We start from the raw sequence: 144,179 nt of genomic DNA, 5'->3' as shown, positions 1-144,179 counted from the left end.
AGTGGTTGGGAACATAATCTGGTCATTAGGATCTCAGAGTTGAAAGGAGGCACAATTCCCAAAGGGGGAAGCGTGGTCACTCATTTGGAGCCATCAGCTCACCCAGGGCCTGGGAGAGTCTGCCAGCTGTGCCATGTCAGCTCTGGAAGGTGACGGGCACCCTGAGAAAGCACTTACCCTAGCCTTTTGGGGTCACCGGCTTTCTCAACAAGAAAGTGGCCCCAAATGCACTGTCCCAGTCATCAATTCATTGTTTTGCCAAAAGTAGGGTAGATGGAGCATGAGATGATTTTAGGTGGTTTACAGATAAGCAAAAAAAAAAAAAAAAAAAAACACTAACTCACGTGCTGATTACCTCTTAACCCTTCTGATGAATCCAGCAGAAAGAATGCCTGTGGTGAGGGCTAGCGTGGCTTCGATGTCTTTCTAACGTTTCCAAATCTCCCTGTTTAATAAAGAGCAGGTTCTGAGCCCAACTCCAACAGCAGGTGAAAGTATGCAATGTATTTTCATTGTACACTTTACAGTTACCTTCAACTTATAGCTCCGAACACAATTTTCTCATTTAAAAGTTGTTTTTGAAGCGAACATATTTAAGCGTAAAATTAGTTAAAGGAAAATATTGAATAAATAAAAGTCTAGGTGGCACTTGACTGTAGCACAGAATGGTGACTTTAGTACAGCGATGATGGAATTCTGGAAAACGAGCTCATCAGACAGAGCCCCACAAGGGTAAGGCGGGCGGAGAAGGGGAGGAAACTGGCATGTGTGGAATGCCTGCGGTGGCCTCGCCATTGGGATAAGCGTTTTTCATACCTTGTTTGTTCGATTCACATACACAGTGAATTTACAGAAGCGACACGGCAGAGTGGTTTAAAAGTACAGACGCTGAAACCACTTATTAGCTGTAAGACTTTGGGCGAGTGGCCAAACTCCTCTGAACCTCAGTTTAGAGTTAACAGATTGAGCAAATAAAAATAAAGGATGCCTAGTTATATTTAAACTTCGCATAAACCGTGAAAAAAAAAAATTTAGGATAAGTATGTCCCATGCAATATTTGGGACATACTTATACTTAAAAAAAAAAAAAGTGTTCTTTATCTGAGATGCAGATTTAATTGGGCACCCTATGTTTAATCTGGTCACCCTTCCTCGGCTCCCCCCTCTGCAAGACGGGGATAATAATAGTCTCTACTTCACCGGTAAGTCAATCCAGGTAAACGGCTTAGAACAGTGCCTGGGCGTGCTAAATGCTTGATATCCGTTTTATTATCTTTTTAACCCTCTCTGTCCCTGCAGGGCTGGGTGACACACAATATGAGGAATGACAAATCTCGACTCAGCCTCTATTTTAAGCAAAACCAGGAAGCCCCCTGGAGCCAGGGACCAGGACTGTCCTCCTCACTCACCAAAGCATGGCACCCACCTACAGTTTAAGCCTACTTAATATCACCCGTTAAACATTAAAAGACCATTTTGATGATTAAAAAAAAAAAAAGGCCAAAATAGATAAAAACTGTGGCGAAGGGCCAAGCTGATGCTCGAACGTGCCAATAAACATGTGCTGAGGATGGTGTTTAGGTGTGAATGAGCTCAGAGGCAGCAGAAAGAGAAGTACCGTAAACCTCCAAAAATGAGAGATGGCGGCGGAAAGAGGCCTCGATGCATCTCATCTTTCTGGAGCTGTTTCGTCCAGGGCTGATCCGAGCCCCGTTCTGTGAGGCTGTGTCCTAACGCTGCCCGGTCCCACCGTCCTATTCACTTTGGCAATGAATCTGCTTGGCAGCCAGCCTCCTGTGAAAGGCATGGATAATTCAGAAAAGTGGAAGCCAATATGTGACCTTGAGAGCCACACGGCCTGGCTAAAAAGGTGAGATAAGTACGTTAAACCAGAGACAAAACATCGCATCAAACGAGGAGCAAAAAGGGCCAGTGGGGAGAAATGATCAGGGAGCATATTTGAAAGCGATTTCAAATAAGCAGAACTATCTCAAGACACAGGGGACTGTGCAGAGAAGCAGTGAGTCCCCTGTCACTAGAGGCATGCGAGAGAAGTCTGGACATTCATTCTTTCGTGGGAATATTGCACAAAGGAATCCAAGAGATGCTGGACCAGCTGGTTTTCATGGTTCCTGCTAATCCGGAGGCTTCATGAGGCTGCACCTGGTATAAGATGTTAGTTACGAATGAGATGCGATAGAACCGAATCGCAGCCTCCAATTTGGGGTCATCCACGCTGCCCACGGATCCCGCCTGCATCCGAGACACGACAATGTGCTTGGCAGCCAGCGGCGGGGGTCTCAGCAGGTGCCAGGCTCCAGCTCACGTGAGCCACGCTTCCTGTCTCTGCTGTGTGGGGGGCCAGGGAGCAGAGGAGATGTTCACGCCAGCAGGAAGGCCATAGGTCGCCTGTCCCTGTGCTCTGGCTCTCTGTCCCCATGGTAAGGGGTGATCCCAGCCAAGTTAAGCTGTGCAGGAACCTCACTGCTTACAGGAATTGTTCTACATCAGAATTACAAGATGGTACAAAGCCTTCTTTTAATTTTTTTTTTTTTACACCATTAGAAGATGTGATCTGCGTTCCACCAGAACCATCTGGAAAGGCAGGAAGGCACACGGCCCGCTGCCTGGATTCTGTGCTCCGCTCAGGGGGCCTGGCAGGGGAAACGAAACGCCGCAGCCCTCACCACGGCAACGGTCCGTACCCGGAAGCCAGCACGGCGCCCCAATCCACCCGCGGACGCGGGCCGGACACGCCGCATGCCTCAGCCTCCTCCCGGGGCCTCCTCGCAACTGTCTGCAGGAGAGATGCCGCCTGGGCAGCTTCCCGCAGGGCCGTGTGTTTGCTTTCGTTTTTGTTCTGTTTCGTTTAATTGTTTTGAAGAAGTAAGAAGCTTGAAGAGCTGTGGTACTTCATTTGCAACGAGGAGGACCTTGAATGGCTAGAATACACCTCAGCCCTTTCTTCCTTTGGACATGTTCTGTTGGCCAACAGCCCACTCTCCATCCCTCCCGGTCACCCGAATGGAACAGAAGCTTGTCTGGTGGACGGGATGCCTCTTCTGCTGGCCAGGCAGGCCGAGGAGTGACCCAGCCACGCCCTACGTGCCATCTGAAGAAGCCAGGTCCAGAGTCCCATTTCATGCATGAAAATTCACCATCATCCAGAATGTCTGCAAAACCCCAGCACTGGTGGAGTTTTTCTTTTAAGAGAAATAATAATAATAATAATAATAATAATAATAATAATAATACATATGCCTGTCTGTGAACTGCAAAGAAAAGGAGATGAAATACCTGGAAAATATATATTTACCAAAAAAAAAAAAAGCAAACAAACAGATCCTGGTGATTTTTTTTAATTGGGTTGGAAGGGGTTACTTCATTATGCAGCAAATTAGAAAATTCATAATTTATCATTGCACCCAGTTGAAATGCCACCCAACTGAGTCGCACCCCTGTGAAAACCATCACATAGTAGCAAACTGTCAAGCCTGCTGCAGCCGACGGGCAAAATTAATATGCAAATGTATGCAAGAAATTAAAAAGCAGAATTACCCAGGCAAATGAGGTAGCTATACTTGAATTGTTAGAATTATGAATAATTACTGCGAATTTTCTGCTCCTAATATAACTTGTTTTTTGATAAACAAAGACTTAATTATCGAGATGCGCTGGAGAATTTCCGTGGCGCTCATTAATCTTGCAAAAAAAACAAGTCCCTGGTGCCCAAGCCGTAATGAAGAGCGCGTGCCCTGAATCTCCAGAAAGATCACAGGCACCAGGGTGCCAGGGCTGGAGAAAAAAAATGACAGTGCCAATGTCCCCTCCTGTACCCTGGAGTGTCATAACGTCTTCCACTAACTATCAAAGGGACTTATTTATGCCAGCAGCTGAGCTATAAGTCCAATTTACGATGCCTTGAGCAGTGGCGAAATGATCTGTCGACGCGCGGTGGAGTGCCATCTTGCAGGGGCGCGCGGGTCCCCGAGACACCAGCGCGATGAGCGCCCCGCGCTCCCGCGCTGATGGAGCCGCGCGGCAGGCCGGCATCCACAAGAGGGACCATCTTTTAGGACCAGTCTCAATGGTTCGCCATTAATCTTGGTTGTGCCATTCGCCGGGGTCCATGGGAACAAGGGCATTATCATAAACACGGGTTTTAAATTTTCCCCTTTGGAGCGGCGCCCCTGGGGGACACGACTCGGCACGGACCGACCCGGGTGGCGCGGCCCACGCGGCCTTCACCTGCCATGGTGACCAGCGCCCCCGCCGGAGGGTCCGACCTGGGGAGCGGTCCCATCTTCGGGGTTGGGACCAGGAGGCAGAGGGGCCAGGAAGGGACCATGGGGGCTGTTTCTGCAGCCCGGAGAAGCCACGTGGCCCTCTGGGGGTCAAGCTCGTTGGCCAGGAGCTGGCAGAGGGGCCTCCACCCCCAGGCCCTCCCAGTGCGCCGCGAGGGGCCGCCCAGCGCGGATTATCGCTTACAACCTGGCAGGGACCTGAGAACGGCTGAGTTTCCGTAGTCATCAAGCCGATTAGCGCCAGAATAAACCCTCACAGGTCATAAGGCAAAATTACAAAACATCTCTTCTGGAGCTCCGGGCTGCCTGCATTTTCAAACACCCCCTTTCTGAATTCAAGTCCCCAAATGCCCTGATGTCTTGACAGAACCATTTCACTGTGTGGGCAAGTTGTCGCCTTCTATACCAGGGCATCTGTCATTTGTATACGCAAGGCCGCCTCTCCCTCCTTCCTCCCCCCTCCCCCAAGTTTCCTGCAAACCCCTGGGGAGTTCATTGCCCTATCCAGGAACAGGCTTGTATATCTCTGGCACGATACTTACACAAAAAGAAAAACCCTTCTGCGTGTCAGACAGGAATGATGCGTCTCCGGCATCGTTCATCTCCAGGTTGGATTTTCACGCGGCGCTCAGAGCCGCTGGAAGGTGAGTTCTCTCACCTTCCCTGAGGTTAGTTCTCACCACTAGCGGCCGTAGGACTGTGAGGTTGAGGAGACATCCCAGCTCAAGGTCTGAGAAATGAAACCAAGTCAGCAGCTCCATCTTCAGGCTGGCTCCTTGGGGAGGTTCCCGGAGTCGTCACCCTCCCCAGGAGGCGGGAGGCCTTCGTCCTCTGCATCTTCCGAGATACATGTAACTAACGCAGGAAACTCAGCGGCCGCTGAGTGCCCGGCGCTGGAGACACAGGGCAGCGTGCGAGCAACCGGCGAGATTCGCCCCAGCGTCCTTTCAGACTCTGCCGCCTGCGGAGCTGTGTGACCTGGAGCAAATCGCTTCCCGTCTCTGAGCCCGAGATCCTCGACTGCAAAGAGGGGGCACAGTTGTGAGAAGCATGAAAGGACATGAGTAGAAAGACGTTGTCACGGTGTCAAGCATGCTGGGTAACTCGTACTTTTATTATCAGGCTAAAAAAACGAATGAAGGGTAATCCAGCCGATGATGCGCAGGGCAGGTAGAGTCCAGGTGGGATGGGACAGTGAGGCCGGGACCCAAAAGTGTGGCACGTGACGCGATCAGCCGGGTGGCCTGGCATCAGTGGTCGGTGGGGCGTGAGGAGCCAGGGAGGAAAGACGCAGATCGAGCTGTCGTCCCCCGTGCCGGCTGCACCTGTCCCCTCCGCTCTGCGACGTGGGCAGTGGCCCTGCTGGCCACAGGTCACTCTGCCTGCCGCTCACCGCCACGCTCAGAGCGGGAAGGGACTTGCGCTTGCTGTCGGCTTCCTGACCTGCGTGTCATCCCGGTTTGGGCCCCGCAGCCCCCCAACGCTCCTTCACACCGCCCCCTCTCACCTGCTCCCCCCAACACCCCCCAAGCACCAGATCCCCCCTTGGCAGCAGCTGAATCCAGTCGCGCTTTTCAATACACTTGCTGCCCAGCTCCCCTGTGCCCCGGGCGAAGGACCCCAAGTGTCAGCGCTGAGTGTCCCACATGCCAGGATCCCTTCAGTTCTGGGCAAGCCAGGACGGTTGTCACCTCCCCACCCCAGAGGCGCCAGCACCTCCGAGCAGGCGCGCCCACTCCGCTGCCTCCTAAGTGCTAGTGATCCACGCCCTCCGCCCCCAGCCCTGGGGGGCTGCACCCTGGCCCCATGAAACCGCGGAGTGATCTTTCCAATGACAGGCCGGAGAGACCGGCTCATGGCCAGTCAACACTTCTCTAGTTTTAATCGTATTAAAATGCACATAACGTAAAATGTACCGTCTCACCCGAGTTTAAGTGTGCTGCAGGTACATGCGCGGTGTAGTGCAGCCATCATCCAGTCCTCACGAGAAACTTTACGTCTTGCGAAACTGAAACTCTGTCCCCACGAAACAGTAAGTCCCCACCCCCTGCCCCCCAACCCCCGACAGCCACCGCTCCACTTTGTCTCTGCGAAGTTGACTGCGTCCCTCGTAGAAGTGGAATCACACGGTGTTTATCACTCGGCATAAGGTCCTCAAAGTTCATCCATGTCGTAGCATGTGACACAATGTCCTTCCTTTCGAAGGCTCAGGATACATCCGTGTACACGCGTCGCACATTTTCTTGGCCCGTTTGCCTTTCGATGGCCGCTTGGGTTACTTCCCCTCTTCGTTCTTTGTGAATCGCGCTGTTACGAGCACGTGTGTGTGCGAATATCCCTTTGAGCCCCTGCTTCCTGTGGGGCGTCTGCCTAGAGGTGGAGTCGCTGGATCGTTTGACAATTGTGCGTTTAAATTTCGGGGAATCGCCACGCCATTTCCCACAGCGGCTGCGCCACCCCCCGCCCCCGCCGGCAATGCACAAGGGTGCCGCCCCGGTCCTCCACATCCTTGTCGACCCTTGCTTTCTGTTCGGCTGACGGCGTCATGCTAACAGGTGCGAAGTAGGATGCTCCTTTAGGTTAAGTCTGCCCTGCTCCAACGATGGGTGTGCTTCCGTCTCCCGTGGGACCCTGGCCGACACAGGCTCCTGGGGGGGTGGAATCTGACCAAAGCGCTGGAGGCCGAAGGCCGAGGCCTGTGGAAGGGTGTGGACAGGGAGGGTGGAGGCCAGAGGGGGGGGGGCAGGAATGCAGAGGCGGTGGGGGGGATGGGGGGGACAGGGATCCTTGCTGGGTGGAGTCGAGGGTGGGCACGGCTGGTTGGAGTCTCTTCTCTCAGAAACCTGTCCCCACAGCTGGAGCAAGCGGCCTCCAGACCCAAGTGCAGCGGCCTGCCCCCCAGACCAGTGCCGCCCCAGGCGCCTGAGGCGCTGACCTGGACGCGGAGAGGCGGCCGGCTGCCCGCGGAGCAGAGGAGCAAACCGAGGCCTGCAGAGGGCGGTGACGCAGCCGAAACGCACCCCGAGCACTCGGCCCCCCTGGGCCCCTCCACCGGGCAGCAGGGCCTCAGCGCCCATCACGCACAGCACCCTCGGAGCAGTGGGACGGGCCCCCTTTCCCTCCCAGGCCCAGCCCCGGCGACGCGCTCCGACTGAGTGCTCCCACGCACCCCGCACCCTGCTCCCCCGCACCCCGCACCCCGCACCCCGCACCACGCAGTGCGGGGACACCAGGCCACCACGCTTCCCCGGCGCTGCCCAGGCTCAGCTCTGTCTCCGTTCCCACTTTGCAGATGAGGAAACCGAGGCGTCCTGAGCTCGCAGGGGAAGCGAGGCCAGGGTCTGAGCCGGGCGGGCCGACACCAGCGCCCGTGGGTCTCAGCCCCCCAGCCCTCCGCTCTGCCCCGGGCGGGCGCACGTCCCCAGGAAGGACCTGCGTTCTTGCAGCTGCTGGTCCCGCAGAGAGCTGAGGAGAGCTGCGAGGGGGGTGCTGAGAACTTCTTAGCAGCAGCTGCTGCCAGTGAGTTAGTTGACTTAGCGCTTCAGTACTGGGGTAATCGGGAGAGACAGAGAGAGCCCGAGCTGGCAGAGCAGGCCTGTCAAAAGTCCTGAACAAGGCAAGCACTCGCTACGCTATTCTCTCTGCCCCTATTTATTATTTATTTGGGAATGTGTTTTCCCCCCAAGCTCTCTCTGTGCTGTGGGAGGTGAGCCCGCAGCGTGGAGCAGGCCTCCAGCAACCTGCACTCACCTGCATGCGGCCTCGTGCCGGCCTGCCCCGAACTTGCACTGGGGTCCCCTGGGGTCCCAGTGGTGGCCACGGCGTCAGTCGAGCCCACTCAGCCGGCCTGGCACCTGCTCCGTGTCCAGGTAGGTGACGGTGATGAGGGGCCCAGCCCTCTGAGGCTGGCAGGCCTACGAGGCCAGGCTCCCCCAAAACACCGAGGCCACCATGGTTCCACCCAGCTCCTCTCTCGGCCTCGGAGCCTCGTGAGATGAGGGCCTGCCTGTGAATGTGAATTTGATGGAAGTCCCAAACCCCTTGCCCAGAAAAACATACTTTCTCACAGGTCTGTGGGACTTGTGGACCCCGAAACCCACTGTGAATAGCCTCGAGGTCCGCAGACCCCGGAGGCAGCACCCCTGGGCTTGACGTCAAGCGTCTTAGGGACAGGGTCAAGCACTTGTTTGGGGCTGAATCCCCAGCAGCCAACAAAGAGCTGTCACTCTGCAGGCACGTCCACGCGTTGGTGGAATCATGAAGTGAATTCCAGGCAAGGAGTCTCATGCCCGTTTTGCAGATAAGGAAACAGAGGCTCAGAGAGGGCGTGCGATTTGTGCCAAGCAGCAGTCCCCGAGCCCCGTCCCCACCGTCCCTGCCTGCGAAGTTGACATTCCTTGAGCCCTTGGGTGCCAAGCGCGTCGAGCACGACGTTGGTCGATCCCTGTGACAGCCGCAGCATCAGGGTCCAGCACGGCACCCATTTACAGCCGACAACACTGAGGCACAGAGTGGCTAGCAGCTCACCCAAGGCTCTCAGCAGGTGAGTGGCAGAGCTGAGACTCGGACCGGGCTGGCTGCCTCCAGGGCCCGTGGGGCTGCGCCACCCCCACCAGGGGTCCGGCTCAGGTCCCGCAGGTCAGGAGGCGGCAGGGTGCAGAGCTGGAGGCCAGGCTGCGAAGCCAGGCCTCTCCAGGCAAATCTCGGCTGTAGCACTTGCTACCTGCAAGAGCCTGGAACCTTAGGGGAAAAGGGGGAGGTAAAAACACTTACCCTGAGATGCACACAGAGCACCTGACATAACGTTGCGCAGGTAACTGAGGTGGTCTGCAGAAGGTGCTTAGGGCAGGGCCTGGCACAGAGCGGGTGGCTGTGAGCGCCGGAAACCGCTGCGGTCATCGTCATTGTTGAGGTTTACGGCCAACGCCTCAGCCCCAGTCACGGAAAAACGGACAGATCAGCATGGAGGGCGGTGGGCGCACGGTGAGCGCGGCGACCAGGAGTCTGTGCCTGTGTCCCCACCCAGCGGCGTGATCCGAGGCACGGTCCAGCCTCTCCCTGACTCTCTCGTACTCCCAGCCAGGAACCGGGGCTGGCAATGACCACGTCCAGCTCAGCCTCCGCCGCGGGCGTAAATGAGACCATGCACGTGAAGTCTTTGGCGTGGTGCGTGGCGCTGGGTGAGCATAGACAGATGTTGCCGGAAGTCTCGTTAGCCGTTGGGACCTGCCCTGTCTTCCAACGCCATTAGAAATGCCTCATCGGTCACGTTAGTGCACTTTGCCAGGCCCCAGGCTGGGCCGTGGGGATATGGAGAAAGAGCAGGCGTAGCCTCCAGACTCAAGTTCACTTGAACTTTTGTCCAAGCTCCATGGGGACAAAAACTGATCCCTACTTGGTTCTCATATGAGAATAACTGAGCTGAGCCTCGGCGGGAGACCGGAGGAAGTTACGGGGCAGGACTTCACAGAACGAGGGCAGGTGACGAGGAAGGAGCGTCCCAGGCAGAAGGAACCACGCAGGCGAGAGCCCAGAGACCGCAAGTGTGCGGGCCACTGCTGGAACCTGCACAGCGCCTTTGAGCAAACTGGACAAGGGCGTTCTGGACCCAGGTGCAGACGTCTGCGGTCTGAGGTGCACGGATGGCTTGGGGAGCGGGCAGCGGGCTAGACGTCACGCCCTCCTCACCCCGCAGCTGGGAGCAGTGAACGACCTGCCCAACCACACACACGGCACCTCTGCGTGTTGAAAAAAATTCAGAACCATTTGATGCTGCTGGAGTGGGAAGCCCAGAGCCGAGCGGGAACAGAGAGAAGTCAAGTTAGAAGCATCAGGTGGGACCATCTCCTAGAGCAGGGACAGCAAACTGGGTTTAGCTGGGAGGTGTCTGCAGTCCACCTGGACCACCCACCCAGAGCAGAAAGATTCACACGGAAGGTGCCGCAGGAAGAGCTGAGATTGATTATTGATGCCTGCTGTGGGCACAGGAGGGTAGGGGATTGATTATTGATGCCTGCTGTGGGCACAGGAAGGGGGGATTGATTATTGATGCCTGCCGTTGGCACAGGAGGGTAGGGGATTGATTATTGATGCCTGCTGTGGGCGCAGGAGGGACCTGGGGGCGGGGGCTTCCAAGAGACCAGGTGGTGTGTGTTTGCGAGCCAAGGCGTCCCATTTCATTCTGGCGGTATTGCTGGGAGAATTTTCTCATACGAGGTTTGTGTGGGGCAGAGATCAGCTGCAGCTGGATCCTCCTGTACATCTCCTTCCCTCTCAAATAAGCAAAGCAAAACAAAGACTGGGCGAAGGGGGAAACGCACCCGCTTTGGCAAAACGAAACTGCAGCGGCTTCGCCGGGACAGGCCTGCCTCCGCCTCGAGCAGGCGGTCCTTGGGCACAGACAGTTGCCCCCAAGGAGTCTGGGAGATGGGAGCAACTCTAAAAATTAGTTTCTAATCGGCACACCCTCACCGTGGAGGGACGAAAGAAGGCAAGGACCTGGTGCGGAGAAGGCTCCCTTCCTCCCGGAATGCAACCTGCCGGCCCCCGCAGCGCTCCGTGACCTCTAAGCCATACTGTCCACTATAGCAGCCACGGGCCGGGCGACACTACTGAGCACTCAAAATGTGGCCAATCCACATGGAGATGTGAGTGTTAAACACTCACCAGATTTCAGAGACTTAGTACCAAAAACGAAAAAAAAAAGGGGACTGCAAAAGATTTTATTAATATTTTTATATTGATAATACGTTGAAATGGTAATATTTTAGATAATTGGGCTCAATAAAATATATTGCTGAAAGTTATTTCTCTTTATTTAATGCAGTTACTGGAAAATCCACAGTCACAGATGTGGCTTGCCCTGTGTTTCTCCCGGACAGTGCTGCTTGGGACTCTCTGGAGGTGCCCGTGGCCTGTGCCGGGGCTGGTCCCAGAGCTTGGGGCTCTGATCACAGACACACTGAGGAGGCCGTGGCCCTGTCCTCTGCCGGCCCGCTTCCTTCCTTGATAGCCCAAGAATTCCAACCCGAAATCCCAGCGGATGGCACTCCGTGTCTCGTTACACGAGATTTGTGTTCTTCCAAGGGAATCTGTCCTTTTCCTTTTAAAAATTGTGGTAGCGGACTTTATTTTCTAGAGGATTTTCAGGTTTGCAGAAAAACTGAGCACGAAAGGACAGAGGGGTCCCATGGATCCCCTCCCCCACACTCTGCATTTCCCTGCTCTTAACCCTTAGCGCCCAGGTTACAGCTGCACCTGCCACAAATAATGATAACATCACTCTGAACCAATGAAGCCCACAGTTTCGAGCTCACTCTTGTGGCGCAAACTCCGTGGGTTTGGACAAACGCATCGTGGCAAGTGTGCACCTCTGCGGTGCCGTGCTAAACCCGCTGTGCCCTAAGATTCCTCTGCACTTCGTCCGCTCATCCCTCCTCCAGCCCCCTGACCCCTGACCCCTTGCTCTTTTGACCGCCTGCATAATATTGCCTTTTCCAGAATGTCACGTAGTTGAAACCTTACAATATGTAGGCTTTTCAGACTGGCTTCTTTCCCTTAGCGATACGCATTTAAAGCTTCTCGATGTCTTTGTGACCTGATAGGTCATTTCTTTTTATCACTGAATGGTACCCCATTGTACAGACGAACCAGTTTGTTTACCCGTTCACCCATTAAAGTGGACCTTGTTTGCTTCTAATTGTTGTTGTTGTAACGGATTTTTAGAAACTAGATTCTTTAGTTATCATCCTATCAGGAATCTAGCAGAATAACAGAGCACGGCTTGAGAAATGGGGAAAGGAACTTGGTGAGCAAATTGCTGTACCGTCCTCGGGGGTGTGACTTGTGACTTGACGCCCTCCACCCCCCGGGGGGACAGGTGCACAAGATGCTGGCCTAGGAAGACACCTGGAGCTCAGGAATACCCAGCACGCACCTGCTACCTCCCCACCAACCTGGAGAGGCGTGACCCAAGGAACATCAGAGCTGAGAAGCGGCCGGGGTGAGGCAGCGAAGGGTCGTCCAGGGGAACACCCTCCGAGTGCCAGCTGGCCACTCACATTTAATCCCCACTGCAGCCCTGTGGCGTCGGAATCATTAATCGTGTTTTACAGCTCAGAGACATCATGCTACCTGCCCAAAGGCGCACAACAGGTTCAGCATCAGACCTCTTTTGGAGGCCAGGCCACCCGACCCCAAGGCCATGTATGTGGATGACAGAGTTACATGCGCTTCCGCCCTGGGATGAGGCCCTCATGTCTAGCCTGGTTGGGATGTAGTATTTATTTCATCTTGGGGCTTGACCAAAATATCCATTTCAACACCTCGTTCCAGACACAGTTTCCAGGAGAGTGTGGTCTTACCTGTTCTGGTCACTGTGGCATCTGCAGCACCTAGCACAGTGCCTGTCACACAGGACGTGTTCAATAGATATTTGTCGAATGAATAAATAACTGGGACGTGGTCTAGTCCCTCTGAGAACTCACAGCTTAGAGAAGGAGAAAGACGAGGAACACACCTGGTTGAGTATTGTGATAGAGGGCGGGGGTCCTTGGTGCAGCAGGAATGCTTAGGTGGGGCTCCCAATCCGACTTGGGTATGAGGGAGGGCTTCCTGGAGGAGGTGGTGTTTACTTACACTGAGTTTCAAGGAGGAGCAAGAATCAGTAGAGGGGAACCAGACAAGGAGAAAGGATGGATGGAAAGGCCGGCGTTGGCCGCCTGGGCCACCCATGTACCGCCTTATGAGTCATGACAAGAGGGTCGGAGTTACCCTATGGGTCCAGGTCAGTGATTCTCTGAAGGAATGCCGTATGTGTGGGCAGGGGGCAGGCCCCCCACAGGGAGTGGGCCCCGGCTCCTGGAGAGGTGTCCCAACAGGAAGGGGAAGGGGAGAATGTGCAGTAGCAAGCTGCCGCCTCCCGCGCTAGGCAGCCTCAACCAACCTGGGCGGCATCACCTCCTGCGAGACACATCCTCACCTGTAATACAGGAGGTGCGCGAGGGCCCTGGTGAGGGTTAAACGGGTTAATGCACGCACAGGGCCTGGCACACGGGAAGACCTTGATGGATAGCAATCATCTCTATTGATGAGCAGTAGCTATTATCATTATTTATCAAACCAGTACATGGGGTTTTTTTATAAAGGTTGAAAAACACCACCCTGGGGAGTCATTAAAGGGGTTTTAAGGAGGACATTGATGGGATCTGATTTGCAATTTAGAAAGATCACTCAGGCCGCCTGGTGGAAGACGGATGGGAGGCCGGAGTCAGCCCAGCCAGGAGATTTCAGGCGAGCAGGTGAGAAATGACGGAGGCGGGTGTCCCAGGGCCGTGGAAGAGGAGCTCAAATGGAGGCCCCGTGGGCAGTGAGCGTGAGGACAGGACCAGGCGGCTGACTGGCCTCAGGCGAGGGACGGAGGGGAGGCTGAGAAGCACTGGCTCGTGTGGTGTGATGCCTGAGGAAGCCAGAACGGCTCCCATTTTCAAGTAAATGACGAGGCGAGGGGCAGGGACGTGGCTGCCCAAAGCCGCCTCTCTCCAGGAGAGAGTCTGGGGAGGCCCATGACCTCTGAGAAGGCTGTGACAATGCCACTCCGTGGTCACATCGAAGGCGGTCTCTCAGGAGGCAAAGCGGACGCCACTCATCACGGCTTTTTAATTCTTGAACAATTGACTCTGCAAAGTCGGTCTTCATACCTCCTGGGGTCAGCAGTTCCGAGGGCACGTTGTAGATGGTACACAAAGCATTCGGGTCCCTTTTGCTGGGGTTGGGGGCAGCTCATTCAGCCGCAGCCTTTGGAGCTGCAGTGCCCCGGGTTGTTTACGGAACACCATCGTTTCATTCGCGGAAACAGAACACAGCATTTTTATGAAAACCCTTGCGTTCCTTTCCGGTTGTCTTTCATAAAGTCACGATCGGTGCCACCTTATCAGGGTCAGGTGGATGCCACCCCCTCCCTCAGCGCTGACGTCTTCAGCTGTGTTTTTCATGCGCATCGGTAATCCCTCCTTCCTTCGCATTTCTCGCTCTCTCCGCTGTCTGCATTCGGCCGTTCTTCCCTTTGGAACGTGAGGCCGTTTCGACGTGCCCCGTTATCAGACTTCCTAATGTTCTGCAAGTAATAGCTGTTTTTTCACAATCGGTCTCTCTTTTTGGGGTGCCTCTCATTGCCTCTCCCCGTTCTGTGCATACGATGTGCCAGGTACACTCCCTGAACTTAAGATCTGAGTTCATGCAAGTCTGAGGCACGGGAGAAACCGTCGGCGGCAGCAAAACGAGGTCCCCCAAGCCCCGTAGCTCGAGGCTCAGTAACAGATGACAGAACAAAACATCTTCGGGAGAGAGTGTTCGCGAAACTACTTTAAAGGAGTTGCATGCCATTAATCGCAAGTTCTTAAAAATCAGTCTTCTCTTATTTGTTCCAATCTAGCTAAATGGCCCTGGAAATACAGTCCGTGGTTTGCTCGATAAATGCGAGTGGAAAATCATAATGTTCTCATTCCAATTTCTAACTCATGCATCGTGTTATGGATTTTTTTTTCCCTGCTAGCATTTCTCCAATCCACTAAATATTCCAGACGTATGAGAGTCTTCATTTGATTCGTTCTAATAACTTTTTTCATCAATATGACTTTTGAGAATGCATTGCTATAGCAAATTAAATATTATTTATGACTTTAATTTGGGTCCTATTTAGAGTCTACGTTCACGGGGCCGACTTGGCTCTCATCATTATCATCCTGTTTTAGAATCCTCCCCAAATTAAAATCCACTCTCGTCTTTAAATGCTGCGCCCGTCCTTCTCGCTTTGTGCCGCGCCCGACATGATTAATGCTGCTAGCCAAGTGCATATGGTCCGCACGGCCACCATCCATTACCGTCATCGTGGCTGCCGGCGAGCGAGCGCTCTGTCATTACTTGTCCCATCTTTTCAATGACCAGATGTGCTTCCCCATTCTCGGCGGTTCTGCTCTGTCCCAATCCAAACCTTTGCCGTGGCTTTGAGGCCCGTGTGACCTGGCCGGGTCCTGGGCCTCTTTCCCCATCACTCGCCAGAGCGGCCTCCTCACGGCACCCCCCACATGCCCGCCCCTCCGCCGACGATGCTCTTCCCTCGCTCTCGCCATGGTCCGCTCTCATCTTTCGGATGTCCTCCTGGTCTCCCCCTCAGGGAGGCTCCTTAGACCCTGCTCTAAATTGAGCTGCATCTGTACCATCACCACCACCACGCCCCTCCCCCCCACTTTTCTGCACCATGGGGCCCTGCCCTCTCGCCTCTACCACGCATCTCTAGTTGTCATACTTTTTAACTAATTATGTATGGATTATCTGTCTCCCCAGCTGGGAAGCCAGCTACATCAGGGCAAAGATTTTCTCTGCCTTGTTCATTGCTGTGTCTCAGTAACTAATACAGTCCGGAAACCTTGGGCCACGTGAGAGATGAGAGAGAGAGAGAGAGAGAGAGAGAGAGAGAGAGAGAGAGAGAGAGAGAGAGAGAGAGAAAGGGAGAGGGGGAGAAGGAGCTGGCAGCCTGATGTCCAAGACCAGAGGATGCCACTGGCTCCTGCCAAGCCCAGACATTCTTGGGGAATCTTCTCTCCCTTCTCACTAGGCTCTCACTAGGCAGCGCAAAGCAGAGAATGACAAATATTTGCTCACACTCTCTGGCAAGTCTTCAACATGAAGAAATGAGCATCAAGGGGATTGAGAGGGTCCTGGGGTCCCAGGGCCCCCTCGGGAGGTTTTTTTGTTTTTGTTTTTGTTTTTTTTTTATTGATGGTAGAATTAAAATAACACTGCATTGAGGCTCGGCAACTCAAGAAGGAGTTGCGGTCTCTCCTTTTCCAAGAAGTATTTGGAAATGGACCAAGAGGGCCTGGAAGCAGTGATGCCTCAGAAGCCGTAAGCACACACACACTTGGATCTTGGCTTCTAAATACCACTCTCCACTGGAAGGACCCAAGACTCCCTAGAGAAATGGCTGATCCCGGGGCTTGAGCGGGGCATAGGCGAGATGAGCCTGGGATATTTTACGATGCCAAACGTTAAGAAAGTGCTCGACGGATGATGGAAAGGCGGCCAAAGGACATAGGAGGCGGTTTAAAAGGGTTCCCACTGGCCCAACTGGGGATAGCTGAGCAAGGAAATAAATGGCGATAGGAATGGATCGTATTACATATTTATTCATAATTGGTAAAACCCGAAATAAAATAATCAGAATAATAAAATAATGATAGTAAATAATAATAATTAAAATAAAATCACGAAAATCCATGGGTTCATGCCGACATGAAAAAAATCGAATAAATGTTTTAAAGTAGACTAGAAGGAGAAGAGGAAAGCACCTCGTGGTCAGAAGAGCAGACACAGCTGTGTTTAAATGCCAGCTCTGCCGAGGTGCAGCTGAAGGGCTTTTCGAAGAAGTGCTTAGCCTCGCAGCACCTTGCTTTGCCCATCCATAAGTGGGGGATAACACAAGAACCTTCCTCACAGGGCCGTCTTGAGAACGACGTCCAAGAGTCGACGTGTTTGAAGCAACTCATAAATGTGCCTAGCATCTAATAAACTCTCGGGGCCGTCATCACTGTGGTCAGGGTCGTGGTCATCTTTATCACTGACCTTGACGCTGCCAGCAGAGGGATGTTGACCACATGGCTTCCCCCAGGTGCCTCTCAGCCTCAAGGAGGCAGTGTGCTGGGCTCTGTGACAATCCGTCCTGTCTGCTGGATGGATGCTCACGTGTCTCCGTACGGTAAAAGGCAGGGCCAGCCCAGTGCCAAGAGGATCGTTTATTGCTCATATAAGTTCTTTCCTTCCAAATTAGACCCTCCTGGGCTCTGCAGTAAGGAGCGTCATAATTGATTAAACGAGGCAAAAACAGCGCCAACCCTGAAGTCCCCAAAGTAGCTGTGGTTTCCGGTCGCAGCCTGGCGGTTTAACCTCCCAAGGAACCTGCCCCCTTTGGCTGCTTTGCCTCCCTGGGAAGTGTGCAGAGAGCCCCGAGGAGGAAGCCATGGCTTCGAAGAGTTCCATGACTTGCCCAAAGTCCCGCAGCAGACACGCTGCGAGCTCCTGTTTGAAAATCCTATCTCTGGTATCATTAAATTCTCATAGTGACCTTAAGTGCCCAGGACCATGGTGGGGACTGTGGATGGAGGGCCAGGGTTGGCCTGAGGTCATGCCAGAGCTAAGAGGCAGCACTAGCTGCACCGAGCCTGGGGTCCACCTGAGACAGAGACGAGCCCAGAGAGGCCTTGGCAGAAAAGGAGGCCCAGGGTGGAGAAACACTCAAAATGCGAGCTTACGGAGACAGGTCTCGGGTAGGACAAGGCAGGATGAGTCACCAAGCCAGCCGTGTGGGGCCGGAACGTTTGGCCAAACAAAAGGAACTTTCCTGTTTGAAGAATGATTTGAACTCTGATGGACCTGAGTTCAAATGATAGCTCCAGGACTTGGAAATATATGACCTCGGGCAAGTCACTTAACCTCTGTGAGCCTCTGTTTCCCCGTCTGTAAAACAGGCTTATAGTAGTCCCTCCAAAGAGGAGCTTGGTGAGTACCGGCCCTGTTTCCTCTCGCCCTTTGTGCAAAGGGCCATGGTTATACTCAGGGAGATGACCAAGGACTAACACCAACAAATCACCTGCACGAACCACCTTGCTCTATTCCAATTAAACTGGGGGCAATGTTATTGTGCAGATGATTCGACGGAGGGCAGAGAGGTCGGGCAGCACAGGCAGTAAGAACAAGAATGAGACATATTGCATTCTGAGTTGCTCATTTTTTTAGCATCTTTGGAAATTAGAATGCATCGTACATTCGTTGTGTTTCAACAATTAAGTGGCCGTGTTTTGTCCTTTCTTTGTGGTACATAAACAGTGCATCTAACCAATGAGCGATGGCATAGATATGAGAAGATACGTGACGGAGATTAAAATTTTTTATTTAGTATTTTCTCTGTGCCAGGCACTGTGCTGAGCGCTCGATGGGCATGATCTAATTTAAGTCTTAGAACAACTGTATGAGATAAATTCTACTACAGCCACTTCTCCAATGAAGAAACTAAAGCCTCGAACGATCAAGTAGCTGACGCAAAGTCACATGCTTGTGTGTCAGGCAGGGTTCTCCAGAGAAACAAAACCAATAAGAGATAGCTAGATATAGATAGATAGATGATAGTTAAAGATAGATTAGATAGAGATAGATGGATAGATAGATAGATAGATAGATAGATAGATAGAAAGAAAGATAGATAGATGATAAATGGTAGATAGATGATAGAGAGGTGATAGATGATAGATAAATAGATATTGATATAGATGATTGATAGATATAGATGATTGACAGATAGATGATAGATAGATGACTGATAGATGGTAGATGATGATAGATAGATGATAGATTGATGATTGATATAGATAGATTAGATAGATAGATGATAAGTAGGTAGATAGATGATGATAGATAGATAGATAGATAGATAGATTGATGATAGATATAGATAGATTAGATAGATGCATGATAGGTAGATAGATGATAATAGATAGATAGAGAGAGAGATGAGAGATAGATAGAAAGATAGATAGAAAGAAAGATAGATGATAAATGGTAGATAGATGATAGAGAGATGATAGATGATAGATAAATAGATATTGATAGATGATTGATAGATATATAGATGATTGACAGATGATAGATTGATAGATAAGAGATGATGATGAGAGATGAGAGATGATGACAGAGACAGATGAGAGACAGAGAGTTACGGACTGAATGTCCGTGTCCCCCCTAAAATTCATATGTTGAAACCTAACCCCTAACGCGATGGTGTGTGAGGAGCCGGGTCCTTTGGGAGGTGCTTAGGCCGTGAGGGTGGAGCCCTCATGAGTGGAATTAGTGTCCTTATGAGAAGAGGCCAAAGAGCTAGATGCCGCCTCTCCCATGTGAGAATACAAGGAGAAGTCAGCAGTCTGCAGCCTGGATGAGAGGCCCGCCAGCACCCGACCTTGCCTCCAGGGCAGGCGAGACAGTTCCTCTGCGTCTCCAGCCCCCCAGCGGGGTGCTTTGTGAAGCAGCTCTGGGAAACCCATGCGGTAGGTAATACGATTTGTCTCCATTGTCCACAGGAGAAATAGGCGCCTGAAGAGAAGGGGCTGCGTGGCCTCGGGGCCGGGAGGCGGCTGCGAGGGCCGTGAGTCAGCTCAGGCTGACCTTAGGACCCCGGCAACCTGGGCTGGTGGGAACCTGGTGATCCCGTTTGTGGTTTCCTGGGCAAGGATTTAGCGAAGGGCGCCGGAGGCGCAGCTCAGAGCTTTCTCCAGCTGAGCCCTGGTTAGGGGAGCCGAGGCCTGGGCCTGGGGAGCTGCTGGCTGGGGCGACGAACTGGGAATTAGCCTCAGAGAGGGTCAGCACCTTTCTCGTGGTCTGGTGTGCTCCGTCACATGCTTTGCCCAGGAAAGTTAAGGCCCATCTTGTGACTCCTCTCGTTACGTCTGCTCCTAAGGGATTCCCGTTGAAAACAAGCCCAAACGTGGGAGGGCTGGGTCTTTGCGGGCCGCTTGACATGTCTCCTAAGCAGCAGCCCTGTAAGGAGGCTCTCTGCACTCACACACCGGAGCAATACCTGGGTAGCAGGACCTAGGGCGCGGCGGTCCCCACGGCTGCCAGCCCTCAGCGAGGTTGACAGTGACCTCTCTCCGAGAATCAGGGAGGGGCGGGGAGCCAGCTCCAAGGAGTGGGATGTCTTCCTTGGGCCCCAGACCGCACCCAACATTGACGCAGCGTCTGGTCGCACGTGAATCTTGCCTTGAAAGCCCCCTCACCCCTGGCTTCTCCGATTCGCCCTGGGGAGGAGATGTCGTCTCATCATCCTCTCAGTTACCCCTGGGCCCAGTCACGAACATGTTCCGAAGGGGCTTCCGGCCTTGCAAGGAGGAAGGGGACGCTTGGTGGATGGGCAGGGAGTTGGGAGTCTCACATTCTGATCCCTGACAGGCCACTGTTTAGTTGTGAGCCAACAACTCAACCTCCTGAAGATTTAGTTCAGATATCGCCACCACCCTTCCAGAACCTTCCAGATCCCCCCGGATTCCCCAGCCACCACACACAGCCACGCAGCCAGATTAGGTGCCCGGAGGCCCTGCATGGCCTCAGCCCATTTTCCCTCTGGATCATAAGCATCTCGGTGCTGTGCTCCCACCAGGCCAAAAGCTGCGAGGGGAGGGCACCATGACTTGCCTCTTTTTTGCTAGTGTGTTAGAAGTGACCCAAGGGGCAGTCAGTCCTCCAGGGTGGAAGAGGACTCTGCCTGCAGAGCAGTCTGAACCCCGTCACTTGCTGGGTGCCTGGGTGGGGTCGGGCAGGGCATGGAGGTGGTGCATAGGAACTACCTGGGTTCAAATCCTGGCTCTGCCGCTTGATGGCTACGTAGAACCTTGGGTATGTCGCTTAAACTCTGTGTGCCTCAGTTTGCTCATCTGTAAAATGGGGGAGAGTAAGAGTAAGTGACTCACGGGAGCCAAAGTGGCCCAAATCCACATAAACCCTGAGAACAAGGTCAGAGGCACGGGCCACAGCAGCTCCCCCTGTGAGACTCCCCAGCTCTGAACACCTGGTGCGTCACTCCTGGGGCTTCCCCTCTGTGGATGAGCCCCCTTATTTATTACACAGAGGAATCGGGTGGACGAACTACTGAGCTCCCTTCCACTTGACATTTTCCAATGCTCTGCCGCATTTCAGAAGACTATGAGGACGAAGTCCTCCCCCCATGCCCCGTCCCGGACACAGGACCAAACGCTGAGCCACTTCCAACGCTAGCAAAGGAGCCCGCCGGCACGGCAAGGCAGGACGGCCACAGCGCCACCGCGAACCAGCACAAACACTTGTGCTCAGGCTTGAAACGCTTCTTAGAAATCTTCCAGGCTCCTCTGTTTACCACCCCTAGGAAAGCATTTTATTTATGCCCAGAAAGCTGAGTGGTGACAATTAGGGTCTGGCTCTGTAACAATGTCCCCTCCGACCAGTTGAGTCCCATCCTCCCTGCTCATTAAGGTGAAATTCTCGTTAGCAGCTTTGCAAGTTGGGGATGGAAAATAATCAGAAGCAAGTGGGTGGGCGCCTGCTCGCCGCCTTGTCTCAGGCCTGCAAGGGTAGATGGTTCGCTTCCTCCCAGGGCAGCCCGTGGCTCCCTCCTCCCCGCCTCCCTCCAGCCAGGCTCACCTCCCGTCCCTAGGCAGGTGGGGCAAATGCTTATCATCTGCCTAATTGTTCAACAGGATAACACGCTGGATTTCAAAATAATTAGGCTGACGGTAATGAGGGTTTGATGGTTTCTGTGCAATTAGACGGATGGACACAAACACTTTGTTTTTAACCTATGCTGAGGCTAATGACCTCAGGTGGGAATATGGCAGCACTGCATTTTGAAAAGCGGGGGAAAAATATCCTGGGAACCTCAAAGAAAATAAATCACAGGGTGGGCTCCTTCCCACAGATGTGTTGCTTTAGATACCAGGCCAGGTGTTCCCTAGACAGCCGTAATGAGAGATTTCAGGCCGAGAAGAACACAGCATCAGAGAAACCAGCCCGCTCCGGGTTTGAATCCATGCTGCGAGTTATTGACGCTGACCCAGAGAAAGCCACTTAGACTAGTGCGCTCAGACCTTCATCTGTGAAATGGGGACAGTAATGTCTAGGGTGCAGGGAGGGCTGTCTGAGCTTCTGGCACATGGTAAATGCACTAACGATTTGGGTGGGGGTCTCGGGAGAAGGGGAGCTCGGAGTGGAAATATCCAAAAGCCAAAACGTGGCACAGGCCAGAAATGAGCGGTGAGTCCTTTCCAATCCAGCAAAGTGAAATTGGCATCTGCGAAGATTCAGACAATGGCGGCTGCTTAGAATATGCCTCGAAGCCAAGAAGAAAAGAAGAGAAACCGCTGGCTTAGCTGAGGCCTTGAAGGGCGGAGTCACGGTCCCACCGCCGCAGAGCGTGGAGCCTTGGGACACCTCGTCCCCTCCACGTGCCTCGGTTTTCCCATGCGGCCAGGCACAGCAGCCTCGGCTCACCTGACAGCGTGTGGGAACAGAGGCCTGCAAGGCCCGACAGGGGGCAGGCGTCTGGAAACGAGAAGCATGGAGCAGAGCGGGTGGGTGGTGTGGTGGCAGCCGGCGAGTCCCCAGGGACAGCTGCCTTCAAGGCAGGCAGCAGGGCCAATAGAAGGTGGCCCCAGGGCCCGGGCAAGTGGACAGTGTCGGGGAGGGGTTTGTCTACTCAGCACGCCTCTGAGCCCTTGCTCTGCTCAGGGCCCAGTGCTCATGCTTGGGGTCCCGAGATGAATAACATCCAGCCCCTGCCAGGCACGTTGCCACAGTGTAAAGTGACAGGCAATCGAAGTGGACTTTGCAGGGCGCATAGGACAGCCATGATCATCCCCGCCCGGGCGTGGGGAGGGCTCCCTGACAGGGTCAGCCTGCGCTTCGAAGAGTGAATCGGTGTGTGCGGCTGGACCTTCAGGGCCCGCATGAAGCTGGGGTCGAGGGGAACACTCCAGTCTGCTCTGCAGGGCATGCGAATTACCTAGGGCGGCACATTTTCCCATAATTCCTCGAGAGGGAAACTTCCTTGGCAACTGCGATGACATGAAAGGCCATTGTCTCGGCCTCACAGTTCTTCGTGGCTAGGCCGCTCCAACAGCCTCTGCGCAGGTGTCTCCTTGTCCTCACGACCCCCTTCTCCGCCTCTCCACCAGGCCAGCAATTCCTGGGAAGCGGGTAGGAGGCACCGGGAGGTGATGGGACCTGAGGCTGGCGGCCGGTCAGCACCACGGACAGGGGCGCGGCGGCCCGCCCCTCCCGCCTCTGCGCCGCTCTGGGCGGCCTGGCGCAGCCCCTTCTTCAGCGGCCACGTGGGCTTCTGTGAACTGTCTTCCTTGCCCATGTATAAAGCATACTCAGAGCCACCTTCCCTTCTCACGACGTTTTGCATCACCGTTAGGCAAACCAGGGGCCAAATTTGGCCGGAATTTTTTCGAGTTTATAGGACCGCACTCAGAGACTTTTTCCAGGTGCTGTTTCGATCTAAATCGGCAGAAGCTCCAGAAATAAAAGGGGATCGTGGCGTGCTCTGTGAGTGCGGGCGTGGGAGGTAGAGCCCACCAGGACGTTGATCATGGGGCCGGGGGGAGAAGAAGGGCAGATGTTTAATTGAAGACGAGGATCCGGGGACTCCCCTGGGCCTCGAGTCCCAGGCTGATGCTGCCTGTAATCCCCCCATTATAGGACAGAAGCCCAAGGGGCCTTGCTCTGGTCGGCCCTGACGCCTCTCAGTCCCTGGAGAGCCACCTCTCCCACAGGAAGATTGAGGTGGCTACAGAGAAAGTTTGAGCGAGGGCCATGCCTCAGGTAATTCCATGGAAGAGTTCAAGTTCACTGCTGAAAACTCCAGGTCGGCCTGAGGAAGTGAGGGATTCAGGTGGACACCCCGACACACCAGATCGATCTCACCTGAGTCAGACACCTGCTTCACGGATTTCTCTTAGGATAAACCAACAGAAAATGGTGGAGCCGGCACCAAAGCCGGGATTCGTTGGGACCCTTGACGCCTGCTTGTGAGCAGGACTTCCGTCAAGAATCCCAAAGCCAGAAGAGACAGCCGGAAAGGCCGGTTCAGTGCTGCAGGGATCCCCCCAAATTTACTGCTGCCAGGCGGAAGGGTCCAGAGCTGCGCAGCTGGGCCGTCCCAGGACAGCGGCTGCGACTTCACCGCCCAGAAGTCAGAGGCCTGGTGCGCATCCTGCAGGTGCCGCCTTCCTGGCCATCCTCCCCCACTTCCTGAGCCGTCTGAGGACTGACCGCCGCGCGGGGCTCACGACACCTGCCTGTCCTGCAGCGTGCTCGGGCAGACCGTGAGAACTTCCTGACCCGACACCCGCACTTCCCCACCCCGCTGTGCCTCACGGGACAAAGCAGCCCATCGTCCTCTCCCGACGATCCTCATGGACCCACTGATCTTAAACTAGGACCTGCTGCATTTTAATTGTATCCCCTGCTAGGTACCGGGCCCTGTGCTCAAGGTCGGGGCTGTAATGGTGGACACGGGGACACCCACCGTGTCGTCACCCATCGAAGGCCTCCATTTAATCACGAGCACCCGGTGACTCGTCTGCCACCGAACAGGCGGTGGCTCTTCAAAGTTCTAAGTCCACGGCGTGGCACCACAGCAAACGCATAGCAAATGCCCCGTTTTAGCTAAATGAATGGAGACGCTTAAAAATATTTTAAAAATACTCTACAGTCCTACAGGGATGTAAATTGTTATGGCCAACAAAATTGACGTTAAATATTCTAGCCATTCTGCCAGAGGCGTGGAAACCAGAAGTGATGAAAAGGAAGGACGGAGGACCTGGCTAGTTGCGGCTCAGTTAACAGAGCGAAGAGAGTCTTGACGACAACGAGGAAAAGCCAGATCCAAGAAGACTTCGCGAGCTGGATAGTTTGGGGTCCCCTGGTGGTGGAGAGAGGTTGAGGTTTCCGCTTGCAGAGGGGGAGGTGCGCTGAGGGGGCGTGGTTTCCGCTTGCAGAGGGGGAGGTGCGCTGAGGGGGCGTGGCATAGAGAGGGACAGGGAAGGATTAGGTGTGACGGACTGGCAGCTCTGCGGGTCCACGACACTGGTTCTCTTTTAACATGCCATTTCGCACCCCGCCCCACCCCTGAATCAGGATCCATAAGGGCGGGGGCGGGGGGGGGGCCAGGAATCTCTGTTTAATCAATTCCCGCACAAAATCCCGACGCAGATGCAAAACTGGACCTCTGGAGGGGCCCAAGGTTTATAAAAGGAGGTGGGGGTGGGGCGATAGGCTGAGGACTGACCACGGTGGCTCCCGAAAACTGAACTTTCATCCAGGTGTGAGGGAGCCACAGCAGGCTGTGGGGGGCAGGGGAGGCGGGGATGGCCATCAGAGCTGGGCGTGTGGGGCGAGGGTGACCCGGACATGAGTGGTCCAAGGAGCTGCTGCTGTAGTAGTGACAGGCAGGAAGTGGTGTCAGGACCAGACAGCAGTGGCACAGGGAAGGGAGCGGAACCGAGAAGTACGGCGGGGCCTCGCACCTACCAGCTGGCGGAGGAGTCAGCGCCGAGCTGCTCAGGACGCCGCTGGTGTTTTTAACGCGAAACATGAATATAAGCGCACCGCGTGTTGTGTTCTTTAATACTGATCTGATGGGAAGAAACGGCCCCCCCTCCCTCGGCTCCCAAAGACGTGCGTGCGATGATGGCTCGAGACGATATTCATAATGATGCATTTTACAGTATACGAACTTTGACATCCGTGGTGCAGGCACCGAAAAGTCAATATGAGCACAATGACAAGCTCGTCAATGAACGAAATTAATTTTCTTTTTCTGCTGTATCACGAAACATAATTTCAAAATGTCATGGTGATATTCGCTGTCCATGATCGCAGTTAAGTGCCAGAGAGATGGCAGAGCTAAAATGTGGGGAGAGCGGCTACGTGGGAGCCCCTGACGCTCACGAGCACACGCGGCCCCTGAAACGGGCCTCTGTTCTGGTGGGCGCACAGCCCCCATATCTCCTCTCAGACTAGGTCCCGTCTGCAGCCGTGAGACCTCTGCCCTTCGAGCGAGACCTCTGCCCAGTTTTAACCCAAATCTAGAGTTATCTAAGAGGACAGATGGTCAGGCCCGGAGGGTGGCCATAGAGATCAGAAAGTTGAGCCTCCTTGTTTCAGAAACAGGGAGAAGGCAGCTTCCAGAGGGTCCCACACAACCAAGCCAAGACTGGGTCCCAGGGCTTCGCCTCTGGACTCCAGCCACGGTCGGTGGGCCTGCCGATGGGGAGGAGATGACAGACGGGTCCCCAGAGTGGCAGCAGGTGGCATGGGCCTTGAGGGTGCGGCCGCTGTTTCGTAGAAGGAAACAGAGACGCTCGGTTGGCCAAGAACATGCTGGAAGGGTGCCGTTTCATTCACGCAGTCACTGGACAACTCATCACTGAGCACTGACCACGGGCGGACGCCATCGTAAGCCGTGGGGACACAGCGGGGAACCAAACACACAAAGCCCTGCGCCCACAGAGCCTGGAGCCCAGTTCAGAGAGGCCGAAATCACACAGCGGACAAACGAACGAGCAAAGCTCAGGCCGCCATCCACGCTCTGAAGGAAACAGACCAGGCAATGACGGCGAGGCTTGGGGGCGGGGAGGCGCCGCCTGGATGAGTGAGGGGCCTCCCTGGGGGACGGGCGCTCAGCTTCCGGCCCCTCGAGCTGCTCTTTCCAAAACGACAGAGAAAGCAGAAGGGCCCCGGTCTCCGGGACGTTGCTATAGTTCCCTCTGCTGACCCTGAGCTCGCTTAGACCTCACGCAACCTGACAGGGTGGGTCCCGCCGTCCCCACTGTGCTCGGGGAGGAGCTGTGACCCCCCAGGCGGGTGCGGGGCCCTCACCCAGTCTTCCAGGCCCCACGGCTTCTGTCCTCGGCCCTACCTCGCTCGGCCAAGTTTGCTGCCAAGTTCACATCCATTTGCATTTTGCTTTCTCCGAACTCTTGACCTTCCAGAGTACCAGCTCCCTAAAACACCTCGGAGCCGATGGAGCTTGTGTTGACTATCAGAGTCAAAGTCGGCGGTGGGACTTGGCGAAAGCCACCATGCTGGCCTTGTGACGTGAGGGTTAAGGCTGGAAGGTCAAGGCTTCGGTCAACCATTGGCCCCTGCTGGGCTATACTTCCTTCACCTCTAAAATGGGAATAATAACTCACTGTGCCCATGCCACAGGCTCTTGGGATAATGGAAGGATGGGAAATGTACCAAAAATGTTACCTCACCCGCTGCCTTTCGCCACAGCATGCTATTGGTGAGCGTGTGTGTGCACGTGTGTGTATGTGTGCAACATACTAGGTGCTTAAAGTACTGAGGTCCCTATTCTGAAGCTGGCCACGTGGAGACTCAGAATGGCTAACTGACTTGTCTGCGCTGCGGTCAAAGCGAAGATGCTGCCTCCCCGCAGTCAGAGCCAGGACCTCCCTCCCTCTGCGGAAAGATCCCCATTCGTGGCCAAAGCAAGCGCCCTCCATGCCGCCTCCACCACAGGCGGCGGGAGGCATCACGAGCCTTCCCCGTGCCGGTGGGGGTGTCCTTGGGGCACGAGGGCCGGACAAAGAGCAGGAGCCGCTGACATGCAGAGCATGTCAATAACACGGCTTACTCCAAACCTGGGATCCCCCGGCTGCGCACACTGGACAAAGAAAGATTCGGTTCTGGGCCACGCCCACTGGCCACTGCTTTCCTTGATAAGAGAAGAAATTTCCTCATGAGAGCGAGTGGCCTTCCACCGACTGACAGCTGGATGAAGTAGAGGTGGTGTGGATACACAACGGAATATTACTCGGCCATGAAAAAGAATGACATCTTACCATTTGCAGCAAACATGGATGGACCGAGAGGGAATTATGCCGAGTAAAATACGTCAGACAGAGAAGGACCAATACCATATGATCTCACTTATACATGGAATCTAAAGAACAAAATAAACAAACAAACAAAACAGACTCGTAGATACAGAGAACGACCCAATGGTCGCAAGATGGGGGCCGGGGGGCTTGGAGGCTGGGTGGAAAAGGAGAAGGGATTAAGAAGTACAAGTTGGTAGTTACAAAATAGCCATGAGGATGTAAAGCACAGCATTAAGAGTGTAGTCAAGAATATTATAATCACTATGTATGATAACTAGGCTTATTGGGGGATCACTTTGTAAATTACACAAATGTCTCACCATTATGCTGCACACCTGACACTAATACAAAATAATATTGAACGTCAATTATAACCGAAAGTTTTTTTTAAAAAAAAAAAAAAAAGAAGAAGAAGAAGAGGAAGAAGAAAGCAAGTAGCCTTTCTCATTTTCTCGAAACGATTGGGAGGGCGTCTCGCCTGTCGGCTGACAGCGCGGATGAGAGAGACAGGCGTTCGGAGCGAACATTCGCATTGTTTGTGGCCGTGTTTGTGCAGCGCGGAGCCGGCAGCTGGATAATGGAGGCCCTTTGGGAGAGGGGCTGAGGACGGGTGTTTTTGCACCTTGGTCCTTTTGGGCCATGCCACTAATTGGAACGTACTGTCCCATTAATGAGTTCTCTCTCCGGAGATTCCTATGACCCTTTCGACTCTGAAGTCCTGCCTAATGGACTATTGAACGCCGGAGAGCCCACACAGCTTTGTCTCTGAAGCCCCCTATTAAAAATACCGCCGTCCCCAATTAACCCCAGGTTTAAAAAAAAAAAAAAAAAAAAAAACAGAGTGGCAAAGCGACTCTCGGGCCAGCTTTGGAAAGAGGGATAAATCGGCATGATGTAATTGCTCTCCCTCCCTGGAAAAGGCCAGCGCGGCCACCATCTGAGCAGGGGACACCAGGCCCCTCGGTGGCCGAGAATCAATTTCCACTCTCAGATGCCACCTGTGCATCTCCAGTCATTCGGGCCCCGACGGTGACCCCAGGGGGTGAGGCCCCCAGGGCCAGAGTCTCCCAACAGCTCCCCGGCTGCGTGGGACGCGGGTCCGTGATAAGCGTGGAGCCCAGCGACGAAGGCCAGTCCCCAGGGGCGCCCAGGGGAGATGCGAAGAAAAGAGCTCCTCCCAGCTGGGGTGGGGGAAGGGCTCTTCCCCACGAGGTCACGTGCCGCCATGAGCGCAGTGACGTCACGTGCCGCCATGAGCGCAGCCGCTGAGATTCATGACACCGTTCAACCTGACCGAAATGCAGATCTGCTCCAGCCCGTCCCTGCTCACTGCCCCTCACCGGCCTCCCGCTGCCTCCCGCACAACGCCTGAGCTCCTCGGGGGGCGATGCCAAGCCTCAGTCTCCCCTCCCTCCCGCACGCGCCTGCTCAAGCTCGTTCTCAGGAAGCGACGAGTGGCTTGTGTGGCCCTCACGCCCCGCCCCCCGCACGCCCTGAGCCTTGGCTCGGCCGCACCCTCTCTGAGCACCCTCTGCTCCCTGCTTCTCACCCTCCAGGGCTCATGGAAGATTTATCCCCGTCAGGAAAACCTCTCCCATCATGCATCTGCCTCCCAACCCAGGCTGGGGAGTAAGGTCCCTCCGCTGTGCTCCCCCAATAGCTTCTATCAACCGCGAACCCCCCATTCGCTGCAGACACCCGCCGTCGTCTGTTTGGGTGTCTCTCCTCAAATAGAACAGGGTCTCTCAACCTCAGCTCTACTGGTATTTTGGGGAGACTTAATTATCTGTCGAGAGGGGTTCCCTGTGCATTATGACAACCAAACTGTCCCCACACATTGCCAGATGTCCCCCCAGGGACAGAATGGCCCCTGTTGGCTCCTCGAGGCTACGCCCAGCAGGGGCTGAGGAGCACGGGGCCAGGCACGTGTGGGCAAGACCCTCCCCACCCTCCTGGCCAGCTGGGCGTGGCCCCAGCCCCCTCGCCGGTGGAGTGGAGAGGATGGTGCGTGGCTCGAGCAGCACTGAGACCCCCCGCAGTGGCCGGAGCTGGCCATCGACGCACGCTGTTCCACGGCGACTGGGTGTCCCACTGAAATATATAGAAAATGTAGGACTCCGTTCAGAGTCACCCGGCCGTCATGGAGCCTTTTTCATGCATGCCTTCCCTTTCAGCCCTCGCCATCATGATCGTCACCATCCTGGCCGACTCACCCAGGACGTCAGTAGTTAGTTACCCGTTGGAGCTCAGATTGGAACCCCATCTTCCGGCTCCGAGATTCCTGGGGTCTTTCTCCTCTCTAGCACCTGGCGGCACCTCACACCCTCTGCCTGCCCCGCTCCATCCCGCCCAGCCTGGTGACCGCCCCCCCTCATCCTCAGGCCGTGGCTTCACGTCAGTTCCTTCAGGAGCCAGTGTCCGCAGCGCCTGGACGTCTCCTGATGACCCCATCACACGTCCCCACTGAGCCATGAGCTCCAGGGAGGCTGAGTTAGCGACCGAGCGTCCGCCGCTCGATCCGGAGCCTGAGATACTCGCCACCAATCGAACGGAGCAGTGAGCGATGAGGGACTGGCGAAGGGTGGGTAAGAGCAGACGGGACTGAACTCCAGCCAGGAAGAGGGCCACCCCCACGCCGGGGCGCGGGTCCTCGGCCCCCTAGTGGTCTCTTTCTATGCAAGTGTCTCCGACTTCTTCCAGAGGCATCGCCTCTTCATAACACGTAAAATGGGGACAATCATATCGAGGTGATATCAGAGCCTGCGCTTTTTAGAAGCCTGGCTCAAACCCTTCGACACACAGCCAAGCCGAGGCCGAGGCCCAGCCGGCGTCCTGACAATGGTCCACTCCACTGGCAAAGCCATCCCAGAACCTGTCAGGTCAGCGGATGTGGGGGAGCTTCGCCTGAATGCCGGGTGCCTCTGACTTCCTCCAGTTCCTCCACTGCCCCAGTGGACTCTGAGCACGAAGCCCGGCCTTCTACTGTTCCAGCTTCCCCCAGATGCGGCCAAGTGCTCTCAAACACCTGCGTGCTCCTACCTGTGCTTGAAGTGGTGGAGCCCTAGATGTGCTTCCTAGAAGGGCCGTCCTTCCCTCCCAGGCGTGACTGGGCTCCCACCATGCCTTGCGCTTCCCTGGCATCAATCTCCTTCATCCACACCTTTCTCAACACCCAGCACCCTGCTCACTTCTCAGCTCTGCCCTGCAGCACCTCACGCCTTGCAGAGCCCGGTGCTCAGGACGTAGTCGGCGGATGAATGAACGCATGCATTTTGCAAAGGTGCACGTGTTTCGGCTGCGGTGTCCTGACATGCCACCGGACATCAATTTCTCTAAGCTTCCTCCCTATTTCCATGATCACCAAGCAACGCTCCGAGGTCCGCCCACGGAGAGAAAACACGGCGGTCGTGACTCGAGGCCTCGGATGCACATGGTGGTCTCCAATTCTCACTGTAAACTAGCAGACTGGAGTTCGGCTGCATAGACACAGAACCCAGTACCAAGCGGCTGCCTTGCGGGAAACCATCTACGTGTTCGTGCACTGGCGTCCTCTCTCCCGGGACGGAGATCGAAATATCCTCCCTCCGTTTCCTCCCGTCCCTGCAAAAGGCGGGCAAGGTGGGAAAGAGGAGAAAAGCTGCTCTAAACTGGCGTCGAGGTCTCATCTCTCTGCAAAGGGAAATCGGTGTTTACCGGGAAATATTATACAAAAGGATCTCTCTGCACAGGAAAAAAAAATGTAATCATCTCTTCAGGGTGGGGGCAGGGGAATCCAGTTTCTCAAAAACCCAGCCATACCCTGCATATGGTCTGTCTAAATGCATTTTATTAAGATTTATACCTCTTAATGATGGCTTAAAGAATCGCTATATAAACAATACTATTTTAATAGTAAGAGGCTTGGAATATTTCTAATTCAAGCCAGTAAAAACTCACTTTTCAGTGGTTTATGAAACTGGAGTACATCGATGTGGCAGCGCTCAGTTAATGTCAGGCCGTATGGATTTCAATCTGGCTCGAAATATATTTAAACAAATGAAGTAGATACAAATGTTGGCTCTTTAGCCAGCCAGAGCTAAAAAATCCATTTTCTATCCCATTTATAATAAGAACTAATTTGAATGTAATTTATCTAAAGCACAATGTTTCCTAATTTTTACATCCGACCATTACTTATAGTTTAAATAATAGTTATATCCATGCATCTTAGTGCACTTAATTGAAAATGCATGTTATTAAAACGCAAGACTTAATCTTTCAAAAATAAAAGCATTATCCTAAAGAATAATTGAATACTCAGCCGCAGAGCAAGAGAGAACGAAGGGGCAGGGAGGGGGGAAGCTTTTCGAAAAAGAAAACCTCCCCCTCTAAATACAGCACTTCTCTCTTTTTTACGTGGCGTTAGAATTATGTCGGAGTGAAATTAGCCACTCTCGACCCGTTATTTCAATTCAGATTACTACTGCCTCTCATCCCGGTGTCAGACTTGGCATCGGAGTCAAATCCGTCTGCCGAGGAGTGACATGTCAAGGGTGACAGTGACAAATTGTCACTAAGTGAGGAATAACACATGACAGGGGATGTGTCCGTAATGAGGCATGTGCATGCCAGCGAGCCTCGGGACGCGGCGGCCGCGGGCGGCGTGCTAGGAGCGCTCATTAGGGCTCCACGCCTCCCCGGATGGGGGTTTCCGTCATTAAAATAAACGGATAATAAATAAGCTCCTAAATGAACAACTCACGGACAGAGCCCTTTCTGTTTTGTTTTGTGTTGTTTTGTTTTTTTAAAGAGAATTCAAACGTTTGTAATTTTTTTTTTTTCTTGAGGGCTTAAAATAAGGTCTTTCACGGTGACCTCTTCCTGCACATTCGTGATTTGTTTTTTTCATTTCCCCCTTTCACTTCACCCAGATCAAGGAAATCTACACTCCAGAATGAAATATTTGTACAAATATTTCTCTGAGCACTTTGAGAGACGGTCCAATTTGCCAAGTGGAGGCCGTCACATAGGCATGTCACAAAGCACAAAAAGAGTGGATTTCGTATTGGTCTCCAGTGCAAATGACTATTTTTTTTTTTACCCCAAGCAAAATGCAAACTGAGAGGGAGGGGAGAAGGATGGGAAGGAGAGAGAGAGAGAGAGAGAGAGAGAGAGAGAGAGAGAGAGAGAGAGAGAGAGAGAGAATGAATTATGAAGGGTAAGAGGTAATTATGAAAAATTAACTCAAGAGGCCACAAAAATAAGAAACATTTAAAAAAGGGAGCTAGAATCTTATTTTCTTTTGTTGTCTTTGATTTTTATATGGGATCTCTGGAATCATTGTTTGTCCCAATAAATAGTGACGTTTTTTTACCCAAGTCACAGGGATCTTAAAGATGTATGTTTGGGGGAGGCTCCATAGTGTAGTGGTTGGCACATCTGCTTTACACGCAGATGGTCCTGGGTTCGCGCCCCAGATGGAGCCATGGACCAGCCCCTGGGTGTGCCAGGCCCCGGATGCACTGGGCCCCCCATGTGGGAGGAGACGCCTTGCCTTCAGAGATGCAGCCCTTAAAAGGGAGATGGCAACATCCATAAGTCAGAGGTGGAAGTGGGGGATAGGAAATTAAAAAGGGGGGAGGGAGATGTATGTTTGGATTTTATTTTATTGGATGCATGGATGGATGGATGGATGGATGGATGGATGGATGGGTGGATGGGTGGATGGTTGAATGGGTAGGTGGATTCATGATGGATGCATGGATGGATGAGTAAATGGATGCATAGACGGGTGGGTAGGTGGGCCCAGAGGTAGACAGGAAGTGATGAGTCCATTGGTATGGCTGGGGCAGCCCCTTGGGGGAACCGAATGTCATGCAGGAGTGGGTAAGTAACTGTTGGAGTTGGGAATAAGGTGGACAGGTCTTCATGGTGGAAAGATCACTCTGGCCTCAGCGTGTGCAGTCGATGGGGGCAGAGGGGAGTGGAGGCTGCTGCAGTTTTCCGGTCCTGAAATAGTAACACCCGAAATAAAGTACTGAAAGAGATCGAGAGAAGCGGACAGATATAAGGGCCGTCAGAGAGCAATAATCAACAAGAATTGGTTACCCGGTTGGTTTTATAACATGGAGAGCGAAATCCTGGAAGAGTCTCAGGTTTTTGGTAAAATGGCGGAACCGTTGACTGAGACAGAGGCACAGAGAAAAAGCAAGTTTTAGAAGGAAATGATAAATGGACCATCTGGTAAATGCTGAAATATTAGCAAGAGATCTGGATGTGGGAGCCCTCAGCACATTGGTGGTCACCGAAGCTACGAGAATGAGAGAGAGAACTATAATCAAAGGCTGTATTTCAGCAAAACCGGAAGGACCCGGGGGCAACATTCGCACACGCCTTAAGTGCATGTTTTCTGCATAGAGCTCTACATTTTTCTAAGTGGGATCATACTTTAAACACAATTTGTAATTTGCTTTATTTTTCTCTCAACAAAGATATAGATGTTTCCCTGTATTTTTTTCCCCTCTGATCTCATTTTTAATGGCTGCTTCAATGCATGTCATCGATAACTGACTGTATCCCCTATTATTGGACATACAGGTTATTTCTGGACTTTCATGGATATATATGCCCTCCTGTGTGTTTTTTTGTTTGTTTGTTTGTTCGTTTTGCTCTAACATAACCGATTTTTTTGCAAGGGGTCCCCTGTGACCAAAAGGACAGAGATACAGATGAGATACAGATAGCCTAGAGGCTCTCATGAGCGTGCCCGGGGACGAGCGGTCTGGGGTGAGGAGAGGTTTAGAGGTCATGTGCCGTTTGAGGTGGGAGGAGAGACGGAGACGCCCAAGGCGGCTCTCTTAAGAATCCCCGTCTGCACCCACAGCTCCAGAAGTTCCTCTCCAGGGAATTTCTTGGTCAGCCATTCATGTTAGTCACTTACCAAATTCAGTGTCATGAATACCTATGCATCGATTCTCACTACGAATAAGAGAGGCCAGTAAACAACCTAAATGCCTAGTGGCCGAACACGACAAAGTATACTTTCGCTCCTGCAAAATCTCTCAGCAGTAGACTCTGCTCCATAGAGTTTCTCAGGAACCCAAGCTGCGCCACCATCCCATAGTTTCACCTTCTGGAACATTCCGCCTCTTCAGTCGCCATGGAAGGAAGAGAGAGATTAGAGAATCTCACATTCTCTAGTTTTCCACTGCCCTGCCCGGAAGTCACACACAGTGCTTCTGCTCTCAGTTCCTGGGCTAGAACTAGTCGCATGACCATACCTAACTACAGGGGCCTGGGGCTTCTGGAAAAACAAATGGAGTGTTAGTGTGTCCGCCATATCTTACCCTGGGGCAACAACATAAGGTAATTCTTCCATTAAATGCCCAGTGTGTCATAGCAAAAGCTTAGAAACAGCCTAAATGTCTTTCGATAAATAACCAATCAAGTTAATTTTACACTCATCAATAGAATATGTTTTAATGAGAAAAAAAGAGACGGCCCTTAAACATCGATATGAAATAATCTCAAAATACGTTGTGAAGTAAAGAAATTGAAGTGGTGCCGTTAGGGAGAAGGGAATGCACACCGTCGATGGCAGGTGCATAAAATGTCACCGGCACAGGAAGCTGGTCACGCGGTCGTCTTTAAGAAGACGCATGGCCGAGAAATGGGAGAGAGCAGGACGATTTTCATGTTGAACTACTCAAAAAGTTCCTAAATCGTTGTGTAAAAATCTTCATTAACATTGACTTTGAGGCCCATCTCCACACCCATGCAGAAACTTGCACACACTCTCACACACACACACACACACACACACACACACACACACCACGAGCGTGCCCCAAGCACCACTGAGAAGCCACCACGTCACAGCTGTGGCTGCCAACAGCCCGAAGGGGGTCGCTTTCGTCCCTGCAGGCTCTTCCCGTGGTGGTCACGACTCACGTCGCCTTCTGGCCTTGGGGACGGGCTTTGGCCCCGATTCCATCTGACACAGCTGACTCCGGGGTCCAGGGTCACGGAAGCCTCGGGCCTCACAGAGGGCCGCACGGCCGCTGCTAGGCAGGGCGTCATGGGTGCCACAGACCCTGCTGCACACCACCCCCACACCCAAGCCCAGGGGCCACCCCGGGGGAGCACGCCCCCCACGACTGCCCTTCTAAGTCCAAGTCCCAGGAAGCTCAGAGAGCAGAGAACTCGGCCCTCATCTCATCTCAGAGGTGGGCATCTCTGCAGGGTGACTGACAGCTGGGATAGCCGCTCCCATGGGGCTGGGCCTTGCCCTCTGTCCCCATTTGGACAGGAGCCGCAGATCCATCCGACAGCTGTCCATCTGGCAGGTGTGGGAACACAGGACTCAGGGGTTCTCGCCGCTCAGCAGAAGTGTGGCGAGGGGCTGGCGGACGCGCAAGGCAGACCGGGGCACCGTGAGAGCCCCCGGGACCATCTGCGGGCTTGCCAAGCTCGGCCCTGGCAGGGGTGAGATTATGTCCGACAGAGAGGCTCACAAAAGGTCTGGCCCGGCTAATTAATTTCAAGTGTTTGGGGAAATCAGAGGACATTCTCCGAAGACAAATCTCAGACCTCCAGTTGAACAACCACTCCCCCTGCTCATTTTCCCCCGAAGTCTAGTTCCCATGCAAATGTTCCCGCCACCAGCGCCTCTCCTCCTGGGGGAGAAGGGGGCGACATGCAGTCTCCCCTCCCTGCCGCCAGCCCTCCCCTGGATGAGGTCTCACCGTGAAAAGCGTGGTGGCCCCAGGCTGCCATTCCTCCCGGTGAGCAGCAAGTGAGCTTGTGTATGTCAGCGGAGTAACTGGGCGTGGGACGAGGCTCACTGGCCTGGACCTGAGAGCCCGGTATGACACAGAGGCCCTCACTGAGTGGGCCGCTCCAGGGGCCCGAGGCGAATGCTGACACGTCTCCTTGTTCTGGAGCCAGCACAGGGGCCACGCCATGGCAAACGAGGGGACAAGCAAGACGGAGAAAGAGACGATGACAATGAACTCGAGGGCCGCAGCAGAGGGTGACGGAACAGAGCCGCTTAGGGCAATGTGGGCGTCGGTGACATGACCCAGGGCAGAGGAAGAAGGGCGGAGAGTGTGGACGAGGTGGGGGGTGAGAATGAGCTGGGGGGCTCCGGAAACGGGGAAAACCAGAGTGCCTGGGGCAGAGGGAGCCGGAAGGGTGAAGAGCCCGGAGTTTGGGAGGTGGGAGGGGCCGGGGTGGCCTTGTCCTCTGATGGCAGTGGAGGGGGGGGTTCAGCACAGGGACAACCCGCTCGTGGGGACAAGTGCGGGAAGAACAAAGTCAAACTGCGTTCGCATCTAAAATTTCCAGTCAGGAAAAGTGAAGAGACACACCACGGAGCAGGAGAAGACGTCGGCCCCTCAGGTGACCGGCCGAGGGAGGGGACCGGAACGTAAACAAAGAACGTCTACGCATCAGTAAGAAAAAGGAACAATCCAAGAGGAAAGGCTGCGAACAGGCTTCTCCGCAGAAGAGACACCGGCAGCCCGCACGCGGGGCTGGGGCGCGGGCGCTCCGCGCCTCCGGCCTGGGGAAGCCTCGAGCGTCCCTCGGCCTGGAGGTGGCTGTCCTCGCCCTGTACCTCTTCACCGCTTCCTCCCTCTGTGGATAGCTCCACGTCCAAGTTTCCCCTTTCTGTAGGGACAGCAGTCCCATCGCATGAGGGCCCATGACTTATGCTAACTTGGTTACCTCTGTAAACACACCATCTCCAAATAAGGCACCTGCTGAGGTTCTAGAGAACTCCAGCTCAGCTTTTGGGGTGGAGGGAGGGGTGAGGGTGGAGAGAGACACAATTTAACTCAGAACATTGGAACAACAATAACGAAATGTGTGACTCCAGCTCCTCCTCACATCTAACCAACTAGAAGGCGTGGATCCTGCCGGAAGTCAGTCAGTTATTTACTGCTGGGGGAGGGGGTGAGGGATGAAGAGGAACCGAGGATGGCATTCGCTGGACTGTCGTGGCGAGCGGTCAGACGCATGCCATGCCACCTGGGTGTGAATGCCCAGCTGCGTTCTTCACGAACTCTGTGAACTTGGTCAATTTTCCTGAATGCCGTAAGCCTCGGTTCCTCCTTCTGTAAAATGAGAATACGATGGTGGTGCCCATCTCGTAGGGTGACTCCGTTCTCCTCGAATTAGAGGAGAGGATGCATCTGAAAAGCCCAGCACAGTGCCGGCCCCTAATTAGCCCTCGATAAACAGTAGCCATTGTTGCTAAGCAAGTCTCCAGTTTCTCGCACGTTGTAGTTTGTGTGTTTAATGCGTGTGCGGGGAGTAAGTGAGAGAATCCGAGAATGTATAAATATAACCGACAAGTTAGCATAATTTTTACAGGCTTAGAAAGGGCCACTAACCTTCCTTGCTGATTGAAAACGTGGGCACCTGGCGAGTGGCAGAGACTGCTGACGTCATTATGTGTTTCCGCCGGGGTGTCTTGGCCGGGAGAAGGTGGCTTTGTGGCTTCTCCCACCGTAGAGGCTGGCGAATGTCTCATACTTATTTACAAGGCAGAGCAATTACGTGTAATTAGTCCATAATTCAAACACATCATGAATACTTACAGCACCATTTTTCCCTCCCGCCTAAGGAATCTGGTTGAACGGTGTGTTAAAGATATTTTGTGTAATTGAAATTCGAACAGGTGTGGGAAAGAAGGAAGAGCCTTCCTGCCCATGGTAAGTGGTCAGATGGGGGTGGGCTCGGCCACAGCAGAATCGCCCTGGAGTCCAGAACTCCACTGCGGACGTCGCCGCGGACCGGCCCTCCATACGGAGCCTCCTTTCCTTCTGAGCCTAGCCTCGTTTGTCCCCCGGTCTGTGGCATGCCGTCCACGCCAGAGGGGAGCATTTTTGGTCTTGCACCAGGGTGTCCCTGTAGCCACAGCACCCCGAAGAGGGCCAGGCACCCAGTAGGCACTCGATAAATACCTGCTGAATAAGCAAGTGCGCAAATGACTAAGTTGCCCCTTGAAGGAAAGAGTGAGAGGAAAAGGAATTCGAGTTCGGTGAGCGCTCACTATGCGGGACAGTGACCGGGTCGCGTTTAATCCTTGTCAGCACGTGGGGGTCTTTATTTTATCCCCAAGCCACCGATGAGGAGACTGAGGCTCAGAGGGTGCCCAAGATCACGCGGCACAGAGCGGTGGCGGAGAGGTCCCTGCTCGGGCCTCGGCTCCAGCCGTGCACCGCCTGGAACGTCGTAAATCACCCCACCGAACAGCACGGCTGTGACCGACAAGGAGCCTTCAGACACAAAAGCTGTTTTCAAAAATGAAAAAGGGGACCCGCGTGGCCGGGGTGGGGGCGTTCATTGCGGGGGCTCATTTTCCGACAGATGAATGGAAACTTGAACTGCAGCCTCTCAACCTGAACTTCGACTTGGCCTAATTCCATATCGAATGACAACAGTTTGCCATCTGTCCTGGGCCTGGCCCGCAGAGGACCGCAAAGGGCAGATCTACTCTCCCTTCGCTTGGTCTTGACCACGAATCCTATCTGCTCTTACTTAAGAAACAACAACCGCCTTTATCCCCAGCCCCTCCCTGCACAGATGGCCGGACGGTAGTCTGCCCCCTTGTCGGCCCCTCCACCCGAGAGTCAGGGGAAGGGACGGTCACCTTAAAGTGGCCCTCTCTCACAGACAGAGCGCCTTTGAACTTGAGTGCAACAGATGGGACTCCCGCACCTTTGCCCTAAGTGTTGGCCTGAGGGACCCCTCAGAGGGAGAACGTGGAGCTGGGGGTCAGACTGTGGTTTGCACCCCGGCTCCCTCGCATGCTGGCTGTGTGACCTTGGGCGAGTCACTCCTCTTTTCAGCTCTCTGAGCTATGAAAATAGCCCCTTCCCCGTGGGTTTTATTTCACGGGTGAATGTACAGAAATCAGCGACCCAGAACGAGCTTCTTGGGCAGCAGGAATTGTCAGTGGTAGATGACTCAGGTCTCTTAAGCCAAAGACGTTTCCAGAAACGCAGCTGCAAACCTTATTCTTGGATGAACTAACCTGTTTCCAGAGCCATCCAGACAGACAGTCCCGCACAGGGCTGTGAGAGGCCTTAGCGGTCATCCCACCTGCCCATTTTCCAGATGGGGACGCCAAGGCCCAGAGCAGGGAAGAGCTGCCAGGCGGCCCGGGAGACAATGGCAGAGCCGGGAGCAGGACCCCAGGCCCCTGAGTTTGTCCTCCGAGCTGCCCTAGCTGTGCACATGCTGCATCGCTTACGACTGTGCGTAGCTGATCCCCCTAAACTTAGTGGCTTAGAGCCAGAGCAACCACGTTCTCATCTGCGTTTGATTCCTCGGCCACCGAAACAAAGTACCACGGACGGGAGGCTTAAACGACAGGATTTATTTCCTCACAGTCCCGGAGGGTAGAAGCCCAGGAGCACAGCGTCGGCAGGTTTGGTTTCCGAGGCCCGTTCCTCAGCTCGCAGATGGCCACCATCTCTGCGTCCAAACACGGCCTTCCCTCTGTGTGCCTACATCCCTGGGGGATCCTCCCCTTTCATAAGGACACCAGTCATACTGAACGAGGACGCCAACCCCGTGCCCTCGTTTAACCCCAATCACCGTTTTATAAAGGCCCTGCCTCCAAACGTAGTTGTCCCCTCGGTACTGGGGGTTACGACATGAACATACGGATTTGGAGGATGGGGACACAGGTCAGCCCACGACGTTCTCGCTCTGGCTGAGGTGGGGGCTGGAGACGGGAGGGAGGGGCTGGAGAAGCCATTCCTTTCTCTGCACGTGGCCTCAGGGCTCCTCCAGGCGGTCTGCGCACGCGGACGGGCGTGGGTTTGCTGGGCAGTGGGGCCGTGTCAGGGCAGCGCGGGGCTCCAGCACGCCGACCCCAACGACGATCCCAATGACGGCGGCAGCACCGCCTCCGCCCCCCGCTGCTGGTTACAAGTCACCAGTCGTACTGGGCCGAGCAGAGCTCCCCCCAAATCTGCGTACACTTGGAACCTCGGAACGTCACCTTACCTGGAATAGGGTCCTTGCCAAGGTAATTAGTTAAAACGAGGTGGCGCTGGAGTAGGGTGGCCCCCGATCGCGTATGACCAGCGTCCTTGGCAGGAGAGGAAGATTCAGATGCAGAGGCACGGAACAGACGCGCAGGGGCGGCCATGTGACAGCGGAGGCAGAGACGGGAGCCGTGCGGCTCCACACGCCAGCCGTTGGCAGCCACCAGAAGCTGGGAAGAGGCAGGAGCCTTCAGGAGCAGGGCCCAGCCAACACCTCGATTTTGTCTTCCGGCCTCCAGAGAATAAGCCCTGTTGGTTTAAGCCACCCAGTTTGGGGTTAGTTCGTTACGGGGGCTGCAGGACACTCAGCCACACCCGCTCGGAATCAAGGGGAAGGGACTTAGATGTCACCTCGGGAAGGACAGAGACGCATAGGGTACTGCAAGGACCACCTTCGAAAAAGACAACCTGCCACAAACCCCAAGTTAATTAGAAGGGGGACCTTAAGTCGCAGGCCTCCAGACCCTCTCCAGCCAATCCAAGCTCTGCGAGGCTGACCGTGCCCAGCCCGGAGCGTGCCCGAAGGAGTTAAGATTGTGCTGGACCTGGGGCAGGAATCCTGGGGACGAATGGCTGTGGGCCGGCACGGAGCTAGCCGACACCCCGCGGGCCTGGAAGCCTGAAGAGGGAAGTTTAGCAGGCAATGCTAGGCATCCATCTGTCTGAGCCTTAGGGAAGTCTCATCTTCCCCGCGGCTGCCTGGGGCCCGAGGAGACGATCCTTCTGATTCGAGGGTTGCTCTGCCCACCCGGAGCTGCTCCAGGCTGCCCAGCCCGAGCCTGCTGGCCCGCTCTCTTACCCCTTCTCTGGGACCGGAGGGAATCGCGTCCTCCTTTTCAAATGCCTTGACGCAGAGAGTAGCGTTGGGGTGGAGGGAGACCTCCAGCTTCCCAGGGCTACATGCTGAGGCCACCTGCAGAGGTCTTGATGGTAGACCCTGACGATCCAGGCAGATGGGATGCTCAGGGCTGCAAGAGAATGAAGCTCCGCCTGGATTTCAAAGGAAAAGTTTTACATCCTGAAAGTGTAAGCAGAGGAAGTAGAGGAAACTCCAGGTGAACCGTCTTAAATGCTCTCTCACAGCGAGCTGAAGCAGACGCACAGCAATCAGCGGGTCCGAGGACAACAGGGGTTCAAGCCCAAAAGCGTGATTCTAACTGGCAGATGTCTTTTCTCCAACGTGGGGTTCGGGGACCCAGGTTCCTCCCGACTGTGGCTTCCAATGTGTCCAAGCCCGACCGCATCAGACTTGCAGGAAGGGGAAAAACATGGTTACTTCCTGTCTCCCCTACAGGAATGCAGGCTCCATGAGGACAGTAAGAGAAGTCGATTCTATGCTGCGGCGTATCACCAATGCCCGGAACGGTGCTCGGAACAATGCAGACCCTCAGTAAGTCTTGCTCGGATGATGTAAGAAATGGGGTACTAGGAGAATCGGGTCTGTACGCTTCCCGACTCATGCCTGGCAAGACAAGGAGTGATTTTTTTTTAAAAATTGTTTTTCCCAACATAAACTATAGGCTCTCTTTTTCTGGCTCTTGAATCTGACCACACCAATTTAGGAGGATCCACCACCCTCAGTGCGTTGGCTGTGTTTTCAAACTTAGCCCTCGTGGCTGCAAGATCGCTGCCATAGCTCCAAGCATCACACCTTCACACTGCGGCGACCAAAGCAAGAAGCAAAAAGGGAGGCTAGCGAAAAGACCTCCCCATAGATACCTCTCTCTCTTCTTGCCAGACAGGAAACTCTGTTCCGGAAGCGTTCCTGCACATCTCGTAATCCCAAACCGGAGCACATGGTCACCCCTAGCCACAGGGAGCCTGGCAAAGGGAGAGTCAGGGTCTCGAGCCTCCAGCACGGAATGTGGGCAAGCGTGAGTGGTTGGCGGCCAGTAGCATCTGCCACACAGCCTTACTTCAGACCAGCTCAAAACTGGGCACCGAGAGGCCGCACGGCGAAGATGTCCCAGGAGAGGCGGCAGGCGAGGTCCCCAATAAACTAGGGCGGAGGCAGGATTCGCTCCCTCCTGCGGCCTCGCCCAGTGTCCTGCCCCCGCTACATGGGACGTGAGAGGGGAGGGCCTGGGCACATGCAAGGACAGACAGAAAACCGTGGCCGCGAATAATACTGGCTCCTTCGATCACACCCTGCGTTTCCGTGATGAGGCCACGCTCCTCTCCCAAGTCAGCAGCATGCTGGCCGAGGCAGACACCCTGAAGTCGCCGTTTACCCACCCTCCCCGCCCCTCTGTCCTCCTATTTAATTTCCCCTCTTTCGGCCACTTGATAAAAAATAGTACAATATATTTTTTTTTTCCTGGAAAGGACAGCTATTTTATCAGCATTACAAAGCACCTTCAATTTGAACTCAACTTGTAACCACAGCCGAAGACTATTTTGCTTTTAGTCACTATTATGTGGAATGTTATTCATTACTTTATTTCCAGCAATACGTTTTCTATCAATATGTATCTTACGCAACTTTTTTCCAACACGAATGAATTTTTCCCCACCGCAATATAACACGAGATAACGCGCTTGCTAAACTCCAGAGTGTCTCTGACTTCTCGGTAAAGAAAAGGCACAATGGAATTGAATTCGTTCTCTTCTTCCCAAGCCCATCCTCAGGCCATGCCAAGCCCTGACAACCCGCCCCCCCCCCACCCCGCCACACCTGCCTAACGAGAATGGCGCTCCACGGGGCCCGCGGGCAGGGCCGGTCTTCCTGGTCACTCCAAGCGTTGGGGCTCGGGGGGCCAGGCATGCTCAGGTCCAGGACAGAGAGGAGCTTGGTGATGCGACCCAGCACCAGATGCGACCCTTCTCGGGGCGGCCTGCTTCAGCCGCGGGAGCGGGTACAAAGGGTGACAAGTATGAGCAGTCTCGGCAGGTGGGAGAGGCGGGGGCTGGCCGCCGGTGCCTTTTGATGAGTGGATAACCTTGGGAAAGTCTCTGCCCCTAGCGGACACTGGTGAGCCCCGGTGCCGGTCTCTGCACAGGGGGGTCATCCCCAGCGGCCGTGTGAGCACTGTGGTCTCTGCTGGTCATCGGGCTTGGCCGCCTCCAGAAGGCAGGGCCCTCCACACGGGAGGCATGGCTGTTCTTCGGAGGAAACAGAACCGCCCAGCAGGGCTGCTGCTCTCAGGACTTTGCAGTTTGGGAAGGAAGAAAGGCAACAAGGCCTTCTATCCCCAGGCCCCATTCCAAAGCCGCCGCCTCCAGGAAGGCTTTGGGACCCCCACCCTTGCTCCTTGTCCTGGGAGCCGGTGGCGGGCGGCTCCCTTCACGTTACACTTTGCAGATCTGCGCGCCTTTGTCATGCCTCGGCTTTTCTCATCTGCCCCTAAAAACCCAGAGCATAGTTTCTACTCAACACTCAGAAAGTATCAGCTGACCTGATTGAGACACCCAAAGGTGCAGGCGCAGGTGACCGCGAAGTTCAATGGCGCCGGCCTCAGTAGCCGCCAGTGGGTCTCGTGAAGACAGTGTGAACGCAGACCCCCGAAGAAATGAACCTGAGTCACGCCAAGGGGCCAGGTCACGGCAGAGGTGGCTGCCGGAAAGGGACGTGCCTGGGGACCCCGCAGCGCCCCATGCAACAAGCCAAGAGGACAGAGGGGAGGAGGCGGTCGAGAGCCTGGGCGGGGGCAGGGGCCTCTGGCCAAGGCTCCGAGAGGTCCGCCTGACCACCCCGCATAAAACGCAGCCCCGTCTTCCACCCCGCCAGGAAATGGCACGGCGCCGGGCAGCCGCGCTCGCCTGTCTCTCTCCCCAGCCTGCCGCTTATCCTACTGACTAACTTGTTCCGTTTTCCCCCAGGTGACCGCAGCCTCCATGAGGGCGAGAATTTCCTCCGCCTTCTTCTCTGCAGCATCCTCAGAACGATGTTTGCGTAGAACAGACCTCGGCCAAAGCTTTGTTGAATGATGAAATCAAGAACGTCTTATGTCCCCTACCAGGGAGCGTAGTAGCTTCTCTCCCGAGGCGGTGGGGTGGCCACCGGCGGGGTCTGGGCAGGGCATGCTCGGCTCTGCGGGCAGCATGGCAGCGCCGGGCGGCCAGGGTGTGACCCCCGCCCCTGCGATAAGCACACTCTATAGTCCAGTGCAGGTCACTGAATCTCAGCTTCCTTGTGTGCGAAACAGCGATAACAATAACGTCTCCTTCCCAGGTTGCGAGGATGAGACGCATTCAGACGGGTGGGGTTTAGAACTGCGCCTGGCTTGTTAAGTGTTAGTCGTGCACCGGTTAGTTTATGCTGCATAACGAACCCACCAAAATTGGCGACTTAAAACGGCAGCCACGCACTTAACTCACGAGTCTGCAGTTTGGCAAATCGGGTTGACCTCGACCCCAGCGTCCTTCTGCTGGTCTTGGCTGGGCTCGCTCACGCCTGAGCTGGCGATCCGCGCTCTCTCGCGCACGTCCGGTCGTTAGCCAGGTGAGGCTGGGATTACGGGGGTTGCCCCATGTGGGCCACGTGTCTCCCCGCTTCCAGCATGCTCTCTCAGGCTTGCTCACTGAGGACACTCGCAGTGACCCAAACGCAGAAGGAGAAAGCAAGCTCCAGTGTGCAAGCACGGTCTAAGCTCCTGCTTGCGTCACTGGCCAAAACAAGCCGCACGGCCAGCCCACCTCCCAGGAGAAATGGACTCCACCTCTCGAAGGCGTGGGAAGCATTTGTGCTTATTTTTGGTAATCTGCCACAGCCCTTACTTTTTCAGAAATGACAAAGGCATCTAATGAGGATTCAGAACGCCTTTGCCAACGGCCCGGTCTGACGGACGCCTCCCCGGTGTCAGAAATGGAAACCAGCCTGTCCCGTCTGCTCTTCCTACATTCGCTCATCCTTACTTACTTTTCGTCCTCTATAAGAATGAGTTATTCTGAGTGGTACATGACCTAATGTCAGAAATCGATTTCTGCGGTCTCCAAAGGCCTTTAAACTTGTGGGGGTGGGGGTAGGGCACAGGCGTGGTGCCTCTAACCTTCCTTGAGGGTGCTCAGAGCTCTGCCTGGGGCATCCTTCCGAGGTGGCATTCCCGCCCTGCCCCCCCGCCCCACACCCCAAGCTGTAAAAGCCCGATCACACTTATCGCCTTGAAATCAACGAATTCCGCTCTAACGTGCTCCTCCCCCGTGATTACTGAGCTCTAGACATGGGGAAACAGACATTTCTCAACTGAGCCCTCACCAGTGATTACCATTATTGCATAATTGGGGACATCAGAAGCTGCCAGGCCTGAGCCCCCCGCTCAAATGACACTCCGAGTTCAGCTGCTGGAAGCTAGGGAAATGTGGCTAATTGAGACTAAAGACTATTCCGCGTCGCTTTCTAATTTTCCACAGTTAGTTCTTTCTCATTCTGCAGTGGTAGCCTTTTGGTAATTGCCTTTCAGATGCTCCTTGTTACATGTCGCACTTCCAGGGAGTATTTCTGGCAGGGCTGAGCTGCGTGATGGATCTAGGAGCGGATTTCATTAGGGGACGCCTCTTGCAGATCAGGGGCACCCCGACATCACCCACTACACGTCGACACACAAGAATCACAAGCCCATGAAGGACGCTCACGCACTGATCAGAGTGCAGGAATTACGGACCATCTCTGCGTACTCACAGCACGTGTGGGCATGATCACAGGACTCCCACATCCTTCCTCCCGATTTACAAGACCCAGCGAATTTAGAAGAACAAGCGATAAATGAGGAAATGGGTTCGTGGAAGCTGCATCGATCCGTCATTCGCAATGTGTTTTATTGCACATCTACTATCCGCTGGGCATCAGAACTATAGACGTGATTGAGGCAGCTCCTGCCTTGAACCTGCTCACAGCTCAGGGGGCAGAGAACAAGCAAGAAGTGTGGTAATGTAATGAAGTCACACAGTAGGGACTTACGCAAGTGCAAAATGGGGCAGAGAGGAGACTGATTCTCTGTGCGATTGAGGGGGTGAAAGTCAAGGTGAGTCCTGAAGGGTGCCTCGAGCCCACCCAGGAAAGAAGGGGTTAGGACGCCCCAGGAAGAGCCGCGGATGAGCGCTATGTACTGCAGAGAAGCAGAGCGTTTCTCCAGGAAAGCAGAGCGTTTCTCCAGGACCCATTGCCAAGGGCAGAGTGTAGAATGATCTCGTGTCCCTGGCCTTGACGCGACATCCATAGCTTTCGTGGTTGCATGCTATCCAACCGTTCGACAAATATGTCTCCCTCCGTGCTCACATGGAACCCTTCACGATCCCCCCTGGAGAAGCCGCGTAGTCATTTCGTGCGGGCTGCATCCCGACCAGCTCATTTGGATTCTTATCTCAGAATTGCCACTGGAATATATTTGTAAGCCATATAATGGCTTTGTTTTTAGAGTGATATTTTGTTTCTGATTCCAAGTGCTCTATTCCTCAGGACGACTATCCACTTTGTTGCTAGATGTGGCTCCAAAGAACTTGGAACTACGTGCAAAGATGAAATCTAGCCTCGAGGGTTGATGCTGGTCTCTGTGGCGGGTGTGCTCAGTGGCACCCTCTGGGGGGGCGGGTGTCCTGCCAGCCTGCTGCCACCCAAGGGAAAGGAAGCTGCATCTCATCAGTCCGCTGCCAGGACACCCACTGGGCTCCTCTGGGCAGGGGACCTGGCATTCGAAGGCTGAGGGCCCCGAGCGCCCATGGGTGGCACTCGTCCTCCGTTCGCTGGGATGATTAAACTGACCCTGTCCCCAGCCTCACCTTGGGTGTTCCGCCAACATATTCACTCTTGCCCACACATGCCCGTTTCCACTTCTTCCTGTAGCACAAGGTCAACCAGCAGAGCCCAGGACCCCAAGATTTGGATTGAGGGTTAGGGGACTCTAGGGGAGTCCTCTAGAGTCACACATCCTATGCAGACACTGCTGGGGAGTGGGGGGGCTTGTAGCAAAGTGTCCTCCGTTGAAAACGTTGCAAAATCCTTTTCTTGGGAGCACGATCCTGAACCCAGATAGATGATAGGAAGCAAGAGGCCATTTCTAGACCAGAGTGGCAGATACAAGATTCCCCTTCTGTCTGCACTCCCGGACGCCTCCGCCCCAGCACGGAGGCAGCATCTCAAGGAGGACGCTGTGGTTCCTCGATGCCCACCTCGGCTCAGGATTACATGCTGTGAACTGTGGGAAACAAAACTCTGGGACCGCACAGGGCATCCGAGAGGACTGGCATTTCCGGGCTGGGAATCACAGACCAAGGCGCCTTGGTGGGGTCTGCGGGTCCTGCTCCCGAGGGCGACCAGGGGGGCTGGCCGCTCTGCTTTCCAAGGGAGCTGGCGAGCAGCGTGACGCCGTCACTCAGCAAGAAAAGTTCACTTCCCGAAATGCCACGCGCTGCAGGTAAACGGGAGAAAGGTCAGCACGGTGGAGGTGCGCGTGGTATGAACCACCAGCTCGTACATAAAAATTGCCTAATTACTGGGACGATGCGGAAGAGCATGTGTTACTCCGAGCGGCCGACCCTCGGGGCCGCGCGGCAGGGTCGCGCGCATCGGAGCGGCTCGCACCCCGCAGACCTCAGGCTCCGGCTGCAGAGAAAATGCCAAAGTTCTCTGTGCTCCCCGCCCCCAGCACGTTGTTATGTTTAAAGCAATCTCTATAAGAAATTGCATGAAAACATCATATAGACCTGAATCTTTTGTATTCGTTTCATACTTAAATAATGTGACTAATCACCATTTGCGACTCGTTGTCCTTGAATTTTCATTACGAAGATTCGAAAGGTATAAATTTCATCTGTTAGATCCGGAAGCATACATAGCACGCTATTTGAATGAATTACATTTTGTTGACTTCTGCTTCAATCGGATTTTGAAATAAGACAGGAGAGCGTCATGTCCTCCATTGTCTCCTTTTATTTTGCTTGATATCCAAACTCTCTGTGCCCCAAACTCTGCAAATAGGGGTCAAATCCCTTTTGAAGGCATACAAGTCTTCTTTAAAATAATTTCCTAATTCATTTGTCCCACCAAAAATTCACAGAGCGCCCCTTCCGTTCTAGACACAGGGCATCAAGGACTAAGTCCCCACACAATTATCATTACCGTGGTTGTGTGAGCTTTTGGGCGGGGGGGGGGGGGACACAGATACAGATATTGAATTATAAAAATTTGTTTATTTACAAATATAATAGAGGGAGGAAACGAGAGGGATCGCGACATCAGGGAAGGCTTCCTGAAGGAAGTAAAACCAGACCCTTAAAGAATTAGTAGGAACCAGTTAAGTAGGAAAGAGGACAAAGGGCTCTAGGGGCAGAGGGAGCGCCGGGGGCAAAGACTCGGGGGTCTGCGAGGGCAGCTCATTGGAAGGACCGCCAGTCTTTTGTTCCTTAAAGATGCATCACGTCGTGCGCGGCACCGTGCGCGGCAGCGTGAGCAGCGAGCCTGTTTCCTATTGGCTTTGCTGCGCAATAGCTCGAGCGCCTTCCCGCGTCTTCCCTCTCGTTCCGCTCAGGGGATGATCATGAACCAGTGTCATAAGTCTGTTCCGTTTTTAGAAAATAGCCAGTATGAGAGAGCATACACAAGCCGGAGTAACGGAGCTTTCCCGAGAGAGGGATGGGAATTAGAGGCTGAGGGGGGAGTGGAGCTCCTGGAAGAAGGCCCCGGTAAAACGCGGGTCCAGCAGCCACGGGAAGTGCCTCTGACCAGCACAGGAGAAATGGTAGGTGCAAAGTCAGCCACTAAAAGGGACCGGATCCCGCAATCCTATCTCCCCAAACACATACCTGCACGCCCATGCACACACACACATGCACACACGCATGCACACTCGCATGCACACTCGTAATTCTAGAGGACATCTGGGACAGCTCTTGGGGCATTTATTCTGCTAGAGGGCTGATCGGACCCACACGGTGCTTGCATGGCCTGGAAAAGTAGCCCCCCAAAATTAGGGCTGCTCTATCACAAAGGACTCATTGTAGACCGACATCGCCATGACGCTAGGTATGGGACCGAGAGCACCCCAGGATCCCACCTGCACCAGGAAAGGCGCTGTCTGTCTGTGTCTGTGGGGGAGGGGAAGGACTTTGACCTCCTGAATCTTCCAGAAATATTGCTTCTGTGCGGTGCCCACAGAACGCAATGCACGCATCACCAGGGCGTCTTGGTCACTGGCATTCTTTAACCTTGTAGTAAATTTCAACTGTTTCCTTAACTTCCAATATTCCCATTTCCCCCAAAGAAATAGAACGTAACCAGAACTCTTCTTAAAGGTCGATTTACCCAAGGAGAATTCTGCATCCAATGCATCGATTACGGCCAGGCGCTAGCCCCCTACTCGAGCTCTCATGATGGTGAGTGACAGCGCAGCCACTGCTCTGCGAGCACAGGGGACCAGAGGGCGTGGGTCCCTTGCGGATGAACTCGTATCCCCGAGGCAGGGGCGACATTTCACACAGGAACGAACGGCGCACAGCGGGACGCAGCAGGAAGGGCCTGAGACATGGGCGACCTGCAGAGGAGCTACCACACCTTTCCTGAACGTCCTGTCCATCGCTGCTTCACCTGTCTATCTATTAACCCAGCACGGAGAACCAGCAGGAAGCAAGCGTGCGGGGACGCCAAGGGCTTCTTGCTGAGGAAGAGAAGGACGTGAGGGCGGCACGTGGCGGCCGCGGGGGACGGGAGCGTAAGAGGCCCGCGCAGAAGGTGCTGCGGGAGACTGCGGCAGCACCTGTCGATGACAGGCCCACGTGGGGCGGGGGGGGGGGAGGGGCGTACGAGGGCTCAGCCCTCACGCCCCATGGCGGTGTGTGCCGGTTCTGAGCGCGCCCCACGTCCGCATCCAGGTGTGGCAGGTGGGGAGCCGGAAACCCGCCATGCTGGGAGGATTCACGCCACGGAAACTGGCAAACTGCAAATCAGGGCTCCTCCCCGCCGGAAAGCTCTCGCGGAGCGCATGCGTCCCGGCACGCACCGCTGGCTGCTCCGCCAGTCCCAAGCCCCTCCTCGGTCAGCCCCCCGAACGCAAGACCCCTTTCCTCCCGAGGGCCTGTTTTCCGGGGACCCGGATAAGGACACCAGGTGAGCTTAGGTGGGCTCGGCTGCAAACGCAGCCCGCCCCGGCCGCTGGGACTTCGGGCCTTACCTTCCACACCTGAAACGAGAGGCCTGGCCTAGGTCCGGGTTCGGGGCTGTGCTACGTGCAGCGCTGGATACCTGGGGGCGTCCGTGCGGTCATGGAAAGGATCTCCCACCCTGGTGTGGCCTGGGGGCTGAGCCCCGAAGTCCTCCTCGACAACAGGAGACAAATCGCTCAGGTTGTCACGAGGAATAGACCCGACCGACCAGCTTAGAGAAGGCTCCCAGCGCAGCGCCCGGGCTGGGAAACGCGCTGCTCCCGGCTGCAGCTCCTGCGCCGCGGTCCCACGCGAGCAGGACTCGTCGCTCGCCCGGCACCTCGTGGCTCACGCGCGTGCCACGTGAGTGGATGAAAGGGCGAGGCCGCCCCTTGCCCAGCGGTGCGCGGCATAGAAAGAGACGGCAGCCGACCCACCCGAACACAAGGTTCCCACTCCCGTCTGCCTTCTCTGTTGCCGCCATAAACAGGAGATGATTAGAGAGTTCTAGGAGAGGTTTTAATGGCCAAATAGCTAAATTCAGAGCAATTCTGGTTCTCTTTAGAACCGCTTCGTTTCACTTCCCACTGGTGGCTGCTCGCCAGTGCCCTGGGAAGGGTTTGCCTTGGGTTTTGGTTCTGCGCTCTTGCTTCATAGAGGAGATGGGTCTCACCCCCTGCCTACCTCCATCCAGCTCCAGCTGCGGGCTAACTGCCACCTTGGAGCCTGTTTGCTGCCGCGGTTCTCCTTGTGGACGGTGATCAAGAGCCTTTTCCATAACCGGGATGCAGAACCATGCCTTTCTCGGAAGCTGACGAAAGCCGTTTTTCTCTAGCGTTCTGCCGTGCACCTTCCCGAGTCCCAGATCACGTGCTCGGGGAGACAGCCTGAGACATGGCTTCCACGCAGCCGTTTGGCAACGGGCTTCCTCAGCGCCATTCCCTGTTATTTGAAAATCAGCAGCTGTTGCATTTCAGGTGGGGTTTAGCAAGTAGAAACACCGGACACCCAGTTATATTTGAATTTCAGGTAAATAACGAGTCATGCAATAATTTGGGGTGTATTTCTACTAAGACGTTATTTGTTGTTTATCTGAAATGCAACTGTAACTGGGGGCCCTCCATTCTGTCCGGCAGCCTTAATTTGGGGGAACTTGTGGAAATCTAAAAGCAGCAGAAGGAAGCCCTGAGGCCCAGCCGAAAGCAGCTTCGGCCGGCTTGCGCCTTTTGCGCTATGGGATGTGTCACCAGCAGCCTGTCCCCAGGCCCACGCGACTTCCTTGCATGCAGCGGCTAACGGGGGCCCGTCTGAGAGGAGATGGACCACAGCAACATTCTAACAACCTGAAGTCAGAGCTTCCTAGCTAGGACACATCATGAAATGTGGAGGTTCTGCTGGAGTGGCGGGGAGCGGGGAGAAAGCAGAGGGAAAAGGCCCCCAGAACCGCACACACGCTGAGTACTACTCTGGCCATCTGGAATGTCCCTGCGTTGATCTGTCTCTGCCCTGGGAGGAGCTCCTGCCGCTTGGCTCCTCGTAACCAGGTCCCTCTGAAAACAGAGGGGTGCACACGTCAAGGTGAGAACCTCCGCCTTGTACGAGTTGGAGTATTTCTGGATTTGGCACCTGACTTTCCGAACGAGCACCGAGACCTGTCACAGCTGCATGCCGCTCAGGACTCGCCCTCGGCTGGAGCCGGGGGCAGCGCGATGGACGCCCACCTGCCCTCCGGGACCAAACGCCAGGAGACAGGGGCGGGGTGCACCCTCAACTTCCTGCGCTCCTGCTGACGACCACAGCAGCACTCTCATGGCTCACGTTTCTGCCACCAGAGCTTACGCCCAAGGGATCTGCTGAATGGCAAAGTCCTCACAGGGCTCTGGTCGCTGTGAAACAACAGTACTGCCTTCCACGAGCCCCCAGGGAGGTCAAGCCTCATCACTTAACGGTCTCGCCGTTTAAGTCATGACCTGACACTAATAACTTGCTGTTATTTTTAACTTCCTATTGCACAGAGGTGACGGCCATTCGTGTTGGTCACCTGTTCCAATTCTCCTTCCTGGTACGGCCCGGGTCATGGAACACGCAAAAGAACAAACCCCTGAGACTTTGAGCCGCTGAGATTTCTGAACTGTTGGTTACCACAGTATGACCTAGCCCACGCCGAGGACGAAATCGGGGTTGCAAATACTCGCGGGGTGCGAGGGCCAGGGTTCAACAGTGGCGCGTGGCATCCAGCTCCTTCCAGAGACTGTGGCAAAAAAACTCTGGGCTCGTAACCCACTGTCCAGCTAAACTGCGTGACTCTGGGGAAGTCACTCGATCTCTCTAAGCATCAGATTCCTGGGAAACCCTAGGAGTCTTGTCACAGGGGCCCTGTGAGGATTAAATGAGGTAATGCATGTGATAGAGCAGTGCCTGGAACATCGCAAGCGCTCAGTAACGTGGGTTAATAGTGTTAATAGCTTCTTATATTTATTATTAATATTACAAGGTTCTAAGAGAAGAATCCCCTCCTCGGCCCCTAATAATATATTTAGCAGCCTCTACTCGAAGTTTCCAGAGGTGGGGGTTTTGCCGCCGTGCCCGGCTGCTGGTTAGTTACCGTCACCTCTGTAGTGGCCACCCCCCCCTTTAACTTCCACCTCACTAGGCCTAGTTCTGCCTTCTCCAGTGACTTGGGGAAGTCTTACTCCTCATTCACACGATGGATTTTCAAATATCCGCGGACACCGACCCTCTCCGCCGCACCTGCCGCGACCACCTGTCCTCCGGCTGTTCCAACGTCCCCTCGGTTTGTCACCCCATCTCCATCCTCCCCACCCTCGTCCAGAAGCACCTCGATTTGTGCAGACCCATGCAAACGGGGCGCCAAGATGCAGTCTACCGGGCGCAGGGTGGAGAGGGTCAGCCGAGCAGCCCCGTCCGGCCATCGCCCTTCTGGTGACCGAGCCCAGGAGCCAGGGGCCGACGCGAGCCCGCTGCCATTCCCCGGGACCTGCCGCCGCTGGGCTGTGTCTTTTCCATCCTATTCTCGCGAAACTGATACGAACGCTTGGCAAGTTGCTTTCGTTTCCCAGTTATCCTCATCTTCCAAGCAGTCGTTCATTCCTTCGGCACAATTTGGCCCACATGAACCGTGGGCCGGACACTGTGCTTAGTCGTGAGGTGACAAAGACCAGGGCGGCACGAGGTTCACAGGCTGCTGAGGGAGACTGCGTGGCAACCCGAGGGACTGTCCAGGCACTTCGGACTCAGTATCATCTCGAGTACGAACGGCCACTCCCGGTAGACGGCTTCCTCTGTAAACACGACAGGCGGATTTCTACATCTTTAGGTAAAAGATGATCAAAATGTGGAAAGGACCGAGCATCACGGCAGACGGTGAGCTGTCCGCCAGCCACGAGGCCACCCAGGGGCCCAACACCCACCTTTCTGCACAGTTCCCAGGACCGTCTGCCTTGCTAAAATAACATTTCACTAGTTCACTTTTTTATTCATCCTAACTTACAGCAAAGTAAACATAGAAGAAGAAAGTCAGTAAAGAGGGAGGGAGAGAGGAAGGGAAGGAGGGGGGAGGGAGGCAGGGGGACAAAAAACCCTTAAAAAGAAGGAAGAGAAAAGTTTAAGTTAGCATCATCTGTTTACATAACTACATCCAGAATATGATGTGACGCTGATGTTTGAAGATCTGCCCATTCCGGATCTCTGGTGCTTTTAACTTTTTCCATAATTACTTGGGAAACACCAACAATGATTCTGCCACCACACCCCGCACATTCCAGCTGTCCCCGAGTGTGCAGCGGGTCCGTGCTTGGACACCTGGAACCGTGTGACTATTCCTGCTGACCCCGTACTTCTCTTGAACTCCGAGCACCCGTTAAGAAAGTATTTTCCTTTATTAGGAAAACGGAAACAAATTAACAGGTAAGTAGTTCTGCTTGTCATCTGCCAGCATTAACACAGGCCCTGGAAGGTAGTGGGTATCCAATAAACTGGTAAAACAAGCGAATTTTTTGAAAAGAGGAGAGGATGGAAGCAGAGGAAGCCACTGGAGGGCTCCCCTGAGCAGCACGGGACCCCGGGTTCCACAGGGAGCCGGGCACAGAGGCAGGGCTGCAGGAGGGGGCCCATCTGGACCCCTGCCTTCCTTCCCCACTTGGCATAGCCTCACAGCTCCAAACCTGTTATAAACATCTCCAGAAATGTTGTTGGAGGAAAAAAATGAAGGAAACCTCCAAAACTGGAACAAGCCCCTGCTAAGAGGTCCCAGAGAAATCGGAGGGGGGGCGGGCGGAGATAATCCGAGGACACAAGAACACCTCCCGGACCTAAGAAGCTGAGTCTCTGGTGGGAACGTGCCCGAGTCTGAGCTGGTCATCACGAGACCGTCAGAAATGGCCCCCCCACACCCAGTGCTCACCCGCTCCGGATCCTGCCTCTCTCGAGCCCATCCCCCCCACCCCCCCGAGCTGCTCGGCCCTTTCAACCCATTTCCCATTTAGGAAAAAGTGCAGCTCGCTGCCAGCGTTAACTGACGTAGACACGCTCCTTGAGGCTGAGGCAAATCTGACTCTTTTTCAATGTGACGATAAAAATATCGAAACCGTTCTTGGGAGTTATTGCTAAACAGAAATCGTCTCTAATCCTGATGTCACGGAAATGTGTCCGTAAATCGGATTCACCAAATGAGTCTTCGGCTAACGACAGTTCGAGAATGATGTTAACATCATGCGTAGGGATGCTACCTGTTCTAGGATCTGACATGTTCGCCGATTGAGAATTACTATATTTTGTAAATGGACATACCGCCACTAAAAACAGAATGCTATAACTAGAACGATGCCATTTGTTTCCAAAGACTATTGATCTAGGAGAGCGATGTGAAAAAAATAATAAGCGTGAGATAGTTCGTGGCAAATCTGGGGGGTAAGGACAGGACCGTAATCCGTGAGTCATCTCAGGGCAGACGCCGCGGCTCCAAGTCCGACCGGCGAGTGTTCTCGGGGCAAACGGAGAATGGGTTGCAATGGTCCAGTGGAGCAATGGTCACTCCTCCGCAGGTGACCCTCCAAGGGCTTTTCATGTCAAAGAGAATAAAAGCCAAACTCTGCTCCGCGGCCCCGTGCGGTGTGGCTTCTGCTGCTCCTGGGCCGCCCGCCCTGTCTTCCCTGCTCCCCCACGCCCAGCCGCGCGTTCCTCAGGGCCGCGCGCACGCCTGAGCCCAGCACCTTTCTGCTCGGTCTAGCCCGGGTGGCTCCCGCCTCCAGGCCCCCGCTCTCACGTCGCCTCCTCGGAGCACCACCAGCCGCCCTCACCCACTGAGCTCCCACCGTCCGGCAGGCATAGTCCAAAGTCGCCGTTCTGGTTCCCTTTCTTCATTGTGTTTGTCACTATCTGAAATGATGGTAATTTTTATATTATTTTTTCCCCTACCACCTTACAAGTGCTGGAATTATGGTGTGAAAGCCTTCTCTGTCTTATTCAGAATCTCTAGGGTTTAGAACAGTACCTGTGGCAATGTAAGTGTTCAATATTTGACACATAATAGAGTTCCCAGTATAACAAGTGACATGAAGCCTCACCAAGGTGTGAACTATTACAACACCAAGGATGCAAAGAAGATCCCCAGAGTTTCCGAGAGAAAGGGGAATCAGAAAGCAACCTTAAATGCTAGAGGACAATGGTGCAACACTGTTTTAAAAATCTGAAGGAAAAGAATTTCCAACCTAGGCTTCTATACCTAGCCAGACTATCAGGTGTGAAGGTGATTTAAAGATATGACATTTTCAGACTTGCAAGGGCTTAAAAAATTAATAATAACTTCCCGTGCATGTTTTTCGGGAAGCTTCTGGAGGACGTACTAGTGCAAAGCAAGAGAGAGAATCAAGAAAGAAGCTATAGAAACTAGAACAGGAAACACAATACAGTAAAGTAGTAAAGAGAGGACGGGGAGGTGGGGGGCTCGGTGAAGAGCTGGGCAGGAACCCAAGGACTAACCAATTTTCTATGGAACAAGAATTAAGGCTCCAGGAGGGAGGCCTCTAATTAAAAAAAAGAAAAAGAAAGAAATCGATGGACTTTCTGGCATGATTGACCATATGAAAGAAAAAGGCTACCAATGAGTATTATAATGGATCTGATGGCGTAACTGAAAAAAAAAAATATGTAGAAAACTTTACTAATAATAGAAAAACCAGTGAGGCGCTTTTTACTTCCAAGAGAAACAAAAGTTTTAGAGAAAAGATGTGATAACTTTGTACACTAAAATAAACAATACCTACCTAGTCAAAATAATGTAAATACTGACTACCAAGCTATCTCAAAAAGAGCTCAGATCTTATCTACCATAACAAGAATGCCTGAGTGTTAAAACTGATAGTGAGTTCATCAATGTCACAAGAGTCAAGATCAACACACGAAACTCAAACACATTCTTTATACTAACAATGAACCTGAGAAAACCAAAATTAAAAACACACCATTTACCGTTGCTCTAAAGAAAATTCAATACTTAGGTGTATACTTAGTAAGATCTGCATACTGAAACTTATGAAATATCAATGACAGAAATCAAAGACCTAAATAAATAGCCATATTGTGCTCATAGATTAAAATACCCAACATAGTGAAGATGTCAATTCTCCCCAATTTGTTTTAATGTCATTTCTATCAAAATCCCAGAAAATTTTCTGTAGATGTAAATGAGTTTCTTCTAAAATTTACATAGAAAAGTTTCTGTAATAAAACCTTAAAAAAAAAAGTGAAAAAGAATCATTGGAATCGCACTACCTAATATACAGCTTACTATACAACTACAATAATCAAAACAGTGTGCTGCTAGCTGAGGAACAAGCATACAGATCAGCTGAACAGAACAGAAAATTCAGAAATACGCCCACTCACAAATACGTGCAGCTAATTTTTGACAAAGGCGCACGAGCAATTCAACGGAGGAAGGAGTCTTTTCAAAAACTGGTCCTCGAAAAACCAGACATCTATAGGCAAAAGGCTAAATCTTGAAAACTCAGCCCTTATTCAAAAATTAACTCGAAATGGATGACAGACTTAAATGTAAAACACAAAACTATAAAACTCTTAGGAGAACTAGGGAATTTCCAGAGTCTAGGGCTAGGTAACGTTCTCAGACTTGACACCAAACGCACAATCCATACAAAGCTACACACCGGTCTCTGCCCCACCCCCAAATCCATACACTGAAACCTACCCCGGTGTGGCAGTATCAGCGGGGAATTTGTGAGGCGACTAGGACCAGGTGGCGGCAAGGGTGGAGCTCTCGTGAATGAACTGGTGCCTGTACGAGCCCCGAGAGCGCCAGCTTCCCCTCTCTGCTCTGCGCCATGCCATGTGAGGGTACAAGAAGCCGGCGACTCGCAGCCCTCGCCAGAGCCGGGCACGCCGGCACCCTGACCTCAGGCCTCCGGCCTCCGGAACCGTGGGCAGTACAGATCTGCTGCTCAGCGCCAGCCAGCCTGCCGTGTTTTTGCTACAGCAGCCCAGCGAGGACCGTCAGGATCTGTTAACAATGCAACCCTCTGGGCAGAGACAGGAGAATCGCTCCAGGGACACTGACCGTCCGAGGGGAGGCTTTATCACATGGCAGTGCAAGGGGTCCCTTCTGTGCATCCCTTCCCATCCCCAACACCCCAGCCCAGGCCAGGCCACACGACTAACTGCAGGCTTCCATCAGCTCCTGAGTGGGACCCAACGGCCCGTCACCGTCCCTGGGATGTGCACGGGATGCCTGCCAGGATGAGCGGACGGTCCACACGTGCCACTCGGAAGTGTGGGAAAGTGGGCTCCCCGAAGAAAGGGAGCTGGGGCGGAGGCTGTGAGAGACAGCTCACTGGGCTCACAGACCGCCCTGCGAGACTGCAGTGACAGTCACCACCGGTCGTCGCCGACTCGACGGCAACCCCGTGACCGCGCTCTCCGCTCCCGCCTCTCTCCTTCCTGAGATCAGATTCGCAAGCAAGCTGCCCCGGCATAATAAGCCTTTGTCTCTGGATCAGGTTCTTCTGAAAACAGCCCACCCATGTCACTCCACAGAGAAGCCAAGAAAATGACAGCTCCAAACTCCTCCCGTCCCTCACACACACTCAGAACTCCCAATTAGCTTTTTTAGTGGGTCACGCTTATAGACAAACAGACAAACGAGGATCACTAGACACCTGAGAAAACCATCTAAAGTGAAAAACAAAGACCAAAAGCTGCAAACAGGATGGGGGGAGCTAGAATGTAACTTAGATAAAGGAAGGACAAGAAAGAGACAAACGGGGACAAGAAAGTTTCCTGCTATTCTAATTAAAGCCCTCAGCCAAATAAGATCTTGCACCCGCGAGCTGAGACTAGGATTTTTTTTTTTTTTTTTTAAGGACATTAGGAGAACAAAGAGCTCTTGGACAAGGAGTGTTTTAAGTGAGAAGAGTTCAAAGAAAACATCGAGGAAATCCCCCAGGAAGTAGAGGGAAAAAGAAAGACGAGACAGAAAATAGGCGGGCGGCTGGGAGAAAGTCAGAACCGAGAAGATCAGCTCATGCTTCGCTATCTGAATGACAGAAGTCCCCGAAGAAGAGAGATGACTTCAGGTGTGCTCAGCAGCAACCTAGGAGGTACCAGAGAAATGCCTTCAAAATACTGAAGGAAAATTATTTCCAATCTGCAATTCTACACAAGTCAAACTATCAAGCAAGAGGAAAAGTAGAACAGACACTTTTAGACCTCCAAGATGCCAAAAAAAAATTTAGTAATTCCCACACATCTTTTTCTCAGGCAACTAATAAAGGATGTGCTCCATCAGGTAAGAGGGCCAAAACAAGAAAGGGGACACTGGACACAGGTGATCCCCACAGGAGAGGTGCGATGCGACACCCCGGGCTGGGGGAGGGGCGACCAGGGAAGACTGTCCTGCGCATGTGTGAGGCTTTGTGCACGTGCGAGCCAGTCACTTGCGACCGGTGTGGACAGGCGAAGCCCAAGTCTCTTCCATTGACGGAATCATTAAGAGATTCTCAAAGATGATGATGTTAAACAGACCAAATGATGAGACAGCGCATCTTCTAACGTCGTGAGCAGGTACTTGGAAATCTGGTGTTTGACCCCACAGTTTGGCTAGAGCCTTTGAGTTGCAGTACAGAAAAAATTGCAGCTCTCATTCTTACACACACACACACATACACACACACACACACACACATACACACACACACACACACACACAAACGGAGATGCAGATCATAGCTCTGGAAGGCTATCCAAACCTATAACAGTGGTTATTTCTAGGGAGAGGAACTAGGGTTAGAGAAAAGGAGAGATTCTTAATTTTATTTTACTTATTTATTTATTTTTGCCATCAATTCTTTCAGTTTGGAATGAAATAAAAACACGATTCTTTTCTACCCAGATTCCTGGAAGGTTTGTGATCTTCAATTTAAGACTTTTTACTATTTACCTTTATTCCTGCTGATTTTTGCATCATGTACCATGTCATGTATTACGTATTCAAAAAATGGAGATCTCCTAAAAATTAGTTTAAGATGAGGTACAGGTAGGTAAGGTCTAATATATACTACAGACATTCACTTAAGCCCAGAGAGGTCATCCATCAACAGCTAGAGGGTCCCCTGGAAAACCACGGCAGGACCGTGTCTGCCCTATTTTGTGAGAAGCCACCAAGCGCTGACCTCTTCAGAGAGTTCGTGACCTGATTCTCAAAGCCAGTTCCATCTTTATCAAAGGGCAATTAGTTATAGACATTCTAGTGGGATATTAATTTTATTGCACATAATCTAACACTGGATAAAACGGCCTCTCTTGCCCTCTTCCCTCAGCCTCTGGGCAGAGAACAGAAATCACCAGGGAGGCCCTCTCGCTTTTCTGATCCTTTGCTAAGACAGGTGACACTCATCACCTTGGTCAAGGAGGCCACGCCTTCATTGATGATACCTCAGCCAAATAGCCCGGGGCTGGAGAAGCAAATCTGGACAAAAGAAAGATCGTATGTGGCTGTGGGTTACTGACCGCATTTAAAACGGAAACGTAATTATAATGAACGCTTGGGTCTCACTGGAATCTGTCTGCCAGGTGGCCTTTGGAAGGGAAGACCGCGCCATCGAAACCAAAGCTTGACAGCAGTTCTGAGGGTGTGGGAGAAAGCTAACCGGAAGGATGGCCAGACACGGGGAAATGGAAAGTGTTCTCACCCACTCGCTGCTTTAAAACTGCAGGATTAAAGTACAATTCCTAGTATCTTCTGAGTGGGGAGACAGAAAAAAGCTACCACCTAGACTTTTTAAAAATATGTGTATTTTTGAAGCAGAAAAACGATTCACTTCGAAATAGGACATGAGCAGAACTGGCCAGGGGTAGGGTAACTGCCTCAGATGCACTCAGCTGAGGTGAGTCAAGGTGACAAGAATTATTTGCCTACCAGTTTCTCTCCACATCTTCATTCCCAGGATTCTGGGAATGAAATGTCAGAAACGAAATGTCAACTGAATGTGCCCTGTACCAGTCTAATTTCTCATGACAGCCTGCTTTGCAAATCATAAGAAATTTCTGAAATTAAGTATCTTTGAACATGGAAAACAGATCCACTGTCCCATTTTGGAGGGAAGGGGGCCTTACGTAGAAAGCAAAATCACAGTAAACTAATCGACAAAGGGTGGGGTTGGCGTGCTGGAAACGGTCTTCTGAATTTAAAACATAACAACAATGAGGACTATCAATTAGGCGGCGAGAGCTGCGAGCCTATGTACTGGCTTGTCTGCAGGTTTTTTTTTTTTTTTAAATGTCTGGCAGAATGTTTTACAAACTAAACCCAGCAAGACTACAATTCTACCAGAAGGTGCCTCAGATGGCTCGGCTAATAATTTCGATCAGCCGAAATGGAGAAAAACATCATTTCAATTATTCACTTTTCAAAAACCCGTCAATTTTAAGTTGGAATATTAATCGCCCCCTTCCTACACCCTCTGTCACCATCAACCAAATAAAACCCAACCCCCCAAAGAACCCTCATGGAAAAAAAAAAGAGAAAGGGGGTAGCCAGGGAGTTTTTCAATATGTCGATGCGCTGAAAACCTCGTCGACGCCGCTCCCTGGCCACTGGGAAGTCGCGTCCAGCCCGTGTGTAACGGCTGCAGGACAGCACGGTCCCTTAGAGAACTCGGGGGAGGCGGGCGCCGCTACCCATGCAGAGATGTAAGCGCGAGCCGCTAGATATTGGCTTTTGTTTTAATAGCCTTTTAACCAACTTTGTTAATGGACTGAATGCAATTTAGATATGGAACTTGGCTAAAACGTCGCTTCAATTGGCTATTAAAATTTAAGAGCCAACTAAGATAGCTAATTACAAAAAAAAAAAAAAAGAAAGAAAAAAAAAAGCTCCAGTGATAATGCTAAGCAGAATTAGTAATAGCAAATGACAGTCTGTCTAGCCTTATTCCCATAGGGAAAGAAACTCTTAACGGAGAAGTCGACCAGACAGTGTGCAGCAAACCTAATTGCGTTACTGGTATTACGGCACGCGGATCCGGCAGCCCGCTGGGACGAAACAGGGACTCGAGTCTGTCAAAGCGGAGAGGAAAGCGACCGTCCCTGTGACATGCCAGGCCGGCCGGTTCCGGGGAAGGGTGCTTTCGCCCACAGTGGATGGGTAAGTGCTCTTTCTGAGGATCACGCCTGCAAACTCCCGCAGGGACTGCGGTGCCGGGTGAGGGTGGGAGGCAGAGGCCCTCCGAGGATCAGGGCTCCAAAGCAAAAGATCCATCCCTTGCACAGAATTAGATTCTCCCTCTAGATATTTAGGTCTAAAAAAAAAAAAAAGACAACAGTGAATATCTGAGCGCTAAAAAGTTGAGCTTAGAGAGGGGAAAATGCCCTACTTCTTTGCTTCATTACGGATACCCTCATTATGGCGTCGGCTGAAGTGCAGACCGGCATGCCTGTGAAGCTCTGTCATGTCTGGTGGCCACTTTGAATCGGAGGTACTGGAGTCTTTAACATTCCCTCGTCAAGTGTCCCCCCGCTGTGCCTGTAAATGTCAGTCCAGTTTTTTCACGGCTGTGCGCACAGATTAGAAACAGCGGGGGAGCCCGGGAGTGACTGCACCACCAGCAAGGACACTTGTCTTCGTGGCGCCGCTCAAGTGATTCTCGGAACGCAGGGCCCTGCTGTTTTCTAATATTTACACACAACTGGAGTCACAAGAGCAGTAAATGCAGCCTAACGGCGGCTCGCTTCTTTTGTTAGGGACTTTACATTCAGAAAGAAATAGCGACAATAACACCAAAAAAGAAAGAAAAAAAAATCCCTGTCTTTTTAAAAAGTTTCATATTTCTCCCCAATTTTGCTGCTAAAAGACCGAGCAGGCCTCATCGCGACTGCTCGCTTAGCTGGGCCGGGGTGGCGCGCGGTCCCCTGGGAACAGCGGGGCTCCGGGCCTCGACCTCGAACCTCGACTGCTTCGCCCGCTGCGGCTCCCCGACCTCTGCAGACAGACGGACGGATGGGGCCTTGGAAACCGTTCTGATGTCACTTCGGCCACCTTTGCTTTCTGAACACTTTGCACGACACATCAAGGACCTATTTGGGTGGGGGCTGTAGCGCCTGGAATACAACTTCCTCAAATCCCTTGTTAGGAGCTTAAAAAGGTGGGCGGGGGGTGGGGGGCGTGGGGAGGGAGACTCCACTGTGTCTGTATGTGTATCTTGGAAAACGTTGAAATGATCCTTCTTCAAATTATAAACGGAAGGGTAAATCACATAGTTTTGCCCTAAGCTTTGAAACACCAACAGAGGGTTTTTGGGACTAGGACCTTGAGGGCACTGGTGGGGGGCAAGGGAGGGCACTGCGCAGGACCCAGACCACCTATTTTGCAACTACAGCGTTACTGGATTAGGTCCTCCGGCGGAATGGACGGTCCTCCAGCGGAATGGACTCCCGCATTAGCACGGATGACGTAAACGTGGACAGAAGAACAAAACCTTTTATTTTTGATGGGGGGGGGGGGTTGGGGGGGTGAGGGGGGTGGGACTGAAACGCCCTGAACTTAAAGGTCTTCTCTAGGATCTGAAGGCACGTCTGTCTCCTCTCTTCACCAGGCATCTAATAGGATGGATATGGACCCCCGGCTGTAACGTCCCCAGGACAGGATAACCCAAAACACTCATGTTCAGGGTTGGCAGGCCCTTCTGCTGCTCTCCTCTGACTTGTAAGTATTCACGTACGCTGGACCCCAACGAGGAGTCTGCGAGTGTGCAGGGCCCTCTCCCACCTCTGAGGATTATACCAAGGAAGCCCACCACAAACTTCAGTACTAAGGTTTCTGTGTCAAGGTCAGAGAGAATATTGAACACAGAGATTCCACTTTTTAAACAAACTGCAGCCCAGTTATTGTAAGGTGTTCATTTACATAACTGGTCACTTCATTTGCTTCTAAAAGATATCAGAAGCTGAAAGAAACCTACACAAAGACAGGAAGAGACTTCAAACTACTGTTCCACCTCCTCCCGCCTCCGAATTCTGGACTGATGCCTGTAAATCTCTTCTAGCCTCTGCACTCCAGGTACAAAGATTATCTTATAGATCATCTCCACTCATACTTCTGATAATTAAGACTTCTAATAAATGTTGAACCTGACAATAAGTCAAAAAGAGGGGAGGTTTCCAAAGACCATTTGCAGTGGTTTATAAATAAAACTGTAATTTGCTCGATGCAAAAATTTTACAGTTAACTTCATGACCAGCCAAAACCACAAAAATTCAGGACCGCTACTCATAAATTACGTAATGCTACTGGCATAAAAGAAAACACACCGCCAGACGAATCACACGCCCTTAGTACCGTGGAAATGGCAAGCGTTTTATATGTAAAATACACCCGAGTGCCAGAGTTGCCTAAAGCAGGTGGTCGGTGGTACACTGCGCAGACTCACTAACACAGTGTGTGGGCCAAAGGTATCAAGACCCTTTTCCATTATTACTGCTTCAGTGAGCCTTGCACTAGCAGAGCTTCATGAACGAGAGGGGTACAGAATAACCTGCAGAACTTAAAGAAGAAAACCCACAAAACTTTATCTATGCAACTGTTGTAACTATGAAAAATTATGTAGGCATGAAACAGGACGAGAAATTAAGATGGCCAAAGGACAAGAGTTTGCATTTTAAACCGATGATGATGTACGCCAATTTTCTTTCATTTAGATTTGTCAGTGCAATTTGGGCAATAAATAAGAATTAATAAATTAAAGGGTGCTAATTAAATCAGCATGGTACGGGCAGAAGAGACAGATCACTGAAATCGAACAGAGAGTTCAGAAACAGATCCTGGTGTAAGAACTTGATACGTAATGAAGCAGACATCATACACCGGGATGGAAGGGAATGGGGCGGAGAATTTATGCAACAAATGATCCCGGAGCTGCTGGTGAGTTATGTGGGAAAAAATCCATTGTGATCCTTACCTCACGGCATACACACCCCAAAATAAACTTCGTGTGAATTAAAAATTTTAAGTATTAAAACAAAAAAAAAACTAGAAAAAGTCACAGTAAATATTTCTGATTTCAGGATGGGAAGTATTTTAAAACACTGGCAGAGTTACAATGAAAAAGATCGGCAGACTAAAGCCATAAAAACTAAACTTCATAAAAATAAAAAATATATCAACAAAAGGTAGGCCTGAAAGAGTCAACAACAAACATGACGAACGGTTAAGATCACCATACGAACAGTACAAACACACCAAACAGAAGACAGAATGATCGGTTTACCAAAAAAAAAAAAAAAAAACTGCTTAGGCTCACTCACTAGCAATAAAAAAATTTCTCACCAAATTATAATAGTGATACTCAAGGATGACAAAAATATAAGTTGAGCACTCTGATTTACTGGGCAAAGTGGTTAGTACTGCTTTTTTGCAAAGCAATTTGATAATATGCATCCACAACCCCTTCCATTCTTACAGTCTTTGACCAAGTGTTTCTCTTTCGAAAATCAAAAGAAATATTTCTACATGAGGACAAAGCTTTCTGCCTAATTTTATTCAACACTGAATAACAACTTAAATGCCCAATATTAGGGAAACAGGTAAGACAGTATAAATCTATGTGGAAAAAGTATGGAAACATAAAAATTTTATTTATAAAGTATCTGTAATAACGTGGAATGTATTTAATGTTATCGTTTAAAAAACCATATATAAAGCTTTATATAAAGTATGATAATTACTTAAAGATAAAAATGCAAAGAAAAGACTGGAAGAAAATGGGTCAAAACGCTAATGGCGGTTGCTTGCGGTGGCAGCAGCATGGCTAGTTTGTCCTTTGACGGTTTTCTGTATGTTCCAAATTTTCTACAATGATCATGTATTCTTAAACACGCTGATAACCAGAAGGATAAAGAACACTAAAAATAAAATTTTAAAGGCTAAACAAGCACATAACACCCAACTATATCGATACAGACACAAGTGCATGTCATCTATTTATGTTGCTATGGAACTCGGGTCTTCATATGCACATTTAATTTAGTAATTCAGAGAAATAACGGGTTTTACAGCTCTGGCCTAGTCGGGTTTGCCTTAAGAGACCACCTCGGCAGAACGCCGAGAAGCTACTTCACGTCGGAGCGCGCATGGTTACTGAAGACTTACCAGGCGCGTCCTAGAAAATGCAGAGCACACACAGCTCCTGTAGTGCGAGGGCAAAGCCCGGGCACAGGTGTCGGTCCTCGGCCGACCAGGACCTCGGCTGGCGTCGGAGCGGAGCGTGGGGGCGGGTGGTGAAGGGCGAACGAGGAAGGGCCACGTCCAGGGAAAGCAGGGGCCGGAACGGAAGCCGCGCACAGTGCAAACAGGACGCACGGGAGCGAAAAGCAAGAAGCGAGCACCCCACTCCGAACGGCAGGGACGTTATCTAACCGTTTTTTAAAAAAGGGGCTAAGAGAAACGAGCCCAAGGCAGAGGACAGAACGGCAGAGCCAGGGATGCGGCTGACGAATCAAACCGGCTACTCTGGCTACTAGTTTTTAATTTCTGCAGCCCTGCCAATAGAGTAACATTCGAGAAAATGCCAGCACTTGTTAAAAACATTATGTGAGGAAATATTTGTTTTCTTAATATTTAACCAACAGGTTTTGCTATGTTTCTGTGTTTTGAAAAATAAAAAAAAAAGGCTAAGGCATATATACACAAAAACACACCACACACATTTTATCCTATTTTAAGCGTCAATGTGTTTGAAACAGAACTTGAGAGTTGATTTAGGTGTTACAAATAAACTCGGGACCATAACACTGATGAGTAGTACTAAAATCCGACTTTCTACAGAATGCGGGAGTCTCTGCCCAAAATCTAGCTTTCTACTCTGTAGAGACATAGAGCCGTAGGACTTGGGGAGGCATTTAAAAGATTAACCTTCCAGGGATAGTCCGTCTCTCTGTTCTGCATTTTTCAGCATCTGACCGGCGCAGTGATAAACGCTTCACGTGACAACTAAAATATCCCCATCAGGGAGTGGAAAGCCACAGGTGCTGGCTCAGGGCTGCTCAAACTTGGTCCACCCCTGACGATTCCTGATCTACGTCTTTCCCGTGCGATTATTTACTTAATATTTTCTTCAAATCAACTTCCTTATTTTAAAAACTTAAATACTTACTTTAGGCTTGTCCTAAGCAGTACAGAAATCAGCAGTTTAATATGCTACTTCATTCTGAATACATATTAAAATGAATGCTTAAATATGTAAATAAATGTGTGTCTCTTCACACATTTAAGAACTCTGTACGTGCTATCGGTTAAGGTGTACCACCATTTACAGAGTCCTATCCCATCCCAATTTCTCTAACAAAGTATATCTTGAAGTTATGCATAGATGTTTACATTCCAAGTTCTTGTTCCCAAGGTAACTATAAAAAAATCCACATCTTAAAATTTCCAATTACTAAAACTCTGAAGTGCTTAGATTACTGTACAAATATTATAAGCTACAAAATAATGAAACTTGTAAGAAAAAAATCTGTGAGTGAACAATATATGTAGATATACAGACAGAGCGATTTCGCAGGATCTCCTTAAAGGAAGCCAGTCTGGAAAACCTCTGATCACGCTGCCTCTCGATACTTTCTCATCTGTTTTCTCATCGGAGAGCTTGCACACTTACATAATTCTTACATAATCTAACTTTCGAACATATATATTTTCTCTCTCACAGATACAATTATTCTACTTTCCCTTTCATAATCCTTTGCCTTCTTTGTACCTCTCATTTTGGATAGCAGGTGCTTAAGAAATGCTCGTGGAACTGAACAAAATCAATGTAAACCAAATCTTATGGCCACAACAAACTGTGTATGTGTCTCATGCAAAAAGAACCCTTTATTTTAGGTTTTTAAAATCTCCTTAAAAGGCCTTTGTCAAACGTTTTGCAGACTCTGGGAAATACATGACAGAAGGTGTGCATCGCAGTGAATTTTCTTACGCGTACTCCAGAACCTTTCGCAGACACCACGGGGCAGCTCAAAGAGTATAAACTAAAGATTCTCGATTTCATAAATTAGCCTTTAATGAACTGTACGAAGTATTTATTTTCATAAAAAAGCTTGTTTTTCAAAGACAGGTATTTCACTGTTACCCCTACCCCCAAGACTCACATGAAAACAAAATAGAAAAACAGAAAAAACTCAAACGAAAGGAAGAAAAGAGAAACTGGTTCACAGCATTTGATTTACTTCTGGACTCTCGTTCTGGTTTTTGAACCTTGAAGAGAAAACAAAGAAATTAATCGTTACTTTACAAAAGCAAAAGAAGAACAGAAATCTAAGTATTTCTATATATAGCTATTAACAGTTTAAATTTTATTGACCATGATGCTTTATGGAGATGAAATTTATACAAAGGTGTAACTGTTAATACCCCGAAGATCTTAGTAAACTGTCAATTTTCTAACATGTCAAAAAATATGCAAACAATGTCTACCGTCTACTCGAGTTCATCAAAACTCTTCCACTGACAGAACATACCCAATTTACATGGGTCCTGAAATATTTCTCCCCAAAATTTTATTGTACAATTTAAAACATTAAACTCGTGTAAACTACGACACCACAAGATAAGCATTCATTCACTGGGGGAAGCGATGAGGTCAGGCGTATTAGGAAGAGCAAGAAAGTTTATTCTAAGCGCAATGCCTTTCAACGCCTGTCCCCTACGCTCGGGAGAGCACTGGGCTACTCCAAAACGCAGTCCTTCCCACCAGGAACGGAACAGACCCCGACTGAGTAGCCTTCTAGAAAAGCATCGGCTCCGATACTGGCCTAAGTAACTCATGACGGTGCCTACCCAACTACTGTGCTGGACTAAGTGACGCTTTGTCGGGACCACGGGAGCTCTGCCTCTCCGCGCCCACCCCTGCCCCACCTCCGGCTCCAGCACAGCAGGGTCAGAGGATGCCATGCGTCAGCCTGAACACGACTGCCCCGCGCTGGCACAGGAAGTGCGCCTTCCGGCTGCCTCACACTTCGCTCTGCGGGGAAAGAGCAGTGGTCCCAGTGCGAGTGGCAGCCGTGGCTCATAACTAATCAATGAATGCACCAAACGACAAAGAGATCGATACTTCTTTTCTGAAACACACAAAACATTCTTTGAATCTAGGACAAAATATCTACCATACGTGTCTGAGATTAGTGTCTAAAGGTTTTCTGATCGCAGGTTTATTTAGTCACTTAACTGGAACATCGGTTTAAAAATTACTGCTCTTTTATTTTTCCGTTCTAGTTTCTATTCAATGGCCGTACACTATATTAAAGCAAATGTCAAACATATATGAGTATCTTTTTTTTCTGCCACTTAAAATGCATAGCCTGTAATTATGGTCGATTTAAACTTTTGAATTTTTCTTTCAGTTTCTGTGATATAGCCTTCTTTTAAAATTATCCCCTGGTAGATTTTTAGGTTTTTATTTCAAGAATTTTGAAATTAATTTTGCACAGAAAACTGAGAATGTTGTGATTGCCTGCGACTGGCATAATGGGGTATCCCAAGATCAGGGTCAATCACCTATACTACAGTACCTCTCCCTTTCAATCCATTTCCAATCTATAGTCACATTACAAAAGACATTAAAGTTAACAATGATTACAGCCATACTCAAGCATTATTACTTTCATTAACATCCTAATGTGACATTTTACTCTTAAATTAAACACGCTGCTACTTATCCTCTTCAATCTAGACTTAAAGTTTCCCCACTGCAACTAAAAGTTTTATCACCACCCGGAATTTATTATATAATCGATACTATGCAACTTAGACACAATATTTTCCTAATAAATTCTCATAGCTACAGAAAAAAAAATCTATTTTCCTTCTCATTTCTTTAAAAAATATACTCATTTTCATCATATGCTACCACTGCTTAAAAAGTCCAATCATCAGACTAATGTATAAAAATTTAATATTTGAAAAATAAAATATACAAGTCTGAGATACTCTTCTATGATATTTATAATGCAGAAGGAAAAAAATAAGTGGGAAATTTTTGTACAGTATCCTTAAAAATACCTCCTTCTTGACTAGACCATAGATATGATATTCAAGAGGTAAACATAAATCATGTTTTCCTCACAGAATCCTCGAGAATGGGCCAAAATCCAAGGTAGTTCAAAGAAAAAGAAAGAAAACACCGACGAGACTCGGTTTTCGAGCACTGTCCATCTTATGAACAGCAGGGACAAAGCATACTAGCCATAAATATCATGGCTACTTGAACTAATTTTTAGTACAATTCTGAAATATTGGCATGGTTTTGAAATGCCAGAATACACATGGTTTTTTAAGGCTTATCATTTTGTGGGGGAGAGAAATTACTTACAGTGAATAACCAAATTTTCTCAATTGGTAAAAATTATGCCTTGCATAAAAATAAAAGGATTAGAGGCCTCCGTTCTTCTTGAAAACCACCCTGTCACCCCTTCTTTCTTTGAGAAAACCTACACAATACACATTTTGAAAGCTTTCAGAATGTGTTCTTACACAATAGGCCCCCAACTAGTCGAAATGAGTTTAGGTGTATCAAGAAAATTATACATGTTTTTAAAATGGTCTAAATAGATATTAAAGGAAAGTCGCTCCCATTTGCTAGGCATGGCATTCTGAAAGAGCACACGGTGAGAACAATCTCTTACCATATTGTAAACCATCAACTGTGTTTGAAAATAAAATTGTTAATGAAGAAACTGACATTTCTAAAGCTGTTGTTAGAGGTAACCATTCTTCGAACACATTTATGACACAAAATCTTAAAGCTCTAAAACAGAATTCACTGAATTGTATTACCTATTTAAAAAAAAAATCAAGTGCAATAACGTGCCTTCTTCAAGTTACTTTAAACTGACGAATACAAATATATACATTTTCATCACTCCTGGCTTTTATTTTTTTGCTAAAAGCAATAACATTTTACCATCTCAAGTAAAATTTCTCTCATCGATGAATGTTTAGATACTAAAATACCTTAACTAGCCTTATACTTTAGGGGAAAACAAATTACAATAGGAAAATAGGAAAATAGACAGCATTTAAGTAAAGCAATTCAGAGTTTATATGAACAAGGGAGAATCTGATTACTATCTTCTTTTTTTATGTATAAAAAAAATCTGGATTGTTCTTAAATTAGCGATGGGACCCACTCTCTTCTGTCATTAATAAATAGAACAAAAACACTTTCACAGTAAAAACTATCGGTAGAAGGATCTTAAGTTAAAATTTTAGGTATAAAAAACATTTTTTATAGTTATAGCCAAATTTAAAATCATTATGTATCAAAACAAATATCTCTGATGCTCATGAGGCAAAGTGACCATGACCCCAGGCAGCCCGGAGAGGCCGAGTCCTCCTCCTGCACAGCTGTGAATGCGCTTTGCTCTAAACGGTATCGACCTTACTAGAACAATGAAGGACTTTCCTAAACTAAAACAGCCAGTTGTAGAATTTAAGGGACTTCTTTAAGGAAGAATATGACTCTGTCTTTGGAAACGCTCCTCAGTCTCGCTCTCACTCACTGTCGCAGGCCGCTGCCGCTAGCCTCTGGCTGAGACATGCTTCCGTGTACTGCTCCTCGGGGCGCCTCACTTCCTAGTGACAGAACGGGCAAGACAGGGAGGAGGGGACCAGGAGGGGACCAGGACGGGACGGAGGACGGCGACAGAGAAGGGAGAGGGACCACTTCGAAGGCTGCAGCCTCCAGAGTGAAGTCACATACTCCCGGTTCAGATACCCTGAGCGTCCTCTTGGGGGAATGTAGCTAAACCTAAGTTTACACAGATCCACCTATGTTCCATCCGTAACACGTCATGAAGAAAACGGTAAAATCAGGGCGAAAACAGCTCTCTCTGCAAGCTGACGCTCCGCCTTCCACGAACACGCAGGGGGGCCACAGTCGGGGCAGGCCGCAACACGCCGCTGACCTGACTCAGCAGGGCACCTACGCTTTAAGGGAACTTCTACCCCAACAAATCAAGGACAACAAAATAATAAACAAACAAAAGGCAGACAGGAGAGAAATCTGGAAAAATACAAGGGACTGTAGCCAGCACTAAATCTCTCTTCATAGGGTCAATAAACTTGAGACCTGGGCCACGTTTTTCCCTTCTGGGGCCACCCTAGGTCGCCCACGCACACCGCGGCCGGGCCCTTCACCCACCAGACCAGGCCGAAGGCCCCCCGGGCCTGCCCCGCGGTGCCGCTTCGCTAAGGTCAGTCTGAGTCATCTAAACAATAACTTTATGCTTTGCTTTCGGCCTCCAGAGCTTTGAAGACTGATGATCTGAGGCTTTAATCCCTTGCGTCCCAACTTGTAAAGACAAGCAGAGCTGGCACTACGTGGGGACCCACCTCAGTGCAGGCGCTCTCCGCCCTGGGCGGGGGGCGCCCGGAGGGGTCAGAGCCCTGGACCCCCGGGTCTCAGCCTTGTCCATGGCCCTGCCGGTGACACGGTCAGGGGCTTGGGGCCCAGATCTGCAAAACGAGAGTGGCTCCCGGTCCAACAATGTGTGTCCAGGAGACACTGTGACACACGCTACACAAATGCAAGACCTTCCCCGGTGGTCTTTTCCCAAAAACCTAAGCGCTGTGACCCAAACAGTGAGCCCCCTACTCGAAGGGGATCGTGTCGCCGAGGCAGCGGCCGCCGGAAGCCGGCTCAACTCACGAGTCCGCGCGGCCTCCTCCTCCGCCGGCGCCGGGCAGCAGTCCATGTCTTCCACGCTGGACTGCGTGCGCTCCTCCGCATCCTTCTTCCGCTTCTTGGGTATAAAATCGTTTAAAAAGAGAGAGAGAGAGAGAGATGTGGTCCGATGGTCCAGTAAGTAAGTATACAGACTCGCTATGTGTTGGCGCGCCCGTGAACCCGCGCCGTGCGCCGCGGAAACAGGCAGAGCGCACAGGCGCCCTGGCCCGAGGGCGGCGCCCGGGGACCGCCACACGCGCGGATGCGGCGCGCAGCGCTGCGCCTCTTCCTGGGCGCACACGTTTTCACTCAAAGGAAGCACTTGGGCTTCTCTCGGGCACAGCGGATTGCCAGCTTTGGGGCCGTTAAGTAAAGTAAGGGCGACTCGAACACAAGCACTGACACTGCGACAGCCAGTCTGATAACCCAGACGGCCGCCAAGAGACTTAACGGGCGGGCGACAGGGCGATGTGCGAGCAGGGCCATGGCCTCAGACGTCACCCCACTCCTCAGAACAGCGTGCGACTCACAACTGATGAACTGCTTATTTCTGAAGGTTTCCACTTAATAATTTCGGACCCTTAGATGCAACCTCGGAGGCGGCTGCCAGAGGCAAGGGGTGGGGGTGGGAGAAACTGAGGTTCGGCACCTTCAACCACAGGCAGGTGGGCAGCGGGTACACCTGTGACCCTCTGACTTGACGCCTCATGCGGCTCATCGCTGAGAGCCCCGTGTCACCACCCGCAGAAACTCTGTTACAGCAAAGTGCTTCAGAACTCAGCATCGCCACTCACGGAGGCCAGTGGCACTTACCCGCCCCATGTCACAGTGTGTCTGGGGCGTATCCACTGGATAAATGCAAAGATATATGCCTCGCCCCACATAGTGTTTCAGTGGTAACATTCTATCTGTGAATCAGTAACGGCAAACTTCCAACAAATGTTTTCTTCTGATGCATTTTTATGAAAAGCTTAAGAGGACCATAAACCTTACTATACAGGAAGAGTCTGGAAAGTACATAGCTCTTGTACAATCTCAGAAGCAGGATGGATTTTCCACCACTCTCCCAGGCCTTTCCTATTTTCTGTTTACTTTTCCAGGTGGGTGTTACTTCAGAGCTGATGCTTAGATCCTGTCCCATGCTTCCCAAATGTTCAATCAGCTTCTTTTTATTATTTCCTATCACTACTACATTTTCTAACTACTTCATTTCTGTATAACGTTTTTAAACTACTTAACGTTTCTATACTTAGGTATAACTTAGAAGGACTTTAGTATTTTTCATATAACTTTATAGTACGTGGTCTCAAATTTAGATGTGTTAAAATGCCAGTTATAACTCAAAGCTTCTCTAGGTTGCCTAAAATGGATTTCTATCATTTATGAAATCATGTGATACTTCCCAAATTTCACTGATTGACAGTAAATCAGAATGTCCTCATTTACATTTTCTAACGATATTAAGTCACACTTCATCTGAGAATTTTCCTTGCTTTGGCCATTTTGTGGATAGCTACAAAAGAGTATGACCCCTGCTGATGGCCCAGTGCTTTCTCAGTGCATATACCGTGGGTTCTGTTCCTAAGAGAACCACGTGGCAAAGCCACCTCTGTTCAAACCACATTATCCTGAAACCTCCAAATGGTCAGAACTGTTATGTATATATTACAATTAATGCTGCTGTGTCAAAATACTCTTAAGGTGGCCGTGGAAAGATCAGAACTCGGAGATGCCCCCCATGTTCCTGAAGAAAATGCTTCACACCCGCAAAAATAACAACTAGACTAACGCTTAGGAAACTTTGAAGGCTTTGCGGGGCAGATGTGCACATGGAGGTACTCCTTCTCAAAGATCGCTGTGGGGGTGGCTGTGCCATCGCACGGCCGATGCGGGAAGGGGAGAGTGCCTTACGTCTTCCTTTTCCAGAGTGTGGCTTCGTGATTACCATCTAGACCCTGCTGGGCTGAACAGATTGGCTCGATAATTACATACAATAACTGCAGTGGGCAGGTAACCCTCGGCTGGCACGGGGCAGCTCCCCTGCGAGGACTTCCATATGCAAACGGCGCTGATGGAGTGCGGCAGGTCCTTCTCTCCTGCCGGTGCGCGGGCCTGATTAACGCCAGCCAAGACTCCAAGGTTAGCATGTCAGCAGATTTGTGATGCATTAGGCAGGAATAAACACAGACACTTTGGTTCGTCCAGACCAAAATTAAGGAGGAATATTTCAAGACTATACATTGCTTTCCTTACAGGAGAAAATGGATTCTACGGTTTCAGGAGGACAGATTTTTAAATGCTCATTCTAAAGGGAGCTATCCAATACATTCTACCCAAGAACCTAGTGCATTCATCTTGTTCTCAAGCTTATTTAATAAAAAGGAGCTTTCCTAATCTCCTTGCAGGTAAATTACACAGGGATGAAAATCAGACAGCATTCAACCAACAAAAGAAACACCTGTGTTTTAAGCAGCACGCCTCGGCAAAGTGCCGAATTTCATTAATGCACACTTCCGCTGGGCATCTCCCACTCAACTTTTCTGATAATGTATGCAGTTTGGAGAGAAAGGGCTAATGGTCTACAGACTAAGGTCAATTTTTACCCAAAAAAAAAAAAAAAAAAAAAAACCTACAAAAACCTTCAAGAATCTAAGCACAAATTGCCAGTTATAGAAATAGTCATGGGGGTGTATAGTACAGCATAAGGAACACAGTAATAGCGTAATAACTATGCATGCTCTCAAAAGGGTACTAGACTTATTGGGGTGAACACTTCCTAAAGCACAGAAATGCCTAATCACTATGTTGCACACCTGAAAATAATACAATATTTTATGTCAAATGTAATTGAAAAATAATTAAAAAAAAAAAAAAGGAAAGGAATTCCGACTCGTGCTACAGCCTGGACGGACGGTGAGGATGCTATGCTCGGGGAACTAGTCCAATAGTACATGATGCCACTTACGTGCAGTCCCGAGAGTGGTCCAACTCATAGGAACAGAAAGCGGAATCGGGGTGCAGGAGCTGGGGCAGGGGGACGGGGCGTTGGTGTTTAACGGGGCGGAGTTTCTGAGATGAGTGTTCTGGGATGGACCGTGGTGACGCATGTGCAACAGCGTGCATGTACTAATGCCACTGAACTGTGTACTTAAAAAATGGTGAAGATGGCAAATTTTATGTTATATGTATTCTATAAGTATGTAAAATTCCAAACAATCTGCTGCCAGCTTGTCTCTTGATTATCTCCAAATGCTTCATCTTGTTATTTGTCAAAATAACTTCGGAGAGTGGATACGGCTGTCCCTGGGCATCTGCAGGGGACTGGTCCCAGGACTGCCCCACTGGATGCCCAAACCAGAGGACGCTCCCTCCCATATATAGATGGCGTGAAATCTGCATACGGGCTACTGCAGGGTCTGCCGACACGTCACAGTTCACGTGGGATTAGTGCAGTGCTCGGCACATGGCAAAGTCTAGTTTTCTCTTTGGAATTCTGGGATGTTTTTTTTTGTTTGAGTATTTGTGATCTGAAGATGGTTGGATCAGTGGATACAAAACCTGCAAATGCAGAGGACTGACTATTTCAGTTCTCTTCACAAAGTGATTATGCTAATATCTGATTTTGTCATATTCCATACCAGGTTTCACAGGTGCCTTTTCTCGCAGTTATAAATGAAACTAAAATATTGTATGAAACACAGGAATGACTTATAAACTCAGGAGAGAGTTTTCATTTAATTCAGCGTGGCTAAATATCTTTAAAAATTTAGGTTTTAAAGGGCATTAGCGTATATATACACATTGTATTTTTGAAGTGTTCAGATATGGTAAGCTAATATTTAGTTAATTAGCAGCCCCTCACTTCCAATTTAGAAAAGGAGACAAACCAGCTAGACGCATTCGGACTGATAATTTACTAACAGTCTAAACGCTGACTGGAGACCAGTTATAGACTTGAAGCTGTTTTAATGGAAAAGAGTATTAAAATCCTCACAGGCAAAAAAACCAAAGACCGATTTTTTGCTTCTCAAGTCAAGTGTGAAAGTATCACCTCGAGATGCTTCCAGGAGCCTCTCAGAAAGGCCGGATTCGTGGCTCTGTTGAAAGAGAGGGGTACCTCAGTTTCTCCCCTAATCACAAAAGCCAGGAATGTTCATTATAGAAACTTAGAAAACACAGCCTAAAAACTAAATGTTTGGTACTGCACACGTGTCAAAAACAAAGAATTCTAAATTCTCACAAATATGTGACTGCACTAATCAGTTCATCTTATTTCATTTATCTGATTAAGGCCACTTGAAGTCACCATGCAAAGTATATACTTTGTAAATTACTATTACATTCCTTACTAGTAACCCAAAATAAAATATTTGCTACTCAACAGTAACTTAAGAAAAAAGACATAGCTTCCATGAAGGTAAACCAAACACAGGTGCTACACCCAATATCTATAAAACCAGTGGATTTCAGTTAAAATTCACCATATAGATAGGAAAACACTAAGGCTGGGAACAGAAGGAAACCAAGGGGATGTGCGGGTGTTTCGGCTCTGGCTGCTGCGAGGGCCGGCCCCCGGGGCTCCCCCGCCCATGGCTCCCCCAGGCACTAGGCTCCCTCGCCCCTGCAATGCTCCCGGGAAGCCCAGTGTACAGCCGGGTGTTGGCTGGACTGTGTGCCTCCCCGCTGGGGTACCACACATGGTGTGCTTGGCGGGGCCGTTCTCACGCGTCTCTCTGTTCTGCTATGTGTCCTCCTGGTGTCCCTCATCAGTGGAACCCTCACGGAGCATTTCCTTCCACAACGACACGCCCTCCATCTTAACAGAGGCGGAGGTCCTGCCAGCACCTGCCTGGCACTGTTACGGGCTTCATTCTCAAGTTGAAACAGACACTAAAAAATTAAGGACAGAGTAACTTTTGCTTTTAAAAAAACATTAAGTATGCACAAGTTGAATTTCTAAAACAGTGTTTAAGCCTTGTAAGAAATCATGTTGGAGTTCCACAAATGAGTCTTAAGTATCTAATATAATCCCACAATCATGGAATTGCATTCTATGAAGTATCAATCCATATATAAATATAAAATGTGCATGACTTCAGGCTCAAACTTTAATTTTATTTGTTTTGGTGGTAGTGTTGTTACTGTTTGTTTGTTTAAATTTAGGTCTCTCGCCTGTCAACACTTTTAGTTACCAACTCTGGAGGTGGGAAGAGGAAGAACAATACAAGTAATTTTGCTAATTATTAACAGGTCTGGAGGAAGGGATTTAGCAAAATAAAATGTTTAAATACATGACTAATGAAATTTGGAATATCTATGTTCTTCATGAGTTCAAGCTATTCCACTCTTACAATGCTATGAAGAATGAAGAATTAACCATAATTGAAAATGGTGCACCAAAAATTACTGCTAATTCAGGAGTGTGCCAAAAAATACTGATGCATTTTTAGGCACTGTGAGAATAAATAAATGAAATAATATTCATCGGGTTGGCAATCAGAACTGCTTGCTTGTGCCGTGAGCGATACATTTTTTAGTAAAAGCACTACTTTCACAAAGTAGACGAAATATGTCCACTTGCTTATTTGGAGCAAATATGTGCCCCTTCGGAAGCTGGATCTGCTGACAGAAAAGGGCTGCTTTATAGCCCCACTGTCACTCCTCCTCCTAGGAAAAGCATTCAGTTGGTGAGCAGACGATGAGCCAAAAAATAAGCTGAACCCTGATCACGTGATATGCAGGAGCACTGCATACGTGAGAACCGACTCTCATCAAATGTCTGTATAATAATGGCAATCACAGCCTGGAATGATCTCCCGGCAGCGTTTCTGAAACCAGTAGACCCGACTTCCCACTTGTTGGCAACAATGGCCTTTCATGACTTAATATGATTTGTATCACAAGGACCATGAAACTTCCAACATGATAAAGCCTACAGTCGCTTAACGACTGAAGTTTCCACAGATTCAGTAAACCAAGGTCTAGAGCAGGGGTCTCCAACCCCTGGGCCGCAGACCGGTGCCCATCCATGGCCTGGTGAGAACTGGGCTGCACAGCAGGAGGTGAGTGAGCAAAGCTTCGTCTGTATTTGCTGCTGCTCCCCAGCGCCAGCATCACCGCCTCAGCTCCACCTCAGGTCATCAGGCACTCGATCCTCATAGGCACGCCAGTCCCTTGTGCCAAAAAGGTTGGGGACCACTAGTCTAGAAGACAAATATGTCACTGTGTTTTTTTCTATGTTGGAATTAATATGACACCTACCTCCTCATTCATATCTTCCTCTAGGGGTTCCATGACCTACACCATTAGTGTTAAAAACTTTCAGCAAAGTTAAGGTGTTTCAAGGGCAATTTATGAAGAGATGCAAATGGGCATCTAGTCGTGCCTTAATCTTCTTTAATATTTTATGCCTCATATCACTAGGAGATTCTTAAGTTCCTTGAACTCTGAGAAAAAAAAAAGCTTTATAAATGTATAACAATACATAATGGTTGCAAGGCCCTGGACAAGTCACCTAACCTCTTTTGAATTTATTTTCATCATTTGTAAGCAGATGTATCTCACATCAATGCTATAAACTATACATAAAATAATTTAAAAGTACTGACAGAACACTACACAAATGTTCAACGATAACCTAAAGTTTAAACGGTTGAAATCCTATTAGATATACCAAGCACCACCAAGTCCCCTGGAGAATTCTCAAAATAAAGCACAAGACTTGGAAGCTGTAAAAAGGCCAACATTTATAAAGTATTTGAATGAAAACCAACCCTATGTATGTCCTGGTGGGGAACAGAATGATCTCAAGCCATACATGAACGAGTTCCTTACAAAACAAATGAGGCTTAGAGTTCTACTAACAACAGACTGCCTAACTCCCTCCCATAAGGCTACGTCCACAAAATACCTAATGCCTACCGCACAGGCAGCAAATGGCGAATACAGAATTCTCTGGCACTTGGAAGTCTCCTGCTTTATGTCAGCTACCTATAACCCTTTAGTATCAATCGACAGCTTCAGGGGGGGATGTCAACTTCAGACTAATTAGATTTATATATTCTTAATATGACTAAGCTGAGGAGCTGCACTGTGGAGTCTTTATTCCACAGCCATCACCACCTTGCCTTTGTTGCGAATCAACGTTTATGAATCCCCAAGCATTTCCTATTCAAAACAACCTATTTTAACACACTTGCCAGCGAAATGTAAACCCGTCTTCATTCGCATCTGCCAGAGAGACCCTAGTCTACAAAGTGACTTCTAAGTTTTAAGGTCTTAGCTCAGAAGGAGGCACCAAAACAGATTCCAATGGGAACGTCCCACGTGTTGTTTTCTCGACATCGAGAAACTGGACAGACTGAAGACAACTCAGGGAGACAATGCGAACAGTCACCACGCATCAGCATCGACTGGTCACCAGCTACGCGTCCAGAGCTGTTCCAAGCACTTTATACATCCCCTTTACGCCACACAACAAAAATCTTATGCGCGAGACTGAGAACATGATTTTTACCACGGAAAGCTTTTAGAAAATGCATCCCTCATTTAAAAAGAAATATATGAACTTCAACAATCCAAATTTATACATTTCAAATATAGTTTCTCTTTACCATGCTGAAAAAGCTAGACCGATTCTCTCCAAATGGAGAGGGTCTGCTCGGGGCAGTCCAGCTTACACTCCAGGCCACACGGTATGCACGAAGCAGGCCCGAGGTACGGCCACCGCAGGGGAGAGGAGGCCATCCGCCGGAGAGGCTGCAGACCTCTGGTTTGCGTGCAAGGCCTTTGCTCTTGCTCGGCTCTTGGTACCACGTTCCAGGCCGAGTGCCAGTGGGGATTTATTTAATAATGGTTCGTGATTTTTCAGAGGAACTCTAGAAAAGCCAACTAGCATAATATAACTTAAAAACCCTGGAGGCGACAAGCAGGGTATGTGCACATCATTCATCAGGAGCAGCGACACGCACTGCCTAAAGATGGAAAATCAGACAGAAGTTGCCGCACTCCAGATCTGCCCAGTGAACCCAGGTGCGACACCCAAGAGGGCCTCGTCGACAGCACCCTTTTCGCTGGCTTGGGCCAGCAACTTAATCAAAACCCTACAGGAAAATAGCTAATAGAGGTATGAATGTCCTTTTAACTCGCTGAGTTCCTGCTAGTAAATTAAGCTGTTCTTACCCCAGATGTGAAAGGACAAAATTCTTTAAGGACAGAACTAATGTTATTGATCTTTGCAGCCCCAGAGACCTAGCCTGGACCAGGCACATAAATTAGACCTCATACAAAATTATTGAATGCTGATTTAAGAGTAGACACTAAATCTAATAACTGTTAGAACTATACTGCCAGATTCTAATGAAAGTGTTTAGTTCTAATCAACAATGAAAATCTTTGGCTGTACTTTTTAAGGGCAGATTGATTATTAGACTCTTTCTTCTTCAGCTTTACGTCATTCCAGAATTCTGTGCTTTAAATAAGACTCTTAGGCTGTTGAGACAGAAAACATTTCTGAGTGAGTCAATTCGTATTTCCCTTGTTTCCAAATATTTTGTATCATAATCTAGCAGGCTGGAAAAAATGGATAGAAACTTTGTTTCATTCCATTGTTGATTAATTCTTATAGGTTTTACACCATAATGGATATCTCTTAGGGACATAAAGAAAAACATATATTGAATTGATTACATCTGTCCCTTTCCAAGAGATCTGAGTCTGATCAATATAATGAACATACACTTTCTTATTTTTTCTAAACTTACTGTGGTAATCATTTCATAATACATTTAAGTCAAATCATTATCCTGTACATAGCACTTATAGCACTTTATGTTGATTATATCTCAATAAAACTGAAAAAATTAAAGATAAGGCATTAGCAAAGATTTTTATAAACGTAAATGCTATCAGACTTAAAGTCAGCTATCGAGTTGGAGGATGTGGTGTATAACGAAAAGAGTCAAGAAACTTCAGTTCCAATGCTTGATTTTGCAAAAATCACATAATAATCTCTTAAGGTCCTCTATAGTTCTAAAAATGGATTTGCAATAAATGAACGGGTTCAAAAACAAAAAACTAGTTTATATGGATTATCTAAATAAATCTGAAAAATTTTTTAAAAATTATGACAAAAGGAGCAAATATTCTAATTTAAGGATTAATGTAGTTTCTGTAGTCACAGGATCATACTTAGCTCTGAGTTTCCTAGTAACCAGAGCAAAAAAGACATCCTGATTATATACCCCATGCTAAAAAAAACAAATGGAACACCTATTTCTCAAAAGAGAAAATTTTTCTTTAGAGGGCACCCTCAAACTTTTTTAATCAGTAGAGTTCTGCTTTTATTTGTTTTAAATATGGGGTATTTATAATTTAGTTGAAGAAAATGGTCTAGGGCTTAATAAAAAAAGAAAAGTTTAAAAGAAAACTGGTCAGGTCCAACTCTTTCGCTTTCACAAACAAAAAGATAAAAAGTCAAGAAAAATAACTCACCTACAGTTACATGGCTATCAAAGCAACTTCATGATCTTACCTAATCCTAACTTTTATTAATCTAGTTTTAATACTAAGGATAGCCCTGTGTCAGCCATAAAGATAAAAAAATAAAATAAAAGCAGTAAACTAATTAAGGAAATCTCATAGTTCGATTTGGTATTTCATGTTTCCCTTTAAATGAAGCTTTATACACGTGGCTTTACACAATGATCCAACAGGAGTTCCTGGCCTTCTGATCTACTCAAGGACACAAGGGAATTATTAGGTCACAGATGTTCGCTCTGCAGCAGACTGACCTACTCAGCTGTAAAGTCAGCCAGCCTGCAGAAACGAAATTATTCCAGCACATGGTCCAAACAGTGGTTTGCAAAGGAAGAGGAAGCAGCTCTGGACACCTGCTCAATGCAACAGAGACCTTTACGTCTCAGTGAGTAAATTCTAGGGAAGCAACTACAGAAGCTAGCTATAAGTATTAATGTAAAGAAATCTGTCCTGAGCAAGAAGATGCTCTGTGTTTATCCATGTATGCAAACTCGAAGTTTACTATCTTCCTGGAAAATTCCACTCAGGATTCCATTTTATCCTCTTCATTTCAAAGCCAGATATGGCGTTCAGCTCCCTTGCTGACCACAAACATGGAGTGGATGCAGTTAACACAAAATTTGCAGGGAAAAATGTCTATGTGATGCATGTGTATAATTTCAGATTCCGTGATGCCAAAAAATCAAATTCCTATTTTCTTTATAAGTTAGAAAGAATTACAAAAATCCTTTAGTTTGCTGCTTCTTATTTTAAAGAGAGACAATTTGTTTCCAACCCCTTTCCCTATAGTTTGGGATATGAGATTTCCAAAGGAATCTACCGCAACTGAGTTAATGACGGTAAACCTGGTCAATAACATGAGAATATCTTTCTTCTAAAAGCAGTTTCCTTTTCCATATAATAGCAGCTAACGCGTTTTATTAACTAACTTTTTGGATTGTAAAGGAAATCAGTAAATCAACAATTATTAGAAATAACCTATAATAAACCAATAAGCTTATACCTGTAAAATCTAAATATTAAGATGATACCAAGTTATTTACATGCCTGCACAATACTGCTACCATGAAGTTCATTATTTCTTAATATTGCTCTCTAAAAAATTAATCTCCCAATATGCATATACACAGCTTTACGTAGTAGCATTTCTCTGTAATGAGCAAAATAATGTTCAAATGGTAAACGCACCACACCAACAAATAAGAAAACTTTAAAATGGTAATTTTCCAAATGCCAGTTTTCAAATGGTAAATACTTTGACCACACCAACAAACAAGGAAAAACTGAGAGACAAAATCAATCCTAGGGGAAAAGAACACCCTAAATGAACTGAATGCCACGTCAAAATCCCTCTGCCAGATACTGCTGCCCCAAGTTAGAATCGTTTTAGAAATTTATGACCTGCGATTGTATATAGGAAATATATAAATGTTCATTTCTCTACAATCCTCTACAATTTTTCTGTATCCTAAAGAGTCTGCCTTACATAACGGTGATAAATATTTAATTACTAAGCAACTCATTATTATTTTCTCTACTGAGCTACTGATTTACTTTACTAAAATTAATATTTGTTGCCATTACAATCACAGAAGTCCAAAGGATAACTAACTCGGAAGTGAAATTCACCTTTGTTGCAGCTTTTGCTTTCAAACCTCCGTTCTCCGCAACGCTGAGTTCCAGTTTGCCATCGTCCTTACTCCCTATAGATTTCAGTCCTTGCAAAAGAATATCTCGTAAATTTTGATAAAGAGGTTTTTCGACATAGTCCAATAATTTCACTGTTTCCATGTATTTAGCAATTTCATCTAAAAAAATAAGAGAATTATTTTATAACTTTTTAAATCATAAACACAACATATTTAGCTCTTTTAAGAAAGTAATTTGTGGTTAGAGTCAAATTAAATGCAAACATATATCTTGTTAAAATATTTTTTCCAAATCATTTCTTCAATGAAAAGTATGCTTTTCAAAACAGTAATTGTCAGATAAGTCAAATAAAAACATATTTTGAGATACAATGTAAAAACATTTTTGTAATAGTAAGACAGTAAGACAGAAGACATACTTAAAATTTAAACATGCATGAAAATAACTCCCAGAGTCTTAAAGCTATCAAAAAATACAAAATGACCTAAAGATTATTAAGTAAAATGTGCTTAAGTACAATGACTAGCACAGCCAATATATATATATTTTGCTTTGTGTAAACAAAAAATAAAACGTACCAAAAACAAGTTGAAAAAAGAGGCAGGGTCTGGTTTTCCCAGAAAAGAGAAAAATCAGCTTCTGAATGATGAAAGGTTTGCTGTTCACTGAGGCAGAACCGTCTCCAAAAGAAGGAATCTTACTAGTCAAGATCAGTACCTCTCAGCATCAGAACTCCGTCTGCAGGCTCCCTATGCGCACGTACGTAGGGACCCCCAGACTTGCACATACACGGCCTCACAGAGTGCCTCTAGGATGTACATATAACTGTCACCTCAAATCCCAACAAATCTAAACCTAACCTCCTGACCTGCCCCTAACCCTGCTGCCTCTGCGCTGTTCCCTGTCTGGGTAACCAAGAACTCCGTCCTCCCAGCTCCGTGAGCCGAGACTATCCTCCTCCCACACCCCACATCCAACCCCTCGAGGGATCCTGTCAGAGCCACATACACACACGACTTTATACATGCATTCATCTACCCAAATGTTTATTAACCACTCACTATGTGCCAGGCAGAATTCCAGATTCTTGGGATACATAAGGAAAAAAGAGACAAAAAACCCTCCCTTCGACTTTCTTAATCTGATGAAGGGGATCTGCAGCAAGCCTAGAACCAATGTCGGCAAGCACAGTGAAATACTGAACGCTCTCCTTCTGAGGGGACAATGGCAAGGACGCCCGCTTTGACCACTGCTATTCCGAACGGTCGCGTGTGCTTTTACCAGGACAGCAAGGCAAGGAAAGAACTAGAAGGCACAGTGGAACGGGAGATATAAAACAGTTCACTCACAAACATGACTGTAGAAAATCCTAAGGAAAAAAAAAAAACTATAGGTAACTTAACAAGGTCACAGGATGCAAGGTTAAGTATATAAATACCTCCTCTTATTTCTATAGACTAACAACAGCAAGCAACTGGGAAATGAAATTTTAAAAAAATACATCCCTTGTAATTGCATCGAGCCTCAAATACGATGAAAGATAGGCAAGATTTTTTTTTTTGCAGAAACAACTATAAATCACAGTTGAGAGAAATTAAGTGAGACGAAACTGAATGGAGGATCTCCGCCCCCCACGTTAGTGGGCTGGAAGCCTCGATGGTAAAAGACGTCGGCGTTCCCCAGCTGGTCTACAGCCAATGTGATCGCACCCGGAGTTCCACGCACTGGGGACGGAGGGGACACGACAAGGTGATTCTCAAACATGCAAAAGGCCAAGAACAGCAAAACTGCAAGGTCGAGTTTAAAGAACGACAGTGCCGGGGCGTGCGACTTTAAATAGCATAAGGTTAGAGCAGAAATCCCAGACTGAGGGGCGATTAAGCACAGGCTTGAGGACTCCTCAGCACACGCACCGACCGCGTCTCAGCCTGCCACTGCCTTTGCCTGCGCTAGGGCAGGAGCCTCCTGGCCGCTCCCGCTCACTCCTTGCCTTGCTCCCCTAGCAGCGGCTCTCAGAGCAGAAGCTAGCACGATGGCCCTTAAAGGCAGACAGCGCGCGTCACTTTCTATTCCAAACCTTACACTCCTGCTCAAAGTAAAAGCCAAGCCCTTACTAAATGGCCTAAAAGGACGCATCCTTCACACACGCCGGGCACTTACGTTCCTTCTGCCTGCGCGTCTCTTCCCGGATTTCCACAGTTCACTCGTCTCCCTCCTACGACTGCTCAGTGTCGCCTCCTCAGTCAGGCCACCCCGGCCCACCCGGTCGCATTCCCCACTTTCTTCTCTCCATAGTACGAACCACATGATATACTGTAAAATTCACTCATTTGTTTACCATCTCTCTCCCAACTAGAGCCTTCGCTTCGTGAGGACGGGAATTTTTGTTTGTTTTGTTCACTGTCACATCCCTAGTGTCTCGAATGGTCCCTGGCACGCAGCAAAACTTCAGTAAAAAAGGTGAACGAATACATGAGATCTGGTTGCTTTCCTGAAAGCAACGAATAACTGAATGAAACTCAAGCACTCGTGTAGCCCGCTTCTGGGAAGCGAAGTGCTTTTTTGATGACAGCGGGTCCCGAAACAATGATCACACCTAAACGCTGACGTTAAGGGACAGTCCGTGGACATTACGACTTTTTTTTCTCAAAGGAAAAAAAAAAATCCCTGTGAATACATAAAAGGTCTTTTCCTACCTGGCTTGTTTTTCTCAGGAAAACATTTGTCCATCAAACCTGCAATATTTTCTCTGTATCTGTTAAAAATTAAAGAATGAGTCATTGTTTGAAGCCTGATGCCATAGAAAATTATTAATATTTAATAGCAGTAAATAGCACATTGAGCAGCACTGTGCTACATCTTAAATATGCTTACAGACTTCTTTTAAGATAAATTATGTAAGAGGCCAAGGAATCTTACTGTTTAACACATACTTTCTTATTTTTGCATTAGTATAAGTTAAAACTACAGTTCCAGTAAAGAAATTCTGACTGAAAAACATTTGGCTTATCATGAGTGCCCAAAATAAGTTATTATAAGACTCCTTTACCTAATTTTGGAATCTCTAACATAGTTAGGATCTTTCAAATTATCCTCCCAGGGAAGATGGCCGCTGAGCCACTGGATCATGCAGTAGCCAAGTATTTCCAAGTCACCGCGTCTCGACGGGGCTGTGAACACAGAAGCAGCAGGTTGAGCTTACCGAAATAATTTTTAAGGTATAATTTCAAGTATGCATAAAGCAATAATTGTGCAACAGTCAACTCTACAGTCTTGTTTCTCATCATAAAATTTTGACTGCATTTATAAAAAAGTATTGAACATTGGGCAGTATAAAAGAAATAATTACCTCCAACTAATAATTTACTTTAAAATCCAAATTGGCAAACTCGAGAGTTTTCAAACTGAGACTATTAGTCTAGGAAATAAATTCTAAAACAATGACATTTAATACTGCCCTTGAAAAACCTGAAGATATTAAAAATGCTGTGCGCTGTTAAGAGGGCCAGAGAACTGGGGGTTTTAGCACCCCCACGGTGTTGGGCACGGAAAAAAGAAATGCCTGCTGAAGAAACAGGCTAACTTAACAGATGACAAAATAAAGTTTATCTGCTATAAAGCTATAGCTGCATAAGAAACTTACAGACTTTTGTGTGCATGTGGGGGGGGGGGGTCGGGGAGACAGGGACATTCCGATTAAGCCAAATGTAATGAAAAAGAAATGGGCATTGCGGCTGACTGAACCACACTCAGTGCTGAAAATCTTGGTGTCTCTGCAGCTCGGGCAGTGTCGGTCACACAGGCACGGGGCGCTAGCCTCGCCCTCCGCCCGCACCCACCCTGCCTGTTCGGTCTCATCTACTTATTTGCTCATGCAGAACTGGGAACCGTGCAGGCATCTGGGGGGAAACATGAGCTGTGGTTTTCGTTCAGCTACCATGGACGTACCCACGCCATTGTGCGCGTCGATACTGGTGAATTCGATGGTGCCATCGTGACATCTTTTGGGGTCTTCTTTGTATTCTTTGTGGATTCCTTCCGGGCAGTATCGATAAGCAAGGCCATAATCTACCAAGTATACCTGTAAGTTTCCAAGCACCGAGACAAACTTAAGGCAGAGTGAGGCACATATACCCCTTTAAAGGCCAAAACAAAGTGCTGGCATTTCAGGGTGACTTCACTATAAGGCCACAGCACAGCACCCAGACAAGTTAGAGCCTGTATGCCAACGACGGCAAACGTTTAATTCTGAAAGCCTTTATTTAAAGAAAAACATTAGATGCTCATGTAGCTACAGCCCAGATAATATCGCTTGCCTCTGTATGCTGTTTAGATAAATATGTGCTATAATGAATCTTGTCCTTTTTCTTACAGTCTGCAACAACACCGAGCACGGAGCAAGCCACCAACACTGCGACACGACTGCCACGCTCGCGTACGGCGGCGCGCTCGGCTGGCACGGGAAGCAGCCGATGTCTTCTGTGCCTCTGCTTCCCCACTTACAAAATAATCAAATGCCAATTCGCTTCATAAAAACATTTCAGAGCATAAAAATGATCTGAAAAACTTTTAGATGAGGCTCTTATCTACATTTAAACATTATATATTAAAGTCTAGTCTTCACAAGTAAAACTAAATTTTAATATCACACACACACACATCTGTGGGCACGTTCGTGTGAGTCTGATTAGCACTGAAAGTTAATAAATTTGGCTTTCCTATATTCCATAGCCTCATATTACATCTCTAGTTCTGGGTAACTGTCTCACCAATGTATGCGATTGGTCACGAGAGGGAAATGAAGTAGAAATATGGGGATGACCCAGCACATACATCTAATATCTTTAAAAAAAAAAAAAAAAAAAACTAAAGATATGCCCAAATAAAAGAGCTGTAAAAATATTTCCATCCAGACAAAAGGCAGCATGTTTTAGTCAACTACAAACTGAAATAGGTTGTATTTTTATTTATTATATAAATCTAGTCTACTTCAGTTAATGGAATCCTTATCATTCGGGCTCTGAGCTACGCTTTGTTTGTTTTTAATCTGAAACATGTGTTATGTGTACACAGAGCCTTTACGGCCGCCTCAGTGGAGGTGGAGGAGGGGAAGCAGACGCACGAGATCACAGAAAGAGAAGCCCAGGGAGAAGGAAAAACTAAGCAAGAGGAAGTTGAATGTGGGTTTGAGGAAAAGCAAAATGAAGCATGGACTATCGACACAGACACGTTTATTCTGTTTAAGTGTCCTTTCCTCATACAAGATCGAGTGAGAAGTGGGACGCGGAGGGAGTAAGTGCCGTCTCGCACCCGTGCGTGTCAACCGAACCTCGCTTAGGAGAATCATGGAGCCAGCTACGAGAAAGTTGTACAGATCCCTTTACATTACCTAAACCAACCCAAGTAAAGGTAAAATAACATTAGCTTTTCTCCTTTCCTTAAAAAGTAAAAACTACAAAGCAAATGTAATAAACTAAAAAAAATGCAGATTTGAATTCCACACCCTAAATGTGCACAAATTTAGACAGCTAAGATATTTCTATAAACCAATTGATTTGAATAATCAACATGTTAAAGACCAAATTTTCCAAGTAACAGAACACTTTCATTTGATGGATTTCTTGAACAAAGGAAATAAAAAAAATGACAAAGCAGACAGGCAAACATAATTCATTGGTGCACTATATAATTTTAAGCTTCCACCCCCAAATAGCTATTTGAAATTCATTTTGTATCACAGGCACTTCTTCTGAATATTATTTAGGGCAAAATAGCCAACTTGATAAAGTGCCAAACAAATCCCATCAAAAATGTAGAATGTTAACTAGATAAAAGTGTCAAGAAGAAATATTATTATTACCCTATCTACTTCAAAAAGTAAAACTTCTGCATGGGTTCGAAAGTTCAAAGGAACCATATATGTTTTCAAACAACAGGTTTTAAGTGGTAGAAATTAAAGTTATAAAACTACCTGGTCAGGATTCTTGCAGCTCAGAAGAAGGTTTGAAGCCTTGATGTCTCCGTGCACGTACTCGTGCTCGTGAATGTACTCCAGAATATCCAGCTATGAAAGCAGCACACAGGACGAGTTAGTGCAGTGCCCGACGCCGACCAGCAGAGGACCGAGCGCCAACACGACTAGCTCTACGGGATTGAAAACAAGAAGCATGTAGCTCACATACAATTCTTAGGCTGAGCTGCAAGACAGTTTTCCGAGAAAACCTTTTGGCATTTGCTTCATATATTTTCTGCAGGTCACTCCCAAAGCGATCCATTATCATAAACCTGTAACTAAAGGCAAACGAGAAAAGTCAATGAGCAAAATATAACTCAGGAAAATCTACTTTGCAATGAGTACTTTTCTTTCAAAGTAGCTTTTCAAGGCAATGTTTAGGAAGAAAGAAAAGGCAAGAAAGACAAACGTGTGAAACAATTTCTTCTAACTAGAATTCTCAAGAGCTGAGAGCGCTTTCCTGGGGCCTCCTGGCCTTGGCCAGTACAGGAGACAATATTCCAGTAAGTAACGCCCACAGAGAGACTCCAACGGATTCTCTCACAGTAAAATAGAACAATCTGAGTTAGACTGATATCAGTGTTCTTTCTCATAGCTAATTTATGCTTCTGGATATTATCTTCCTATGACCACTTTTCTCTATTTTTAATGCACGTTTTAGCATAGCAGTATTACACACCATTCTGTTAAAATCAAGATTGTCAAGAGATGCTGTCACAATAGCTGCATTTAATAAAATCGCTGAAACGGTGTTAAAGGACTAAATATGAAATACTCAACGGATAAGACTTGGGGAAGAGGAAATACTCTGGAAAAATGTGAAGATCTTTGGTTTTGCCACAAATCAAATATGTCACCTAAGTCACATCACATCACTTCTTCAGGGCCCAGTCTCCATGGCAGGGATGAGAGAGGAGGCGGGGCTCACGCTCCCTCAGGACTTTCCTGGCACTCTGACTCAAAGGTTCAGCGTGGCCTGAGAAGCATCACCCAGCTGTGGTGACCCGGCTCGCCTTCTGCGGTGAGGACCACGTCAATCTTTACCAAGTTTCCTGGGTTCTGACTTGTCTAGTTAAATCACCCAAGAAATTGAGACCACACTCAAAATGCATCATGACGAGAAGCACTCTGCCCTCCAGTAAGTGGCAGAGCCACACTCCTGACCACTACACATGTCCGCAGGACACGAGAATCCCACTTACAAGTTTCTAAGATAAAAATACAATGACAAGTTCAACAGGGAAGGAAGAACTAACATAAAAGACCACATGCCAAACAAAGGATTCAGAATTCTATCCATTTTTGAGCTGGGAGAGAATTAGAGATCATCCCGTCTGAACATCTTTAAATAAGTAATTAATGTCTATGGAAGGAAAGTGACTTGTCCGAAGCCACACACAATTAGGGGCACACATGCTCATCCACAATCTCCCAGCACCCGGACCTCTGAGGTAACAGAAGAGACGGCTCTGACGGCCTGATTTCCTTCGTAACAAGGAGTTTTCAAATATCAAAGGATGAGACCAAGGACACGTGTAGGTGTCTGTATTTTACAAATGAGTGATGTGAGAGTGTGATTATTATAAAAATGTACATGAATAACAAAAGTACCACCTGTGTTGACAGTCGGAAAAAAGGCTAAAATAAACTGTTCAATTCAACGTGAGACCTGTTAACACATCCCACAAGGAGGTCGTGGTTTACACTCACAGGCCACAGCACTGCGACAGCCCCTTAACCGCCCCACCATTTCTAAACACACATCGACTGGAGCGTGATTCTGTGGCTGCACCTAAGTTTTTACCACGTTCCTCTGGGAAGGCATTTCTACCACTGAATAGTAAAATCAGAGTTATTCCCAAGTAACTCCCCTAAAGCAAAACCATCGAGGTACAAAGCGCCCTCCCAAAAACGTGGGTGAAACAATGCAAACAGGAAAACGTGATTCAATAGAAATAATTTTATAATGGCAGCAGGTAACATTTTTACGATCCTGACACTGTTCTCAGCACTATATACATATAAATTCAAATGAGTTGCAGGGGAAAGTAAGGCTCTCTGGCGGCTGGGTGGGGCTAGAAGAACAATCTTACTTTCTAGGTCTTTATTTCTGTAAGAACTCGAATGATTATTTTTAAGAGCGTCAACCTAAAAAGCAAATCAATACCTTGGAAGTGATTTCAGAAAGAGGAACTTGCGGCAACTTCTCGCTATGGAACCGACAGGCTGAGAGGCAAGGTGGCCAGCAGCACATGGTATGTTAAAGGTAAACTCAGCGAGCCTGGTTCCGGGTCCCTGACTCCGCAGCCCCCTCTAGTCCCCACGATGGAAGTTCTCCCACTGCGCTCCTGTCAGTCAGCGCACAGAGTCCACCTTCCATCCCCACCACCTCTGCAGACCCTGGTCACTTCCCGGGAGACACACACACACACACGCACACGCACACGCACTCACGCGCACGCGCGTCCCGTTTAAGTGGCTGTTTTATCACAAAACGGGATAAGACTGTATAAGGTAAAACGGGCTATGACAGTGTTGGCCACTTTAAGAAAAGGTGCCATTCCCAAACCAAAGGAAGGAAGAGAGAAAGGGAAGAAGAAAGGAAGAAAAGGAGGAGGGAGGAAGAAAGGAGGGAAGGCAGAGAGGGGAAAGGAAGAGAAGGAGGGAGGGAGGAAGGAAAATAACAATGATGCCTGCAACTAACATTTACTGAACACGTACTATGCGCCGGAAAATCCCCCTTACGATTTACACGTTTTCATTTCATCTTCACGAGGACTCCAAAAAGCAAGCAATTATCCCCATCTTACAGGTGATGAAATATGGAAAACTAACTAAACGTAACTACCCCGGAACCACGCCTGATGGAGCCGAGTGTAATCTAGTTCAGTGTTATTGTGATATCTTTGTTGTTTAAAAAAAGTTTATCCCAAAATTCTGGAAGGAGGAGAAAACCTCTGTTATGCTAACTTTAAAATGCTCCAGTCCCCCCGCCACACTTCTCTTCCAATCATTTGATAAGGCGCTGTTTCTGAGGGGTACGACCGCTGCGCCCTGGAGTGCCACCGAATGCTATCTGCTTTCCAGCAAGTCATCTGCGAGGGCGCTTCCTGCCCAAGCCCCCTCTCCGCAGGCTCCAATTCAGCACGCGCACCACGTGAACCAGTGCTCGAACGCCACCTGCACCGTCCTGTCGCCGCTCCTGGTTCAAGAGCTTCTGGCCATCAACACGCAGGTTCCAAACCGCTCTTTCCTCCCTGGGTCTTGGAGATCCGCCTCAGTCTCCTCCAAGCGCACCTCCTTCTCTCCTTCACGCACGTGCCCTCGCTTGCTGATGACAGGTGGCGGAGAGGCGCACGCGGCCCGAGGCCTGCCCTGCGTCCGCGTTCCTCTGCCATCTGAGACGCCACCCCCCCCCCTCGGTGATTCTCCAAACCAGGAGCTGTTCACACTCCAGGGATGACAGACCCCTCTGAGAGCGAAAGCTAACGTGCAGTCTACACATTTACCGAGAGCTTCACTTTTAATCACTCTCATTGAGCAGCTGTTACTTCATTTCACAGATGAGAAAAACAAGGCGAAAAAGGAATCACTCACCCAGGCACACGTCTTCAGGGGCTAAATGCAGACGGACCAGGCAGTCTGGCTCTGGAAGCCTGGCTCTTAAATGCCTTCCTCAGTCCTTGATCTGTACTATTTCTCCAGGAGATTTCATAAAATATAGACCCTTGTTCCAGCAAAACGCATGATGCTGCGCATCACTTCCGGGAGTCCCCACTCTCCTTGCGGGACACAGGGCCAGGGCCCAGGCGGCGGCCCACCCACCCAGCGCCCACGCCTCTCCGCTCTCTAACCACCCACCCAGCACCCACCCCTCTCCCCTCTCTAACCGCGCCAGTTCCGCTCCCGCACTCCGTCCTCCTCCACGCAGCCAACACGTGCCCGTGCCGACCGCCGTGACCGCACCGCCCTGGCCAGTGACTGGTTTCAGAATGAACTCCAATCAAACCCTGACTGAGAAACAGGACAGAGGTCAGTCGGCCACGAGACGCCAGGCCAAGAGATCCTCGCCAGGACAGTGACGCCCACCAGAAGCCTTCTTCTCCTGGGAGGTACCGCGTGCATGAGAAGCCACCAACGAGGGCAGCCACCTCCAGGCCACGCAGCCTGGGGTTGACAGAGAACACAGCTGAGACGAGGAGGACAAAGGGCAAGGTAAAGGGACCTGGGCCCTTGCTAGTTACCTGCGAGCTGAAGCAAAGTCTTCCCTTATTTGCTGGTGAAAGCATTCAAATCCCACAAATTCCAAACTTCAAAGCTCAGCGACAGCCTAACTCCACGCACTGCCACTCACATACTGAAAAGGTATCGATTATACAGCAATCTACTTAGAGGTCTTCTCCTACTCAACTACGCCGATAACATCCTCTCCATTTTCCAAACTCTGAAGACCCACACGAGTCAGAATCACACAACTTTGACGTAACTGTTCCGTCTCCCACGTGTTTCCTGCTAGTCCTCTCTCCCAGCCGGACTGAGACCTCACACAGAGCAGGATGCTGCGGAGGGCAGACGACACATCCAACAGGAAAGACCCAGCCGGAGCCGAAGGGCTCCTTTACATGAGGGATCTGGAGGTTTTGTGTGTTTGCAGGACGCATCTGGCTCTGTTCCTACTTGTCCGCCGGGCTGCAGCCCGTGGCTGCGGGTACAAGTCCCCCCAGCGAGAGGCGCTGCCGTTTCTGACACGGAGTCGCAACCTGTCCTGCGGGAAGCAGAGGGCAGTGCTAACCACTTGCTCACCTGCCACACCCTGCCCAGCCCAGAGGAGGCCCGGCAGCACCGCAGGTGCTCAGGGAGCAGCTCTTAACTAAACTGACTGCAGTGACCGCTCACAACAGGGAGGAGAGAAACAAAACAAGCATATTTTTACCTTTTTCCATTTTTATCGTGTAGACCAGACCCCCAATATTTAGGAACACCCAGGTACTTCAGTTTATGGGTACGAATCCATTTCTGAACTACAAATTAAAACAGATGCTTGTGATTTCGATTCTGTTGCAATAAATAATCTTTTAAATCATTGAGTAAAATGTGTTTATACCTATAAGATTCCACTTTTATTTATTCATAAAAAAGTAAGCAGTACATTATAACAGATAAATAAAAAGTAATTCAAAGCATTTTTATTAACCCACAATAATATTTTATCCTGCCCTAAACATTGTCTTTACAATTAAAAATCTGCAAAAAACATTCTTAAATAAATCAAACCACAGTACTGTGGTTGCAATTTATAGCCCTAATTATGTAAATGTTTACTTGCTTCCTCAGAAAGACTTTTCAATTACCCCGATCTCAAAGTTTTTTACCTCATTCTAAAGTCCCCAACTAGGAAATCAAGCTCTAGGAAAGATGAGAGGCTTCCTGGAGAGACTGCCAAGCCTCTGACCAGGAGACTCGCTGGATTCTTAAAGTGGAGAGGTGGGTAAGGGAGGGGGACAAAAAGGGCCAAGGAGGCAGAAGAGGCCCTGCTCTCCACCTGGACAGTCTGTCCCAGTTGATCAATTCGGGCACCCCCATCCCCACCCCAGGTTATGTTCTCCAGAGTTTAAAAAATACTCAAAAAGATTTGGAGATCCTTGAGCCATACTCATGGATTAGATTTCTCAACTTTTAACAACATTTCCTAAATCATAAATTGTTTATTAACTTCATTCTACATACAGATACACATGAAATCTAACATTAAATCCATTAGAAGATCAGAACTCTTTTATACAAATCCCATTTAAATGGGATGCATTTATCAAGTAAAATATAAAGAATCACAATGTAAGATCCAATGTTTTAGCCTTGTCTTAAACCAAAAACACAACGAACAGTGGTCACGTTAAAAGCAAAAATGTGTTGTAGTTCTTACTTTGCTCTGGTTTGGCAGCCCGCTGGTAGAACTTTAATTCAGTAAAAAGAGGTCCATTGTCACTGGGTTCCTTGAAAATAGGAGTTAATTAGTACTAGTAGTAGTTAAAATTACTGAGTTACTTTCAGTGAGCCTTCAATAAAAGCTAATAAATCAATTTTTCTTACCAAACAAAGGTTTCATACTTAAGTTTATACCTATATTGAAGTCAAACTCTTAGAAATATTTTCAGTATTCTCAGAATAGTCTGTAAGTCTTACATTTCTCTCCAGTTCCAATTTTATAAGTGATAAATTATATAACATTAGATGAACAGCTCAGTCTCTGCAGTTTAAGAAAAACCTTTAAACTTATTTTTATCTTTATCAAGCAAAAACCAGCAACCATGCATGTTAACCGTTTCACCAAGCAGCTACAAGGTATTTCTGAGATTTAATAAAATTTCGATACTTGATTTAACCAATTCATGGCAAAATCACACTGCCTTCCTGCTTCTCATTACAGTTGTAAACAGCTTATCAGGACTGGCAGAGACCGGACTTGCCACAGAGGGTCTGGAGCTCCGGCGGAAGCAAGTGCTGCCCGTTTCCCTGCACCCTTCCTGCCTGACACCGGCTGCCACGCGTCTCAGACTAAGGAGGCGCACAGTTCACTTCCCACGCCGCTCAGAATCAAGGGGAAGACGGAGCTCGAAAACAGTGGCTTCCCACCAATTTTACTGGACTAGTCATTTCACATATTAAGGGGCATTAACAACCAAAATTATTTGCAAAGAAGTATATACTCACAAAAAGGTACTTGTCAAACAAGAACTATCAGCCCGTTGGGAGTTGTCTTGTTAAATAAATACGAGAAGGTTGGAAAGAGCTTATAATTTCATGCACTTTTTAAAATAGTCTGATTAAAATCGGTTAGTATTTATTCAATGTTTGATATTCGGTGTTATCTTGTTTATTGAGACTTGTTTATTGAGAATTTTCAAAAAGAATTTTGTAAAGCATTGAAAACTGCAAATCAAAAAACTAACATTTTCAACTAATTTTAGAATTGCTTTTCTTTTAGGAAGTATGGGGAAATTTTTATTTTAAACAGAATGTCTGTGTAGCTGAAGTTCAAGGGTCAGTAGAATATCAGAAGTGATAAAGGAGGGCCACTACATTAACTGAGAAAATATTCGTGAAAATATAGAGTTTTCAGCCACTGGAGATGGTTTTTACGAATGCATAAAATATGTCCTTCTAAAAATTTTTTTTATTCAAGATTTCCTCACTGTCATAGAAGTTAATTTTCCTGTTTGAGGTTTAAATATAACCACTATATACACGCAGTTCTAAAATCTCAGCTGCCTGGAATTCAGAGGAGGAGTCCCAAGATGGGGTGCTTAAAGGAAAACTGAGACGCAACCTGCAGAGTACGGCAGGGCCTAGTTAGGAGCGAGCGTTCAGCAGCAAGCGGGCGACGCGTATGACAGCTGGGTCGGAACCTGACGGCAAGCGTGCCTGCGCGTCACAGGGAAGTCCACTTTTCAGCCTGGTCTTGGAAGAGGCTGGAACACTAGGGTTTGGCGTGTCAACACCGCTTAATAAGTAGAAACTAACCGATATGCTAGGGTGCGTGTGAGCACCAAACCCCTAATCTGCGGACTGGGCACCTCGATTTTTGCCGTGCCCTGTGGCTCCTTTGCTGGCAACAGTGGCAGCTCCACAGACAAGTGCACATGTTCAAACCCTGCGGCCTGAGAATAGGCGTTCGGCAGGGGTCAGGGACTCAGTGAAAAGACAGGAAGAAATGGAAATTCACAAGAAGGCATTTTGGTAAAGTCACTCTCCAAAGGCCAACTTTTAGACTAGCTCATTAATATAATTTGGGTTCAAAAGGGCTTTTCCTAAGACAAATCCTGGCTTAATATGCATCAGTATAAAATTCCAATTTATTCAGTTTCGACCTATGTCATATCAACTTTAATTTTCAAGCTTTCCTTCAGGCAATAATTTATTAAACTTATAATAATGAGAGTCAACCTATAAATCGGGCTATTATAATGAAAGCCCCACTACACTGAAGGCTCTCTGAGCTCATACCATACTTTTTCTAGTACAGCAAGATTCCATTATAACAAAATAAAGGAGCTACTTCCTTGGCATTGCACTCTAGCCAAAGCTAGCTATTTCTGCTGAAGAAATTACCTTAACTCATAACTAAAATTTTATTAACATATTTCAAATCTAAAATACTTTGCCAAAGCTGTAATAGCCAAGATTTAGAAAAGAAATCAGGACTGACATTTTAACTAGAATATCACTAAACGTTTCTTTAAGACTTTTAAGTGTCAAAATGAAGATGACAACAGAAAAAAAATTAAAATGTGATACATTTCAATGGCACCATCTAAAAGCAACTGGCTGCCATTTAAAAATGAAGCTGTATAAAGTTTCTCCTTCCTACGAAAAAATTATGATGTCTGAATTGAAAATTCAGGTCACTTCTCATAATATCAGTGAGGGGATGTAAACATCAGTCTGCAAACTTCTTTCCAGAGAACTTTGAAATACAGGTTTAATCAGTTCACAAGGAAAGTGACCGTGACATACAGAACTATTAGGACACAAGATCCACAAGCCTGACCTCCGACCCTCCAGTTCTGCTCTTAGCTCGTTGACATGACTACAAAGGCTGAGTGTAATTGAAAGAATTATTATAAAGTCTGTAAACAAAAAACCTCGAAGAGAAATTTTTCTCCTTGTATTATCCAATTTATTATTATCAATTTACCTTTTCTCTCTGCGCAGGAACTTTCTTGAAATAAAATACATAGTGTCTCTCAGTTATCTAGAGACGGAGAGCACAAGGCTGCCACCCCCGGTGTCCCAGTGCCAAGACTCCAAGGCTGCCCCATATGTCAATAAGGGGTAAGACCCTAAACAAAACCAGGCACGTTCATTCGGCGGGAAAGATATATTTAGTATTTACCTAAATACCTGTACTGAGTATGTCTTAGCTTCATTTCAAAGCCAACTGTAAAGAATTTGTGGGTTAACTATTTGGAGCCCTTTCATTCAGCAAGTATGCATAGGAGCAGCAACCAACATTTCTGACACGAAGATGGAAGCCCCACCAGATGCACGGGGTACCTGCATGCTTCCAAACAGCACGAGGACCCCAAACGAAGACAGACACGCGCACGCATGCGTGGTCCGCCGAAAGCAACCTCGGCGGCCTGCGCGCCAGGCTCCACCCCGGGCTCTCCCGGTGGCTTCACCGGACACCCGCCACCAGGGCGCACGTCCACATTCTGATTACGCTGCCCAAGCGGGGCTGGGAGCCACTGCTCACTATGCTCCTTCCTTACCAAATCTAATGTCACATTAAAAAGCAATTTGCCTCTGATTATTTCTTTCCGTTTGCTGAGGTTTTCTCCTCTAAAGATAAAATATGTGCTCATTTTATAGAAAATTTGGAAATACTTTGAGATATTTTCTTCACATACATAGTGCTTTTATAAAACGACCTCTATCCTGTAGTTTTGGATCCTGCTTTTTATTTAGTAATTAATTATGAAATTTCCCCAAAGAGTAGTACCTGTTCTCTGAAAACATGATTTTTAATAGCCCTTAATGTTTTATATGACAAATGTTCATAAATAGTTCAGATTTTAATACTGGAAAGACCTGATCCTCCCTTTATATGTTTATATTTGATGAACCATTTTAATTTTTAATATTATAAAGCTCTGAGAATAAAAGAATTATGGAATAGTAATGGACAGAATTCTGGCACAGCATCCCACAAGTGAAGGCGAATAATGAACGGGCCTCCTTTAAAAGGCTAGGCAAGTAATGGAAGTGGGTGGCATTAAAGTTAACAGGTGGTGAGAATTACGGCGAAAAAGTGTTCGAAAGAATAAAACAGGCATTTAAGGATGGCATGCAGAAAACGAAATTTAAAATAAGGTCCCTATGATATGACTCAACATCTAGTTAGGGAGATAAACACATAAAAAAAAAAACAAAATCAACTAATGACATGAGGATATTAGCATGTGAAATTATAAAATAAATGGAAACAGAATGAATGCTACAGATTAAAGGGAGTTCAGAAAAGACAGGTATCAGACAAGAAACAAGCAAATGGCAGTTACTAACCTCTTCCTTAGGAAAGAGGAAGCGATATTGTTTTGTTTACGGCATTCTTCCAGGATCACAAACTACAACATTGAAAATGTTACTGAAATATTAAATGCAAAAGAGAAATCAACTGAATATTTATCACTGTCCTAATTACAAGGAGGAGTAATATAATGGAAACAGAACCAAATTAGGAGACAGGAGAGGCAGAGTCCTGAACTAGGTTTGATAACAAATGGCTTTAAACTTAGAAATGCAAAGTAATTTGCTCCCTTAAGCAGTTAGGCGATACCTGTTATCACACACTTTTTTGCATAATGCTGTAAGTAAAAAAGGTAATAAAAGTTAAGTTACGTCGAATGACAACTAAAATACTTAAAGTTATCCATAATAAAGAGTATCATAATTCTAAACTAAAACCCAATTTAAAGCAGCTCAGTTTCCACAGAAGAAAAGAGACGTGGTTCCACACCAGTCCCATCGCTCAGGCACGGAGCTGGCACACCTGCCCCCCAAGACCTGGAAACGACTGGGCAGATGTAACCAACTGCAAAGCGGTCAGAGGTAACCATGTTTTTTGAACCTCAAGATCATGAGACATCATAAGGGGCCTTACTTTCTTCTCACAATGAAAACTTTTTAAAGATCCTAAGAAGAAACTAATCTTACCCGTATATATTAATATTTTAATTTGTTGTGTCAAAGACAAATGCAGATAATATTCTGAAATTCCATGCAAATGGCCCCATTAAACGGTAAGAATGTTCATTCTATTGATAGAGCAACAAACTGATAGTTTAAAAGAGAATGTTATTCAACAAATGAGAAGGAAGAAAATTCTAGAATCAAAGGGCATGAAGAGAAGTGAAATGGCAGAGAAACACACCACTGACAGGAAGTTCAAAGTTACCGATTTTACTTCCACTTAGGGGCAGGACGGAGTAACTGGGCCCCAATTTGTCCTCCCACTGTAAAGAAGTATAAAAATTGGACAAAATGTAGGAAATTACTGTTTTCAGACATTAAACAAAAAAAGCAGCATAGAACAGTGGCCTCTAACGCGAGGAAACAAGCAAAGCGAGCCCCGTGACAGCCCCGGCTTTCTTCACAGACGCACTGGGGTACTGTGGGGGGAAGTGGGGAGACCTAATGCAGTGCCCCAACAGCCCTGATGCCAAAACCGAACCAGGATATTAGAATTTTTTTTAATATAGAAATATTAGGAAAAAATTAAAGACCAATATCCCTCATGAACAAAGATGTCAAAATCCTTTTTACTAAGTAGTATTAGCAGGTCGATTCCAGTATCACATAAAAAGTGTAATACGCCATAACCAAGTGAAGTGTACGTTAAGAATACTAAGTTGGTTCAACACTCAAATGCCAATCAATATAATTGCCACATTAACTGAATAAAGAGAAAAGAGTCCTTTGATCTATCTCAGCGGATGCCGAAAAAGCATTAAGAAAATAGCCAAACTACAGACTGGGAGAACATATTAACAATACATATATCTGAAAAGGGACTTATAATCAGAACACCTCTCTTACTACTCAATTATGAAAAGCAAAACAATCTTGTTATCTAAAAAAAGGGGGGAAGGGTTGTCAAAAGCCTGAGGAGGTACCCCACAAAGGAAAATGTACGCGTGGCCAAAAAGCACAATGAGAAAGTGCTCAAAATCAGTCTTCAGGTAACTGTAAACCAAAACCAGGAGCCACCGCCACGCTCCCAATGCCATGGCTACATAACACACCAGGCTGGACAATCCCTGGCGCCAAAGCAGCCGAGGCACACCCAGGACGCCCAGACGTCACAGGTGCATGTGTCAAGTCGCACGGCCACTTTGGAAATCTGTCTGGTGCTTTCTTTAAAATTTAAATATATACTGCCCGCCCCTATAAGGCAGCAATTCTATTTCTAGGCATTTATCCAAAAGAATAAAAACCTCCATCCGTCAAAACACTGTAGGAGAATGTCTACAGAAGCTTTGTCGTCATGGAACCCATGCACAGGCCCACCAACAGGCAGCGGAGGCGAACTGCGCCGTGTCTGCGCCACCGAGCGGTTAAGACTGAGCAGACAGCTGGTGCGCCGTCGGCGCGGATGAGGCTCGACGACGCGGTGCTAAGCAGAAGGGTCAGAGAGGAGACAGGACAGGCAGCGGAGTGCCGTCACGTGCGGCTGTAGAACGGAAACAGCACATGCGCAGCAAGGAAAACTCGGACAAGAGGCTGCCGCCGAGGGTGAGGGAAGGGGGGTTTGAGCAGACAAGGGCACGGGGAATCTTTTTGGGGTGACGGAAATGTCCTATATTTTAATCGGGGTGGCAGTTACACGGGTATATGTACTTGTCAAAAAAGTATCCAAACTGTTTACTTAAAATCTAAGTTATTTCCTTGTAAAAATGATGCCTGAATAAAAAAATGTCAGACACAATCACAAAAATGATTTGGGTCCAAGAGTTAACTCACAGGTAATCAAATACATTCCTTTTTGAAAAGTGAGTAAAATAAAAAACAAACCAAAACGAAAACCGTGGGGTGATTCTAGTTCCAGAGTTCTGTAGCCTTTAGGGGATAAAAAGGAGGCGTGGGAGACGTGGTGGTGATTTGCCCACAAAACAGACCCGTTACCTCTTCTGTTTAACAGACGTGTTCTACACATGTATTAAAGAACTCTGAGAGCAGAGTTACAAATGTTGACAGGCAAAACAACACATAATAGACTGATAACAAAAAAAAAAAGTCGTTAAAATGTCTTTTAGTGCATCAATACATAAACTGACCTGGCTATCCAAGTATGCTTATGTCAGGTGGACGTTGTCAACTCTTACTCATTTCAAATTATTTTCAACGTTAGTATAACCAAAGAAGTTCCAAAGTGATCACAATTAAATATATAATTTACTTACTAGAGTGGAAAAGGAAGGGCAGAAAATTGGAAATAAACTAAGAGAAGAAAATTGACCAAGTAGAAGTTCAGAAACAAATGAAAGATAAAATACAACAAAATTTCATTAAAGAAGTAGTCTTACAGGATATAAATATAAAAAGCAACTCATCTACTGTAAATATAGCTGAAATAAACAGAATGAGCTGACTATTTTTGTTCCACATCTGCATACCTCTGTGCTTTCTTTCATTTTTCCCGAAATACCAGTGCCGGTCTAATTCAAAAGACAGAAGAAGGCCTTTTGAACTCAAATTATTTAAAACTATAAAGCTGTTTTTGTATCTCATTAAATATTTATGAAATATTATTACGATGTAATACCTTATGGTTTTAGTTATCAAAAAGGATGTTTTACAAAATAAATCCAGTACTACACTAAATCAACAACAAAAAAAAACAGCTCAAACATTTTCTTACCACTTTGACAACACAGGGTGCATCGCTGCCCACGGATTTTGAAGAATTCATATCAGCTGTTTGAAAAAGTGTTATATGTAATATCAGAACAAGAAACAGCATCATTATAAATAGCCTGTTACTAAGCTTTTATTAATATTTTGGTCTATATATCGATAACCCCTTAGAATAAATTTCAGTTCCCAAATATATGTTTCAGGATACCATTACAGTACATTTCATTATTTTAAGCCTTCTTTTATATTTTAACATGTCTGAAATTGGAATGCATCTTACAATGGTTGGTATCTTCAATTCGATCATCAATTAAGTATGGAAAACCCTGACTTAAAGATTTCTTTAATTCAAAAAGTATGCATGGCCTTTGATATGCTAATGTATGTTGTGAATTCCTAAGAGGATGATAACTGATGCAATTTCTTAAATTGAATAAACTAGGGAATCCTTTTAAGTAGGAACATCAGGAAGGTAAAAAAAAAAAAAAAAAAAAAAAAGAGGGAGCTAACGCTCTAGCTAAAGCTCCCTCCAAAAAGCACTAGTTTGGGGGAAAAACTCATCTAGACGCAGGATGCTAGCACTAGAACTCCAAAGTGCCTAATATGCAGTTTGTAGGTCATTCCCCTAATTCTACTATGATGACTATTAGGATTGTCTAGAAAGGAAAAGAAAATCCACAACTGTTAAAGACCTAAAAATCTCCAAATTAAACCAAAACAAAGGGAGTAAATCCTAACTGAGTAGATGTGAGGAAAGAAATATGGCTTACTTTGGGTCTCAAAAGAGATTAAGATTATACAGAATACCTTAAAAATCTAAAGCCACAGTGCTCACTAATGGCAATATTATAGATGCCCGATTCTCTTTTTCTCTTGTGACTAAATGAACCACCATCTCCCCCACTCCCCTGTCAGATGCATTTCTACCTAACCACACAGTACCAAGCTGACTGCAGATATTAGAAACGTCCTGTAAGAGCTCATAATTGAGAAATTATTTCGGTAAGAAACTACATAAATCTTTGGACTGACAATTAATTGGGAGCAGTCACACACTTACCAAGATAGATACACCCGAAGCCACCTTGGCCAATGGGCATCCCCAGTTTCCACTCCTTTTTTGACATGTCGGTGATTACCTCCCCAGCTGCAAACTGCTCGGCGAGACGTCTCTTCCCAGGGCCCTGCCTCCCGGCCTGAGCTGCTTTAACACGAGGCATTCTCACTGTAACGGCAAAGAAAGCAACATTGGACTTACAACGCCGGAAGTGCTCAAAACACTTTTCACCAAGGACAGCTTCTGTGCAACACAGATGCTGACCGAATTCCCGCTCGCGCTAAAACTTAAAGGACATCTGCTCTAATTTATAATCCCATTAGATTATCTCTTAATTTGGAGAGGAAATAATAAATAATATATGCAATTACTTTCAAGAAAACATTTAGTCTTAAGTTCCAGCAGTATAATATTATCTATGACTAAAAATGCTATTTAACAACAGACACAAAACAGAAGCGCTCTGTGAAGTTGAGGGGGAAAGTGCACCCAATTAGAATGCATACTGTACCGTAACACGATGAGTTTATAAAGGTCACACTGATGTGATAAGAGCATAGTACAGAGATTGAAAACACAAGACAATTAACACGACGGGAAAGGGAACAATTTTTCTGAACTTAAAAAAAAAATGTGAAGCTACACAATGAAAGGTCACACCACGTACATAAATCAACCCGGGATAACCACCGCTAAGACGGAGCCCAGTTAAATTACTGCACTTAACAGTAAAATACTCTTTGAGCGGCCAGAACAGAACAATGATACTAGGAAAATAAAATCAGATTGCCATCACTTTGACAGCAACGCTTTATGCCAGGAAAAAAAGTAACGTATTTAAGACTCAAGGAAAGAAAATATAAATAGAAGATTTTATATTCAGTTAAATTTCAAGTATAAAGACTTCAAAGTGTTATCGACATGGAAAAAGGGAGTGACAACCTCCCAGAAAACAAACCGCAGATATCCAAAATGACTAAGGTAAGAACTGATAATGAGCAGTAAATAGATATTTATTTGTAGAACCTGGGACTCAACAAAAGGCTTTAGAGGATAAAACACATAATTGGTATATATTCTGATAATGTAGATATAGTACAACTGTAAAAACAAATTGGAGAACATGTGCAAAAAAAGTAACCTTCCATTCCGATACCTGTTTATTAACTAAGGCTATTGCATGCATGAATGTAGAATAATGCAAGTGAGTAATTATGTGATATTTGAATTCTATCATCCCTTTGTATCCTTAAAAATCAGGATTCAAATATGGAAGAAAGGGAATACAGAGGAAAACAAAAGACTTAAGGTTAAAAGTGCTGTACATTTGGAGATATTCTTAATTCAGAAGGTATTTTATCTTTTACAAAGACCACACACACACACACACACACACACACACACACACACACACCCCTTTGTATTTCCTAGCCCCACTCACAAAAAAGCTTAGGGACCACAACCAGCCCAGAAGCAATGAGCATTCCTGGTATACAAATTGTATTCTTAAAATAACCATTTCTTGTTCAAAGAAACCAGGTTCCTTGAAAAAACAACTGATTCCTGATCTGGAACTGGAAATACAAGCTCGACTTGAAACATCTTTTCATTTCTAGATGTCAAGGAAGCTACCAAAAACTACTAGAGTTACATCAAATATGTCTAAGGAGCCAGCGTGAAAGATATGCCCACTGACCAAAGACGGGCCAATGTATGTCATGAAAGATAATAACCTCAATGGATTAAAACACATAAAAGGGATAAATCTAAGAGCTTGAAACTGTAAGAAAACCTAAGTGGTCACCTCTAGAGGATAACAGAAAACCACTGAATTTTGAAGTGGTAAATAAGGGGAAAGAATCAAGCATTTATCCTTTCTTACCTGAATTATACCACTGGGTAATCAAATAGAAGATGAAGAGAAATGTTTCCTTGCAGAAAACTTGCAGCTAATGCATGACTAAGAATGGTTTAGGTTAACACCATTTCTACCGCCTGATGAATTAATAAATCCAGACGCTGAGCACCGATAGCCAATAACATCAAAATATGAGTGGTATCAAGGTATTACGTGCCTTCTGATAAAAGAACACACCACTACCCATGAAGTAATTTTGCCAAAAAAGAAATAAAAAATAAAAAAGACCCTGAATCTTGTCAAGCCTGCCCATTTATGGAATATGAAGAGAACAGAAGAACATGACAAACTGTCACACAGGAAAGCAATCAGCATGATCCCAACTGTGGGAAACCACACAGTACATATAATCTCATTTCTTCGACAAAGAATAAAAAGAAAAGATCGGGAAAACTAGATTTTAATAGACTTAAAGCAATATATCTAAAACAAAACAAAGTCAGGCAAATCTAAACTACAGTGTTTAGGAATGCCATTTGAGTAATAAAATTGTAAGAAAATGGAAATAACTACCATTAAAGATAAAAATTACTTTGGAGGAGCACATGAAAGTTGTAATTAGGATGGACACATGGCAGGCAAAGTTCTCTTTCTTGGTGTGGGTTGTTTTTATAAAAGTACCTTATAATTCATTATTTGCTTTATAAGGTTTTCTGTATTATGAAATATTTTATGGTTTTAAACATGAAAAAATTACTGTTCCTGTAAGTAACGATCACTAATGGACCAAAATGAGAAATCTTTTCATATTCCATGAGGTTGTCCAATCACGCAAAGTGAAAAAAAAAAAAAAAAAAAAAGACCCCTAAGTAAAATCTGTACTTCATTTCCTGTGTGAACCACTGGTAGCCTTTTACTCTTTAATTCAGAGGCACTTCTTATATACTATATTAGAGAAAGTGGCTCTTTGTATGACAAATAGTCTTCTTGATTGATTTCTTTCAAAAGTCTTTATTTTGAGCTTTTGGATTTTACATCATCCTTAGAAAGACCTCACCCATTCAAGGTTTTTCAAATATCTCCCATGTTTTCTTTTAGCTGTTTTATGGTTTCATATTCTGCTGGTAAAATTTTGATCTGTCAGCACTTGTATTGGTATGAGGTAGGAATCCAGCTTTTTCCAAATGGTTATCTGGTTTTTGTTTTCATTTATTTTTTCTTTTCCTCGGTCACTCCCACACATTAGGGCAATCCACATTGTTCCAGGAACTTAAATAGTCATGCCACCAACCCAAGTAAACTAAATACAAACGAAGTTCACACAAAGGTGTTCCATGTAGGTAGGTACTAGGTGACCAGCTTCTTTTCAAACAAACAGAAAAAGAAAAAAATAGGTTAATTAGGAGTTGAAACTAACTTTATGCTCCAGTGAAAACCTCCCTCACACTTGGCAGGCTCCACATGAATGTGAAGAAGTCACTTCAATACACTGGTGCTCTGACAGAAAGAGGCCATGACAACCCAAACACTTCTTTAAAATGTCTAAATGATACTCCATTCTTCCTGTGGCTTCTCCTGGCAAAATGTGCACAGACCTCCCTTCTGTAGCCCCCACAGTCTTAGGCAGGGCTGAGGGACCAAAAGCCACGTCAGTGCTAAAGAGATTAATAAACAAACGAGTGGGCAAATAACACACCTTTCAAAACGCTGAGACATAAAAGACGTAAGCAAGTTCGGCGAGCATGCCACATACTCGTAACAGGGCAGTTTAACACAATAACCATTCCCTTAAAAAAAAAAAAAAATCACACCTAACAATGGTTGATTCTTACAGTGTGCTGCTGGATTCTACTTGCTAATATTTTACTTAGGAATAAAACTGATAACCATAAGTCAGACTGGTCTGCAGTGTTTTCCTACTACATTTATCTGTTTTATCAATGTTACACTCACTTCATAAAGACTTTAGCTTTTCTTCTTTTACAACATAAAGAATTTAAACAGCATTTAAACGATCCAGTCCTTACAGGGTTTGACGACCTCGACTGGGAAAGCCTGACGCCCCGAGAGCGGCGGCGCCAGGAGGGAGGACACCCCAGGACGCGGAACAAGTGCAGTTCTCGCGCGCGGCAGCCCGTTCCGTTCCAGCCGCTTCTGAACACCTGTTTGTCGGTAGCTGCGAACCGACCCAGCCACTCCTCTTCTGTGTGTCTACCTCAGAGAAATGAAAACAAGGCCACCAAAAAACACATAAACGAATACTAGCAGCTGTTTTCAAAATAGCCAAACACTGGAAACTCACATGTGCAACAACAGAAAAATATGTCTAATGAAATGGATGAACCCCCCGAGCGCTGTGTTTAGAAAAAGAAGTCAGACACAAGAAACATACTGTATGTCTCCATGTGTACGAAGTGTAATAACACACAAAACTAACCCATGATGACAGAAGTCAAAGAGTGGACGCCACTGGGGGAGGGAGAGCAAGGCCTGGGAGGGGAAGGTCCCAGGGCTGGGTGCTGTTCTCAACCCCGCCCTCGGTGATCTTTAAACTGCGTGTCCACCTGGGAAGAATTCCTCAGGTTGCGCACTTATGATTTTCTTCACTGTTTCTTATGTAAAATTAACACAGTAAATTACACAGAGTGTAAATGATAAGACAGCCAGGGTCCAGACAGCAGATAAAAATACGCAGGTAACTTAGACAGGAAAACATAAAAACTTATCTCTTTGTAAAAGGTGGTTGACTATTAAAGGAGGTAAAGAAGAACTCCACGGGACCCAGCAAGCGCAAGGAGCGGTTACTACCTACAAGGCTAAGGGGGACCACGCAAGAAAGGCGCTCAGCACTGCTCGGGCTGTGGCCACGGCCGCTGGGAGGCAGCGGCCCCCCGGGGTCCGCAGCAGTCTGCCCTGGGGTACTGGTGGGAGCAAGAAGCTGCCTACTGCGGTGCCAAAGACCATCAGGACAGTAAGCCTGGCCGGCAGCCGCCCCCCGAGAGGGAGAAGAAACCCAGCGCACTGCAACACGAGAGGAGCCCCTTCCCCACTCTGCTCTGCAGTGCGCCTCCCCGCTCTCTACTGACAGAACCTAGCACTGTGCGGGCCAGGACCAGAATGCGTACAGGGCCCAGCTCGACTATCACAAGCAGAGCAAAGAAAGGTGGCTTTGGAGCTGAGAAGCTGTCGATAACCTGCACAAGTGAAAGCGCAGACTGATCAATCCGACGTGTGCACATCACACACCTGAGCGACCACCACGTGCATCACAAGGAAGAGCGCCTTCATCACGCCAGGTTTCCGGGGCCCTTTCTGCCGACACCCACTCCTGTTCTTCCACACAAAGACTCGCTGGCTGTGCCCCCGGGGCGTGCCACTCGCTTCGGGGACACTACTCCGCCAGCGCCGGCTGAGACCTGTGTCTGCCAGCCTTGAGAGTGGTCCCTCTAGGCCCCCTCCCATGCCCCCATTTGACCTTCACTGTACTTGGCGGCCCCTCTGATTCTCTGGTCCGGGGAACAGAAATCTCCTAGTTTTAGAGAATATAAAATCTGTTTTTCTCAATTTCTTCATTCCTTTTCAGTTGATTTCTGAAAAGAAGAAAGCAGAATTATTTAAAACCACAAGTCCCTGCTCAAAAGCTGTTAATAAATAACACAACCACAGCATTTGCTTCAGGACGTTAGTGACTTTTCTAAAGATAAAATACTAATTTGAATTTAAACGTTAGTACATTACAGTTTTCTTCCAATTAATGAAACCAATACCCACATTAAGGCGTCTACTTAAGGATACACCGAGGGCGCACACCTAGGCCAAAGCAAGTCTTTCCGCGTGATTTCTGCCCACTGGGAGCAAAGCAAATCCACTACTGGGACAGCCAATCCAACAAAGAGGTTTCGGGAAAAGAAAGTTTACCAGCACATAATCCATTACATAACCCGACAACTCCTTTTCCCATTGATATTAAATGAAATGCAGATGCAAGTGAAAAGCACATCGAAATGCAAATCGACACTGCCCTTTGCTGAAACCATTCGCCGGCATGTTCCATATTAGCATATTCACCAAAATTTAATTGTAAACAGAGTGATTATGGTACTAAAGTTATTAAATACACAAAGCGAGCTGGCACTATACATATTCAGATAGAATTTCAGTGGCAGATCAACTTTCGCGTCTGAAACAATACCCTAATTAATAGTCAGCTCTGGTAATAAAATGGGCCTGTTTTTCGGATAACATTCCAAAAAAAGTTCTATGAATATTAAAATAAAGTTTTGTGAAGAGGTTTTTAAAATTTCAGTAGTTATATTTATCACAATATGGTACTGTATTTAGACAACTGGCATTTTTCAAGTCCTGGAGTCAAATTTGAAACAATTTCTTTTTTTAATCTTCCACTGAGGAGACAAAAAAGCTTGAATGAATCAAATGATGCCACTTACTGAGCTCCATGAAACCATCATCCCCACAGTGGAACAGGACAACGCTGCAGAAAGCTTGTTACACGCTGGATGCCCAGTCATAAATTTCCCCTCAAACAGGTATGCACATAAGTTCCTTCTGAGGGGGTCATATATTTTTATGAAGTTTTCTTTAAAGTCATAACCTTCTCTGGCGCTTTTAAACTGCACAGAGCCGCGTTAATTCAAGGGTACTCGCGCACGAGCTGGACGACTCGCCGGCCCGTTAACACGGTACCACGTCCATCTCGGCAGTGGAACGGAGCATTTTCTCGCCCCCCCCCCCATCTACGATTACTGAAATTTTTCCACACCCAAAGATCTCCCTTCCTCAGTAGGATATGACCTCTGGTTTCGGCATTGTTCTTACCTCTCGTTGCATTTGATAAATGTTTCCTGTAAGTCTATAAGCTCCCTGGGAACAAAAACTGTCTTACAGTACATTGCAATTGGTAGGAATTCAATAAATGCGTAAAATTAAACAGCAAAGGGTTATTTTTTTTCCCCTCGAGTACCTGATGCCAACTTTATGCTTAACATACATCACCCACCTACAGTGGTCACTGCCACTCTTTTTAAAAGTCCAGCGACTGAAATCTCTCCCCATTCCCTACAGTGACTGTTAAATCCTGTTTATTCTACTCAAAACCAGAATTCCCTTCCTAATTCATAATTCTCAATAGATGACCTCTTTCTTAGTTCGACGAAAAAACCCAGAAGCTTCAGGTGGAAATTCCCTATCTTTCCAAGACCCAAACCCACAAAGCACTGGACCCACATCGAGCCCAGCGCCACGCCCATCCTGTCTCCCTTCTCTCCTGTTACCTCTTCGAACGTGGGGTCCCCGCGCGCCTTGTAACCGGCCCCCAACCCCCAGGGCTTAGTCCCTTAAGCAATCCTTGTCTCGGAGATTCAGCTGTCCCACCAGCTCTTAAACATGCTCCTGGCTCGCCTGTTTTTAAGTGCTTTCTAATCCCCCTCCACTACCATCCCAACTTTCTTCTCCCTTCCAATGCTGACTGTCTTAAAACTCGTCTGCACTTCCTGCCGCTTCCTTTCTCCTCACTCAGCCCACGACTCGCTCCGTCCGGACTCCAACCTCGTGCGCCCGCTCTCGCACTAAACCCTCAGGACACTGCAGACCCTCTCCTGTCTGCTGGGCAGCTTCATCGCTGCCGTTCACTCTGTCCTCTCTTCCTCTGCGGGCACCGAACAATACATCCTGGTTTCAGGTCGCCGTTCAGGCCACTCACAGTGTAGCTGATATGGGAGACACGACAATGAGTAACAGCTTATTCTTCTACAGAGTTTGACTTTTCCAGGATGCAGGACACCTACATACACCTCCACAGCCTACACCAAAATACAAATTTATCATATGAGAATTATATAAAAGGAAACCATGCTGTTTTAAAAAAGTAAAGATTTTTGGAAACAAAATTAAAAGCTTTAAAATTAAGACGGACATATATATTGAAAATATAACTGACAGTTAAGTTTATTCCTTTAAGTTAAAAGACCTCAAGAGTTTATAGTCTCGAGATATTTGCACAGCATGGTCATAGCAGCAGCATTCAAAAGTGCCAAAAGGCGGAGCAGCCCACGTCCATCCGCGGATGACGGAGAAACAAAATGTGACCGATACACATCACGCAATGTCGCTCAGCCTTAACCAGGAAGGGGACTGACACGTGCCACGTGATGAACTTGGAGGGCATCACGCTACATGAAGTAAGCCCGTCACAAAAAGACAAGCACTGCGTGACTTCTCTGCTCTGAGGGTCTACAGCTGTCAAATTCGTAAAAACGGAAAGTAGAGTGACCGCCGGGAGCTGAAGTGGGGCAGAGGAGAGCCGATGTTTTATCAGCGTAGCTCCAAATTCACAAGATGAAGAGTTCTGGAGGCTGTTTACACAACACTGCGTAATGCTACTGAACTGTACACTAAAACATCAAGACGGTAAGTTTTATGTTATACATTTTTTCCCACAGCTAAAAAAAGTAACAAAAAAATTATAAATGCAATAGATAAAACGGACATAAAAGTTAAGTTGAACCAAAACACCACCAACATATTCTTGGTGATTATGGAATCCCCCTCCCCGCCCCCCACATTCACACACACACAACTGGAAAAGCATTACAAGTGGTATTATTTCAAAGGTTGTTCTTATAGATGCTAATTATATTAATCTACTAGTTATTACTAGCAATAAATAAAGCTTAACTGTACATCATGTGAATTTATGAAGCGCAGTGATGTTTACTCGCTCGCTCAACAAATGTTTACTGATAACCTGCCACGTGCCAAGCACTGTTCTAGACACTTGAAATACTTCAAGGAACGAAACAAAGGTCCTACCCTTTTGATACTTATAATCTAGCAGAAAGAGATATTAAAAAAAAAAAAAGATAAATTATCTAATATTTCAGAAAATGTAGGTGCTATTTTTAAGAAGTAAGAAAGTAAGCAGGTCAGGGGCGACTGAGGACAGGGGGTGCAGGGTGACGGGGGCAGCTTGTGGTGTCAGGCGTGGTCAGGGCCAGCCACACTGAGCAGGTGAAACCTGAGTCTGAGCCAAGACCGGAGGAGGTGAGGCCGCCACGCGAGCACCTAGGGCAGGTGTTCTAGGTAGCGGGGTGAGAAGCGCAAAGGCCCTGCAGAAGGGGCACAGCAGAGCAAGGGTGCCAGTGTGGCTGGTGCAGGGCGAGCGAGGGCAGAGAAGGCAGAGAGGGCCCTGCAAGGGCTCTGACTCCAGCAAAAATGTAAACGAACTTCCGCAAGGTTCTGGAATAGCCTTTTACTTCCATTTTAATTTGCAATACTTCAATCGAAATAAAAATCTTGCTCTGAACACTTGAGCCACGAAGAATTCTCCCACTGACCGATTTCTCACCAGTGTTTAAATTTATTTCTTCCTTATGTGCTATTCCATTCTCAAAATCCATTCTATCTACAGACTGAACTGTTTAAACTTATAACAAATTCAAAATTTTAAGTGCTGTTGTCACTAAAGTCACCTCAAGATAGGAAAGATAGGAATGGGTTTATAATGGATGAAATTCCATTCCTAAAAAGTAGAGCACAGGACAAGGCCCTATCTTCCCTTTAACTTAAATATAAGTAACTGAGTAGTGCTACTACACTGAATGGTTTGCAACTTTTTGACGGAAAATACAAAAATACTATGCTACACCCCTTTTTAACGTAAAATAAAAATAATACTGAGTCCCATGGAATTCTATATTACTACATGGTATAATGCCTGTTTCGTTAATTCATTTGCTCAACACATATTTATTGAGCACATCGATGCCATGCCAGGGGGCTGTGTGTGTGTGTGTGTGTGTGTGTGTGGTGATGCGAGGAAGGGGGGGAGGGGAGGTTTTAAAAGATGAACCCGTAAAGCCTCACAAGCAAGTGACATATTTAAACAAAGACCTGAAAATAAAGTGAGGGAAGCTAGCCATGAGGTTACCTAGAAGGGCATCACACAGCAAGGGAGCAGCCAGTGCAAAGGCCCTGAGGCAAGCATGCCCAGCTTGTTCCAGAAAACAGCAAGGAGGCTGGTGCAGCAGGCAGAGGATCAGCTCGGGGAGCACTGACTGCCGTCAGAGACGTCCGAGGGCACGGTGTGGCCATCGCGTCCCACACGCGGACCAGTGTAAGGGCACCAACTTTAACTCTCACCAAGACAGGAAGGTTCTGCGCAGGGAAGTGACGTGCTCTGACTTCCACGTTCAAAGGATCACTAATGTATCGAAGAGACTAGAAGGCGGCGAGACAGGAACAACTCGGAGTTATCACGATGCGGTTGCTACTGGAATAACTGGTGACTGCGTCGGTCCTTACTAAATAATAAGACCGTCTATTTTTTAAAAACTGCACTGACTTTTCGCCACTGAACAGAGGGGCGCAGAGGTTGTCTTTCATTCTTTTTACACGAGCGATCCTCCCCCCCCCCCAAATAAAAGAAGTCTTCAGTGCCAAGTAGAAACAATTGATATTAGTGACAGATGGTCTACAAAACATGCTAATCACCTCTTACTCTAGATTTCCTAAGCTCTCTCTTTATGGAAATTTAGTTCACCAGGAAATTAAACACTCGAACTCATTTATTCCAAAGGCATTTATGAAACACCTCCGAAATATGTGCCGGAAACTGTGCAAAGGGCTGGAAATACAAAATGAATGAAATGCAAACTCTGGCCTCAAGAAGCTGTACTTAGCTTCAGTCAGAAACATCACATAGTTATGATTTAATATTATTATACCATCGGCTTCAAGCAAGAATCAATAAAAAGCCCTCCAGGTAAAGAATGTTTCTGAATCCCCGATAAAACTATTTATTAAAGACAGTAAGCAGCTGTAGACAACTACAAAATTAAACTTAGTTTCGCAGTGGGAAAAAGTGCCTCTTCCAGCCATACGAGTTTTTAAGATATTAAGAGCTGTAAAATTCCTCTTTCTTCTTTTCCAATCAGTGCCAGAAAGTGCAGAGCAAAAGTATAAACTCAGTGACCTAACTACCCATCACGGAGGCAGTACCTCCCAATCGTGGCTAGCCATCATGACGACCAGTGGAACTCTGGAACGATGAAGGCCCCACTCCCCAAGGGCTCGGCGCCTGTGCGTTTTCAGGCCCACAGGGGATTGGGGTGCATGGACTGGACATGCTGGGGCATCTTCCCTTCTTCATTAAGCCATTCATTTCAATGAAATGGCTCTATCACATACAACTTGAATGGCTTAGAGAACTGTAACGAAAGCCACCCCCCCTCCCCCAGTTCGTTTGGAAGTTCGGTAAAATAGATAAATTAGTGAATGAACTGATACAGGATATGCCAAAAAAAAAAAAAAAAAATCACCCTTTTTCAATCCCATCATATCCCTAGCCGAAATCACTCATTTGTATTTCAAACCTACTTGGGATTAAGAAGTAATTATATATTTTGGTGTAAATGGCTTCCCATCAAACTATAATAAGTTAAATACAATCCAATGAGAGATAATCGGTCAACAAAGGACTTCAGCACCTCTTTTGCTAAATTACATCAGAAACAATTTGAAAGCAATACATCTCTTACAAATGAGCCAGCCAATCAGAAGTTGATTATTGCATTTGATTAGTGCTAAAAAATCATCTGAAAAATAAAATACTGAATATTGACTTTATGTAGCCACTTCCCAAAAATACAGAGGGTCCTCATATATTTACTTTATTTTGTCCACACGAATCCTACAGTTGAGACAGAACAGTAAGGATGTTCACAGAAATAAAAGTATACTTACTACCAACACCATGTAACAGAAAAACCTGAGACACAGGAAGATTAACTGTGAGCTCCTGTTGGGGGCACCCAAAAGGTCCCGCGGTTTCCTTCGCGGAACCATGCATATCAATAAAGTATGAAAAGCGCTCACGCTGTAGGGCACCTTCAGTAACATTAACAAAACAGAGTCAAACATAACACAACGAACAGTAAGCATACAGAAGTGAACCTCCAGAAATAACAATCCTGTAAATGCACAGGTTTATTCCTGAAGATTACGCTAAACTCAAACTGTGATACAATCTTTAATAGCGATTGTCACACTAGTCCTGTTTTCACGCCTCAGTTGGAAGGAACCAGGTAAAGACTCACTCTGAAGACAAGAATGGGCGTCTTCAGAGCAGAAACGTTTCCTCCTGGCCATGACTTTTTTAACTTACAGTAGGAAAGTGATTAATGTTACATTATAAACTTTTGGTACAGTGAATAAAATGTTTAAAACAGTATCAAGTGTACTTTCTCAACTTTCACTTCCTTTAGTGAAATTTCCTTGATTTCTAAAGTTCTAAAAGAAGAACACTAACCGAGGAAATCATTTGTCACTCAGACCCCACGGCACTGACCAATTTCAGACAGGAGCCCAAGACACCTCACTGCTGCCACTTCCCCCCCAGGGAAAGGTTCCGAGAAGTCTCCGCTGCCCGCTTCCCTTTCTGGGTTCTGATGTAGGTCCAGGGTCCGTCCCTGCAGTCCCAACAGGCCGCCAGGAACCCCCCGTGAAGACCACACTGCGGCACACTCCTTCGTCTACGCCCACAGAGCTCAGAGACGCCCCGCGCGTCCCGCAAAGGCATCGCACCTCCGAGGGAGCAGGTCTACAGACGGGGCCTTCAAGGAAGGTGACGCCTGCCCCCTGACCCATAAGCCCCCCCAAAAAAGAGCTAAAAGGAAGTAAACATCTGCTAAAATCAGAGACTGTGCACTGTGGTGTCCATACTTTTATGCAGCACTGAGCATAATTGGACAATTTTGTAAATGAGAGATTTTCCATTAGTTCTCCTGTTTGGAGGACAAAAGTAACTACCAAATTTTCCTGCTACTTCTCTAGGTACTCCTATTACAGCTATACGAGATAGCTACTGAAAAACATTGTTCCTTATATATTCTTGCAGCGGGGTTCAAAGGGAGAATATTTCCAAAATAATTTGGAAATTAGTATAACCAAATACATTAGTCAAAGTATAGCGAAAGTATACTACAGTCATTAAAAAATTATGAAAACATGAAAGAACTTTTCAAAATCTGGGAGACAAGGTTTTTCTAAGCAATACAAAATGAAAAATTGATAAATTTGACAAAGTAAAAATAAAAATTCTTCACAGGTAAAAAAATACCATTAACAAACTAAACGAATAAAAAATATCTACAAAACACGTGACAAAAGACTAAGAAAAAAGACAAAAGAAAAATGAAAAGTGACATTAAGAGGAAAGTTCACAGAAAAAGAAATACAAGTGGCTTTATAAAAATTCATTAGGGGAATTTTCAAATACATACTAAGTAGAGAAATTATAAAGTCCCATGTACATGTCACCTAGTTTCAACAATTATCAACACGTGTCCAACTTGTTTCTTCTGTAGACCCCAGGCCACTAGCCTCTCCTAAAACAAACTCCGGACATCATACCATATGTAAATATTTCTAACAGGTACTTTTTAAAATATAGCCACTATATATAATTTCACACCTAACAAAGTTAACTATAAATCCTTAATATCTAATAAGATGTGTTCAGACTTTAACTGTCTCAAAAATAATGTCTTCTTATAGCTGATTTTTTTAGTCACTGAATCTGGTTTATACGTCTTTGAAACTCTTTAATTCAACAAGTGCCATCTCCTTATTTACTTTCTTCCTTCCCCTTGTCATTTGTCCTGTAAAATTTCCCACATTTTGAGTTCTGTTGGTGTCCCCGTATTGTCACTCAGCCTGTTGCCCTGTAATTTCCGTTATTGTCGCTGTTGCTCAGATTGTCCTATCTTTGGTATCCGGCCCTTCAACCCCAGGCCACGAAGAACGTGCCTGGGGACCAGTAGGACATCTCAGTATGTGTGTGCTAAAGAATCCATTCCAGGATTTGGGCTCTGGTTGGGTAATTTGGGGGAGCATCTAGGGAAGATGGAGTTTCTCTACACTGGATGCTGTCAAAAAGAGGAGTAATTCTACATTTGGATACCTCCAGAAATCTCTTCTAAGCGAGAGGGCCTAGAAGGAGATGAGGCTGTAACTGGTAAGGAGGCAGCAGCCAAGCACGTGCAGGCGGCACAGCAACCCGGGTTTTGTTCGTGCTCTGTCTCCTTTCATCATGATCCCAGAGAAACCGTCTCACGTGTGCTGAGACTGTGTGCACTTGACTGGAGCACGTGCCCACTGCGAGTGCCACGCCAGCTTCTCAACCCAGCACTTCCCTTGTCTCGAGTCCTCTGCACTAGGTGAGGAAGCCTGTGTGTCCTTCTGACACCACCCCAACAGTCTCAGATATTTTCCTTATTCTCTAGTACAACATATTCTAGTACGAGATGGCCTCTGAGATAAAGTTAAGTGGAACATGCAAGGGAAGAACCATGTACAAAACATTTCTATCACATAAAACAAAGGGACCTATTATTTATGTTACACATGTATAAAAACCCCAACATTTTGGTAAGTGAGAAACAGATAACCCAGTTTGTTGAAAAACAGGCAAAAGACTTGAATAGGCACTTCACAACACAGGCTACCCGATGGCTAACGAGTATGTGAAAAGGTGCTCAAATCACTAGTTATCAGGGAAATGTCAATTAAAGCCACACCGAGATCTTCTACACAACCACAGAACGGTTAAAAAAAAAATTATTATTTTAACATTTAACTGATCGCTCCGAGTGGAGGCAGGGCTGCAGAAGTCCTGGGCGCCCCTACTTTGCTGGCAGGAGTAAGAACTGGTACAATCACTTCAGAAAACTAAGAGTAACTACCCATTAAAGCTGAAGATACACATACACTATGGCCAGCAATTCTACTCTTGGATACCCAGCTGAAGTGAGTATATGTGAACCAAAAGTTATGAACGAGAAGGATTCCGGCAGCATTATTCGGACCTGGTCCAAAGCAGAAACCACTCAAATACCCACCTACAACAGAACAGATAAGTATTGTGGTAAATAGTTTGTGGTGGTTTTTAAAAAATGGCCACCAATTTTTTAACACCACTCCCATAAAGACAGGAGGTTTAGGTTCCTTCCCCTTGAATCCAGACAGGCGTGCGACTATTTCAACCAACAGAGTCTGGTGAATGAGATGCCGCGTAACTTCCAAGGACAGTCGCTCTCAGGAAGCTTCCTCTGGGAACCCAGACAACACACTGTGAAAAGCCAAGGCCTCGTGGAGAAGCTGCAACCAAGGCACAGCCGCCTTTCCAGCAACCACTGCGCTGGTGACGAGCTATTCCCAAAACAGAAGAGGAACCACATGCGCTGAAGAAATTATGCCACCGACTGAAGCCCCTACACATGCGACGTCCAGTTTGAGCTTGGTGTCTCATTTCAAGAGCCCAGAACGAGACAGCTCATCTCCAAGTGGCTGTGATCTTGCCTCCCACCAGAGAGACTGCTAACTGGGTGTTTCTTAAACCTCTTCTCCTCCTCAAGGGGACCTGTGCTTCTGGATACTGCCATTAAGCCCCTCTGGTCATGCACGATCACCAAGCCCAGGACAGCCTTTTCAGCAGCCATGCCTGAACACTATCTAAAAAGTCCGCCAGGGACTCAACAGTTGAGAAGCAGCAAAGCAAGTTTCAAGTAGAAGTTTCTGTCTCCACTGAAACTGTGTTTTAGATACACCACTGGAAAAATGAAACAGCCACTTAAAAACATGTAGGTGCTCTACTCAACAGTCCCAGATGGTCCTGGTCTTCGAGACATCCCGGGACCGCCAAATGCTCCAAGCAGCACAGAGCGGGGGCAACTGTCCCCGCCGCATTCATAACCCACACGGCTCGTGAGCAGACAATGGTGGCTGTTTCACTCCACTAAGTTTGGACTGGTGCGTTATGCAGTAATAAATAATCAGAACTATGGAGCTATTTTAAAAAACCACAACAAACTACATACAACAAACGGATGAATTTCAGACACATTGTTAAATAAAAGAAACCTGGTAAAAAGGAGTACATAGGTTATAATTCCATTTATATCAGTTCAAAACCAGGCAAAACTAAGCTATCGTTATAGAAGTCAGAAAGGTGGTTACCTTGGGTGGGGGTAATTACTGGAAAGGGGCACAAGAGAGGCTTCTGGAATGCTAGGATAGTGGATGTCTTGATCTGGGTGGTAGTTATTATACTGTGATCACTTCGTAAAAAAAAAAAAATCAATGAACTAGATACTTAAGATTTGTGTACTTTTTCCAGGATATTATGTTATACTTCAAAAAAAAAAAAATTAACCAGTAGAACTTGGTAACCCAACAGATGTAAAGATAAATAGGAGAACTATAGGATGACTCCAAGTTTTCAGGCATGACTGACTAACAACGCCATTGACCAAACAGTTAAATCTGCGGAAACACAAACAGGAACAGAAAACAGAGACCAGGTCCGGTTCATTCCCTAGTCAAGTACCTACTGCAGCACTGAACGCAGAGTCACCTCGGCTTCCAAGACGATCCTCTCGTCACACCTCTTGCCCGCCCCTCTTGGTCTCCTTCGTCGCCTCTCTGCCCACCCGCTCTTAATCCTGGGATTCCAGTAGTGGGATGCCCCAGCCTTCCAATCTCAATCTTCTTGACACACACACACCCCTCTTTCTCCTGTATTGTCAATCTCAGTTGAGGGTATCATCACCTACTTGTTCTTTTAAGTTGGAAACCCCACAGTTGTCCAAGATTTAGGACTGCAGTTAGCTAAACCCAATAAAAAGAAATTTCATAGGATAAACATAAGCCCTCATGGCTGGACCCCAAAACGAACGCATTAAACAAAAGAATGAAGAAAATAGGGCTCAGATGAACCTACAGGTTTAACTCTAGGTTGAGTGTGTGATGTGGTCATCAAAGGGCTACAGCTGATAACAAGAATACAGTAAGCAGGAGGCAATATTCTTTCCTCTATTCACAGAAGTGCTGTATCTAAAACAAGAGATGTGGCTACATTTTACTAATCAAGCCAGTAGCCTAGAGTACTGCATTCGATTCTAAGCGCTACGGTTTTAAAATGGCATTAAATCAGAGGAAAGCCACCAACGTGGTGAACTGACATGAAATCATGCCTTGTCAGAACAGCTAATGAAGTGGATGGAGACACTTCAACTCGAAAACATCGGGCAGACCGATGACTGTCCTCACGTATCTGAAAGGACGTTGTGCGGAACAGGGCTTCAGCTTGTCCTGTGTCTCCAAAACACAGAATCAGGTAGAAGAAATACGCAGACTTCCACTCAGTATGAGAACTTACCAACAGTCAAAACTTCATTAGAAACAGGACAGGCTGTCTCTACAGCGGTGGTTGTCCGTGGGGGACAATTCTGTCCCCTGGCCAGGGGTGACACTGAACACACTAAAATTCAGAGAGCAAAACTCCACAGCAAAAAACTTGATCCAGCAAAGACGTCACGAGTCCCATGGCTGAAAACCCCTGTTCTCGGGGAGCGCGGTCCCTGTCATCGGCGGTTTTCCTTTATAGACCAGGCGAGGTGACACTATCCAGTAACTTTCAAGAATGACGACAGCACAGCTGAAACTTGCTGGATTTCGCTAACCGATGTCACCATTAAAAAAATAAATAAAATAAAAAGAATGATGGGCAATGAGCTTAAAAATAAATAAATAAATAACTGTTTCAAGTCACTCTCCAGAGGAAACTATCTCCAGGGATGTTAAAGTGATGATGATGATGACATTTACTGAACGGGGACTGTGGGCCAGGCATTACACCGAGTGACTAATGTACATAGTTCAGTTACTTCTCACAACCAGCCATGAGACAGGTATTTTACCTTGATTTGATGGTAAAATTAGGTTGGCCTAATGTCCTACAGCGTCAGTATCTGAACCCAGATCTACCTGGCCTCAATCATATACATCACTGTCCAAACCACACATATCTGATGACTTCCAAAGCTGCTGTTCTACAGGATTAAATGAAGCGCCACATACTCTGGAAGCAGCGGGGCAATGCCTGAAAAGGTTTGTGCTCATCGCAAACCGAGCTGGCCAAGAGAAAGGGGAAAGGATTATCTGAAGTAGTCCTGCAATAAAGGAGAACAATTATCCTGACCGTCCCCAGGTGCCTACTTCTGTAAGTGCCAAGAAGCTCTTATGTACCCACAGAATCGCAGTCAGAAGCTGAGATTAACGATGGCGTCCCTTTATCCACAGGCGTGAAAGCTCGGGATGGACAGACGTTTGAACATCCCCGACTGGGAATCCTGCCCTTAACAAATACACTAGATGCAGATACATGGTTTCTTGGCTGCCTACACTCACGCCCATCTGTCAGCATGGCACGGTGCCTGCTCACATGTTGGTCAAACTGTCACTAGGGCATAGGTGCCAAGCAATGATAGTTTTAAATGGGCAGCTTGCATAGCACTGTAAGAGCTTCCTCTTCAGCAGAAAAAAAAAATCTCTGTAATACTGAAGGGCTGCAATCACAAGTGATTTATACTTGGTCAACCTCAACATTCCAGGAAAAAAAGACCTAGACTAGTTGAAAAGAGTCAGACTAAGGAAATTAAGTCAAACAGAAAGCACTTTGAAGGCAAATAAGTAGTTGCACTAGGCTTCTCACACTGCCAATCCTCCACGAACGCACGCCACGGTAATGCCATGCAGTAAAATCCTTTGCTCAACAAGTCATCATTGAGTCTTCTTAAAAATGTAATAGTATGCTTCTCCATGTTCTAAACTAAAAAGTAGAAATGCATTGATATTTAGTAGTTCGTCTGACATTAAAGAAGTTCTGTTTCTTGAGTGGTTATTTTTTAAATGACATAAGTCTAATCTATATCCAAGATGATTGTTTAAATGCACAAAAGAAAGCAGAAACCAAATAAGAGTCCCACAGATGAATAGAAAAAAAAAGTCTAATTTGGTCGGGAAAAGAAATCAAGTGAAGTGGGTGCTAACAAAACAGAAACTAAGTGTCTTCGTTCACAGTAAATTAGGACTCGAGGGCTACCACCTGTCACGTCCCGACTTTAGTGTTCCCAAACTACATGTAGGTGCCTGTTCCACGCTTAGAGATCTTAAGCTTCGTGGGCCTGAAGTATCTAACGTCCTCGTGCCTGGAAACGCTTTCCTAAGACTGAACCCAAACGCTGCGGCGAGGGCCATCTGTCCTCGTTCAGCGCTCAGTGGTTCTGAAGGGAAGCTGGTCGGCACTCTCTGCATAGTCCTTCACATACAAGAACCAGGACATCCCGATTAAACAGCCCCTGAGTCTCCTCTCTGCCACGATAAACAAAAGTGATTCCGTTAGTTTTTCCTCATTAGACCAATTTATCAACTACATTTTTATCATTTCAGTTGCTCACCTTTTGGATCCTTTTTAGACCTGATTAGAAACGTCATCCACACCAACAATGAGCCAACAGAAACCACTCTGCTTCCCACATGTTCAACTTACTGAAAGTAACATTAATACAAAGGCAGCTGGATGTCCAGCAGAGTCCTCAGTATCCGTCTAGAACACTGTCGAAGTCTGAAACCTACCAGTATTCTGGAAAGTACTAGGAACTCAACAGTCTGACGTGACATCACGTTTTTAACCTCCTGGAAAACACGTGTAGCACAAAGCGGTGAGTCAAGTTAAGGGCCATGGTTACCACCATCCTTCCTAACCAACTCATTGCCGCCATGCATGGCCTTAAAACACCTCTTGAATATCATTTGCACCATATCGTTTTCCTGCTCAAGAACCTACAGTGCCCTCCTGGTTGCCCAGGAGACTGACTACGCCCTGCACTACGCAGCAGTCCCCCGTACTCATGAACTAACTGCCCTTCCTTTACTTCCCTCCTCCCCTTCACCTGCGTGGCTCCCCCAAACAGCCAATTCTTAGTTATTTTCTCTAGGGCCTATCTTTGCTCATGCTACACTCTAAAACGTTTTCCAACTTCCTCTTAATCTAAACACACTTTTTTTCAAGATTCAAGCCATGTCGTACTCCCATAAATCTCTATTAATTTTTAAACTTAATTGTTTACTCATTTCTTATCTTCATTTTGGTATGCAGTTTACAGTGTGTGGACAAATGATTCTTTACAAAGGTAAAAAAAAAATTCAGTGAGGCAAGGGTAATTAACATTTTCAACAAATGGTATTGAAACAGCTGGACAAAGGACATACAAGTATCATACAAGGATCATGTGCAAAAGGAAAAGAAGTAAGAAAACCAAGACCTAAACCTTATATCCTAGGCACAAATTAACCCAAAATAGATCACAGATCTAAATGTAAGACATAAAATTATAAAACACTTAGAAGACAAAGAACACCTTCCTTACCTAGGGGTAGGCCAAGAGTTCTGAGACATGCATGACACCGAAAGCGCCATCCATGTCTCAATAACTTGGACTTCATCCCAATTAACAACTTGTGTGCAGCCAGGCACTGTAAGAGAATGAAAAGACAGGCCACGGACTGAGAAAATAGGTTCACAAATCACACATTTGACAGAGGACTTGTACTCAGAATATATAGAGGGAATCCTCAAACTCAACAATAAGAAAACAAACAATGCAGTTACAAAATAGGCAAAAGTTGAATAGACAAGTCAGCAAAGAAGATACTGATGGAAAATAAGCACTTGGAAAACATTCAACACCATTAGCCATTAGGGAAATGCAAACTAAAGCCACGAGGAGATACCACTGCGCACCTTTCGTAACAGATACCACGAAAAAATGCCAACGCCAAATGCCGACAAAGACTGGGGGAGACTGGATCTCTCACTCGGTGATGACGGCACTGAAAAAGGCACAGGTAGGCTGGGAGAAGTCTGGCGGTTTCTTAATAACATACACTAACCCTGCGACCCAACAGTTGCACTCCTGGGCATTTGGCCTAGAAAAATGAAGACGTACGCACTCATACTAAAACCTGTACACGAGGGTTCACAGTGGCTCTATTTGTAATGGCCCAAAGCCAGAAACCACGCACAGGCCCTTCAGTGCGTGAAGGCTAAATACAATGGGGTGGAGCCAGGAGTGGACAAGCACGGCACAATTACCAAACTAGAAAATCGGCACTAATGCAGCATTAACTAAACTACTTATTCGAATTTCAGTTTGTACCTTCTTTTTGTTTGTGTGTAGAGTTCCATGGCATTCTATCATGTGTAAAGACCCATGTAGCTATCACAATGATCAGGATACAGAACTGTGCTGACCCCCAAGAGGTTCCCTTTGCCACCCCTTTAGTTATATATACCCTATCCCCAGCAAAAACTAACCTGCTCTCCATTTCTATAATTTTGTCATTTCGAGAACGTTATATAAATGGAATCACGCAACCACACGGCCTGTTGAGACTAGCTTTTTTCACTCGGTAAGTCCTTGAGCTCCATCCGAACTGTTACACGTGTCAACGTTTGTTCCTTTGTATCAGTGTTTCATTCCTGGGCTACTCCACACTTTATTTAGGACGACGGTTGTTGCTGGTCTCTAGATACGGGCTATACACAAAGCCCCTGTGAACGGCATGTACGGGGCATTATTCCTCTAGGAGAAATGCCCAGGAGTACGACCGATGGGTCATGTTAAATGTAGGTCTGACTTTTAAAGAAACTGCTAAACTAATTTCCAGAGTGACTGTACCACTCTCTACATTGCTACCAGTAACATGAGAGGTAATTTAAACTTGAAAGTCACACTTTTTAAAGTATTTTCTAAAAGATTGAAAAAAAACAAAAATTAAGCCTTAAATGTCATAACCTGACCATAGCTTTTTAAAAATAAATTTTAGAATGTTCTTCCTGACTCCCAAATAATATTTTCTTATTACCTCTAACAAAGAATTTATAATGAGATATAATCCGTATGTTGATAGCTGTGTGCATAATCTGTATGTTATATAGTAAACTGTAATAAGAAGTGAAAAAAAGCAATACTGCCAGTAGACACAGTAAGTTTCTGTTTTTCTTTCAGACAGTCTATGAAGGCTTAAGGTCTAACAGCGCTTCCTAACAGTGTTACGAAATGTGAGCACAATGCGCTTCCTAACAGTTAGGAAATGTGAGCACAATGTGTTTACAAAGAGTATCATCGAACAGTGCCTTTTGTTCAGCTGTTACTTGGTGAAATGATTTGAGAAAATTAACCTGAAATACAACTGTAGTTATTTTAGATTTCTAACCTCATAATTTGTTTTTAAATTTTAGGTATAATTGACCATTAGGTAACAGTCTCTTTTCGGTTCTTGAAACCAAAAGCTAGGCCTAGAGCAGACATAACTGCCCCAGGCACAAATAGCCCCAAGACTGCCTGCCAGTCTGCAAAGAGAAAATGGAAAAAAAAAAAAAAAAAAAAAAAAAAAAAAACGCACAGGAAGAAACTAGAAAGCCCCAAAAGAGTGGGATGGTGTGGGCCTTCTTCCTGATGACTTTCCAGGACCAACTATATTGCTCCAGATAATGAGTTCCACAAGGCAAATGTGCCCTTCCAATAAAGTATGCTATTTGCTTAAAGTATATGACAGCACATTCCCAGATCTCAGAGCGTACTTTAATAACCTGCATCTAGTCTATCTTTCCACTTAATGTATATGGCTTATTGATAAACATTTTCGTGTGTGTTTAATGTTCATTGTAAATATCTGATGTGTGAGCAGTGTGTCTTAATTTTCAGATCCTAGAGTACTGGTTTCTATCCTATGGGTTAGAGACCCAAGGACGAATGGGAAAGAATCATAAAAATCCACATGCCGACATGAAGACTAAATAAATAATGATTCACAATGCATTTCTCTCAGCTGACGGAGTTGTTGTTGTGGCTAATAAAATTCTTAATAAGTTTATTAAAGAGTATTATTAAAAGTAGTTTCTTGTCATTAATATTTATTGGTGACTATTAAAAATCTAACTTCTATTAAAGGGGAGGGCACACCTCATACCTCTTTAGGCTCTCTAAAGAGCTTTTCTTTTTAACAGTATTGCCCATAGATCACCCAGAACAAGAATAGAATGTGCTTGCACTTGAGTGTGAAGATTTAAGACAACTTTGGGAGAGATGGAGCAGGAGTAATTGGGAAAGTACATGAAATTGCTTCGAAAGAGCAACCTCAGGAGCTAGGTAAATATCACCCAGGAGCCAAGGGGGAATAATACCCAAGGGCATATGTCTACAATGGCAAGTGGGAACATATTCACAAGACTTTGGGTCGAAAGAGCCAAACATCCCAGAGTACAATCTCATCTTGTTACACCACCTAGCTAAGTGCTTGTCAGGATTCTATCACCTTTCTAAATTAATCTTACACCTTTATTAGAAATTCCATATTTACTGTATTTTACTAATAATGTAGTTTTTCAAATGTGTCCTACACATTTATTGACTTCTTGTGTGCTGAATGCTAGATAACTAAAGTCAAAAAGAATGACCTCTACTTATATGAAACAAAGAAAACTTGCTTCAACAAAATACTACAATAGCAAGAATATGCTGTACCTAGCAGTTCCTGACATACAGCTGGCACATGGTAGCTAAATAAATGAGTCCATTTCTGCTCACTCTGAAAAATAACCTCGGCGAGCACGTAAAATATCCTGCCAGTCTGAAAAATATTCTCCAGTCCCATTCAGTTACCGATCCATTCTCAAAACCCATCGAGACCAATTTTTATGAAAGCCTCATCCACACACACAAAAAAAGGAAGAATTTAATTCCCATTAAGTTTACTGCCTGATAAATGGAGATATCAGCATTTGCACAGCTTTATCAATTCAGGAGTCATTCTTTATTTGATATAGGGCAAATTATAAAGCTTGCTTCATTTTCAGTAAGCTTTATTTTTCAAATCAAAAATATTCTCAGTTCTATTTTTCAAATCAAAATTCTATTCTTAGTACATTATATCTTAGTAGAGATAGCTTTAAGGAAAAAAATACAGTTGTTGAAATAAAAATTTTGTTTCTTCTATTCTAGATATCTGGGACATTCGCTTATATATTTGTTATTTCATATTTGTTCTCAAAAACAAAACCTGGCCTATTTAAGAAATTTAATTTTAGGGTCTGTCAACATTTTGAATGCATTACTGTTATTTTTAAAATATACACTTGCATCCCGGAATAAAACCTAGTATAAGCTTCCCCTATAACCATTTCCTGGGCACTAACTAACTTATTATATGCCAGGTTCTATGCCTGACACTACTCCATCATCTCATTTGTTTAATAAACATCCTCTCATAAATTTTGTAGCACTGAACATAGGAAGCCATTACACTATGAACTTGATACTATTTGTACTAGATACTAGCACTAAATTGACAGCATGCTTAACACAAGCTTATTATTAAATTCAAGTTGTTCTACTGTATTAACACAGCATCTCATTGGAGATGTTGAGATGCAGAGAACATCATCTGTGCTGGCTTCAGCGAGAAAGCTAGTATTGATAACTTAAGTTACAGTCCCTTCTCTAGGTAGCAGACAAACATAACCTTATCTACCCAGAAATTTAATTCCTATTACTGCATGCCATTTTGAACAGTGCAAGCATAATCTGAATAAAATGATTACATAGAGAACCCTTGCTTTCCTGTGAAATCGCTTTAAAATTGTGGATTAAATTCTCCCCAAAAGTATCATGCTCAGCATGTCATAAAAAGTAAGGTGTCTTCATGCCGAACTCTTAAAAATAGATGCAGCTGTACAGTTTGTTTTTTTTTTACTCTTGCAAATTTCAGATTCAACAGATGGGCAATTCCAGTTTAAAAAAATTAAAAAACTAATTAAAAACGCTCTTTAACAGTTCCCTAAAAGCACCACCGTCCCCAAGGCAAAAATGGTATTTCTAAGTTGTTCCAAAAAGGGAGATGAGAGAAAGGGTCGATATAAAAAAATAATTTAAAAAAAATAAAAATTAAAAAATAAAAAGACAAAAGGGTGACCTGATAGAAAAGTTAGGAAAATGGATGGTCTCAAAAGGTATCTAATGTCGGTCTCTCTCTCTCTCTCAACCCAGCGACTCTGGTGCTGTTTGTAGAATTTAACTAAACTACCTAAGAGTTTTCAGACCAGGACCAAAAACTATTTCGACAGTAGGAAAAATTATTTGGTGCTCCTGTATCAGTAAAAGGGTGCCGCCCCGTCACCGAGAGAAACGGAGGAACTGTCTGTCAAAGGGACAAGCAAAACCCTGGTAAAACTCCTCTGGGAGCCCCACTGCCTTGCACCGGACCCTCAAGCGCAAGCTCTCACCGGGCCTCACCCGGATACGGACCTGTAGGGAAAGGGGCGGTCCTGGAAGCCATCCTCGGGGGACAAGCTCAGGTCTCAAGTCAAAGGTCACCTCTTCTGAGATGCTCTACTTCAACCCCACCACCCTGGCCACAATCGCCCGCCCTCGTTTTACAGAAGCTTTTCAGTATCTGCGAATTAGCCTGTTTGCTTCCGTTCCGTGTTTCCCTTACAGAATGTCAGCCCCATGACAGCTGAGGGACCTTCGTCTTCCAGACTGGCAAAGAGACCGGGCCCCGAGCGACCAGGACATGGAGCAAGTCTGGCGATGCCAAGACGCCGTCCGGAACGTGGCGCTAATCCCGGGGGCCGGCTGGCGGGTGCAAGCAGCCCGGGGCCGTGGCCAGGCCTGAGGGACATCAGGCTGCGGGGAAGCCCGCACCGCCCGCAGCCCGCGCCGCCGCCCGAGGTCACGGCCGCCCGGTCGACCCAGCCCCGGGCCGCCCCCTGCGTGGCACCAGCTCAACGCCCGCGCCCCTGGCCCGCGCCGCCTGCAGCCCCCTACCCCAAGCCGCAGACCCGTCTTCCTGCTGCCCAGTACGAACTTCCCGCCGCTTTCGCCAACTCGCAACTCCGCTGCAGCGCCGGCCCGTCACACCCTGCAGTATGAGCCCTTCCCATTGGCCCGGGGGCGAGCGGGGGAGGCGGGGCGAGCGGGACGCCGCGCAGGGGGGCGGAGCTCGCGCGGGCCGGCCGCCCCCTGGAATGCCGGGAGCCGCGGGCCGGCGCCCCCACTGCATGCTGGGAAGTGAAGTCTTTCCCAGGCCGAACGGCAGGGTCCCGGTCGCTCTGCCCGCTGGGCTGCTGGGGAGTGAGGTTCGCGGCCTCTGACTCCGCCCTGCTGCTCAGAGGCTGTGTCCCTCAGAGCTGTTCAAACCCTAGTAGTTATCACCAGGCTTCGCGGTTGCTTGATTTATTAAATAACTGTGTTGGCAACTGGTAAGATGTGAAAGAAATCCTGTGTTCCCACTGGCTAAGTCTTGTCTGCCTACTTGAACTGGGGTGCTTTCCACCTTCTGGTCTGCCACCCTGGAATGCTTGTCCCACACAGCTTGATCCAGTACACTGCGGCCTTATTCTGGAAGCAGAACGTTAGCTCTTCCACTTTGTAGCTTTGTTAAGTTAATTAACCCCTATGAGTCTCAGTTTCCTGTTTCCATCAGGATTAAAAGAGATAATATATAGATAGGACTTTGTACATACTAGGTACTCAGTAAACAGTAGATAATATTAATATTATTCTGACCATCCATCGACATGTGTCTAAATCCTACCTTTCAAAACCTACTTCAATGTCCACATAACTTCTAGTCCTTCACCCGTAATTCTCTTATGCCAGTTTGCTTTGTATTTATACTCAGTTGTCTAACCTCCATCACCCGTGAGACTATAAGCTTATTGTGGACTAGGTCGCTGTCCTACATCTAAATCACCAATACTACAGGCAGAGGGAGATGTACAATGAAGCTAAGGGAACAAAGGCTTCAGAGCCTCAATTGCACAAGTCCCTTCTACAGCCTTGGGAAGGGCCATAACAAAGTGTTTACATCATTTGGGGATGGGAGGTTATTTGCCATGACGAATTTTTCTGTATGATTTTCTTAAAATAAACCTCTAAAGTTGTGTGAGCTACAGTCCCCGCAAAACCTGGAATCCCTCTATCCATTGGACAGCACACTTCTGTGCATAATGACCTCCAGGTTCCCTCACCTGCTCCACATCCTTCTCCAGCCTGCCCTCCGCCCCAGGAGGCTGAGCTCTACAAACCCCTTCAAGGCTCCTGTGCCCCCTGGCTTCTGTTGGATTTGACCAGTGGAGAACCCCACCAAGGACTAGAAGGAAAGACAAAGGTCGCTGAGGGTAGGGATTCCTCTGGATCCTCGTTAGCAAAGTCACCTGCAGTTGGTTGGGTCCCTTAGCTGAAGGCCACTGTTCCCCGGCTCGGCCCTCCAACTTGAGGTGACAGCTTCCTTCCTTCACGCCTCAGATCCGCAGATGAAAACACCACAGGCTGCTGCCGAACCGCAAGTTCCTGCTCCGTTGCTGTGGTTCCCACCCCCACACCTTCACCAGTAGTCTCACTGTAAATAAACCCTCCTCGAATTATCCCGTTTCAAATGTGTCATCTGCTTCCTGTTGAGACCCTGACAGAAACCACACAAGGTGAGCACTCGATGAACATTTGTTGGCAAAGAGTTCTTAAGATTCACACGTCTTATGGGTGTGGAATTCCCCAGCAAGACTCTGTGGCCAGAATCCATTGAGAGAAAAATATTCTACACGCACACGCACATGCACACACATGCACACCCACACACACATGCTAAGAAAACTTGGAACAGAACTTATCTGTCACACTGTGACCATGTTCCCCTAACCTCACCATCCACATGCAGAAGAACTGTCCCTGCTTCCACGCTGGGTTGACAATCGGCTGGCCTTAAAGCATAGTGAAGTACGCACACAGTTCATGCAGTGTTCCAAGGTGAGAATGGAATGTGTCTATTCTGGAGCTCATGGCTCCCTCACCCTCAGTCGGGTGGCTTACTTTGAAACACCACTTAAACGCAGCTATGTTCCAAGGCACTTGCCAACACCTCCAGTACCACCCACGCGTGCTGAAATGTCCCACCAGTGCAGAGTATGGCAGGATACAAGTCCAAGCTGCCATCTCAGAGACAGCTTGTCTGAAATGCTGTAGGTGGGGAAGGCCCCCCATAAATGTTTATGAGTTGTGCTTGGTATCAAGGTCAGGGGTGTGCAGAAGGTTGACCAGTGAGGATTTTCTGTGGCTGGGCTTTGGAACTTAAGAACTGAACTAGGGAGGACAGGTTGAGGAATATAGTCCTGCCATCTACTCAAAAATGTCTCTACAGTCCAAACAAATGTTTACTGAGCACCTACTGTGAGCCAGGGATTGGGCTAATCTCTAGGGACTCAGGTTCTGGTTCACCTAATGTTTAAGGCGGCCCTACTATGTGTTTCACATCTCAATTCTTAAAGAGGAAAAATAAAATCTTGGAGAGTTTAAAAAGTCCAGGCCCCCTGAGTCTACTTCTAAATGCGTTTTTACTGACCCTGCATGCGCAATCTCAGTACATAAGGAAACGTCTTATAAGGAAATAATAAATAGATTTGTAAATACTGTCATAGTCAGGAAATGGGATCCCTGGATGACAGATCATCGTGGATTAAGCAAGGTGACCCCATGAGTGGGTTCAACCCAATGAATAAAAATTTCTATCTGCCTAGCAAGGGCAGACTAGCTAAAAATCTATATACATGAGATCTGTGTGGATTTGCCAGATAGGACCTGGAGTGCCCTTATTTATTTCCAGGAGCTGTCCCAACCCTGCTAGCCCTAGCACAAAGGCACAGAAAGGTCACCATTGCACAGGGCAGTTCAAGAAAGAGTGAGGAGGTTGATATAAGCTAGATCGTGGTGGAAACTCTGTCTGTGAAGTTCAAACGAACGTGATAGTCACTAGCAAACGACACTGTCCTGGCAGGCTGTCCAGCACACGCTGGCTCTACCCATGCGTCAGTTCATGAGTCCTTGACCTTGTTCCTTTCATCTGTCGAATGGGAACACTCATCCTAGCCCAACCAGTTCTCTGCCTTCAGCTTGATGGCAGGTAAACAAGGTAATGTATAAGAACTTTGATCTACCTGGAACAAAGCTTCTAGGCTGTCATTACTCCATGGAGGCAAGGTAACAGCGACCCAGGGAAAAGGGGAGAGGGATGGGGCAGAGAATGTGCTCAGGGGCCTTCTGAGGACTCTGCCCTGGTTCCTACTCTGTCCCCTTTGGATGCCTCATCTCATCCCAGGTGCCCACAGCCCTTATTTCCATTTAAAAAAGGATGTTTAAGAGTCTGCCATATGCCAGTCACAGTGTCCTAACAGACTTACAAATCCTGTGGAAGAGGCAGACACGTCCACAGATTCTCGTAACTCTTATTTTTGTGAGCATTTATTACTGGCTGAGAAAACCATCTCATGTAACCCTGAGAGATGGGTAGTAGGATCCCCAGTGCCCAGACGAGGAGACGAAGCCCCAGAGGAGTGAACCGATTTGCTCATGGCCACACTGCTAGTGAGGAACAGAGCCGTCTGACACAGTGTCCATCCCGATATCAATCACAGCTGCTGATGCTGGAAAAGGCCGTGAGATAAGGGGTAACGGGTGACACAGACTGCAGTGACGATGCAGGAAGAAGAGCGAGGTGTCCTACCAGGCTTCATGGACAGATGACCCGACCTGCTTAACTCTGCCAAACTAATTAGCAGCTCCCGTCGTAGTAGCGATTAGGTTCTTTCGGGTTTAATGACGCAATAATTGATGAGTATAGATTATTCTGCAGTCAGAAGTGGACGCATGGGGTTCTAAAGTCTTAGGAAAACGTTCCCTCCTCCTCTTTTTCTTCATCCTGATAATGATTACGTTGATAATGATGATGACAATGATGATGATAACGACGGCCTCCGTTTATTAAATTTTAAGCATTTTCCAGGAATTGTGTTAATAATTCACAAACGACATTTCAAGAAATCTTCACGGTAACAGTTGAAGTTTGATATTATCCCCTCCCTCCTCCATGGCAGAGATAAGAAAACGGAAACTCGGACGAGCTAAGTATCTGGCTGATGGTCACACAGCTAGTAAGCGATTCAGTAGAACCGTAAGCCAAGGGCCCCACTGCCGCAGAGGACCGAGCATGAACCACTCCCACACAGCGCACCAACCACCGATCACTTCATGTGTTTGATCTCCTGAGCTGTGTTTCAGGATGCCGTAGTTATTGGTCTTCCCCCAAGTTTTGAGAGATTAATAGCACAGGAAAGTTCTTGCACTTCCCAGAATGACTGAATTGTCTACCAGTGTGCAGGTGAAACTCTCCCAACTCGGGGTGACGTGCAATGTCTATGCATGGCTTGCTTTCTGCCCACTTCTCAGAAGTGGCTGATATGGTCCTCTGACATTCAGCATGCCTTTCTACACCCTTCTACCGTCTTTTCCTACTACAGAGGCCTGACGCCTGCATTTCCCAGACATCCTAGTGCTTAGGGATCTGGATGCAAATTAGGTTCCATCAGTTAGATTCCTCAAGGAAGATTTGGAGGGCAGAAGTGAGGTGTCAGCACAGTCCTAGAGTCTTGGGATTGTTCTGCGGCAGTGTCAGAAGGCAATTAATTGTGTTGGGGGCAGTAGCAGCTTCCTGATCCCTGGGTGGTGGGTACATTTGGGAGTTTCTGTAGTAAAAAAAAAATTAACTTTGTCCCCAAAACGCTCTGGCCTTTGTCCTCAGCTTCTGGGAGGCGATCTCTAAGACCTTGGAATGTCACACCTAACAGGAGTGTCTTTGTTTGCCTGGGAGCCTGAAGTCACAAACATGATTTAGGCTGGGGGCCGATTTTTGTCAGAAGGACCAACAATGCAATTTGTGGTGGGTGCTTTGGCTCACGCAGTATCCGTCCGCCTCTGGAGGGACTAGGGACTGAGGTCAGCCAGTTGGTAATCAATCGTACCCTTGTGATAGAGCCACAGTGAAAACTCTGGGCACAGAGGCTTAGGGGCCTGGCTGGCAATGCTCCACGCGTATTGTTACACGTTGATACTAGGAAAGTAATTCTGTCCTAACTCCATGGGGACAGGACAACTGCTGCTCTGCGTTCAGAACCTTTCCGGCCTCTGCTTCTGCTCTTGGCCGGTTTAAGCCTGTATTCTCTCCCCACCGTAAACCATACCGATAAATGTAACAGCTTCCAGTGAATTCCACGAGTCCTCCTCATGAATTTTCAAAACTGAGGAACCTCCCCTCCCAAGCTTGCAGTCGGTGTCAGAAGGGAGGGTGGTGGACTGTGTTCCCTCCAACCGTACAGTTGACACAAAGTCTCACAGTTCCTAACCTAAACTCTCTAGTCCCAGCGGCGGCCTCCGCCTTCTTCCTCTTTTGACTGTGGCAGAGCGAGTGGCTTCCGCAGCAAGGCAGCTCTGCAGTGCCTCAGCTAGCACCTGCTAGCCCAGCCCGCCAGCAGCGAGCGCCTCAACTCTGCACTAAATCCCTTTGTGCCTAAGAGACCTACAACGGTTATTGCGTCTTGCGTTCAACCGATGCAGGAGAGGAGCTGGCCCTGATGAACGACGTCTCTCATCGATTCTAGCAAGCGAGCTTTTCGCATGTTAATGTCCCTGAAATTCAGACATGGCTTGTAATCGATACCAATTGTAATTAGCAGTGATTTTATTTTTTCTCTATTAATAACATAAGATAGTGGGACAAGTTACAGTTGATGGAGTCTTAGATTCAATTAAGCCCTAGGACACCTGGAGCTTTGCTTCATGCGACCTTCTCGCCTGGTCACCTCTCCTGTTCATTCCTCTTCCTACATGGCACAGTGGGTCCAAAATTCCCAAACTCCCACGGGCGTGAACCTTTCCTCCTTCCTCTCACTTCTGAAAGGTAAGATAAGCATCCCTAGAGACAGAGAAGCAGCGAGGTACAGTGAGAGGAACATGGGTTTCGTGAACATGGCACACCTGAGTCTGGAACCTCCTGCGGCTGCTTAACTGCCGTGCGATCTCGTGGAAGTTATTACTCTCTCTGGGCCTTCCTCCTCGTCTGTACACACTGGTAGTTGCTGGGATCAAATGGGGTAGCGCGTGAAAACGTCTCGCCTTTGGCAGGTGTTCAGGAAGGTTGTTTCCTCCTCCGTCTGTTCATCCCTCTCTTATTTTCTCCCTTCTGAACATCACGGGGTCCACCTCCTATGTCGCTCCACATCCAGGAGCCGAGCTCCAAGCAGCTGTCACCATTTATTGTCGGTGGTTAGCCATAGATTCAGGTCAAATATACATACGTGTTCACATCCAGCTGCCAAGTTATGAACGAGGAAAGGAAAGAGAACTTTTCCGAAAACAAAAGCAAATCGTTGCTTTTATTCTTGCAACTATCCAACTCCTGTTATGTTTTGATTTCAGGGCTGCTCCAAGATTCTGGGACAAAAGGCACTATATATAAGCATTATTATGAGACTCAAAGAGGCTCCGAGCAAAACGAAATCCTTTTATCATGAGAGAATTGGAGAGACTTGTTGCCAAATATAGTCACCGCATGAAAAATGCATTTTCTTTCCCCTCCACGCACATGATCACCGTCACCAACGCCACCTTCAAACTTTAACTAAATCCACGGCCCATCAATTAATCTATAAGAAAATATTTTTAAATAATAATAATTGACATATTTTAGCAGTTACCATGTGCTAGGCATGGTCCTAAGTACTTTATATCTAGCCTCTCATTTGGTTTTCCCAGCAATTCTGTGAGGCAGGAATAATTGTTAGCCTATTAGATAGGTGAGGAAATTGAGTCTTGGAGAACTTAGACCACTAGCCCAAAGTCATAAGCTAATAAGTGGCGGAACCAGGATTTGAACTCAGCTGTACTATGCCAATAATTATACACTGCCCTTATGTCAGAAGAAATACGGGATTGAACAGTGAAAAATGGCACGTGGCCCTTTATCTTCAGAAATCTGTAATCTTATCACTGAAATAACTGTCAAGCTCAAATATAGTCAGGCAGAGTGCTTTGAGAAGACAGAGTGAAGGGAGAGATATTTTGTTAATAAATCGCTTCACATCCCTTTTCTTTCCTTCCATCCATTTCTCTGAACCCCGTGTTTCTCCCCAGTTCTGGCAACGAGGACACTCCGGCCCCATCCTTCACAGGGGAGGATGCCACAGGGACGAGAACCAGAGAGCGAAGGTGGCAATTCTCAGCTTTTGAATTTTAAAATGCACTTTTGAACTCGGGGCAGAAGCGATGCAATTCAGAGAAGATGCATGAGCTTCAAAAGCCTGGACGTTTGAGCCTCTACAGTCAAGGTCTTGGAGGAAAGGCTGGAGCAGAGCAGAATGATCAGCAGACCCCTGTCTAGTCCACGACTGCGCGTGGGGGAAGGGCAGAAGGACGAGGGAGGAAACAGGGGAAGGAGCCCAGGCGTCGCTGAGAGGAGCCTGTGTGTCTCTCACCCCTTCCCCACCCCAAGACTTATCCCAGGTAGTGGCGGTGGGAGAACCCCGAATGGGACATACTCAATGTATCTCAGAGTATGGGGTCCCATCTCTTCTCCCGTGCCTGGGGCTGCTTGCTCTGCTTCCGTGGTGCTGTGGGCTCCTTGGATCCCCCCAAAAGTTCAAAGTTCATATATCAAAGTCCCGGCACCTCGGAATGTGACTGTGTTGCTGGTAGGGTCATTATAGAGGAGACTAAGTTAAAACGAGGCTGTTTGGGGGGTGGGGGCTTAGGCCGATCTGACGAGTGTCCTCACGCAAAGAGGAAAGGACACAGATTCACACAGAGGGAGACCACGTGAGCATGCGGGGAGATGAGAGGGTCATCCACAAGCCAAGGAGAGAGACCTCGGAAGAAACCAAGCTTGCCAACGCCGTGATCTCGGACTGGAGGAGAAGACGAACTTCTGCTGCTTGAGCCCCCCAGTCTGTGGCGTTTCGTTATGGCGGCCCCAGCAATCGAATCCACATGGCGACGACAACTTAGACCACTGAGCAGCGTGGCTCCCATGTCAGCCAATCCCCACACCCCAGAGTCTGCTCCTCCCGCCCCCTCCTCGGCAGCTTAGTGCTCCATCTGCACCCGTCCCTGTCACACACCAGCACTTCGCAGCAAAGGGACAGGAACGAAAATGTGTGGCACTTCTGTGGCACGGGGCCTTGCGAGGATGCTGACTCATTTCACGCTCCTTAACAACCCCGAAAGGCAGGCGTGGCTGTCATTCCCTCACCGATAAGAACCAGGAGCTTCAACTGCGGTTGTGGCTAGTTAGTGACAGCATGGGGCTTCAGAGCGGGGACTGTCTGGTTCCGAAGCCGTGACAACTCCACATTACCTGCTGAAACTCTAAGTCAACTTTTTTTCTCTCTCTCTTTTTCTGCATAGATGTCTCAGGCTAACACCTTGAGAGAGAATGAATGATCAGCAAGTTGGTAAATTATACTCAATTCAGGCAAACAAGCCAAGTATGTTGCCTCTCACAGGTGTGGCTTGATGGCAGACTATTAGTGACCATTAATAAAAGAAACCCAGGTTGCAATTCACCAGTATGTTTGAATTTCTCAGGACTTGCATTTCACACCAGGGAGCTGAGTTCAGCCAATATTTTCATAAGCTAACACCTGCGATAGAGGCGTGAAGCCTGACTTAACTGAAGTAACATTTGTCTTTGGGAATGAAAACATAAACCAAAGCCTAGTTTGTGAACTTGATCGTTCTTTCCCCTGTCATTGGTCATAACACAAAGATAAGGCCTCGGGTGTCTTAACGTCTGTCAAGCAGCTTTAAGAGGATTCAGGACACATTGAACCGGGAGTTTAACTTCCAAGTTTATTCGTTTACTGTTGAACAGAGGCTGACTGAGCACCTACTTTGCCCCAGCCACCGTGCTTGGTTCTCAGGGTGGGGATGAACGAGACAAGACTGCTGTCTCTCAGAGGACACGCTCTGCTGAGGCTGATGGACACAGAGTGACAGATGCAGGATGGGGACGATGACCTCGTGGGAGGGGATTGCCGTCTCTCTCCTCAGGCTCCTGCTGGAAAATTCCATTCACACCTCAAGGGAACGTTATTAGGAAGGAATTTCAGCCCTTCTCCCACTCACTCTTCCCCAAATAAGAAGTGACTTGTCAGGTTGGGAAGACTGGGAGACGGAACTCAACTTGGGACCTAGAGCCTTTCTCTCTCTCTCTCTCTCTCTCTCTCTCGACTCAGGTCTGGAGGCTCACAGGTGTGGGCCAGACCCCCCATTGCATCAGACTTGGCTCAGGGGAGCCAAGTTTCAAGCTGGGGCCAACGTCTAAGGACGCTCATTGGGCCACAGGTCAGGCCACGGTCTCCGATCCAGCTTTATTGATTATGAAGCTGACATTCAGACATTCATCTGTTTGATTCTATATCTATAGTTCAATTTAGTTCAAAACTCAGAGAGAAGGAGATGGAGTGTTAGTTACTTGGGTTCATCGACCCCAGTAGCTGTGACAGAGGGAAGTAGGAAGAGTTGAGGAAGTGAAAAAAAGAAGAAGAAGAAGAAGAGGAAAGATGCCTAACCTGGCAGGGGGAGCAGGCCGGTGGGGAAGGTGAGCCCCTCGACCCTGCCGACCCTGCCGTGGGCGAGTGGACGCGAATCAAGCAGACAGGGACAGGAAGGGCGTTCGGGCAGAGGGGAAGGCGCGTGCGAAGGCTGGGAGTACGAAAGCGGCTTGGCACTTCTGAGAACCTGTAAAAAGCTACCTGCATCCCACGACCCTTCCCGAACAGCACCTGCCGCAGCCACATCCCCTCTCGCTACCTCTTTGTCTGTGTCTTTGCTTCTTCCTCTCCTCTTGACCCTCTCTCTCTGACCTCTCCGACGTGCCATCTGCCCCCTCCGTGCCACCAAAAGCTCTCCTGCTCTGGCCACCGATGACCACGTGTTCCTGATTTCGGTGAGCACGGTTCGGTTCTTCCCTCGCCGGCCTCCTCAGCCCCGAGGCCCGTTCTCTTCCCCTCAACACGCTTTTCTTCTCGGCCTCTGTAATATTCCTCCGCCCTCGTTTCCTTTTCTTTTTCTCAGAGCTCTTCTGTGGCGTCTTCATCTGGCTCTTTGACTCCAACTTCCGAGTCTTCCAGGCCCTTTTCTCTGTGTCCAAACACACGCGGAGCTCAGAGGGCAGAAAGAAAGATGTGGGAATCAGCAGTAAGGAGCCGGCTTGTTAGAAATGAGAATGGAAAATCCGTGAGGATGGGTGGGCTACCCTAAGGAGGGAGGGCTCTGGTGCCGATGGCGGAGTTGCTTATGTCATACTAACCTCCCACCGGACAGCAGCCACGGGCAGAAACGGAAGGGGATTCGCCCTTGAGAGAGGGAGCCCCGCTGCGGGAGACCCACGTTCGTCTGACTTTCTCCACTAAGGACACTCCCCAGTCCACACGCCACAGGGGTGCTTAGAACTCAAGAAGAAAGCCACAACCCTAAGAGCCCGAGGAGCCAGAGGATGGAGCGTGAAAGGCCCCGGCAAATGGCGATGGAGGAGGGCGGGGGTGGCAGGATGGAGGGGGCCGTGGGGCAGCCCTAACACCTCCACGTAAATACCCCGGACCCCTGGGCTGGTTAACGAATTGCACCTGCAGGAGCAAGACTCTGAGCAGCCCAGGAGGGAAACAACCAGAAGGCCAAAGGAGCAGGCAGAGACCTCGGCTGTGGCCCATCGCGGGGGAGACGGTGCTGGGGTTTGAGTCTTGCCCACTTGGAGGAGGCTGATCAACCTTTCAGGCTGTCCACTGAAGCTGAAAAAAGATCGAGACTCGAGAGGAAAGGCTATGCGCAAACACGGGGGAGCTAAGAGACGGGAGGAGGCCCAAGGACGTCTGTAGCTGGCCTTAGGCACACAGCTAGCGAGCGGCAGGGCCGGGATCCAGTGGCTCTGCTCCAGAGCCCACGCCCTCGGCCGCTGACTGGAGCCGCCTCGCTCTCAGCACCCTGCATCCTTCCCTTAAAGCGCTTGTCACCAAAGTCAACATCCGACATCGTTGCCCATTCAGCTGCTTGTCTCCTGCACGTGACTGGAGAGCCACATAAGCCGAGGGCTTGCATGCACAGTGCCTGGCGCACGGGCCGATAAACGTTTGTTGAATTGACAAATGAATAGTTCGAGATGGCTGACTCACCGAAGTCTATGTGCGTGTAATGTATTAACATATTTTTATGAGTAAAGACATGTGATTAAAAATGCATTCTTGCCATATAATTTCACCCCCCCACCTTATGATCCTAGAGTGAATTAAATCACCAATAATCACTCTGGCTCGCGGCTGCATTTATTGGTGTGTATCTGTCACCGACTATTTTCAAGGAATTTCTAAGTGTAATATGAATGACTCAGTATTTTGATTAATCAGCTCAGTAGGGAAATTTTCCGTGGGTAATCAGACTGAACATAAAGATAGAATTCATGCTGGGAATGAATGGAGAGGAGGGGAAAGAGGGAGAGAGGAAGACAGAGATAAGAATTTTTTGTATGTGCTCAGAAAGACACTTCAAGTCAACGCTACGGAACTTATAAAGTTTCTGTTTCATCAGAAACTTAAGTTGGCAGCTGCGTTTGCTTCCCATCATTGCCACAACGAATAACCACAGTTCTGGAGGCCAGAGTTTCAAATCCAAGTGTCAATGGGGCCTCGATCCCTCCCTAGGCCCCAGGGGAGGATCCTTCCTGCCTCCTCCAGCTCCCCAGGGTCCCAGGCGTGTGGCAGCATCGTTCCAATCTCTGCCTTCACCTCCGTGTGGCCTTCTTCCTGTGTGCAGCAAATCTCTCTCGTTCCTCTTGCTAGGACACCAGTTATCGGATTTCAGGTCTACCCTAAGTCCAGAAGGATCTCATCTCAAGATCTTTCACATCTGCAAAGAGACCCTATTTCCAAAAACAGGCAGTCACAGGTAGAGGCATTAAGACGTGGACGTAGCTCTTCGGAGGCACAATTCAACCCACTACAGCGGTCATGGCCGATGTTGCTGCCATAATTTCTTTTAATGGAATTGAGAGAGGAGGCTGTGCTGACAATTTCCCGCCGACCCCGGGTGTTGCTGGGCACGTCCCCTGCTATGTGTCCCCCCCAAATTGGAGGCTGCTCTGGCCCAAGCACAACCACTCTACAAGGGTCCCACTCTTCAGAGAAGGACACAGAGACCCGAAAGGGTTGTATACCTGCCAAAGGTGTCAAGGACCTGAACCCAGATGTGTCTTCCTCAAAGCCAGGGATATGACCGTGCACAGTGCCAGAAACACTGCCCTTGTTAGAAAGCCACCGTATTCTTTAAACTCATTTGTTAAAATGCAAACACTTCCTGAGCGAGGCTACCCAAGCCTTCATGGGAACCCGGATTATAGAAGAGTGTATTAGATCGGCTTCTTCTAGAACACAAGAGATCCCAAGGGGGTCATGTGGGGAGAGAGTAAATAAGGAAGAGGTCTGATACAGGATTCACGAATTGAGAGACTGATGCCCAGAGATGTTAAGTGACTTCACCAAGAGTACATAGCAAATCGATAGCGTATAATCAAAAATCTGCATAAGGGAACTTGGAGAGCATCAGCCAACTTGGAATATCCCGAGCTGGCTGCACGAAAGAGTTGCTGTCAGCAAAAGCAAGGCGAAATGGCAAAGCCCTCCCTGGGCTCTGCAGAAAGGCTTCCTGGGGTCAAACCTTCTGAGGAGGCCTCTCTAGCTGCATAGTTCAAAAGAGGAAAGTTAAAGCACAAGGAGCTGTGGGTTAGCACCCCGAGTTTCAGCGGTAGGCCTGCTCCTAAAGACTCAAGTGACCTGGAGCACGTAGCTTCTCTCCTTTGGACCCTGTCTCCTTAACTTGGACTTGATAATCTCAAAAGTGCCTCTAGCAATAAGCATTTATTATCTATAAGCTTCTACAGTTTGGGCCAGCCTCTGGGCCGGCTAGAGCTAGATCAAACTCCAGATGGATCTCTGTTGTTTCCTTCACCTGCATCCTTTCCCCCTTCCTCTCTCAGCGGCTCCCACTGTTCCAATGAGAACCATCCACTATACCTTCCACTCTAAGCTGGAGTGGGCTGACCTCAACGCCACTTCTGCTCTGTTCTGGAGTGGGCATGTGACCCAGGCCTGACCAATCAGTGTCCGTTTGCACCCTGAAAATGGTGATTGGTTCAGGGGTAGACATGTGATCCAATCTGAGCCAATGAGATTTAATCCAAGGGCTTTTGTTGAAAATATTGAGAAAAAGAAGTTCTCCTTCTGCTGGCCTTGCCAAGCAATGCGAATATGAACCTGGAGCGAAGGGAGGGCGGCAGGAAGGGGGAGCCTGACTGACCACGCCATCAAGAGACTGGGAACGTTGCCGGAGCACCTGGATGCACCCTTACCTGAACCCAGAACACTTCTGAATTTTTTAGTTATGTGAGTCATTATAGTCCTTCCTTTTCTTCCTTCCTTCCTTCCTTCCTTCCTTCCTTCCTTCCTTCCTTCCTTCCTTCCTTTCCTTCTGTTTTTGCTTAAGCCGCTTTGAGTTATCACTTGCAATAAAAAGTTTCCTGATTGATTCAAAATCCCTCATTTTAAGGATGAGGAAATGGAAATCAAGAATGGGGAAATGGCTTTTTTTCGTATAATCTGACAGAGGAAGCACCTTAGAGCCCATCAAGTTCAATTCCCACTATTTACAGATAAAGAAACTGGTGTCCAGA

The 144,179-nt window shown here is 47.7% G+C and overlaps 1 protein-coding gene across 8 annotated transcripts; it reads right to left on the bottom strand.

The window, feature by feature from the left end:
* Positions 1-68,443: 68,443 nt before the first annotated feature.
* Positions 68,444-130,489, bottom strand: VRK1 (VRK serine/threonine kinase 1). Of its 8 annotated transcripts, XM_036239108.1 has the most exons (14): positions 124,946-125,030; positions 104,807-104,971; positions 103,751-103,806; positions 96,254-96,323; positions 95,264-95,351; positions 90,500-90,608; positions 90,289-90,381; positions 88,266-88,398; positions 87,367-87,487; positions 87,014-87,072; positions 84,297-84,475; positions 73,109-73,203; position 72,564; positions 68,444-68,662 (listed from the first exon to the last, which is right to left on the bottom strand). In XM_036239108.1, the coding sequence occupies exons 1-14, from the start codon at positions 125,019-125,021 to the stop codon at positions 68,540-68,542; spliced, it is 1,368 nt and encodes a 455-aa protein (XP_036095001.1). In that variant the 5' UTR covers positions 125,022-125,030; the 3' UTR covers positions 68,444-68,539. The 8 variants fall into 8 exon arrangements, with proteins under 8 accessions (XP_036095001.1, XP_036095000.1, XP_036094999.1 ...); XM_036239107.1 differs by lacking the exon at position 72,564 and having other exon boundaries at positions 73,113-73,203; positions 124,946-125,027; XM_036239106.1 differs by lacking the exon at position 72,564 and having other exon boundaries at positions 73,059-73,206; positions 124,946-125,026.
* Positions 130,490-144,179: the final 13,690 nt, after the last annotated feature.

The sequence above is a fragment of the Rousettus aegyptiacus genome, unplaced genomic scaffold (genome assembly GCF_014176215.1).
Source record: "Rousettus aegyptiacus isolate mRouAeg1 unplaced genomic scaffold, mRouAeg1.p scaffold_m13_p_3, whole genome shotgun sequence".
NCBI classification, from domain to species: Eukaryota; Metazoa; Chordata; class Mammalia; order Chiroptera; family Pteropodidae; genus Rousettus; species Rousettus aegyptiacus.
This window is presented reverse-complemented; position numbering and strand designations above follow the sequence as displayed.

What these genes read in the sequence shown, in the direction of transcription:
- VRK1 (XM_016159851.2), bottom strand. Translation starts at nt 125,021, where the DNA reads ATGAAGTCCAAGTTATTGAGACATGGATGGCGCTTTCGGTGTCATGCA. An exon ending in CGACGCGCACAATGGCGTGG is followed by an intron (nt 87,488 to 88,265) that starts GTACGTCCATGG and finishes CTGTGTTCACAG; the next exon opens with CCCCGTCGAGACGCGGTGAC. An exon ending in AAGCAAAAGCTGCAACAAAG is followed by an intron (nt 73,207 to 84,296) that starts GTGAATTTCACT and finishes TTTATACCCAAG; the next exon opens with AAGCGGAAGAAGGATGCGGA.